The sequence below is a fragment of the Serinus canaria genome, chromosome 6 (genome assembly GCF_022539315.1).
Source record: "Serinus canaria isolate serCan28SL12 chromosome 6, serCan2020, whole genome shotgun sequence".
NCBI lineage: Eukaryota > Metazoa > Chordata > Aves > Passeriformes > Fringillidae > Serinus > Serinus canaria.
Genome location: NC_066320.1, coordinates 19473647 through 19617825, shown reverse-complemented (window position 1 = coordinate 19617825; position 144179 = coordinate 19473647). Strand labels below are relative to the sequence as shown.

The window sequence follows — 144179 nt, the reverse complement described above, 5'->3', positions numbered from 1 at the left end:
TTTGCTGACCTGGTGGAAAGGCAGCTCTTCTGTGCTCAGCAGTGCCAGTCAGCAGAGGCCTCAGAGCTTGTGGGATCAGCACTTTATTCACATGAAAGACCTGATGCCTTTGATTCAGTACTTCTGTCTTTCCAGGATGATGACACCAAAGCAAAGGTCTCTGTGATCTCACTGTCTCAGCAGCTTTCACATGTGAGCTTGGTACACAGAGAGCTGCCCCTCTGGCATCTATTTACTCAGCAGAAAGGGAGCAAAAAGGCACAGGCTTGCCCAGGGTCACACAGCAGAGGTGTCGCCAGCTCTTCGCAGTGCACTCTTTATTGCACCAGGTTTTAGAGCTCATTTTCAGTCTTGTTTCTTGCTGTTGTGTGATAATTCATTAAAAAAAAAAAAAGAAAAAAAGAAGTGCAAAGACCCTGTAACGCTGTCAAAGAGAAATCAGAAAATGTGCAGCTAGAGACTAAAAGTATCATAATGAAAAAATAACCTATGTGATGTGTAAAACAAATATGCTTTTGTCAATTTTCTGACTTTTCTGGAACAGGGCAACTCACAGTTTTAACATTGTTAGTGGAAATGGTGAATGTTACGCTTTGAAGTCCTCTGATGTGCTGAAGATGCTCCTGTTCACATGCACAGTTCTCAGGGTTGCCCTGGCCACAGCTTTAATGGGGAGATTATGTGGGTGGAGTCACCAAAAAAAAAAAAAAAAGATACAAACCAAAGGCAGGAAGAACTCATACGACTTATTTTTTCACTTCTTGTCTCCTTTGATTTCCCACACGACCCCTGCTGCTGGTGCCATACTTGTTGGTTGATGGGCCAGCATGGTGGCTGGCCAGTGTATTATTTACATAACCACCATTTAGATGGGGCAGGTGTAGAACCAAACCCCAAAACTCTGTGCACTCACCTAATAGAACCAAACAGAGGATGAAACAGCCTGACTAGGATGAGATTTTCAAAAGGATTTGGTTTTAGCCTAACTGCCTCCACTGAATTTCGGAATAAAATCCCTCCCTGCCTATGTGGTGGACAAAGCCATCCGGGCCTCCTCCTGAAGATTTGACTGTCAGCAATGTCTCAATGTCAGCAATCCCTATAATAACACAGCTCAGTCTTCCAGTCAGGAAATCAAAGGAAAAGACTTTCTTAGGTTAAGATTCAGAATAAAATTAAAAATATAGATAAAGGTGAAAATCTCAAGTATACTCAGAAAGGAGCAGTCATCAGGATGCTCTACAGACTTCAATTTAAAAAACACTTGGGTTTGTTCAAATTTTAAAGCCAATGTGTTTAATGCATAAGGGTTATTTTTACTTTGGTTCTCTAATTAAACACTGACACTGTTCCTCACATGTCTCAATCTTTTAAATGCTTACTGCTTACCCAGACAACTGGCAGGATGGACAAACAGGTATGATTATGTCCTTGCCACCTTAGGCTGAAATAAATGAAATAAAACGTTGGTTTTGCTACATAGTGAAGTCTATTATGATTCTCTGATATGGCATAAAGTACCTCAAAACAGTGTAGGTTTAAATCTGCAGGTCTCATTTCTGATATATTTAATATTATAAATATCAGATGCAATGATTTCAGACATAAGATGAGGGTGGATAACTATGCAAGGTGTGCAGAGTGAGGGAAATTAGACTCTTTGTACTCAAAATTTGTTGTGTCTGATACACGAAACCGAAGACTTCTCTTAACTTTGGCAACCAGAGCAGAAATACAGTTAACAAAATCCCTCTTAAAGACAAAAAAAATGTTCAAATAAAGTAACAAAAAAAAAAAAAAAAGGAAAAAAAGGAAAAAAAGGAAAAAAAGGGAGCTTAATCTTAAATACCACATGTGTATGTATATATATAGATTATATATACTAAAATTTGGAAAAAGCAATAAGCATGCTTTGTTTCCATTCAATATCAGATTCAAGTCATCCTGTTGAGATGTGTTGGATAATTGTGTTTTATACTGGCTTGGAAGGGGAAAATTATGTGCATTTTGACCCGTTAGGTAACATCAGAATTTTTTATTGATTTGAAATTAAAGAGGCATTAAAGAGAGTGCTTTGCCTTAACATGGGTGAGGTCAAAATCATGTGGTCTGGAAAATAAAATTGCTGAATATACAGTACAGGTGAGACATGAGCATACAATAATCTCTTCACGTTCCAGTGTAGAGGAGGGAAAAGCTAAGCTTAATAAAGTTACACCCCCCAGGATTTCTTATGGGATCTGAGTTTTGCTTCAGGAAATTACAATCCTACTACTCACCTGCCACAAACAAAAACAAGGAGCACCTGTTGTCTCTTTTGTCTTAATTTACTTCTTCTGGTCCAGTTTGCTCCCTTGCTTTCCTTCAGGAGACCTTCTATGAGGACTAGTGCTTAAGTCCTTTAGCATTTCTGATGGAATAAGTAGGTAAGTGTATACAATTCTAAGTTATTTCACCTTGCTCTGTTTCATTTAGTTTTATTTTTTTCCCATTGTTTTGTTATTGCCCTCTTAATTATCCAGCACAGTTGTAACTGCTGGAGGATACTTGCTCATGTTTAGTTTTGGTCTGACCCAATATGGTCATTTGTATATTCCCCAATTTTTACTGTCTTACAAAATTAAAAAGTCTAAACACAGGTGAAAACTTAACTGCTTGGTATTTTTTATCATCTTGCTGTGACAGGTTTATTTGTCATAGATTTATTTTCTTTCTATGCTTGAGTAAAAAAAAAAAAATCATGTAGATTCTCTTTAATTGTGAGGGCAGGGTTATCAAACCTCTATGTCTTCAGTCCTGTGACTGAATGTGTTTCAGCTAGTGACACATTGGCTGCCTCTTTTGAATAATCTGTTCGAGGTATTAAAATACAAGGGGAAAGCTCTGTCCACAGTTCATCATAGGTTTTTTTAAAGATAATTCACCATCAAATTTAAAATGAGCAATACTTCCTGTTTTGATAAAACTGGCTTAAGAGAAATGGAGCTAGCACATATCAGTTTGTCCCTTCTGTGTGGAAAAACCCACCTGATCTGGCTGCTTTTCTTTTTTCAAAGAGAGCATTCACACATCCTAGTGGTCATGTAAAAGTCACTATAATTGTGTATAACTGTGTATTCTCTGGGCAGCAAGAACAAAGGGCTCTATATGCGCTAAATATTGTTTCATTCAGGAAGTTATTCTTATGTGTATGTTTCCACAGCTATTATCAGTAGAATTGAAGGGTAGCAGCAATATCCACAAGCTGTCTGATTTCCTTCCCACACTATCAAAGATTGAAAGAACAAAGATGAAAATGTTTGGGAAATGCCTTTAACTATGACATAAATTTCTTTCCAGGAAAGGTTTTAGGAAGTTGCCTTCAATATATTGTTTATAGTATGGCACTCCTGCCTGAAAGGGTTTGGTTGTGTTGGATCTTCTAAGCATTTCCCAAGTATGGCCTCAGGATGTCCTTCACTGGGTTATGTTCTGCTCTTGGTCATGGTAGTGGCAGCTCCAAGTTCCTGCACTGTTTCTATGTTGTTTATTCTGAATCTGTGTGGATGCATCTGAAAGCAAGCTGGAGCAAATATCTGCTAAATGCCTGTTCAACCAACTCCAGAAAAAAAATGACATAGGAAATTATTATTCTTACAGTGTTTATTTTATTTTATAATGTTCCATGGTTAATACAGGTTATTTATTATTGCCACTCCTCTTACAATGTTTGCCAGTGTCTGTGCCTGGGCTATTATGCAGCGGGAAACTCAAAGAAAGAGGAGCTGCTAAACCCTATGGCACTGATGAGATGCTGGAACCTACATTTTCAGCTCCTGTTCCTGTCTGGAAAAGCTGTCATAATGTGCATCACTTTAGATGGCAATCCATGCCCCGTGAAAGGTTTCAGACATTGCTGCGCTCCCTTTTATGACTTTATTTTGTCTAAATGTCACGGGTCAGTTTCATGCACATCCTGGTGCAGGAACAGAAAGGAAGCCCTTGGCATGCTAGCTAGTTGGGAAAGGCAGTAAAATTGGACATCCAGATGCTTCCTTGATTAAGATCTCCGGACTGGTGTTCCCCTGGAGTCTGGGAAGTGATGAAGAGCTGAACTGCTGTCTGCCAGGACACAGGTTACCTCTCTCCTCCAAAGAACTTCTGTCCCATTCTTGTCACTGCTCCCACGCCTGGGCTTCTGCCAAAGCAGAACAAGAACAACTGCAGAGATGTGTGAGCCCTTGTGGGTGAGCTGGACACAGAGACCCTGAAGCCACGTGTCACTGGAGCGCCCAGGTTTGCTGTGTGGCATGTCCCCATCCCCTGTGGCTGCCATCCCTGCTGCAAGATCCCCACAGAAACACCTGATTCTGATGAGTCGATTTCCTGAGTCAATAAACCAGCATTTCTAGTAGTGGGTAGAAGTGCTTTTGAGGAGTAAAAAAAACTCCTCAAAACCCCTCCTATAGCATCAGATAGAAAACTTGTGAGACAAGATATCTAGGATGTGTTGAGGTGGGTAGCAGGGATCAGATTGGGAAAGGTCTGTCTGCTCATACACACAGCAAAGGGTCAATGCCAGGGAATCAAATCTGCCCCAGCTGTTAGGGGAAGGAACTGCATTACACACTTTTACATCTCAGTGCCTCATTTCTGCCCAAGTCTTTCTTGTGTGTGATATTTTTTTTTTAAATAAACAGTAGACCATGCCCAAAGTCTGGATGAATGAAATACAGCATATTTGGAGCTAGCTGAAAGAAGAGTTAGGATTTTTTTTTTTTTAAATTAAGCATATTTTATAAATGGGTCCTCAGTTGGAAATTTTTGAGAGATAAAAACAGAATTTTGTACATTAGGATGTTAAGATGACTTCTACAAAAAGAAAAAAATACTTACAAACACCACTACTAATACTTAAAACAGGAGAAAATGAGTCAGTACACACCAAATCTTACTTGGTGGACACATGCTTTGTGCACATCAGCCCTGGTTACCTTTCTGGTGCCACCTCAAAGGGCCATGCTAACTCTGCAACCTTCATGTTTCAAGGGCAGAAGCGTCTTGTTTGCTTGTGGCAGGGGAGGCCATAAAAGATAAAAATACTTAACAGCCAACTAGCAACTCCCTTTAGAACAGGTGAGATCTGAATATCCATTACCCCACAGTGTGTGCCATCCTTCATGTTAATACAAAGTGGTGTGAAGGGAAGGCAGAAGTGCAGTCAGAAACTATGATAAAGTGGCTGTTAATCTGATTTTTACCACTCTATTAAAGCAGTAAAGTATTGCTTTCTCCATTGCAATATATATTTTTGCAAGGCTTCATACGGGCTTTAAAACAATGACAAAGATTTTTGTACCCTTTCATGATGTATGTTTGTAAATCAGAATAAAATAAAATACTTCCTCCTCCTTCAATTGTAGTTGTGGTTGTTTTCCCAGCTGGGAGTGGTATAACTTAACAACAGCCACAGAGGGCTCTGCACACTCCTCTTGACTTGTCAGGGATGACAAAACAGTGGCTCCCCCTGTATCTCTGTGCAGGGTGCAGAGCCCCACCACGGCAGGACAAGGGTGAGACCTGCCAACACCTTGCACCCTCAAGGTGTGAACCTGATGTTAGGGTCTGCTGGGGTCGTGTCCATGTTGTGCCTTTCCTGGGTTGCCTCCCCTTGTTTGTTGTCCCCAGCCTTAGAGGGAGGGTGCAGAGCCCCACGGGTGCTGTGCTGTGTGCTCGGCTCTCTCTGCCTGTGCAGCAGAGCAAGCACTGGTGTGCCTACACAGCTGCTCATTTGCCTAACCTGATGGTAAATGCTCAGGGGCATTTCTTAATGTTCTGCATGTTGGTCACAATTGATTTATTAATTAACATAGTGGTGGGAATCAAGGATCAGTGGCTTTGTCTTTCTGTCTCCCTTCCACTAACTTGCTTTTTGCTTCAGGCAAACGATCCACAGTCTGTCCACATCCTCAATCCTGTAAAACAGGAGTGATAATACCTACCGAGGAGCTGTTTGTGATCTTTGCTGAGCTCTTTAGCATCCTCAGCAGGAGGCAGCGTAGAAACATACAGCAAACATACTATTTCAAAACAACCCCCTTTTAAGTCATGGCAAAGAGCTCCCACTAAGCCCAAGCATAGCTCCCAGCCCCTTCCTGATGGTCCCACCATTCCCATAAGAAGTTGCAGCCAAAGCAGTTCTTCTGGCCCTTTTCTCCCCAGTCACTGTTCCCACACACTTTGTGAAGATTCATGCTAGTGAAAACTAACCACTTTATTTGTATTTTTCAGGTTAATTTTCAGCAGAAGTTCCCTGAGCGAAGTGGCTGCAGAGTTTCCTGGCTGCTCACACTCAGAGGAGGCACGCTAAGATCTCTCATCTGAGCAGGTCCAGGGCTGCACCTTCCAGTCACAGAGGCATTCAGGTTAGCTTAAATTTGCTGGGAAATCTAATTCTCAGCAAAGCTTCTCCAGGTAACCTGAGCAAGCCCTTTGAGGCACGTAACCTCACCGTGTTTGTTAACTGTGCATCTTAACCTTCAGCACAGGTGAAAGTTTGATGTTGTGGGTTAGCTGAAATTCAGTGATCCACCATGTTTAGGAAACAATGACACACACAGATCTTATAGTGAGCCTTTTCCTGGCTGTCTGGCTAGGGATGGAAGGGAAGCAGGTCTGGCTTGTGCTCTGACACTGTTGTCTTTGTGCCCCTGTCTGAGCCATGGCCTTGCAGAGGAGCAGCAATCTCAGCCCTGTGCTCCGGGTAAGCTCATTAAAAGCTGAGACTCAGCTGAGGTGTTCTGTAATCCCCAGGTGAATTGGAAGATAAATGGGTTATATAAGTTTGTGACAGCCACAGAGTTAAGGAACTTTTCTGGGACAGTGACAGACTTCACTTAACACCTTGGAGACATAGTAAAGTAAGTTAAATAGAGTATCAAGAATGTCTCACATAGTTTTCTGTACTGTTGAAGACCCCACTCCCAGATAACAGGATAATATAAGCAAAGTACTTGAATCAGCATTCCTGGCTGCTAAAGTAAAGATCTAGCAATAGTGCCCATTATCCAAAGTGGTATTTCTATCATAAAAGATGGGAAAAGCGTTATTTTTTTATTATTATTGCAGAAGTATTTTTTCAGAATTACTTTTTGTTTGTTTGTTTAGAAGTGTATATATCCTAACAGCAATGGATGACTTGCATCATAAACCACTGCACTGTTAAACAAAGGTAAATGTGAAGAAAAGGTTTAAACAAATGCTGGGAGGCTTCTGAAAATGAAATTGATAAAATAGATTTAATAACTGAGTGTCCTAATCCAGACAAGAGGTTAATAAGTGTTCCCTGATAAAGTAAGAGAGAGCAGTAAGGTTTTTTGGTGCCTATTCCTGAAGCTTGCTGGCTTTTGTTCAGCTCTGAACACGACTGCCTGCAATAATGGTAGCTGGAAAGAAACAGTCCACATGTGGTTAAATAGAAAGTACTGCAAATGCTATTCCTGCTGAAACGGGTCCTGGGTAGTGATGGCTGTTTTCTCATAGTGAAGTTTGTCCATTAGTGTGCACAATGAGCAGCTAAAGGCATTAAATTACACAGTTGAGGGGCTAACCTTCTGTGACGGACTAATGTGGTGCTTGACCAACAATTGATTCACTTCAGGTTCTCTTCAGGTTTCAAAAAAAGCACTACAAGATGACAGTTGGTAGCTTTTTGCTGAAGTTTAAAGAAATTACACTCGACTGATCAATGTCCAGAGAATCCCAGGACATTTCAAGTAGGCACTGAAAACAAACCCTGCCACTGCTCTTGGCGTTGCCAGAGCAGTCTATGATAACATTATAAAGGTCACTGTGTAGGAAGCATGGACAAATACACCAGTTTGGAATATGCTTTTTCACTGTGCTGAATAGCTCTTTAAACCCAGTGGAATTACATGGTCCTGGAAGTCTAGTCTACTTCAAGGAAAATGTTCAAAATTGTCTTTTACTATGCAGTTATTAGGAGATCCTGCCATGTCTCCCAAAGTATGTGACTATTATTCAAACTTATTTCTATATTTTGTTCCTTTTTCTGTATTTATATGGTGGAAAGAAAGTACACACAACTCATAGGTCACGTTAAAATGACCTTTGGAAAATTTGAGATGCTCTCGTTTCTTCGGTGTGATGTAATTAGGTTTTAGTCCTGAGCAAAGATACTGGAAAGCTGAGTTGTGTCACAGTAGTTTGCATTATACTTTTACCTTCTTGATGGTTTACTTTCTTGATTAGGAAACACTGTCTCCCCTGGGAGCTTCAGACAGAGAGTTCTCTGACGGGAAAATATACTGAATCCTGTAGATTATTGGGTTTTGTACAGAAAAAACTGTGTGGAGAGATGAATTGCTAGAGAAGAACTTGTGTACAAGTTTTTTTTAAACTTGTACACAAGTAACAGGTTTTCTGGCTTTTTTTTTCTTCTTCTTTTTTTCCTCTTTTTAAAAGCAGCTTATTCAGCTGTAAAGATTTGGGTTTGATGCTTAATTAGCTGTTTAGAATTGTACTCTTTGCATAATCACTATTTGACTACACTTTGAAAAAAAAGGAAGTTCAGTCTTGTTACTCAACTAAAACAGCTTAAAAGGCCAGTCATACTTTCTGACTTCTCTTCATTGCAATGGAATTTTGAGGTAACTAATTCTTCTAGTCAAAGACACTGTGACTTCTGCCTGATCAGTATTGTTTCAATCTTGTACATGGTCTTATCTTTCAAGTAGAATTTTCTATAAGGGGAAGTCAGTATATGTCAAGGTGTTGAGACATGAATATATACTTGACTTGGGAATTCTGTGTGGAAACAGCAAACTGCTCTGCAATGTTCAATGTAAAAAATCAAAACACAAACTGGTATGCAAGTATCTATGTGAGTTCTTAATTTCCAAGATTTTTCCATTAATGTATACAAATGTATGTGTATTGAGGTACATAACAACCTATTTACAATGTTTTGTACTGCTTGCTCTTCACGGTGCAGAAGGATCTGAACACGCCTGCCAAAGTTCTTATTCTGTCATACTAGAACAGAAAACGAACAATATTCTTCCCCAAATTTTTAAACACATTCATATCTTTTGTAACTGATAGCATAGCTAGCTTAATGTTATCAGCATTTCTGTGGCATTCTCAGTGGCTCTGACATGTGCAGTTAAGATTAGCAGGACAGTTACAGCCCATTCTGAAATCCTCTGTCAGGCTGTATTTGAAAGAGACACCTTCATCACCACAAATGCTGACCAAAACGGGCTGGGGTGTGGGACAGACATCTCCAAGAGGATTTTAGCAGAGCCCTTTCTCTGCTGTCCTTTGCACTCAGATTCCTGCTCCAAGCTCTCTTTTTCCTTTCACTTGTGGTGCCTCCTGCCCAGCCCTTGTCCCTCCCAGAGAGGCAGCAGCAGCAGGATTTGGGTCTGGGTGCCCTCTGCTTGGCTCAGGGGCATTTAGGGCACTGCCACTGGCTGAAGCCCTGGGCTGAGGGGGAATGTAGGGGTGGTACTGGGGCTCAAGCACTTCCAGGCAGGTGCTCATGAAGTTTGCAGCAGTATCCCTGAGTTCCTGTTATGACTCTTGTCTATATTGATGAAAAGCGCCTTTCATGACAAAGGCAGGAAACTTTTAACATGAAAACGGTCAAACTGTTGTCACAATTCAAAGCAAATATGAAGTCTGGATAGAAACACAATATAAACATTCCCAGGAGAGCTTTCTGAGACTTGTTATGCAGAGCAAAGTTGGCACAGTGTTCCATTTGCAACACTAAAAATCAAATGGGTTTTTGTTTGTTGTTTTTACAATATTCAAGTGACATTTTATTTATTTTAAGGATCGGTTGCTGACGCACAATATTCCTCTGTCCACTGATTCACATCAGATGAGCACTCTTTCTATAGCCACAAGTGTCTGCACAGCAGGCTCGTATTTGCAGTTGAAAAATCAATAATTAATTCATAGCCAAGATAAAGAGCTCAAGCCCATTAAGAGATTACCACCAATGTGAAGATTTTCAGTTGTATTCATAGTAAAGGAGGAGGAGACTGAGAATGTTTGCCACTTATAGTTTAGTCTACTACCTATTTTTGCTCTTTCTAAGGTACCTATCGCTGGGCTATCTAAGTAACAATAAGCTAGTCACTCAAGTGTTATACTAAATATTGGTTTCAAGATAACTTACTATAATGAAAATGAAACTTGTTTTGACAATGATAAAAATGTTTGTTCAAAAATTTTTACTATAATTCCCAAGTGAATGAGCAGCCCTTGACTTCCCCAAAAAAAGTATCTGAATTATTTTTTTATTCAAAACCAACTTGCACCTGAGACATATAAATTGTTAGCTAACTGATTATATTAATGTATCTGCAAGAGAAATCTTTCCAGGGAAGGGAATGTACAAGAGCTCAGAATAAAATTAGCAAGTATGCAAGATTAAAGGGAAAGCAATCAATTTTGAATTTGATTAAAAATGAGTGAGTTTCCATATTTCTACTATAATGTAGAGACAATGGAAAATGCCTAAATTGACAAGCACTTGTGTATTTTATTATTTATTTTTAAAATTTTTACTTATTGCTGCCATTATGACAGTTACTGTCTCATAAATCATAAGAAGCCTGTAGTCATCCATAGCATTTGGTTCTTTGCTCGAGTGTGTGGCTAAGAGGCTATCAGAAGAAGAATCATTAGGCCTGCTATTTTCTGCAGCCACCCACCCTGACAGCACAGTTATCAGCAATCACTGGACTGTGCTTTCATTTACCATTTCTCCAGAGTAAATGAGATTCTCCTCTTCCCCTCCCTGCCTGACACACAGATTTCTGCAGGGGCTGTGCCCCATTGCTGTGGCTCTGCTCTAACCCAGCCCTCTGAAATGGGACAAAGGAAAAGGCTGCTGGAAAGCTGGTTTGTTTTTCATAGCTTGGTGTTTCACAGAGTGAAAGCCCTGTGTAGCTCTGCCTTGGCTTGCCTGGGCTCAGCAGGGCTGTGCTGTGGGCATCTTCAGCACTGCTCTGACCACAGCTGCCTGCAGGGATGCTGGGAAGGTGCAGACCCAACCAGCAGCACGTGGGGTACAAGAGGGACCAGAAGAAATGATGATCTTATGGCTCTTTATAGGTCAAGAAACACTGTACAGGGCAAGTCCTTGAGAACATCACCAGTAAAATGTCACATTAATTTAACTGATGACTGTGCTTAGCTTATTACTTCTCAAACTTGCAGTAGCCGCAGAAGTTTTTTAAATGTTTCAAAAATAGGTAGCATTGGATTGATTTATGATATACTGCAGTTGTTCTCTCACTGGTAACACAGTCTGAACTCTTCAAAAAAATAAATAGTGTAGACATTAGGTTAAGAAGCAATGCACAGAACTGATGAATGTTAGCAAATACTTAGTAATAGCCGGAGTCTGGAGCCTTCTGGTGCCTCAGAAGAATTGTCAAGGCTGGTTCTAGGACACCCCCTGTGAGGTGAAAGAAGATGTCTGCATAGCAGGTGAGCTGTAATAGAAGCACCTGTGGAATATCTTCCAGGCTTCAGGGATTTCTCTGTGCTTTTGATAATGTGTGTTTTTCAAGTGTTGTTTCACTCTTGAACAGTTTACTATGAATTCTTGATATTTTGCATTAGAAATTGCATGTGCTTTGGACCTTTAACTTCCATGGGTTTTTATTTTGTGCTCTAGTCGGTTTGCATATGAAGAAATACCTCCATATTTTAAACATTTCCTAAATTCTAATAAAAACCCCAAACAACTTCTGGTGTATGTTTAATACTCACATTTGAAGCTCATTTCCCCCACGACTTTCAGTGTGAGGAAAACTTGGCTGCTCAGAGAATCACAAAATTAATTCAAAGTGATTATAAACATAATAAATTTCTTGGCATTTGAGGTGACATTGATGCAAAATTGGGAGGAAATTCCACAAGAAGGAATTAATCCTATTTCCTACAGGATTTTTCCCTCATAGAAGACAAATCTAGCCTTATTCTTTAAACAACCCCTCCTTATTCTTCCATTTGATTATAGTTTTTAGTTTAGTTTTCTTTAAAACTTTCTTTAAAATGTGAGTAAAAATATTAGCTAGGAGGTTTCTGAATTGCAGGCCAGCAGCTGCAGCACAGAAGCCTTTGGCAGAACATGGATCTGGAGCTCAGAATTAAGTGTAGTTCCTCAAAGAATCATTTCAGCAATGTGTGAGTAGAACTGCTTCGCAGCTTACCGAATCTTAGTCACTTGTGCTTTGGCTTTTGCAACAGCCACGTGAAAAAGAAAGGGTTATTTATTAAGAGCAGAACAGTTCCCTTTTAGTTCTGTAGCAATCATGTCTCTTTTTTTCCAGTCCATGGAAAGTGTTATCTCAGGCAGCTTTGTGCAGGAAGTTCTGTTTATCACTTCCTCACAGTTGCAGTTTGTCTAGGACTTAAATATATGATATCAGATTGCATCAAAATGTGGGCCTTTGTGTGCTTAACTCATCAAAGGAGTGGACCCTCAGGACTTGATATCACTTCACTGCATATGCAGTCATGTAGCAAAACAAAGTCTATCTAAACAGGACAGGACTATTTCTGTTGGTAGTGTAGCAAAGCTAGCAGAATTGGTGTAGTTTCAGGTATCTGCACTGTTTCACTTCTTGTTTTTAAATTTATCACTTTTTAAACAGTGACACGGTTTGCCTGTTTTTACTATGTAAACTACAACGAAAACAAAAATATTGCTTCTACAACCAAAAAAACTCCAGACTCAGATGGGGTTTACTCGGTGTACACTGTCGGGGTGTCTGCTTACAAAAAGAAAAGAATCCTCAAGTTTTGAATCCTTGTCTTTTCAGCCGGCTATTACCCCCACCAATCTGAAATGGTAGATGGTTATCTAGACAGCCGTGTGTTAAATGAGCTAATGAGGCTGTAACAAATCCCAGCAGTTACTGCAGGAGGTTGGGCACAGGTTACGAACCTGCTGTCCCACCTTGGTGGCTCTGTTTCTATTTTCTCCAGGCTTGCCAGAGGAGTTCCCTTTCCAGCAGAGCAGGCTGCAGTGCCAGATGTTGTCTCAGGGCAGCCACAGGAAGTCTATTCAAAGTGTGGAGCAATACTTCTGCTCCAAGCAGCAGCTCCTCTGGGCTGACTCTGGTTTTTAACACCACCCTGCCCCACGCCCCTTGCAGGACCTCACCCGGCTGCATTGGCCCTCCTGCTCCACACAGGTTGGCTCCGTGTTGGCTGATAAGTGTCCAGGCATTGCACAGCACAGGCTGGGAAGATGCAGCTTCAGCTCCACTTCTGCTCCTTCCCACACACTTCTGGTGTGTGTTTTAACCATGTGATAGATGCAAACCTGAGAATGTGAAGTTAGGATAGTATCCACTCCAAGGTCCATGATGTAACATGCCCTCTGATTAGTAAAATCTTCTAATACTATACAAGGGAGGAAAAAGAAGCTTAAATTACTCAGCAGTAAAAGACAAAGTAAAAGTCTCTCTTCTCTTCGGATCTCTTTTTTCACCTGAGAAAGAAGAAAAAGTTCTTATTATTGGAAGGTGGACACAGAAACTGATTGAGGGCTTTTTCCTTCTCCCTTTTCCAATTATTTTAACTGTGTATTAGTTGATGAACATGATCAGGAGATGGCTCCAAATCCCATCAAGCAGCTGCTGGGGGAGCCAGGCAGCAATGTGACCTGAGCAGAGCCATCCCACGGGAGCAAAGGGTCCCCAAGGCTGCAGGGATGACTCGATCTCCTGGCAGGTGCTGGTAGAATCCTGTCAGTCCTTGAATGCAAGCTGGGAAAGAACCGAGTTTTCCAATTCCACTGGTTTCCACCCTGCCTCGCTATGCCAAGGAAACCCTGAGGGGCACTTCCTTTGCTCTTCCTGCCTTTGCCTGCTGCCTCCTACCACTTTCTGCACAGAAGGGGTGGTGTGGGCCTTAGCACTGACGACAGCTAAGGAAATTTTTGAAAAATGCAGGACATGCTGATGGGATTTTGAGCCTTGTCAGTCCTTTGTGAGGAATGAACTCTCACTTCTGGCCAGAAAACAGGAAAGTGCATAAAACCAAGGACTTTTTAAAAGAAGTTGAACTTTCCTCCCTTTTTCTTTCAGTTAGATTATATAGCAAAAGTGAAAGTCAGGAACCTCCCTCAAAACAACTTGTCCTGCTCTTCAAAATAGTTTTACTTTGCAGGAAGTAAATGTGCACTGCTGCCTCATGAAGAATATGTCCCTTTTCACTGCGGTGAGGGAAACCCTGCTTTTGTTAGTCAATATGCATAATCAGTGCTGTGAAAGACTTTACAGCTACTAATCAGCCATGTAGTTTTTCACATACACGCATTTGCACAGTGAAAACTGGAAGTTTTGTGTAGTTCTCCTTTGTGGAACCTCACACTACCCTACAACTGCACTCTACAACTCAACTGTCCCCTTTTTTTTTTTTTTTTTATTTTTATTTTGTATTCATAAAGTCTTAAATGTTTAAATAGATGATGGTACCCTGTGTCAGTGAGGATGTACAGCAGGTCCACGTCTCTGGAGAGTCTGTGGCTTGTGGACTCATGGACTCGAGTGGGCATAAAAGGTCTGAACAACTGAATTACTAATTAATCTTTCTAATTAAGCCAATGCCTTTAAATAGAAATCTTTTGGTGGTTCTTTTAAAAGTTGTTTATTTTTATTTTTAGAGGGATTGTATTTTTTTTTTTTTTTTGGGAGGGGGGCGTTAGTGTCAAACCCCAGTTTGGTGTTTTTCTGTCCCGATTCCGAGCCCCATATCTCCACTTGGAGAAGGATGTAAGGTGATGTCAGCTCTGCTTAAATCCAAGCAGGGTTCGCCAGGAGGAAGAAGCACCAGCTTAATGATTTCTTGGCTAGGGGATGCTGTAGGACTCCCGGAGATGCTAATGAATGTTAATTTAAACTTCTTATCACTACACTAGCAAGACCGTTCACACGTTTTCCAGAGGCACCACAGGATTTAGGCTGTTGTCCTAATTGCCATTGTTCTGGCTGCTAGCTATTATATTTACCACAAGCTGTTTTCATCTTGTTGGGAGCATGGTGCTAAACTGAAAAACACCTATCTCAGCAATTCGCTGCCTTCTGGAAGCTGAAGCAATTACAGTGGAGTATGCAGACAAGCTTCTATACAATGTGTGTAAATTTCTGTCTGCGGTTCCAATAGATAAATTTGAGTTCCTGGAACCTTGTACCTGATTAGAAATGTAGGCTCCATAACATAAAGCACAGCACACAGTCTTTCTGGAAATGTTAAAGTTCTTTTTATTCTATTCTTTTTGAAAGATTAAATGTAACAGATTTACCAAGGTGTGTGATCATGATAAAACCATCATACCTGATCAGGGCTGAACTCATCCTACAACACAGCCTAATGGTGGGCCCACGACCTCAGTTTGTGTCTGTTTTTACTCAATGACTCTCTGAGATGGATTTCCCTATCCCACAGAAGCTGTAGCTGCTCAGAAGACCACAACATTTCCACAGTCAGGGTGGTACCAGTCTGGAAAAATACTTCAGGCAAAAAGAGCAAAGGAGAGAAACCCTTCTCATCTCAGTCCAAAAGAAATGGCTGCCTTAACCTGGGACCAAATTTTTCTCGCTTAATGGAGTTTGGTGTTAGATTAGCTCCTTGTGGCAGTTACATGGTATGACAAAGCACAGGCCCCTTTCAATCTTTGTGCCACAATTTTCTGCTGCCTTTTGCGCACCAGGAGCAATGGCTGTCTGACCCAGCAGCCAGCCAGCTAAGAGAGGGACATAAAAAAGAAAAGCAGTTTTATCCAATGTATTTTCTGCTGTTCTCATTCTTTGATCCAGTTTATGGAGAGGTCAGGAAATTTTTGCCCTGGGCAACAGATCCAGCATTTTGGGCAACAAAGCTCTATAAGATTATACTCAGGAGTAAGTTAAGATAAAACCTCAAATATCTGACTTCCTAAATTGCTTTCTTCTCTTTCATATTTTTAGGTACAGCTATTAAACTGCTTTAAAAAGGAAATTCATATCACAAGTCATAGACTTTTATTTAGAGATTAATTTGTCCTGGAAAAAAACTTTCTAAGTTTAAACCAAGCTTAAGGTTGCCAAAGAAGTTTGGTTACATGTATATTTGTTTCATTTTTCATACTCATCTCCACTTCCTTTTTTGCTGGAATATTTCCAGCCCCATCAGAACCCAAAAGTACCAGAAATAAATCAGAGACACCAAATTTTGCAAAGTTGGCTCTGAATTCAAGCATGGAAGGGATGATCTGTCCCTAAGATTAGAGATCCTGGCCCTGGAGATCAACTTGTCCTCTCACATAGTCAGTTTCTGGTGACCCAGTCTGAGTGTTCTGCACAAGGAGAGCTGTGTTCCCAGGTGCACAGGAGACTGGTGAATTTGAAAGGTGGGACATAAACGAATGTCTGAAGGGTAGCCACAGCTTCTCATCAACCTTGACTCCAGTTAATGATCTGAAGAATGTGCTTGTTATCTTGGGCAATGGTGAATCAATTCACCTGCCAGTTTTAATTAAAGTTTTGCTCTTTAGAACTGGTATTTACTAAAATAAATAGAATAAGTATAGCACAGAGCCAGGTGTTGACAAGGATTTTTTAGCACTACAAGAATGCTCAGCTATTATATTAAGACCACATAAAATTCCATGGTCTTTCTTCAGCCAAAAGATACTAGGAGGCAAGGGTGTAACTTATTACAGGTATGAATAATAACTTATTAACACATTAACTATTTTCATGAGTTAGCACTTTGAATATATCCTGCTAGTTTTCATGAGTCAAATTTTTGAAAGGGCTAAATAAATACAACAATTAAAACATTTAATCTTGGACATGCTATTAGTTAGAAATTCAAACAATACAAACAAAACTAATTGCAGCAAACTACCCAGCAAAGCACTTAGCAAAAGAAAGCCTCACAAGTAATCAGATTCCCAGAAAAAATTTAATCACAGCTGCTTCAGCAGTAAAAAAAGACATGTATCAAAGTTTATTATAATATTACTGTGTAATGGTTTACATATTTCTCTATTGTGCTTAAGAAGAATAATTTAAAAATTATTCTCAAGCAAATGACTAAGCTCTTTACAAAGCGCTGTTGTACTCACTGAGTCATTTGCCTTCATCATCGACAATGACTAAGCTATCTTTTGAATCTTAGCTATGTACCTGTATAAATAAATTACCATCATACAATTACTGTATTATTTTATTTTTACATTTTCATAGTATTGTCCGCTTTTACATTATGTGGTGTTTGAAAAGCTATCTATAAGAAAGAACATCTGTATCCACATGTGAGTTTAGTCAGAAAGACTGAAGTTGAGGTCAAAGGCATTTTCACTGCAGTAAATTCTAATGACAAATGAAAGATTACTTTGAACTTGAAGCCAATTGGACATCCAGCCTAGGGATTTTTGTTGTAGATGCAAAACCTGGAACCTGGAATTGTTGCTAGCTGCTTCAGAAGCACTAAGAAAACCAGAAGCTGAATAAGCTGGAGTAAGATGATGTGGCTTTCAGTACTTGGCACACTTATCATTCTTAGATGAATGTCTGCCAAAAAAAGAAAAAAAGGTTATTGGTTACTGAGGTGTTGTGACGTAAAACTGACACAAGACCTTTGAAAACCTAAGCAAATATTTTTGGGTTATGACTGGATAGGATGCATAGGCCACATATGTTTCTGAACAGTTGCATTGCATTACAGTAGTGGGTGAGGTCCTAAGATTGGATTTGATATTGAATATAAACCAGCCTTAAGAAGTTCAAAGTTAGTTCCACAATTTTTAAGAGTTTGACAGTAGTCCTTGTTGAGTAAGTTCACATCTGGTGAACTGTGTATAGAAGACCTATGCCTGTATGGTTATCAACAGTCTGATTTATGAAAATGTGGTAGTTTATGCTAGACAAGAGTTTTTGTGGGTGACAGACATTCTTCACACCAATCATTGTTTCCAAATCTTCTTGTAAAGCTGTTTTGAGGAACTGAGTTTGGAGGTTGGTTTGGTTTTTGAGGGTTTGTGTAGATCTCTCTGCTTCCAGTTTGTGAGTATGGTGCTTCTAAGCCTATAAAAACCAGGACTCTGCTAAACACTCCCTTTTTTACAGCCTGTCTAGACCTCTAGAAATTGGGAGTGTCCAGCACTTAACAACTGATGGCTGAGTGGGTGTATAAACTTGGTTAACTGCATAAATGCTATCTCAGTCCTTAACTCTGAATTTTGGGCACTAGTCAATGAGTGATTTACTCTTAAATTAATGAGCAAGTGCAGTGAGGAATATCTCACCAGGTCTGCTGTACTGTTCCATTATCAAAAGGTAAATACAAGTACACCAGCCAGAATCATCATAGATTCATAAAATATCCTGAATTGGAAGGGACCCACAGAGATCACCAAGCCCAGCTCCTGGCCCTGCACAGGAACATCCCCGAGAGCATTGTCCAAACACTTCTGTTTTTTTGTAGGGGCAGTTGTCACCTGAAACAGGCAGCTTTCCTCACTGCAAACCCTGGGCATGCCTCGGGGCATGGCAGAAGCCATCATGGATGTGTGCAGTGAGCTGTGCTGTGCCCACAGAGCCTCCCCAAAGGAGCACCTGTCTAGGTGAGAAGGTTGTGCTGGGGATGCCCAGGTGAAGGATGTTGGTCCTGGTCCTGCAATGACCCCTGTAGCTAAGGAAGAATTGAAGGGCTCAGGAAAAAGTTCTGAGACTCTGGAAGATGTTGACTGCCCCTGGCATGGGGCTCCAAGAGGCCCCAGCAATAAGGATCTCAATGAAGCACTCAACTATTTAAAGTGATCTTAAAATGCTTACTATCTTGTAACCAGTAGAAATGTTGAAGTAGCAGGCAGGTCCCTAATTTTTCTGGATGTTTTGGAGCTGTTTCAGCTCTGACAAAGCAAATCCTATTGTGAATGATGAGTTTTCTTTAAGTCTGCTTGGAAGGGGTCATCCTAAAACTGAGAGGTAATCCTGTCTCTGTCTCTCTGCTAAACTAAGCTGGGCTTCAGTCCAGCTGCCAAAAAGGAAAAAAGGGGGGAAAAAAGAGAGGGGGGAGTTTATAAAACTTATTAAAACAAAACAAGAATGTTCAAATTACTTTTTTTTTAAAAAACACATAACTCTCTGGATTTGAACTAGCTATTTATTGGCCAAAGTTTATTATTTCTCTCTCATTTTTAATCCCGTTCATGATGACGTATTTAAGTAGTATTGGTTAATTCTTCTTTCTTATTAGAACATTTCCCTTCCTCTTCCCCCTCTTCACCTCATGCTTTATATTTATAGAGAACATCAGGTAACAAGGCAAGCCTGGCTTCTGACCAAAATGGTATTTTAGCTAGAGATTCATTAGTGGGCACAAAACCAGCCAGCCGTGTTTAAAGGCACTTCTTACACAAGAAGAAAGGGGTTCAATTACCATATTTCATTTAAAGAGAAGATTAAACATCTTTACCAGGACAGTGCACTAATCCCATGAATCCTACTGAAATGTAGTGCTATTGGCAATAAACAGCAATTTGAGAAGTCATAACCCAAGGAAATAATTGTCAAGTGACTTTAGAGCTCCCTATAAATTTCCTCTTCATGACTTTGGCAGTAGTATTCAACAACAGAGTTAAATATTTGTTTTAGGTGCTCCTGCCTTTAACAGACTAATTAAAAAGATGGAATTCTTTGATTCTATCTCAAATAATTTTACTTCTAATCTCTCTCAGGCAAAGTCAGCTCTGTAAATGGAACTAAACATATTTTTTTTCTGAATAGAGGCTTTACAGTATAGCAATAAATTCAAGCACTGGGAAAGTAAATGCATCTGAAGTACCCTTAATGATGCTATTGTGTAGTTGTTATGGTTGTTATCCCATTACACAGACCTTTACCTTGAAGGCCATAAATTCTTTGAGAAATAATTCTAATGGGAAGGGGCATTACTTAAACATTGTGTTTCAAAATGATGAAAAAGATGATTTAAGTTTAAAAAAACAAGTCACACAAACTGAAGTAGTAATAATGGAGGGAAGTTAAACTTTAGCCAATCATGCAAACCTTCTAAATTTGTATTTCCTGAGAAACTGTGCAATGGAGCTGTTCCTGGAGCTGATTCTTGTAATTTGCATCACACATCATGCCTGGAACATGAAGGATCAGGCTCCATTCTGCTCTGCACCTGCAAACTTCAAACCAGTATCTGAACCAAAAATTGTCAGTCTAAATACCTGACCCAGTGCCCAGTGAAGTCAATGGAAGATTTTTCATTGATTTTAATGATTTAGTTCAGGAGCTAAGTAAGTATTTCTAAGACAAAAATCAATATTGTCCCACAGTGGTAATGTTTTCATGTGCTTCTATTGATCCTTTTGACACAGATTACAGGATACCTTGGCACTGTCAACACACCAGGTTTTAACAAACTGATTTGATTTATTAACACCTTTGATTAACATCTGAAGTAGCAAGTATTTATCAAATGTCAGCAAACAGATGTTCAGCAGACAGGTCACCACAAAAAAATGACTCATTGCACAATGTAAGCTGAGGTTCAATAGGAAAAGACTTTCTGTAAAATTGGTTTATGTGAGAGCCCTACCATGATATGCACAGCATAAGCTGGGTATTGAAAAATGTTTTTTTTTTTAACCAACTATATCATCAGGCCTAAAAAATGCTCTTACCTCTCCTGGAGTACCTTTACTAACCTCCTTACATGAATGGTGAAAAAAACCATTGCCATGACAGCATGGTTATAAAAATTATACCAAATTTTTCAAATCCAATGGAACTCGCTTAGTCTGTCAGTTATGCTTTATGATGTTATAACCCATCTTCTGAATAAATACAGTGAAATACATCATTCTCTTTCAGAAAGACTGCAATCCATTGCTGTGTTTGGAGCATCTGACTTACAAATGGAAGTCCTGGGGCATCAGAAGTGGGACTGCTTGTCAATGATATTTACAATGTGATTGTTCAATTGACAGCCCTGTCATTTATTTTTGCCCCTTTATAAACCAACACAACTCTTCAGTCGTTTCTTGAGAATGACTCTGAAGTCTCTAATTCAACTTGATTTTTGTATAGCTATTTGAAAAATAAGTAATTCATGCAATTTAACAATTGTATAGTAGTAGTATAATGGTGCACACCTTTCTAACTACATAAAAGAAAATCTGTTCTTTTATGACATGATATTGTTTCTCAGTGTGCTAACAGTCACAAGAATGATCCCCAAGTTTAAAATATCATTTCCTCCCTAGGAAATGATATTTTTCTCCTGGAAGAGTATTTGAAACCTTTCAGAATTTTCCTGATCCAAACTTAAAACTACAAGTTATAGCTGACAAAGACTAGGATGGGCTTCATTCATTTGTGGTTTCCAAAGCAATATAAAGTCTAATTTGCTAATGGGATTGGTAATCATGTATCACACATCACCTCTTACAGTATGAATATCTCTAACAGTTAAATCGATCATAACAAAAATGTGGGTATCATGTCAATCTTATCAGGACCACTAAAATAATGGGACCTCTGTTTACAAGGTGTCGATTGGTTTTAGAGCTTTGATAATGACTCCAGACAGTCAATAAATACAGAGACTTTTACATAGCCAGTAGGAGCCGAACTAAACTATCTAATCTTTTTAAAATGACAGACAACACAATGAACTCTGAACTTAATCCCCTCCAAACATTAAGGAGACAGTTCAGTGCTTAAAGTACTATTCAAACTCAAACCCTACATTAAACAAAAATCATTAAGTGTCTGATTTAAACACACAGGAAAATTCAGAGGTAGGGCTGATTTTCCTTCCCCATTGTGCCTGGGCAGTGGTCTGTGGTGGGCTCCAAGTCTGTCAGTTGCTTGTCTTGGGCAAGGAAAATACCTCTGTGCCTTTTGAAAGTTTGCAGTCAAAGCACTGGAAAAAACCCTCAAAACTGAAGACTTAATTGCTTTTTGTCTCAGTCAGGCAAAATTTCCCCATAGGTTTTGAAGCAGACATGGGTGACAATGATATATGCTACATTTCAAGTTGCAAAATTTACATTGTTGGGCTCACAACCTCTGAAAATGATACATTGCCTTTAAGAGAAAAAGGAAACTGTAAATGTAAAGCTCATGTTACACTAAGAGATGGGGGAGAAGGTAATGGCTAACATAAAAATGGTGTATATATGAGCAAATAAATATATTAAATCACCCTTTATTTCAGCTTGCACATTTTTGAAATAGATATTAGGACCATGCAACTGTAGGACAGTTTCATCCAGTAGTAATAAAGTAAGAAAAGAGAAAATAGAAATATATTTTAAATTATCATTAGCAATTCTTCTGAGATAATTGTTTGCTTTCTAACATTATTAGAATCCCTATTTGCAGTGCAAATCTGAATCCTTCCAGTACTGCTGAAAGTTCATTATTACCCTGTTTTCCATGAAATCTTCTCTGTGCCTTTTGTTAGTTTTTCTTATAAATGTACCTCTCTGGATGACGAAAAGAGGAATGAATCTGTTCTAACCTTTTCAGTGCATCCCTTTTGCTTCCTAATGTGAAAAATGTTTTGGTTTTATTCTTTATGTGACCCAGATATCTTTAGTGTCTTTCCTGGTTAATTGCAGATAGGATGTGTTAAATATCTGAATTTCTAATTAATGAATTCCACTGAATAGATAATATTTCCTAAAATTTTAGTATCTCAGGTAGATTGCTGTATGCAAACGGGGAAATCCAATTTAAATCATCATTTGGACTTCACATTTTTTAATTACCAAAATCTGCTTACGTTGTAGAACGCAATTTGTTGTTCTACAATTTTGCAATTTGATTTTATAGTATCCTCATTGCCTTGGTAAATTTCAGTATGCAAATGGCTTCAAATATTTTATGTTATTAACAATGGTTCTTAAGTCAGGAATTTCTGATATTCCCACTAGCTGAGTTTTGCCATGATTAATTATTTAATCTTGTCTTTCCTGCAGTGCTTGATGAGCAGACTATAGCTTCTTGCTGTTGAGTTGTCACTCAGATGAGCTACATTATCAGGACAGCCTTAATCTTACAATGGATTGTTATCTGTGTTCTCAAGATGAGATCAACCAGCAGAAGTGAGAGTGTGAGTATTTATTTGGCAGCAATGTGATTATTTATTTGGCAGCAATGGCAGCAATATTTTAAACCATTTTCTAAAGTCTGAATTTACATTAACTGTATACAAACTCTATCTTGATTTCAGACTCCAGTTATGCTAATAGATTTTCCTTACTGAACACAACATTTCAAGATATTCTAATTTTAAAAACCCTCTAAATCCTCACTTGGAAATATTTTTTATTTTTTATGTTTGGCTGACAGGTTTTTGATAATCAGTACTTTCTCTGGTGATCATTTGTGGGAGAATTGGTGGAATTTCATGACAGCCTTTTATATAGCACTTTTCCTTAGCTTCAGTTGCCTTTCCTTTCCATGGTGGCTAATTAGTATTTCCTGAATCAGAGAATAGCTGAAACAGTATGAAACATTTAATGTTTCATAATGAAAAAAAAAGGAAGATAAAGAACCAGAGCTCTGCCAGGTCTGTGCTGAATGAAAATCCACAACTGCCAACATATTTGGCTTCTGTTTTTTTTCTTCTTAATTTCCTTAAAACTTTTCTTAGGCATTCTAACAGATTGCTTCCTATATCTGCCCCTGATTTGTTAACATGCATTTAATGACAAATACTATAGAAAATCTTACAATAGAAAAGTTTGTGTTAAAGAACTATGCAGCTGGTTGTGAATAACATCTAACCAGGATCCAGCTACAGCAGAACCTACAAGTGTCTGTAGGACTGCAGCATCTTTTACTCTCAGTAGCTCCTTGGTCCATGCTTTCTCTCCTGTTCTCTTTCCTCCACCATGAGTTCCCAAATTCACTGCATTTGGGCATTGCCATCACACATATACACACATATTATAACTAAGATTAGTTGAAAGCTTTTGTATTTTTTCCTCTATTTGTACCAGTTGTAGCAATGACAGGGTTTAAGAAAGCTGAATGATGCCTGCTGGCAATGTGGGCAAAGCATCCTTGGCATGGGCTGGATGGCAGAGGACTCCCAGACTCACCCTGTCTCCTTGCTGTGGACCATCCCTGGTGCACTTTGTGTAACCCAGGCCCCCAGCTCTCCTCACCATGGTGGAGCTGTGGGACCCCCTCCTCGGCTGGCTGTGCTGCTCAGGGCTGCTTGCTTGGAGGACCAAGCTGTCCCTGTGCCATGGGGTGCTCTGGAAGGTGCTCCTGGGGCTGACCTGGTGGCATTGGTGTCCTGGCCTGTGGGTGTGCTGCTGTGATGGGTTTACCTGCAGTGATTCACCTTCAGTTTCTAAAGCATGGAGCTCTCCTATCATTAGCAGCAGCCTCCCAGCATGGTGTTAGCCCCCAGTGTGGCTCAGAACTGGTGTCTGTGGAGGTCCTGCTCTCCTGAATGGAAACCAAGTATTGCTTTTTGCATAAAATCCCAGGCGTGCCACGGCCAGTGAGCTTCCAAACCAAGAAGAAAAACAAACGTATGATTTTTTTTTTTCCTCCAAGAAATAATAGCATTTAACAAATCTTTAATTCCAAACAGTGTAGCAATTTCACAAGGAGTACTTATCAGTTTTCCAATTTTTTAATTGATCAGTGCCCTTACTTTGCCTATGTGTGTATTTATAGCAGTGTAACACTAAACCTGATTTGCCTTTGTTTTTGTGATTTATGCATTTTTTTCTTCAACAGGAAAACATTCATTATCAAATGTTGCGAGAACAATACAGTAACTGGAGGTTATTTTATATGAAAATATTGTTGATTGTTCCTCCTCTAGAAATCTCTCTTGGCAGCTCACTTCCTGCCAAATGAATCAGCAAAAGCTGCTCATGAAATTTGTTAATATATAATACAATCACCCAGCACTGCACTTGCTCCTTATCTATAAAGTCCTTTTGTGATCAATGATTCACATCACCTTTTGATTATAGTCTCTGAGCACAAACAGTTTCTTAATATAAATTAATGGCCTTGGAATTTCTAAACAAACATTCCCTTTTGTTTAGCATCATTTCCTATTTTCATACCAAAACAGAGTCTTATTGTAATTGTTCAGTTTTCACTGGAAAAAGTGTTTGTGGCCTGGAATGTTCTCAAAAAACAAGCGGTTCCTTTCAAAGCTAATAGTGTTGATTTACAGGGTCTAACGTGCCATGTTAATTGAATATAGCTAGGAAATATTACAAAAAAACAGCTAGTGTGGTGTGACACTTTAAACAATGATTCTTGTACTCATTTACTGGAAAAGAGATATTTTTTTTGAAGTATAGTATTATTTGGCAATGTTGTTTCCTTGGCTGGTTTTTCTTTTTTTTTTTCATAGTAATAAGTCCCAGCTATCTAAGCAGCAGATAGTCAAGGTACTTCCTTTAAATTTCCTGATTGCTGTTAACACTACTGTATAGGCATGGGCTCTTCAGCAAAATGAATACTGAAGGTTTCCTCTGGCCAGATCTGACTAGAAGAACAATTAAATACCAGCCATCATGCAGTGGTAACCTAATGCTAACTGTTCCCTCTTACAAACTTCAGGGAAGCATGAGTGGAGAATGTAGCCGAAGCATAAGCCTGACCTCCAGAGAACTGGTGCAAAAAATATCTGATAATATTCCTTTCTAAGGCAGAGTTATTTCACTTAAATCAATTAGGTGGAGTTCTAACTAAACTGAAATAAGAACCTGAGAGACTGAAAATGCCTATGGAGATATTTAGTTTAATTAATTAAAGTGATTCAAGCCTATATTCAGACAAGGTTGTTTTTTTTCTTTCTGAAGTATTAAAAGAATAAGGGCCATGATAAAAATGATCAAACTTGTTAGTGGGTTGTTCATAGTAGTTTCAATTAAAGCATTTCAGTTTGCAGTGAGAACAGACTCAGAGTGGGCACCATGTCTGTCACTCACTGTGGCTCAGCTGACAGCAACTCATCAAGCTGGGACCACTTGGCCATCACCAGTCAGATGTCTGTCATGCACTCATCCTAACATCAAAAGTAGTTTTAATTTCTGACTTGTTCATACTCCAAACTAGAACAGGGGCTGTTTTTCTCAGGGAAGCTCTCCTGGATTACATAAGGAATACAAAGGCTCTGCCTATCTAAGACTGGATGCTCTTAAAAGTGTGGAGAAATAAAAGCCCTCCTGTTCTAGGAAAGTAATGTCCTCCAGAGCAAAATCTGCAATAGAGCTCCCCACTGCCTATAAAGAAGCAAAGCCCTCAGGCTCACAGGACATGCCTTTGACTCAGGGTTTTAGTCAATGCCTGTTCCTTAAAAGCACTGGTAAGCAGAGAGAAAAATTTTTATGCATCAGTGTTTTGTTCTGTGGAATGATAAAGATGTTACTTTGTAGCATCATTCAAATGGTATGCTAAAAAAATATGGTTTGTATGTTGTAACGAAAATGAAATAGTACTTGTTCTTCAATGGCACCTAGCATTATAGAAACACATGTAATGACAGACACTCTCCTTCCCACTGCAGTCAGACTGAAGTGCCTCTGTTCAAGCAGTAGTTTTGATGCCTTTATTGACTCTTACAAAGATAACATCAGCACCAGCTGAGGATCTCTCCAGATATTTTTAGGCACTTGTAAGATGTCAGTGAAATGTCAAAAGCAGTTAGTGATGCACTGCCCTCCTAACAGGAGAGATATGTGCTGCTCTGACAATTTACCATAAAAAACCCCCATGTGAACCCCCAAATGTGAACATTGTTCATTTGGTATTTTGGTGAAGATTGTTATATACACTGTCCAGTTCTTATATCTAGTGTAATTAAAGTAAAAAACTGCATTTATAATGTATTTATGATTTTGACTACTATTCAGAATATATAATTCACTTAAATGCTCTGAAATAAAAAAAAAAGGTAATCTCCCTGCTGATACCTAATGTACTGGCTGTACATTAGGCAAAAAGGTAAAAGCAAAAAATGGCAGTGGTAATTCCATGATCTCCTCATCTGCCTGTTTTCCCCAAGAATCATTTGATAGGGCTGTTGCTACCATGCTTCATCTGAGAGGCAGAAATGGGTCTGGCCATCAGAAAAACAGGCACAAGGGGAATGGGAGCAGTCAGTTCAGTTTCTAGGGAGAATAAGCTGGTTTGCAAGGGTCCAGTTTGGGGATGAGCCCAGGAAAGAAGGCAGTAGCAGAGCAGGAGATGCCAGAGAAATGACTAATGGCATTGTTTTCCTTGTGGAGGGATGCAAAGAGGAGATATCTGGGCAATGACCAATGAAGTAATTTGTTATGGATGGCATTGCATGTGAAAATTATCTATAGTAATTCCATTTGAGGGTGGACATTTTCCCCCTTCTCTCTTTACCATGATTCATTCAAAATGGATTCCAATCCAACTGGGAAAGAAAATGAAACAGACTCAAAGCTGCTAATCGTGCACTGGCAATTGCAAAAAAAGGAAGTAATCTACACTGGAATTGCATACCCAGTAAGGACCCTACTCTACAGCACATTACACTTTTTGTAATGGTCATGTGGGTAAAATGTATTTTTAAAGTGTCAACACAGGCAGGCAAGATTTAAACCAGCAGTTCTTTGCCCTCTGGTATCCCATTAGGGTTGGGGAAGAGTAGGAATTAGGGAGGAAGGGGAGAAAGGACGTGGTGAAAGTGGTTTTGCTTTAGATAAGCCTCTGCATCCTGTTTCACAATATTGTTGATAATTTGCCTCAATTTCCCCTCTTGCTCTCTTCTGAGCTGCGAGCCGTTTGTACACCTTCAGCAAGAAATAGGTACTTTGGATCATGTTTTCAAAGGAAAATCTCAGGATGACTGGAAAGATGGCAACAGCTCTATATCTTACAGGGCCTGAGGTTTCTGCCTGTCTAGATAATGAAATACTTTCTTCACAGAAATAGTGGGAATTTAACCAGCACAGAAAATACCTTCTCATTTTCTGCCGGGGACTTCTAGAAAAAGCCTTCTCTGGCTTCTTGACCTGATTACATCTGAACTAGTACAAGTATGATACCTCAGAAATGATAATGTCTACTGTCCTTTTCTGCATGGAGAGTACCATAAATTTTAAAAAAATTACTAAGCATTGTCTTTGGTGACAAATTAGTTGCAGCCTCCAAGTATGTTATGTATAGTTGTGAGGCAAAGAAGTGGATGTCAAGTACCTATACTGAACTTGTCCCTTTGTGTTTTTACAAAAATACTTTATTTCCTTGAACGAGGCAGTTCCCTAAAGCCTTTTGAGACTGGCCCTGAGCTCAGCTGGAAACAGGAAAAGCTCCAGTGTGACTGAAAGATGTAGATGTTGGGCACATCTAATCAGCACTGGAATTACGGTGGGGAGGAGCAGATAGCAGACGTGGGGAAGGGGAGCACAGGCTGGACAGACAGCACAGGGTAGAAGCAAGGTCATCTGCGGCAGAAAGGGCTTCTGACAAGTGTTAATGTACTCCTGCCCACAGATCTGAGGTCAGATACAAATCCACCACTGTACCTTGGATCATCCTCAGGATGTCATGGTCTCAGGTTCAGTGGGGGTGTAAAACACTCTGGAGAGCTGAGCAGCCAGGCCTGGTGCAATTTGGTCTGATCCTGTCCAGAGAACCAAGGTACTTCAACACCCACTGCCACAACTGGAGTCTGTAACATCTGCCTATTTCTTGGTCATCCACCTTTGTATTTGTTTGCTTCTTCTTACATTGTTTTGCTTTGTTATTAAACATATTTATTTCCAGGCAGCTGTGATACCAACAAGAACATTTGCACAACAGATTCAGAGTCCTGTTTATTTTGGGCAGCTGATTTCCTAAAGCAAGCTACTGTTTAAATTTAAGGAAGAGGAGGAAGAAGAAATTTTATCCAAAGCCCCTGTAAAAATCAAACTAATTTAAAAATCACATAAATATATTCAAAAAAGCATTTTGTATAAATTGTCATGCTTCCATCACTGCATTCTATTTTTATTGCCAGCCACAGTGTGTGATGGCTGGGTGTAGATGTCTGAGGCATCTCTGATTTACCTGCCCTGCCTCTGCTCTTCCACAGTGGCAGTAGATGTACTTTCTTCCATCACACGAATAAGCTTAATCTTGTTATAATATTTGCAGTTTACTTTCACACTGTCACCTCATAATTGTTAAATTAATTCTGAATCCAGTGACTGTTAAGATTAGAAATTAGTAGTTTCAACATCCATCCTTTCATCTGCGTTTGTGTGACATCCAGTGGCTGAATGGTTCAATCACAGGCTCCCACTTCTGGTGAAAAGTGAAAAAATTACTCACAATTCCATGTAAAACACGGAAGCAGAAAGTGTATTGCATAATAATGCTGACAGAGCAATGGCTTAATTTTGATTCAAAAAATAAACTGGTGATTAAAGCAGCTTGTTCAAGGAAACACATTGCAAATTTGTAGCCTTAACTCACTGCAGCCTTTAGTGTTCTTTCCCACTGCTACTGATGTGAACTCATCTCCTCAGTGTTCCCACTGGGCACAGAGAAGTGAACAAACTGTTTATCACCCTGCTCCAAAATGAGTAATCTCTGTTTCCCTGCACTCAACTGTTGACTTCATCACGAGTGTCTGGATTAATCAATTTCGTCAGGAGTAGTGAGATTAGGAGACACATTTTGATTAAACCCCTAGAAATATTTTAAAAAACAAATATATTGATTATCCAAATGATATTGAATTAGGCTTCTAAGCAGGTATTTAAACTTAAAGATCTAGAACTCCAGTCTCATGTTTGAATAACTGCCTGAAAGTAAAGTAATTCATGGCAGTTGTGCAAGGTGTTTTCTTTGCCATCATCATGAAAATGATATGACAGCAGCACTGCTCTCAATATTTGTTATCCATTTTTTTCCATGCAGGAATAAATTAGTAACAGCTTATTTTTTGCTCACACACATAAGCCCCACAGTTATCACAGAGCATTTTCTGCAATTTATTATTAGAAGTAGCAACTACTAATGCTGAAAAGGAAAATAAAGAGAACATAAATATTTCTCTGTTTTTCTAATCTGCTTTAGGAGATCCATAAACCTTTTTCATAAATCCAGCTAAGTCGTTGTGTGCAAGCTTTTTATATAGCAAAAGGAAAATATAATTAAAAAATAATTTTAATATAATAAAATTTAACAGCGAAATTAAGCATTAATGTCTAGTGCATGAAATTCCTTTAAAGTTATATTTTCAAAATTACTAAATTTCAGTTTAATATTTATTTCAAGGATGTAAAAATATTATTTTGGCAGGAAATTTGTTGTTAAGGCTAATATATGTTGGACACACAGACACGCACAAAAGACTGTGCAGGCCTGGGTAGTGCATTCGAGGCAAATGATACCAGCAGACAGGAAAAGAGCAGCTGTGCACCATTCTGGGACACAAAGTCCTCAGGAGTCACGAGGTTAGCACAGGATCTTTTTTTCTATGCTTGGTTTTGCTGACTACAGAGCCACTTAGTCAACTATAATAATCAGAATAAAAGTCCTCTCCTAAAGTTAGTTTTATGCTACTCTATGGCAAGGAAAAGCAAGTCAAATCTCTCAGAACTGTATCTAGAAGAAAATAAAGATCAGATATATGAAAATGCCCTTGCTGAGATCCAGTCCTTTGAGCTGCCTCTTGGAACCACCCTAAGGTATGCTTCTTTTTAATAGTATTATACTCTTCATGATGGATGTGTTCCTTCTATTGCTGTTCTTTCAGTCAGCAAAATATATTAGAAACTTTGGTTTTTTGACCCTGAAGCCTACAAGAAAGTTGAGCTTAATTTCAATGTGATTGGCCCTCAGTGAAAAAATACAAACCAAGGTCACCTACTCTACTCTTTCTTTTCACCTGGACAAAGTTTCTGATGGCTGGCTGCAGATTTGTGAAAAAGAAAGTGCTCTTAAAAATGAAAACAAGGGGAAATGTTCTCTTTTGTGTAGCAGTGTTTTTAGTTTAAAGTCAACAGCTACATTTTTAAAGAATTAACTGCTTCTTATTCTTAAATTTTTAATAAATGCAACTTTTGTTTAAATCACCAAAGACAGAACTATTGAAGGTTTTACTGTTGATATTTCTAAATGTCTGAAGTTTTTTTAAATTTGTAGCTTATGGAAACTTTAATGGTAAAAATGCAACTGAAAAAAATTCCTCCACATATTTGTCCTTAAAAAAAGTAATATATATAAAGATTGCAATGTAATTTGTCTAGGTATATTGTCAGTATTTGTAGAAGAGTTTTAAAAATAGCCTGCCTGGCACTGTAGGCATCAGGTTGCAGTAACCATCAGGCTAAAAAAAGAAAATGAAATTTACCCTGAAAAATGTGTCAGTCTATAACTTCAGTATTTTGGTGATGGGAAAAAAAGAAATGTGGGAAAATTGTTACTGCATTTGAGTGATTTCTTGAACGAAATACTACAAGTGGTAGGATTTTTCCTTTTTTTTTATTATGCACTTTGTAAGCACTTGTCTAGATTCAGAATGGTCCTTGTTATTTAGTAGGTGAATCAACAATCTGATTCAACACTGAATTTGATAAAAGCACAAGCACTGACAAGATGTGCACTGTCTTCAGTGCCATTTGTTAACTTGTGTACAGGTGTAGTTGCACCAGGGCAGGAGAGATGATGAGCTTGATAATAGTAACTGGAAGGATGCCAAATGCAATTGTAGACCTTGATGCATTCACATTTGTCAAATGCTGTCAGTTCCTTACTGGAAAAAGTAGCTACACATCACCCTGAAGTTTTACATAATCTGGCCTATTTCTTTCCATGAACTTCCCACTTGTGTGCAGATAACTTTGCCCAGAAAGCAGGTGCATCCTGTCTCCTGAGCATGCAAAACCCAAGGATTAGTTAATCCCTGGCCACAGGCCACAAAGTGTAAAATTTAAATAGAAAATAGGTTATTCCTCCTTCACTGACACATGAAGCTTTGCGATACAAAGCACTAGGAAACATTATGTCAGTTTCTAGTGAAATACATCAAGCCACTGCACACAGAGGTGCACTTTTTTGTTTTGTCTTGGTTTTGTTCTATTCTACCCTGACCCCCAAGTTTCTATCACGTAAAGAACGGAAGGAATGGAGACTGACAGAACCTGAATGCAGAAACCTGGGCAGAGCCTCCGCCTCAGGGGTCGGTGCCTCCCGCCATGCCCGGACGGGCACGGTCCGCGTGTGCGGTCCAATCAAAACAAACCAAATAATAATATTAATGATAATAATAATAAAACAATACCACACCATGAACTAGCCACAAGACCAAACCAGAACTAGCTCAGTGGAAAAGGTCGTGTTGAACCCTGTAAGCCTTCAAGGCGTCTCTGCAGCGCGGCGCACCGGGGCGGGCAGCCGGTCTGTCCGGGACAGGGGCCGCACTCTGCGCGTCCCTCGTTTGTCACAGTGCCCTGAGCAGGTCGCAGCGGCTGGCACAGGGCAGACGCAGCTGCCCGCTGTCTCTGCCGGACACCAGCACCCGGAGATGCCATGGGGACGGAGGGACTTTGCCGGGCTCCGCGAGCGTCCCTGGCCTAGCTCTGCCCCGGACAAGAGCAGCGGAGCACCGCAGAACTGGGGCGAGCCCGAAGGGCGCGGCCCGGCACGACCGGCGCCCCTCACCTGGCCCAGCCCCGCCCTCCTCCCCGCCGCCCCGTGCTCCGTGCGCACCGGCGAACCCTCCCCGGCGGCTCCCGCCGGCCCCCGCCCGGCTCCGCGGCCGCTCCTCCCTCGGCGCCTCCCGCAGCGGCGCGGCCGCCCGGTCCCTCCCATCCAAGATGGCGGAGAGTCTCCCCGAGCATGATCGGATCCTGCAGGAGATCGAGAGCACCGACACGGCCTGCGTGGGACCCACCCTGAGGTGCGGGGCGCGGGGGCTGTGGCGCTGCCAGCGGGTGAAGCTCCCACGCCCTGTCCGCTCGCCGGCCCGGGAGCCGCGGCGCGGCCCGGTCGCGCCTTCTGACAGCAGCTCCCCAGGGACGGCGCGGGGCCGCCCGCAGCGCCTCAGGCGGGAGCGGCCGCGCCGGATGCGGAGGGGACGCGCAGCCCCCGCTGCCGCTCCGTGGGGGCCCGACCGCCGCCCCCCGTCCCGGGCGCTGCGGGGCGGAGGGAAGGGGCCGGTGCGGCGCGGGCAGGGAGCGGGGCTGTCAAGCCGTGCCGCCGCTCTGACAGGGAAGGGCGACCGAGCGGAGACGGCGGCCGTGGCCCGGCTCCGGGCTGGCCTCTCCCTGGCATTCTCTGCCGGGGAAGCAGCCGGGCATGGCCCCGGCGGGGCTGGAGTGCGCCTTCGGGACGGGGCGGCCCTGGGCCCGGCGCTGGTGGCCGGGCTTGGGGCGCCCGCCGGAACCCAGTGCCGGGCTTTGCTGCCCGCACTTGGGCGCGAGTCAGCTCCGTGGGTGTGCCGGTACCTCCGGTTCTGTGCTGAGAACGGGGCCGAAACCGTACCGTGGGTGGGTGCTGCAGTGCTCCGCTATGCGGTCTGAAACCCACTACCCTGGTCAGTTTTCTTGGGAATGTGACCGTGTTGAAAGCATTTCTGGTGTGCCATGACTGCAATGGTTTGGTTTTCTGTCTCTTTTCTCCAATTCCACATGCTGCCAAATGGCTTAGCCTGCATTTTGAAAAAAAGGTTTTGCATAACCATCCCTGTTTGAGGCTAATGTGGAGGTACCTTTCACTTAGAGCTGGGGAGATAGGGGCAGGGCCTGTGGAGTGGGAATTGGGTTATAGAGGAAACACAGGGGAAAGGGGATCTTCATCATGGAGCTTTGCTGGTGCTTCCCCGATTAAACATGTCTGAAAGAAGTAAAAAAAGCCTAGGCACCATCCAGACGGGGGAGAGAGAGCTGTGAATTTGAATGTTATCTCTTTGAAAAGATACAGTGAGCCTGTGTGCAGAAAACTGGAAAAGGCAGTTTGTGTGGCAGTGTGCTGCAAAGCCATGAGCATGGTGCTGCTGGCTTTTCCTGCAGTGGGAATCGTGCCTCCTGGAGAGTGTGGACAGGGCTGGGAAAGGATGAACGTGGGCTACATGGGTGAGAATGCAGTCCTGAGAACTGGTGGAAGAGAAGTTCCTGTTGTATGCCAAGTGGGTCTTTTTTGCACGTCACAGCAGTTGATTTTGAGGTTAGACGTGTGTCTACAGTGGGTCCTCCGCAGCTGTGTGGGAGGAGGTAGTCTGGGCATTTGTGTGAGGCTGGGGCTAATCAGTCCTCTGAGAGCCCCCATGGAGAGTGTGGTGGGCTCGTCTAGACATCACATGGGGACTGCTTGCTGGCTCAGTCTGGTCCTGGAGGTCATCTTGGAGCAAACTGCACTCTGATCTCCCCTCATGCTCCTTAAGCGCGGCTGCTGTTGGGAATGCAGTGTGGAGATGCTGAAGCTGAGCATCACAAGGAGCCTCACCTGTGAGAGTCTGTGGGCTTAGGCTTATGGAAAGTAGCTGGGATGCTTTTAGACTTGAGTTGTCCCCGGAGGCAGTTTCACCATGTTAACCACTTAACAAGCCCAGGCAGGTTGAAGCTGATGCCTGCAAAGAACCACAACAAAATATTAAATATAATTGTAGTTTGACCACCATTTTCAGTATAGAGCTTCTATCAGAGTAACCTGTAGAAAGGACAAACAGGCACACAGCAGAAGGCATCCACAGGTGTGGATGGGGAAGGAACTATATGAATCTCTTATCCATATTAAGCATTTAAAATGTGCCGATGTATTTACAATTACTAAAAATTAATTTCTTATTTTTTGCATGTTTCTATCCTATCACTGATTTTCAGTAAGGGAATTTTACATTGCTGACTTTTAGGGAAAAAGTGAATGTTGGTCTGATTTAACCCTAGTGTCCAATTACAAATAAAAAAAAAAATAGGTGAAAGAGTGGTTACACCTGGCTGAGTGTTTTGAAAGAAGTTCAGCAAACACCACAGAAATATGCTTCTACTCCCTAAGAACTGCAGTATTTAAGATCAAAACTTGAGCTGTCTGCTCAGCTGTCACAATTTGTGAATTGCTGTGTGAAACTGGAAAGTCTGAAATCCCACATCAAATTACAAGGTATATTTCAATGAAAGAAGCATGAACGTAAAATGGAGCATTATTTTCTGCATGAGATCTAGGTTTTTACTTGCTAAACAATGTGAATCAAATAAATGAGTTGAGTAATTCTACGTGCAGTTGTATAAGGCTACAACATGAAGTGATCCATTGATTTCCAGTCACAGAAGCTATTGAAGCCAGTTGTCTCATGTAATGACTGAGATTACATTAATTTCATTATGTGAAATGGAATATTTTTGTAATCTCTGGGTTGTAATGCTGGGAGAATATTTATAGCATTGCCACATCAAATAAAGTACCAACATACCTACTTAAATAGCAGAACAAAAGAAGGGACTTGAGGTGAGTGGCTTGGATAAATGGTAAGAGGTAATATTAAATGCTGAAGGTTGTAGGATATGCAAGATCTGACTTATCCTTAATTGTTAATATCAAGATATTAATGTCTTTGTAGTGAATCCATGCTTGACAAAGGAAGTGTATGTTTTCCTTGTGGGCCTATGTAGATTCCATGGAAACACAATTTTGGTCCTGTTTTTCTTCAGTGTTTTGCTTGCTGGTTGGATATAGCTGTTCCTGCCAGGGTGCTGTTTTCTACCCTGCTACAAGAGTTGCAGCACTTGTTTTTATGATACAAAAAATAATATCGTTTATTGATATATAATGTTTTTGTATATAATTTACTGGTAAGGAACACCATACACACTGATCCTGCAGGTGATTTTCTACTGCTGAAATATACTCATAAAGAGGAATGTGAAATGCAGGTTCTTTATAGGAGGAATCAGCATACAGCGAGTGCAGTTGGGATTATTTACTGTTTAGGAGAGTTAGCTCCTAAAGACTGTCCTGCATCTCAAGAGAGGAAGAGATTGTATTGTATTGGATTAAATTAATTTTCTTTTTAGATTTTAACTAGATGAATTTATTGATTTAAATTTGCTGCTATTTTACTTGCATGTCTAAATTCAGTAACACATGCTGAATCATTATAAATGAGACCTAAGCCAACATGCCTTTCATTAAATAGGCAGACTGTGTCTATAGCAAGCCAGGATTATTTTTTTTTCAGCAGACTCTGTGAAGCTTTTATCAGCATCTTTTTGGCTTTAATGGCTACCAAAATGAGATTAATGACAAAACTTGTTAAAGGCTCATCACTCTCACCTTTTTATAGAACATGTTAATATCATATAATTCATGTTGCATACGTACTTTTGAGCTTCTCTCAGGGAGAGCTATCTCATTTTAATCTTTTGAAAGGAAGTGGAAGAAGACAAAGAGAAAGAAAAGCAATTCCCTTAATCTTCTCAACAACAGAAAAATCAGAAGCTTAATAACAAAAAACTTAAAGCCCTCACTGAACTGTGTTTTAACTCTTCTGGGTGAGTCAGTTGGACAGGCTGTAGTAGCTAGTAAGACAGATGCTTTTCAGAAGAAAATAAATGATTTTATTTGATGGTTAGGTTATGGTTGGTTGAAAAAGGTCAAAGTGGAACTCGACAGAGTAGAAGTTGTTCTGCCAGTGCCCTGGGTACTATAGATATGAGTTTCTTTGAGTCTCTAGTAGTGTGTAGTATTTCAAAGCTTTTTTTTTTTTTTAAATAGGTGAATTAACTCTTAAACTCTAGCTTGGCAAAATATTTCATAGCATATGGTAGACTTTCTCTAAACACTTCCTCTTGTGAGCTTTGTATCACTAAGTCTGCAGTGTTCTGTGCTTCCCATACACAGCCTGTCAGGGGAGTACCTCCATGCCCACAATCTGTTGACTGAACAAAAATACAAAAGTAAAATGAAATATAAAAACAGTCAGGATTTGATAATGGAAATTCTGTTGCTAAGGTGAAGTTGATAAGGAGGTGCTGTGTCTATTGATGTATCTATCTATAAGCTGAATGTTCTCTGTAGCTTTAAATTACAATCACAGCTTGGAAAGTGCTCCTCAAAAGTCAGTGTAAAAGTGCTTTTAATTCAATTCTCTCTTCCTGAAATCTATCATCACAAAGCTGTTGCCTGGTAGATGTTAGAGCATCTTGGAGGTTGCTCTAAGTTGTGCTGGCCATGAAACATCTTTGAAGAGTTCTTAGAGAGCCTCCTGTGAAGACATTTCGCTTTGTCTCTGGCTGAAGAAATCACAGCCACAAGCACCATTCAGTTGATGCATTTCTCCCTGATGCTGCAGTATGCTGCAGTCACCTTCCACTGATCTAGGACTGCATTGCACTGGTGAAAGCAGCACTGAGCTGAGACTGCAAAGCAAAATAATTTCTCTATAGTAATGCATTTTTCTCATTTAGGTTAAGCAGAGTTTGGAGGCTGGGCATCACAAATGAGTTTGGCTGAAGTGTTAAATTGATAGCTGTTCATTCTGAACTTCTGTCCTTGTGTTGTAGAAAAGCCAAAAGTAAAAGCTACACTTTAGTAAGGCATCATTAGAAAAATAAGCTATTTTGTCCTTTACTAATCTAGGTCCTAAGAAAATTCAGAGTTAGAGGTATGGAGTGAGAATCTAATTCTGATGCTTTTACTGTGGTAAAAAAAGTTGTGGTACACTTTGCAACTGCAGGTGCTTTGCCCAGGCTGGGGTCTGTAATTTGTATTTTGGAGATATTCTTGTATTCATTTAGGAATAACGAATACAAGAATATTCATTATTCTTGTATTCATTATTCCTAAATGAATACAAGAATATCTCCAAAAATGAGATAGCAAAATGAGCGAAGTGCCTAAATGTTATGTAACTTCAGTTTTACTGAAAGTGTATGTTACAGTTGCCAGCAGGCTTGATTTAGGTATATGATTCTCTGTCTTCAGCACCACAGTTAGTAAGTGATAACATAGGCAGTATGAATGAAATCTGAAAATGGGGGAAGATTTCACAGCATCAACACAATTGCAGACAGGGAAATACTTTTTCTGCCTATGGTCTGTTGGGATTTGTGATGTGGTTATCCAATAACAAAATGTGGTTGCCTTCATTTTTCTCCTGTGGTCTTACTTGTCTGGTAGGATTGTCTAAAGTAATTTTTCAATGTTTTCACTATTTTGGTTTTGGAGCATGAGCCAGCATTTTTATGTATAGCTTAGTCTTGTTTTAAATATAGGCAGACATAAGAGTACTCTGCGATCATCAGTCAGTGCTTTAGATGAGAATTTTAATGGTTTGATCATGTATTTTGATTTCAGATGGTATGGTAATCTTTTACAGAATTGTAAGCTATTGGTTTGAAAATCAGTAGACCCTATCTTTATTAATGGTCTGTCTTCAAGGCCGTTTTAGTTTTCAAGTTAATGCATTTCATTCCTGGTTCCCTTTCAGACAGAAGTTACAAAGTAGCCCCGAAGAACTGAAAATTCCTTGTGTGATAGCTGTGGTCTCTTTTGGATCACAACTGTACTTTTATGTATACTGTTGTGGTTTAACCCCAGCCTGCAGCCAAGCCCACCTTGCTGCTCATTCTCTCCCCCACCTACAGCCTGGGGGAGGGAATCAGAAGGGTAGAAGCTGAAAAACTTGTGGGCTGGGGTATAAACAGTTTACTAGGGGAAGCAAAGGCTGCACACACAAGCAAAGCGAGGACTGAATTCACTGCAACCCATGGGGAGACAGGTGTTCAGTCATGTCCATGACAGCAGGACCCCATGGCAAGTAGTGGTTACTCTGGAACACAGAATCACAGAATAAACTAGGTTAGAAAAGACCTTTGAGATCATTGAGTCCAACCTATGACCTAACACCACCTCATTAACTAAACCATGGCACTAAGTGACATCCAGTCTCTTTTCTAAACACATCCAGGGACAATGACTCCCCCACCTCTCTGGACAGACGATTCCAGTTCCCAGTCACTCTTTCAGTAAAGAATTTTTTTCCTGATCTCTAGCCTAAACTTCCCCTGGTGCAGCTTAAGGCTATGTCCTCAGGTTCTGTTAGTTGCTGCCTGGAGAAAGAGACCAACCTCCACCTGACCACAACCACCTTTCAGGGAGTTGTAGAGAGTGATAAAGCCAGAGCTGGACACAGCACTAGCACTCAAGGGGTGGCCTCAACAGTGCCAAGTACAGGGGAAGGGTGACCTCCCTTCTCCTGCTGGCCACACTGTTCCTGATACGGGCCAGGAGCCACTGGCCTTCTTGGCCACTGGGGCACACTGCTGGCTCATGTTCACTTGGCTGTCGACCCCCAGGTCCCTTTCTGCCTGGGCACTGTCCAGCTACACTGTCCCCAGCCTGTGGCACTGCAGGGGATTATTGCTGCAAAATGTCATCACTCCAAATGTTTCCTCATTCCTCCTTGTTCCCCCACGTTATGTACTGAGCATGATGCCATCTGCTCGGGAACAGTCCTTTGGTCAGTTGGGGACACCTGTCCTGGCTGTGTCTCCCCCCAGCCTCCTGGCCAGCGTGGCAGCACAAAAAGGCCTTGTCTCTGTGTGAGCCCTGCTCAGCAATAACAACGTCTGTATTATCAACCCTGTGTGCAGCATAAATCCAAAACACAGCCCCATACCAGCCACTGTGAAGAAAATTAACTCCACCCCAGCCCAAACCAGCACATATATTTATGTATCAGTTTATCTTTATTATAATAGCTAATTTCTATTTTGTTACTGGATTGTTATGGAGTAAGGAGAATGACCTGCTTGCTGTGAACCAGTGTATCCTAAAAAAATAGAGGATTGCTTGTAGTGTCAGTTGCAGATTTTGTTACTTGGTGTAGGATTTGATGGTATTCCAATTACTTAAATTGAAAGACAACAGTCAGATAAAGCAACTGTCTATGTGATGTATATTGCTGTGAAGGAGCAATTTTTTTTTATTGCCTAGTTCATTATATAGAGTCAAAAGGGCATATGAAGCGTGTGTGCTGTAGACTGATTAATCTGTCATACAGCAGCAGAACTGCAGTTCTGGTTTTTCTGTAGTCTGGTCAGATTTGCCCTTGGTAGCAAAAGTGTTTTATAAGGAATCACTTGCATTGCTGCAAGTTTCAACATATTACTTTTCAAGTTTTTATAAAGCCTGGAACTGTTCGCAGGTAACCATATCTGCCCTGCACTTTTGTTGTTTTGAAAAAATCTTTAGGTTCAATGCTGATTCAGTTTGTCATGAAATATGTGTCTGCAAATCAGGTTATCTTGATCTTTTAACTGTTCACGCATCAGGTTCTGACTCAGTTCTTGCAGTGTTTTCCAAGTGGGCAACTGCCAAGTGAAGCTTTAACCTAGCTAGTAATCTGTGTGAATTGTTCTGAAACAGCTCTCTCCAATTTCACAGGCATTACCAAAGAGCTTGAAATTGTCCCAATGTTTAGGAAACCATTTCAAAATACAGTAAAGCTTTTAAAACAGGGGAATCATCTGATACATCATCATCAGAATAGTGTACTTAATAGATGTTTTATGCAGTTTGTGTCATTGCTTCATTTAAATTCAGCCTTCTCTTCATATGAGTGGCTTATGCTTGTGCAGTCTTACATCAGTTAAATTCAGAAAAGCCAGTTCTTATTCCTGTCATCTCTTCATTGACTTGTTCATCAAGCTGATTTTTTTCAGTGTCTGGTGACCCAGATTTTGGACCTGCCATGTGCATAGTAAGTGCATAATTTTACATCTTTCACAAATGCCAGTCACATGGGTGCTTACTTCCTTGTAATTTTTTTGGAAAGCCAACAGCCTAGCCTGTGCTCCAGCTTTCTTTGTGTGTGGCTCAACCATTGATATCTACCTGAGGAGCCCTAGCATAATTCAGTTAAATATAAGTCTGGTTTTGACTGGTAAGTGCTGGTGTATTTGCAGGTTTTGTCATGTTGCATTTTATGTATTATACTACTGAAATGAGCTCATTCAAATTGAAGAGGCTTAATATGTCTTGAACAATGCTTTTAAGATAATGCCAGAAAAGGATTTGCAAATAGGAAACTATTTTTGTGGGTTGTAGTAAACTATTAAGTACTAACTCATTCAGAAATACAGTCCTAGCTTTGCATCAGCATCAGGTAATCACATGAGATTTTATCTTTCTGAAGGGCTTGCTGTGGCTAGTTGTAAAATCCAGCTGTGGCTAGTCTTTCTGTCTGTTTTCTGGTGATGTTTGAAATGCCCAAACCTAATCCCTTGCACCACAAAGCTTGGTGTAACAATAACAGTTCAATTTGAGGCTCAGCTTGATGAAGTATTTTCAACAATGCATCTTTTCCTTATCTTGTACATGTCTAGTACAGAACTATCTGTACTCCTGAAAAACTGGGTCCTTCCTGTGCAGGAAGGAGTTAATGATCTCTCCTGGAGCCTGGCTGAAGCCCTTCCGTATCTCAACCTTTGCCAGTAATAGCAAACTAGTAGGGAACTTAATCACTGACAGAGGTATTAAGAAGGAAGGAAACAGATTTTAGAGTGCATCAGCCTTGATGAAAAGACGTGGGATTGGACAGAGAGGACCTAAAAGACACTGGGGATTTTTTTTTTTTTTAATATAGCATGAGAAAAGTGTTCAGTTCTAATACTGTGAGTGGGATTTTCAGAGTGTCTCAGGGAAAGTAATTTGCTTGCAAAATTGCAGTGAGTGTAACTTGCAATTCTCCTGGGAATCAGAGTAATACAAAATTAATAAAGCATATACTGTCATATATGTACCTGGGGGATACTTTTGAGACATTTCAGCTTCAAAAGGAAATGTTTAACCTATCGAGTTTTGGGACTTTCACAGTTTGCACACTTCCTTAGGCATAGAGTGGCTTTGAAGGATTTTTACCCCATTTTGTTCATAGAAGCAATGTTTTCTTTTAAGTTCTGTTTTCAGTTAATTTCAATATGAAAGTAACATAGGAGATAGGGTGTTTTATACTTTATATTTATTCTGGTATGTTTCATAAACTTAGGAAGCTGCAAAGAAAAGAAGAGATTTTCTTAGTTTGTTCATCAAGCAGATTGAGAACTGGAGTTAGTCAGTTGCATCAACACTCTTAATGGCTTCCTCACTGAGAGAAACACTGGGTTTCAGTTCAGCTTCTGAATTGAAAACAGACTTTTTTTAGAAGTCATGTTTTACTTTCTTCAGTGATCCTGGAAGATATGCAAAGAATATACAGCACAGGCTGTTTTACATGAATTAAATACATGACGACTTTTTATGTATAGGCTATGTGAGCTCATAGAATTAACAAAAATGAATAATATGAAATCACTGTAAAATGCATGCTTTGGTTTTATGTTTGCAGAGGAGTGCGATGCAGGAAGGGATTTGATCTGTATTGAATAGAACATATTCTTAATCCAATTAGTTTTGAAACTTTTTAAATAATAGATATATTATCTGAAACTTCTTACATTTCTAAAATAATGTATTTAAATCTGTGTAGTGTTGATATACAAAGCCTATTGAAATAAGTAACCTACACATTTCTGACATTAAATATTCTGTTCTATTTCCTATGTCTTGGGAACAGACATATGAGATTGTTGAAATATGAAATTTATTTTCTTCCAAAAAATTGGTGTGTATTCATCTCAAAGATTATGTCTCAAGTGCTCTAGATAAAGTTAACAGATTTGCTAGAGGTTGTAATAGAGGCCTACTTATTTCTCATACATGTGTAATAGAAATCTCATTAATTTTTTTAAAAGAACTTAGAAACTCACAATTTGGTTTACAGATTAATCCATTGCTCCTAAAATATAACAATTTATGTAACGAACAGTCTTTGGAAATATTAAAGGAAGATAAAAATATTGCTATATAGACTTCACCTTCCTACTTTATATTCTATGAAATAACATAGGTTCCAGCTACATCCACTTGTATCCATGTAGGTGTATGAAACAGATGGCCAAACTTGGCACTTCATTCTGTGGCGATAGCCAGTACCAAGGCCAGCAAAGCTGCTGTTTCTTTTGCTGCCTTTTTATCTACTATTACAACAAAAAATTAGGAAAAAGTGGTAGTGCAGCACTTGTTTTTCAGTTTCTTACTTCATACATCAGTAAGTCGCACAAAGGCTCAGCAGGAAGAGGCATCTCCTTGGTCAGCAGTGTAAAAACAGGAAGGAGGAAGTCTATTGCAAATCTGGGTGTACTGATTATCGGTTGGTGTTTGGCTGCAGAGGATGTCCATTAACAGCCATCAGCGTGATCCTTTGCTTATCCAGCATGAACAATGAGTGCTCTAGTGCTGCTACTACAGAATAAGGACCCTGCTTATAGGAAGTAATGTTAACTAACAAACTGTACTCGGCCCTTTCCTGCTCATAGAAACAGGATACTATTAGTGAGAACAATTGACAGAAATTGCGCATCCAGGAAAACCAGGCAAGCAAAGCATAACAGCTAAACTAAGATTAATAAAATCTTTTCTCTGAATAGGCTCTAGCTGAGTTCTGTGTTGTTCTGGCATGTAATGTGAGCTTTTAAATAGAGTGGTGAGATGTAATCATGAGTAAGAATGGCAGAACTGGAACATAGGTAGCATCTGGCACTGAAAGGCTGCTTAGGTTTTAAGAAATGTGCTTATTACCATAACTGCAATTGAATTACAGGAAACACCTGGACATTATTTTATAAAACTTTTTAGGGTGAATGCAGCCACCTATATGAAATTACTCCATGGAAAAATCCCTATGAAGTTTGCAGCTTGTGTAAACAGAAAATATCTTTGTATATTGTAGGACAAAGGAAGTTTCTGCAGTGTTTCCTGTGAAATTGCAGCTCAAGTGGAGTGTGTGATACAGTATCATGGTTAGGGATGCCATGGTTATAGTCACAGTGTGACAGGGCTGTTTTAAGGGCAGTATCTTAATTTGCAATATCAGTGTTTTCTGCTTGCACTGATCCCACTGAACTCATAATGCATATTTGAATTGTAAATATTACTTTGGTTTTGAATTTTATTTAGTATAGCTTGGTGTTGTTGTTTCATTTTGGGATTTTATTTCAATGAAAGGAGAAATAGGGAGAACATCTAGGGGGTTACTTCCTGCAGTGTGTGTATGGGTACTAGTTGGGAGCATCTCTAGCATCAAGACAAAATTGGCATTGGTAGCAAGATATGAATTCTAAAAACATTATTATCTGTAAGCACAGTTAAGTTTCTTAATTTGAGAGTTGGTTCATTTGTGTCTGTTTTGTTGAAAGTATTACATTGAAAATTGATAAAAGGTGTGTGTCTGGGGGGATTTTTTTTGTGCCTTCATTAATTGATCAAAGTAATTAATATTTTTTTCTCCCCATGGTGCTTAATTTGAAGCTCTACAAATGAATCTTCTTCGCTTGCTTCTGTTGAAGGTCAGAAGTTGCATGGTCAGACTTACATTCCATGTCAAACTCATACAGCTGTTGCACAGATACGTGTAATTCCTGTCATTGTCACAGCATTCATGGAGCTGTAACTGATTGGCACTTACTGAGTGGTTATCAGTATCCTGAAAGGAATGTGTACATACACTTTTTAATTGCTTCATGTGTCTTGTGCAATCAGGAAATGAAAGACTTTGTGGCAATATAGGCAGGGGTGAGGAAACCTGCAATTCATCCTAGAAATGAGACAGAACAGGATGGTTTGGGGGAGGTGTGAAAATGGTGAAAGGTGGCAAGTCATTATTAAGGAGTTTCTTTGTCCTGTAAAACGATTGCTGGGGTTTTTTTCTGATGTGGTTTTTTTTTTTTTGCTATTTTAAAATACATTATCTGTTTTAAAAGTCTCTGCTGCTGCTAGAACCTATTATAAATGAAGAAGAATTGTTCTCTCAAAAATTTTACAGTAATGCTCCATAAACTCAGATTTGTCTTTCCTGAATATGGATTGCAATTAAAAATTGCATCATTGCCCATTTAAAAGAACACACAAAATAATCCCAAAACCTTTAAGAAATAGTAATTTTTTTAAAACTCCAATGGGATTTGTTAAATATTACTTTTTTCTTTATCTAGTAGACTGTTCTAGTAATGACTTTTAAGTGAGAGAGTTTTCACCAACCAGAAATTTGTATTTTCTTCTGAATTACTATTTTCTTATGAAAGTATGGAGATTTTATTTTTAATAAAATAAACTCTTCAAGTTCATTTTTTTTTGGCCTGAAGCCTGAGTTCCTGAGCAGTTCTTCTCTCCTTTGAAAAGTTATGGATATTGCTATAGATACGAGACAGAATTAATTTAGTTCCCATTCTGATTATTCTTGAAATCTATGTTTCTATGCAAAAACAAGAAGATTACAGTAGAAATTTTACTTAGGTCTGGTTGTTGTAATTTTCTGGTCTAGAGGCCACAGATGTGGAGCTAGACTGGAGATAAGGAGGAGAAAAAGCAAATTTGGGCTATTTGCTGAACTTCCAAAAACTGGTTTTGGGCTCCTCTCCTTTTAAAGTTAATAGTCTAGATGCACTTCCATTGTCTGCCCTTCCAGTAGTCCAGTCAATGTATTAAATTAATTTTTGGGCTTATATAATTTTTTTTTTAATTCTAACTTTTTATTTCCCTCCTCATTGCTGAAATTCTCGCCCTCTTTTACTCCTGCCTACACTCAGGCATTTAAGGACATATATCCTAATTGCATGCACAGAAATATTTTTATGAAATGATAGCAGAAATACGATTTTGAAGTGAGCCTGTAACCATTTGTGAAGACATTTATGATGCTCACTTAGAGTGATAATGTGTATGTATGGAGTTGTCATTATGAAATCGATAGATGATTTCAGGATCATTTATTTTGAATATAAATTTTTTTTGAAGGTTGTGTGGAATTCTTAGCATGTTAAGTTTTAGTTCTCTGGAGATTTTTTTGATTACTTAACTGTTGGTATTTTTGTGCATAGGATGGTGCCCTCTGGTGCTTCAGTGTATTTTTGCAGGTAAACACAAAAAGTCATCCTTCAAGACCTATTAAATATACTTTTTTCATACTGTATTGCAGTTGTAAAAGTAAAAGTTTCAGGGAAGTTTTTCACAGTATAAAGTGAACTTGTTTTATTGTTTTCAATTGGAAAATGGTTGCATATCTGAAAATCCTCCTTCCTCATTTCTTGAGACCTGAATTCAAATTTGTTTATGCTCGTTGTTCTCCCTTCAGCCTGCCTGGTAAGAAAGATCAAGATAAAAATATCCCCATTGCAACAAAATGTATCCTGTGAACTCAGACATTTTTCTCCTTTAGGTCACTCTCTGACTGCTCCTAGTTTATTTTTTTGCCTTTTTCAAGGCTTTCTACACTATCTTCTTTTTGCCTAGACTGGCATTAATATGACTCATCCAATTGTTGGAATGAGTCAAAAAAAAACCCCCAAAAAAGTCTCAGTATATATACAGAGTTCTGGGAATATAGGCAGATATCTGCTACACATTACCAGGAAAGTTGCTCAGCTCTGCTTCTGCTCTTCATGGGTTCCCTGCTTGCCCTGTCACTGAGGAGAGAAACCAGTACCTGTCCTATCACTGATTTGCTGTAGTCCTGGTGAAGTAGTCACTCAAGTTAAAGCTCTCTCGTTCCAGATTGAAAGTTGATAATGTTGTGTTGGTTTGGGTTTTTTGGGTGCCAAAAATCCAATATAAACTTCTGTCTTCAACATTAGTGATTTTCTCATTTTTTAAAATCCAGTCTGAAGACTCATACCAAGAAAAAAACTGTCCTGTCAAAGTTTCATGGTATGAATCAACCACTAGTAGTCTGTAGTTGTGCAGATCAGAGGTTGAAAGCAGTTTTAATAAAAACTAATAATGTCTTTCAGTTTGACACAGTTGAAATTTGTGCTGTATTTCAGACCATCAGCATCCACTTCAGGGGCCTATAAAGCTGAAGAGGATCCTCGGGGCTCTTCATTCAGAGATGTATAAATGTCAACAAAAGCTGAAAGAACTATGTATTACATATGTAAAAATTCCTTTGGTATCCTAGGAATGACACTTTCTGCTGCTGGATGTGAAGCAATTTGCAGTGAGAGAGAGATTTTTAGGGTAGATGTAATTGCATGTAATTGTTATCTCCTGAAGAAATGGAGCTGGAAGGGTTACTACTTCCTCACTTGCTTTCCAACAGAACTCTGTGTGTGCTGTAAATTCCATTAATTTTGTCTTGTAATTTTAAAGAATTATCTCTAGGTTGCTTTTAGGATTTCATGTCTCTCCAAGATGTTGCAGTATTGATGATTTGTCTACTTGATAATTTATCTCTTAAAAGTGGAGAATTGTTATCAGCATCTCTTGCAGTGTCATAATCTGTTGAAATGTACACTTCCAGATAATTATGAAGAGGTAGCAATTACTTTATTTGGATAGCTGTAGGTAATCTTTGAAATAAGTGTATGTATGGAAAATGAGTTTCAGTATCAGAAATAAACTGTGATGTTCCCTAACAGGTAAATCAGGTGTGTATTGTCTCAGTTGTGTTTGCAGATTTGAGAAAAAGCCCAATTTCTATCCATGGCCAAAGATGGCCTGGCTCTCCAGTGTACACTTAAGTATTCAAAAAGGATGGTGTTTTAGGCCAGACGTTATTCTGAAGCCACTGAAGCTGCATGTGTGACGTGTCCCCAGAGGACAGTGTCCTAAGAGAGTCAATAAACCTGTTTATTCATCTTCTCACCCAGAAGGGAAGGTGTGAATTTTTTTTAAATACACTGACGATTTATTTCTGTCAAGGAAAGCAGTTCTGTTTCAGGGTTTTTTTCACTCATGTGCTGATGAACGTTGATTTGTTGTTCCCACAAGATGGAGCTGTTTACGTATGTAGTTGACATAGAATTTATACTACTAGTGCGTTTTAGGGAGGTCTGTCAAAGTACTGGTTTAAATCACAGGTCACAATTTTGTTAGGATCCTTACAGACAGGGGAAAATGTACAAGACAAAATAGTAACTATTGTTTTAAGAAGGTAGGGTAATCCTGTGATTAAGGTATTAGGAGGTACACAGTATTGCTTTCTTTCCCCTTATTTTGAGCATTTATTCCCTGTATTATTTTCTATTAAATATTGTGATAATACCACTGAGATTAAAACCCAGTACTTTATTACAATTAAATTTAAGCATAAGAGGCCTTAATATTGAGGAAAACATAATCAATACATTTTTTTATAACAGTGGAGACTGTATTGCCTATGCTACACTGTATGTACTTCCAGAACTTCTGGCTGTGTTTTCTGGAATTTTTTGGTAACGTTTTAAAGAGAAATCTTCTGATTGCAAAGGGTTTCCTTTTGTCAGTATTGTAAGAATGTGTCTGAAAGTCTTGGCACAGATATGAAATGAATAAAAAGTTAATCAAGGCAGCTGTTGGATACCCCCAAATCATCAGGCAGTAACTAAGTCCAAAACCACAGTGCATTGCTACTATCAAAGAAAGTCTGGTGGTTCCTCTTGTCCCATCTTTTTGTAGTCTCATTCTTCCTTTGATTTTATTTTCTTCACTGTGTTTTACTGCTGCTTCCATTTATGCTTACATGACACAATTTACAGTTTGGGCATATAGTGATAGATACAAGTCCCCTGTCTTTGTGGTAATGATGCTCCTTTCTCTCTTCTCTTTGAGAACACTGGAAGGAGACCTACATTTGGAGGCTTCTTCCACCCTTAAACAAAGGCTAAAGAAGTAGTAATAAATTGAAATTCTTTTTCTGTGGAGGTTTTTTTGTTTTGATTTGTTTTGTTTTTTTCTTTAGCATACAGTGCAGTATAGGTAGTGAGTCCAGCCCAATTTGAGGAGGCTCATGCTTGCCAGATATCTGTGAAGACACTTTGATGCATCTGGTCCTCCTAATCTTTTTTTCTTCTCCAAGAACTCTGAAGACAATTGGATGCCCCTGTGTGTCCACCCTGTAGCTTCCAGCATCTCTGACCCTTTTCTTGATGGAGCAGCACTCCCATAGCTGTAATGTGTATTTTGGAGTGCTACCTCATCAGTCATTGAACCTTTTTCTCATCCCTTCCCTGTTTCTGTGCAGGTGACAGTGCTATGGCCCCCATGCTTGTCCCTGTGTATTCTCATGCAGAACATCAGGCTGTCTAATGAGGCCTCACTCAGTGCCCACTGTCTTGCACCATTCTTTCCTCCCAGGCCAGGATGTTGCTTCTCCCAGCCAGCACTGGGTTCTGCATGTGGCTGTTTTCCCCTGGTGATGCAGGTCACTTCTGACCATCCACCACAGCCCTTTAAAGCTCAGTCATCCTGGGCAGCCTTGAGGGAGCCCTTTCAGGCAGTCTGGCAGGAGCCTCAGGAGGAGACAGTTATGGGCACACGTTTGCTCCTTCCAGCTGTGATTTCACTGGGGTGGGAGAAATGGTGAGGGGTAAACTTTATAGGTGAACAATCTTATTTTTCCTCTGATGCACTTTGGAGGAAAGAACCTTCTTTCAGTACCATAGCCTTTGTATGATTAAATCATCCTCATATTGCTGCTCTCATTCTATGTGAAAAGCTATCTCAAAACTACCAGTCTTTGCTGTTGTTGCTGTATCAAATTATTAATCAATTTTTGGAACTATCTGTACCTAGCCTTTGTTGGGAGACCCCATACCTTTGATTTTGGTACAGTTCAATGTAAAACCTCTTCTCTTGCTTGCTCTGCCGAAGTCTAAAGCTTTAAATTGCCCTCTGCTTCTTTTGCTCCTTCTCATGCTCAAGTATTTTTCCATGCACATTTCTGTTTCTGATGCTGCTTAACAAACTGCACCGGTAATTTCTCCCAAGTCATGTTTCCTGCTGGAGTTCTGAGTTAACTATTTGAGAATTAGTAAAATAAGCCAGAAGACCTGATTGTAGCCCTTCCTGACAGTTAGGTGCTGTGGAGGAGGCAGCCTTAGGTGTGTGCATGTCATGGTTTTGCCTTGGGAGCTGTTGGGCGGGCAGGGCCGGAGCCTTGGGGATTGCCTTTGCCAGGGTCCGGCTGCTGCCGCGCAGTGCTCCGGTCATTCCGGCTGCAGGCACCCGAGCCTGATTTAGTTGGATAACTCTGCTGTTAGGAATACCAGGAAAGCAAATTTGTATGTTTGCACTTCTTTATATTTAGCAAAGAGTGGAATTTGATGGAAAAGCGATCCATGCTATTTGAGGTGGTTGGAGAAATTGATTCTTTTGTACCCATATTTGAGCATTAGGGCATAAATAACAGACCAGTGAGGCTCAGGTCAACCATGATGTAACTGGTTAAGCACCTGGATTAATGCCATAAGGGCTGGGTTTTGTGCCATCAGTTCTCAGTTTTGTGCCATCTTTTCTTTGAAGCTGATTTTGATGGAGTGGATCCCCCAAGGGATGCCACTAACATCAAGTTTGCTTGCTTTTATTTTCTTGCGAAGAGAGATAGGTTTCAATAAAGATGGTGCATACATGCTATTTTCAACTGGGGAAAAAAATAAACTTTTATGTTCTTATTTGTATTTAATAGGTCTGTATACGATGACCAACCAAATGCACATCAGAAGTTTATGGAAAAACTTGATGCCTGCATACGTAACCATGACAGGGAGATAGAAAAGATGTGCAATTTTCACCATCAGGGCTTTGTGGATGCTATTACAGAACTTCTTAAAGTTAGGGCTGATGCAGAAAAACTGAAGGTAAGGAACAAGTTTTTCAGAGTTTCATATATAATTGTCCTTGATTATAAAAGAAGGAACTGGACTCTTCTACTGAATATTAATTTAGTGTTTATCACATGCACTCTGATGTTTGCAGCAATTTTTTACAAGTGAATTAAACAGGATTTGTGATTAGAGCCATGTTGCCTGATAGAGTAATTTGTATTTATAAAGCTGAATATTTTATTAGATGTCAATTTTTTTAATGTATGTTTTCAGAAAATACTACCAAATTATTTTGCCTTTTTTTAAAGGCTTTCTCAGAAGGTGAAGGACAACAAACGGTAAACACAGTATTTCTTAAATAGGTCTTTTCCTAATTATGTTTTTATATGTCAGACCTTAGAAGAATTGAAAGTCCTTATTAGAAAACTAAAATTACCACAATTATGTGTGAAAAAAACCCTGTTCTTTGCTTTATAGCAAGCAGCAGAGTAGGTGATGTTAGTAGTTTTTATGAGATATGAGAACCAAGATTTCCTCACAGATCAGAATGCAGAACAGTGAATTATGAGATTCGTCCCTTTTAGCTCTCCTTACACTTTTGAGAGCAAAATATGCACACCAGACAGAAGGAGCATAGTTCATCAGAGGTTATGATTAGAAGACCATTATATAAAGGATATTCAGATAACAAGAGACCAAATACAGCATCAATGAGGTCATTGAGCATCTTTGTTCAGAAATTAATGAGATTTTTAATAAACTAGAATGTGCTTCCTTATTATGATGACCTAATGAGTCACTTACTATGTGGGAAAATCTGAGGTTGAGCTTTGCCTGCACCTGCAGCATTAAAATGTTGCTGTGGTTTGGAGATTTCCACGTTTGATGTTAATCAACCACCCAGTGTTTGCATTCAGCAAAGTATGAATGTTTAATTACCATAAAATGCAATCACCATTTCTTACAGACAATGAATGGCCCATAGAGCTCATTGAGGTTATCAAAAAGGACCAGTGGTCAATTGGGTCAATGATTTGAATTGTTTGACAGACCTACAGAAACAAGGAAAGTTCAAAAATCCCAAGTAAATTTGAGAAGTTTGCCACAGAATCTGTTAGAAAGAACTGTCATAAGTAATTGAATTTAACAAAAGCCCTTTGCGATCAAAAGTTCAAGTTCAAGCTGTAGAGTTAATTTGAATTTGCATTTCTTTGTTCTAAGTTTCTCAGGAAGCATGATCTGATTACAAGGGTGAGCAGTCACATCAGGGCAATATATGCATATTTGTCTAACAAAGGTGAAATTATTTTTAAGGTCCAAGTTACTGATACCAACCGAAGGCTTCAGGATGCTGGGAAAGAGGTGAGAAAATGATGCTTCCTATATGGACATTATGAACATTTGTAGTAAAATAAATTTATTTGCATAATTTAAGTGTGATTTTCTTTCCTTTTTTTTTTTTTTTAAAAAAAAACCTTTAAGGTGATAGCCCAAACAGAGGAAATCATCCGATGTAGAGTTCAACAGCGGAATATTACAACAGTTGTGGAAAAACTACAGTTGTGTCTTCCAGGTGAGTGACCTACAGTGAAATATGATGGCAAATTAAATAAAGTAAGTCACAATAGCCAAAAGGAAGAGTCTTCTATTTTTTCTAAGTTCTAGTCCTGTAACATCCAGGTTAATAAAAAAATTAATAGGTTTTTAAAAGATGTCAATATGAAGGTTCCATGTCTTTTGCAATATTTGACACAGAGCAGTTGTTACAATGTCAGAAGACAGTGAGACATTTAAATGGTGGAAACCACATAGCCACGTACAGCTTTGAATGAACTAATATTTTTAATATGGTAAACAATTAATTTGTTGCTTGAGAGGGTGGGTTTTAGTGTTTGAATACTGGGGAAAATGCTAATGATGCTGTTTCCACATTGTACTTTCAGCTCTGTGTCTCTACAGGTGTTTCAAAATAAGCAAAAGGGCTCTAAATGTTGTTTCAGGAAGGTAATATTGTAGGATTGCACACAGCCCCATAAGAGTCTTATCCTGTTTGTCATGTTGGTGTAAAGTAGATTTGAGAATTTTTCTTTGTGTAGTCTTGTTGAAGTGTTCTGAGTACAGTAGGTGGTACTGTTGCCTTTTTATGGAGACGGGCCATGGACTGGTAATGTAGATCAGGTTGTGGCATGTAGTAAGTGAATGAAAATGCTTGATATGTATAGTGTTGACTGTTTTGTTAATCTTAATTCTTTTTAATTTAAAAGCTATTAAGAGTTCAGTTATTGTTTTCTCTTTTAGCTGCATTCTAGAATATTTTTTGCTAAGTTTTTTTTATCGCATTTATGCTCCAGTAGGAATTAAATAAGTTAAATATAGCACATCCTTTTCTATTTCTAATTCTGCCCTTTACAGTACATATTTTCCTCTTTTATTAACTGAAGCCACAATAAGACTCACAAGTTAATCTGCTTGCTTTTATGCAGTGCTGGAAATGTACAGCAAACTAAAAGAACAGATGAGTGTAAAAAGGTGAGTAAACTTATCTCTATGAGAAAAAATATAACATTTGTAAGTAAATCAACAGAATAGCAAACACTTATGTAGACAAGTAAGTGTTCTTAGTCTGTAGCTTGGTGTATGTATAGTCTTTGTTTCCTAACACTGGTCTGTATTTTAAGAACATTTGAAAATGTATTAAAGAATTTCTAGGACCTCAGTGATTGCCATGAGAAATAATGCTTACTTAAATGGGTATCACATGTCGTGAAATTATGATTATAAAATATGAAATGAAATTACTGGTTTTTATTACTTAAAGCACTTTAAAAAGCAAGAAAAATAAGACCCTTAGAGATTGAAGGTCTTTTTGAGTACATTAATATCTGATTAATATATCATGATATATTTAAATTTAACACATAATACTAGAAGAAAGGACATTTTACTCGTTTCTTTAGACCTATCTGGTTTCTCTGTGCTTTTTGTGTAAATGGGACTATGGGAATGAAGTGAGGATAATGTGTTGTTGGGGGTTTTCCCTCTGAATAATTGCCTTGTTAAAAAGAATTAAAACCATAATTAAAAATTAATTTCTGGGATAATAGTTTATAACTGGTACATGACCAGCTGCTCCTTCCTATCGTGTCTCCCCTTTTCATTTTCTCAGGGAGCCACTCACTGCTGCTATAGTCCCAGTATCCCCACTTCTCCCTCTCTCCATGGCAGTTTGGATGCCCCTGCCCCCTGCTTTAGCTGCATCCTGTCCCACTGGGGCTGCTGCCTGCACCTCTCACACCACCCCAGCAATACCACTGCTGCTGTTTTCTTCTTCCTGATTTCCACATTATCACTGCCACCGTGATCCCTGCCTGCTTTGCACAGCGCCTCAGTCACACCAGTGCTGTTGCCGACCCTTTCTGGGCTCCTGGTTGCTGGTGGTGCCTCTTTGTGCACTTGGCACACTGCAGGGAGCTCCTGCTGACAAGTCTGTCTGGACAGGACTGTTTCCATTTGGAACTAGCTGTGCACAGTCAGTTGTCTGCAGGGCTGCTATGTAATACAGATTTACTTTTGGATTGTTTGTCTGGATTTCGGTTTCTGAGCAGCCAACACCTCCTACCATACTGTTGGACGTCTGAAAACCCTCAACAGCAGCCACTGTGTGAGCAATCAGCTCTAAAGCCCCTGTGCAGACATGTCCAAAATGCTTCAGATTAACTGTACACATCAGATCTATGGATGTTGCAGCAGATATGATGCATCTTTGACAGTGATATATGTGTTATATGATACCTATGCTCTCTTGGAGGTCTTCTGCAGAAACACAAAAGCTTTAAGAATGACTTTGCAGCTATGGCACTATGGTGTCTCTTATTAAAATTAAAACTAGCTATATGTGAACCAGTGTGGTAGATCTCATCAGCTTGACTGCTATACAGTGTTACCTCTGAACAGGACACTTCTTCAGCATCTGCTTCAAGTAGCTGGCACATAGTAGTAGTAGTGATGGCATGTTGTTGCAGTGTTCCTCGAGCAGCTCTGCAGAAAGATTTAAACAGTCTCCTTGCTACTCCAGTCAGAGATCAGACTGAAGAGTATGCTGTCTGAATCACACCACTTCCCTCTGCAAGGTCTTCTGTGGACAATCCTACATTTAATGTCCTGGAAATAGTGAAAACACTGGGTTCAGTGCCTGCATTCTGCCTACCCTCGCTCTGTCAGGCAAGGCAAGCAGCATCCTGGTTTTAGAATTGCAGAGAAAGTTTAGTTCCTAATGTCATCATCTAAAGATCATTTAGGTGAGATAAAATTGCTGATGGTTTTTAGCATTTTGACTCTGTATTTGCTAGTGCTTTTGTAGAGTCCCCTGATGGTTGGTGTGCTTTCCGAGAAGCCATCAGTACTCTTCAAATCTTAAAGACTTCTATCTCATCATTTTCCTGTGGAAGTTGTTGCCAGACAGAAAGTCTTAAAAGTCAAAGGGCTCTTGAATTGAGGGGTTTGGACATGTTATTGTCATTCCATAAAGAGATCTAAAGGAGAGGGGAGATGACATAGCTTTGATGTGCCATGCCTTGAAATCACATGGAGTGCAGAAGGCTTAGACTCTGCTGCAGGCTACTACTGCAGCTCAGGTAACTCTTTCATTAGCTATGTAACAGTTACTATTTTGCCTTTCCAATTCCCTATAATACAGCCTACAGGTGGCTGTTCCATGGAACTTGCAGGTAATTCAACTGGTAATTTCCTTGTGGCTCAGCAGAGTGCATGTATTCTGGCTTTTATCACTACTAAAAGAATGAGCAACAGCGTGAACATCCTAGTGTCAGTGCAAAGACCTGACAGCTGATGTGTGCATGTAAAAGGGATTTCAAAATTGATCTTCCTAAGTTTTGCTGTGAAGTTTTTTCATGGAAGAGTCAGAGCAGCAGTCACAATCTGAGACATAACAAAGCAATGAGGATTGTTTATTTTAGGCAAAGATAATTTCTCATAAACCTTCATTGAGAATTGTAAATGCAGCAAAGCTTTCACTGCTTTTTTTTTTTTACAAAAAGACATCCTGACTTTCTCTGCTTGTGGCCTTTTAGAACATATTTTCATTATTCCATTGTCTTACAGTCTTTCACCATAAATAAAACTCTCAGTTCTATTGTTTAAAGGAAGGGAAAACAAAAGTATGGATATTATATATGTTTGAGGAATAGTTGTTACAGGAAAAAGATTGGAATTTCATTTCTGTTTTCTGTGGCAGACCTCTTTTAAGATGATGCAGGATTTTGGATTTGGAATATATGCTGGTTTGGGCAGGTGAAATGGAGGTTTACAGAGAAGTCAAAAAAACCATCTATTGATAGCAACTTTTGGTCCTTTACCAACATGGGTAACTTATGAACTGATGACCTAGAGGTGAAAGGCTCTGTATCCTATTTATCTGTCCCCTGAGCCATGGATAACACAAATTGACAAGAACTGTAGTAGTGAGAGGAAGTAACTGCAGAATGTGCTCTAAACAGACACAGTTGGCTGGAAAGAGCTACAGAGGGTTTAAAGTCTTAGCTGAGGAAGCACAAAGGAGAAGAGTGGTTTCTTTGCTGCCCTCCCAACCGCCTTGTGGGGGCTATGCACTGACACAATTCGAGCGTGAATTTTAAGTCCGAGATAAGGTCATCACACATTTCATACAGCTCTGTTACCATGGCCTTAGTGTTTGGATTTTGATATGTTTCTTGGGAGGCAGGTCCCAGCTGCTTCAAGTGGTTGTGGTTTAATTGGGAATAGTTAGAACTGGTGTTTTTGCAAGTCTTTTTCTGCAGTGAATATTACAAAAATCCCAAGCCGATCCTACAGTGGAAATATATCAATAAGTCAAACTGCTAAGGTTGTTGCTGAATCTTCTCAAATCTTCTTTGAGATGGACTAAAGAATGAGTATAGTGTTTCAGAGTGAGCTTTTTGCCCTGAAAGACTTAGATTTGTTTTTTGACCTTGTTACAAGCTTTTTTCCTAACTAGAAAGTCAGAGTTGATTAGTTATTTAGGTTACTAAAACACACTGAGACAGTCATGCATCCTTTCTCTGCATAAACCTTCCACGCATCCAAATAAATCTTAATTCTAAAAGGATGCAAATGTGAAAAATTCATGATATGTATAAGTGCTACCCATGTCAGTATGGAAGATATCAGAACAGATAAAATCATGGTAATTTGGTTTTGTTTTTCTGCATTGTTTTGGAACAGTGTCAGAATGAAGCACTGGATTTTACCAGCAACAAATCAACACTTCCCAGAGGTACCATGGATCTGACAATTCCCATCAGAATTTATATGATGGGGTTATTTGATACTGAAATGTCAGCTGCTTTCTTTGTCACCATTCTTAAGCATTATTTGTTTGATAATTTTATTTTCTAAAAAAATCTCCTACCACATCATTATTGACAAAAAAGGTACTCCACATATCTTGGTTTTTTTCCACACAGGAGCTCTTTAATCTGATTTTCAGAAATACTGAGCCTTTGATTTACTTTACAGAAGTTTCAGAGTTACTAATGCTTCTGTGTCAGTTCATGGTCATCATTTGGACAGCTGACAGAATGTGTATGCTGGGAAAGTTTAAAACTTAGGTTTAAAGTTGGTGAGGCAACTAGATTTAAAAACAAAATAAATACTTGAGGTGAAAGGATTTCAATTGCAATTTCAACATGTCACCTCCAGGATCTCTCTGAATATGATTTTTCTGTAGCATTACCAAAAAATTCCAAGAAACTCCCTTAAATGTGTTTGGTAGCAAAGTTTTAGGTTTTTACTCAATGGAAATGTAGTAAGCAAGAATATACAGTATTTCCTCTAAGGGAAGTGCTAAAATTGGAGAATACTGCTAGTTTTTCTTGGTAAACTAGGTTTGCTTCCTTAAATAAAATAAAATTAGGATTTTTATCTTTCTGGTTTTTTTCAGCAGGAAATTTTGAGACATAACTACATGTTTTTTTACTTAATAAGGTTGTGTGCAAATAAAGTACTTTAAGTAAAATTCAGTCTTTGAGTTTACCTTGCTCCTGATTTGTGTAATTTCTTTACTGCTGTAGTTTAACTTGATGGGGCTTTTTTAGTAAGTTATGGTATTTCTGTTTACTCCCTCCAAACAACACTCTGCTGATAAAAATCTTAAAAGTTCTCTTTATAATTCAGAGCATAAAGGAATGCTTAATATATACTAAAATAATGGCAATTTTCTTTTAATTTTGGGGTTTTTTTGTGTTGATGTTTTATATTCTATACAGACCTGACTGTTCTGTGCCTGGGGCATTTGGAAAGAATAAGATGATGCAAAACACTAATATTAATTTTTGGGGGATTGGGGGGTGGTGGTTGTTTCTTTGTTGTGAGTTTTTTTTTTTAATTTACTTATGTGTTGTGAGTTGTTTTTTTCTTTCCTGGTTCTTGCTGGCATTAAAGGTTCCATTGTCATATGACCCATATTGGTGTTTCAGACTTGTGTCTTTAGTTTGAAAAAAATTACAAATTTTGCATTGAGGAACATATTATCATAAGATCAGCTCAGAAGAATAGACAGAAGAATGCTGTATTTATATTAAAAAATAACTTTGAAGATACTTCTATAACTCATTTGTAGTCAAATGGGCAATCTTCACCTTATGTGATTGATAATATATGATGGGAACTAATAATATTGTCAAAACCTTCAGTATTGAGTTAAATCTGTGGAAAGTTTTAAAATCTAAATATGCAAATATATCACTCTGTGAAATGATATGCAAAACTTTTTGGTTTAAATCCTGACCTGCAGATGACCTTCAAATTAATAAGACTTCAGTGCTTTATCAGAACAGATGTTAAAAGGGCAAGGTCTTGAGCTCCATATATGTGTAATTAGTAAGGGACTCTAGAATGGATTTAGAATGGATTATGTAAATTCTGATCTTAGAGCCAGCAGTCAAAAACCCTTCCAGATGAACTAACAGTGTTCTGATAAGCTGATCTGTATAATTTAAATAAAAACCTTTTATAAGATTTTGACGCTATTATGGTTTTATTCCCCAGAAGTCTCACCATGTGGCACTCGTGGCCATTTTCTATTTAGAAAAACAAAACCCACACACATAAACCCCCCAGACCTTTTCTTATGTGCAACATTCCCGACACCTTGTGTATATTTTATATAAACCAAGCATATAACAAACAAAAGCTCCTAATTTACACTTGAAACCTCTTTATTTGCAGTCTTCTGAAAGCTGCTCTGTTCTGGAATAAAAGAGAAGATTTTTCCCATCCTCCAGCTACACTGAGTTGTTAACTTAGAAATGTCTTGATTAAGAAGATTCAAAGCACTGTCTTAATTTCAGAATTGAACAAGAAATCATGGGTTCTAGTGTTAGTCATTTGTTATTGCTTGTCTACTGAAAACCAGAAGCTTGAATTATATTTTTTTGAAAGCGTTTACTTACTATATTTACAAAGTAATTTCTCAAAACTAAAGAATCATAAAGGACACTTCTAGGTTTTCTCATTTGAAGGGATTTTCCTCATAGTCAGCTTTTTCCCCTGAAATCAATTTAGCAATTTTTCAGAACAGATGGCGTTGGACTTTAAGGAAGAAAAAGGAATTAAAATTATGGAATAAAAGCTGAAAATGGGTGAAGGATATTACTCCATATTTGTGAAAAGAAAGGGTTGGAACTAGCAGCAAGTTAACTCCATCTGATCTGAGTGTTTCTGCTTTTGATTTTTAATTTTTATAATAATAGAGTAAATTAATTAGATTTATTTATTAGAATAGAGTAAATTAATATTGATTCCATGTGTGATATTGATATATATATATTTGATAAATTCTTTTACCAACTTTTTGTAAGAAGCTACATAATTTTATTTTAATCTCTTTATAGGTACTATTCTGCTTTGAAAACAATGGAGCAGCTAGAAAATCTGTATCTTCCTAGAGTCAGCCAATACCGCTTTTGCCAGATAATGATGGAAAATCTTCCAAAACTGCGTGAAGAAATAAAAGAAATATCCATGTCAGATCTGAAGGATTTCTTAGAGAGTATTCGAAAGCATTCTGACAGAATTGGGGAAACTGCCATGAAACAGGTAAGCCAGCCAAACAGAATGACTTCACTCCTGTTGTTTAGTGAACATTTCAGTTTTATTAGTCTCAAATTATCCCAGAATGTTTGTTCAAAGATTATGGTCATCCCACAGACCTCTGAGTAAAGGTGGAGAGCTGTGAAATACAAACATATGGTGTGGTTTCTGTCAGTGCCCTGGACACGAAGTAGTTTCCTCCCTGAGAAAGGAAGGAGTGATGCTGTATATCTCAGGTTTCAAGAAATTATGAAGTACTTTGAGTAGTCAACTTCTGGATAGTCTGTATCTCAGCAGATACTGCACCAAAACAAAGAGCAGCCTATCTGGCCAGCTGGCCTGGATGAATTAGACAAAGGAAGTGTTGAGATAGCTGCCTAGTAGTAAGTGCTACTCATACAGAAGACTGAGAAGAAGGAGACTGAGACAGCTGGAAGTCTTGCTCCATTACAAATGGAGAGCACTACTCCTAGGCAAGCTTTAAAGCAGTTAATGCTTTTAGAATTTATTCGGAGACCAAATGATTTCTTGTTGACAGAATTTGGGTTGGGTTGCCATTTTGTTTGTGTAAAATGCAGCATTGATTATTATAAATGTAATTTAATTGCAAGGTTATGCTGTGCTGCCTTCAATAGTAAAAGCAATATGGTGCCTTTGATTTCTGTAGCTGACTGCTCACTTAGACTTAACTGAAGACAGCAAAAAAGTATGTGGGAACTCAGATACCTGTTCTTCATTTATATATTGATTCTCTGCAATTTATGATCAGGAAAATTACAGATTAATTTAAAAAATATTTCTGCTGTTAAAATGTCATTCTGGGGATAAGAGAAAAGTTATGCAGGATTCACCATTGAAATCATTTATCATCCCAAACTGATTAAAGGCAAAATCACTGGTGTAGGCTGAGAATGTGCTTGCACCTTGCAGTTATACTGATGTGTATTCAATTGCACCACCTGTTTTTCATGTCCTAGCATATACTCATCAGTGATGAAATTTGAATTGCATGCCTCTTAATTGATTCTACTCTTAAAACAGGCACAGCAGCAGAAAACCTTCAGTACTGCTCTTCAGAAGCAGAATAATGTAAACTATGGTCGGAATATGCATTTAGGTAGAAACAGGATTTTGGAATCCAAGAATGAAATCACATTGAAGCGAACATTTGAAGATGAGGATGAACACGATGAGGAGGTAACTTTGTACTAAATCAGTTCATCTTATTCAGAGTGAACAAAACTCACTGTCTTTACACTTTGTTTAGATGGTTAGTGTTAGAAAAATACACAGAAGACCTTCAAGGTGTACCAGTTCAGATCAGCATTTTAGGGTGAAAAATTACTGCTAAAATATTATTTGTATTAATGCTAGCTTTAGCATTATGTTTGAGGATGTTCAGTTGCACAGAACTTTCAGTTATTCTGGAATTCAAATGCAACTTGCATCCTGCCCACTGTTAGTGTTATGTAGTTCACTAGAATATTCTAGTGTTGCTAAATCCTGCATTTTGGTGTTGAGGACCTCAGCTTAGCTAAGAACTCTTTCATCTGTCAAATACTCAATATTCCTAAATTGAATAAAACAGGGAGTATTTAGACCTTTAAAGCTCTGGAAACACAGAGAAAGGAGTGTGGTATTATAACACAAGTAAAGTTTATGACTCTAATGCAAAAGAAGAGATTGGAGCAACTGTTTTATTGGTTTCCAATAGAAGCCATCCATTTTTGAGTCCTAATTATGTAGACAAGTTCTGTTGGTAATATATCCCATTTTGCAGATTATATGCTTATGTTTTTTATATACTCTTCTTTTTCCTTTCCTTCTTCAGGTTTTAACTGCCCAAGATCTCGTAGACTTTTCTCCAGTCTACAGGTGTTTGCACATCTACTCTGTTCTGGTATGTGTTAAAGGGACCTAAAAAAGAGAATTAAATTTTTAATTTACATATTTAATTTCACATTCTTCATACTCTTAATAGTTACCAAACAGGCAAATGTATTGCTTCTAGTGTTAGTAGTTCTGGGTGAACCAGCTGAGATGGGTATGGGTACTCAGGGCATGAGCTCAAGTGTTCTTTTGTATGCATAATAAAGGACACTCCAGAACTCATTTATTACCTGGGTGTTTTTAAGTATATATGTGAAATATGCATGTTTGCCTTAATACTGGTATCTGCACTTTCACAGTTCCAACAAGTGTTCCATGTTAGCCAAATATTTGGATGAATGTTACAAAACATAGGAATATTCAGTCTGAATCTTGTAGAAATCAGAGTAGTAGCAAAAAATAGTAGGCAGCAAAATCTGGAGATTCTGGCAGGGTGTGTCCAGGCAGATTAAATTGGATTCAATGGCAAAGACATAATAGCCTATTTTAGCTTCTGTAAAAGAGATTCAGTGCACAGGCTTACAAGGAAGAAAACATTTTTTGGAAACATGGTACCGAATTATTTGTTGTTTTTTTTATCTTTCCTCTATCTCAGTTACTTTTGAAGTCAGATTAGTTATAGAATTCAAGTACCAGTGACACATAAGTGATGTACTTGTAAGTTTTGCTAATCCTACAGTCTCAGCTGCACCTGCCTTCAAGCATTCAGGCTGGATTGTCTTCTTTTTATGGAATACTTGCAGCTGTGTTACATGAAAGCTTGCATATTGAAATACTGTTTAAAATGTAATTTCTCTGGAACTTTTAAAATTATTATTATTAAGAAAAAAATGCAAACAAAACCATCATTGATTGTTCATCTCACTGAAAAGTTGGGAAGAACAGAAAGACAGGCTGCCAGAACTATTGAAAGAGTGGCCTGTTTCTTTTAATAGGGAACAGTGTGAAATAACTCATTAAAAAGAATGTGTAAAACTAAGCATACCAGTTGACAACAGCTGCTACTTCTTCCTTTAGTATAATAAAGGAACAGGAAGTAAAATTAACAGATGATATTTAAAAGTATATTTATATTTTAAAAGGATCCTGAAGTTCCAATTACCCTTGAACCAAAGATATGGGTTTTTGGGTTTACACTGAAAGTTTTCCAGATACCAAATTTACTGGAGACAGAAAACAACTTGGAGTGCTCCCTGATATCAAAAAGGGTTGTTGATGTAGACTTCTGTATTTCCTGCCAGCATAATTTCCTCAACCAGCCGTGATAGCATTATCTAGAGTTGTGCATTGGCAACTTTTGGGAGTCCTTCTCATTTACCTTGTGTTGAGTTTAGAGAACTTGATGATGGCAAAGAAGGGGAGTTGATACCAGATGGATTTTCATTTCTATAATTAGGATCCTGCAGCAAGTGTTCTTAATGAATTCTGTCTCTGCTACAAAATTGTAGAAAATATTCTAATTTCACACAGGACAGAAATTTTCTACTCTGCTGCTTCATATTGAAGAAGAAAGCACGGTTTTTATATACCTCAGAATATTACACAGCTTTTGATTCCAACCTAGTAATAGCAAGATACATACATACCAAACATAGACTGTATTTATGGACCAGTAATGTTTCTTTAGACTAGAAACTGATGAGAAGTATACAAAACGATCTTTTTTAACCCATGTATTATGTGAGATGCTGTATATATAAATTCTGGTGAAGAAACCCCTGGCCCTTTTGCTTGTAATGTTACCTTTTCATAACACACTGTATCAGTGCAAAACAAGTGGTGTGAAATAGGATTTGATGTATTAGCAATATTCTTAAAATTTATAACAAAACATGAACTGATTTATTGTTCCTGTTGATAGAAACTGTAATCAGTAATTAATGTAAACCTGTAATTTTGGATGCATTGCTTTTTTACGTTGTATCTTGCCTAGGCTTTGCTGATTCAGTGAGTGAACCATCAGGGTTGTTGGTGTATTCTGCTGATTGCTGATTGCACATGTGGTTCAAACAGTTGTTATGCCTGAATTGTTAATTGTGACTGCATGGTATAGTGTGGTCTATAAATAATTATGAGATATTTTACATCTTCACTTGTGGTGTGGATTTGAGAAGGACAGCTAGTTTCTTCACTTGAGAAGCTTTTGTCAGGACTGGCTAGAGATTTGATGCTGGAGGTAGAAGTCAACAATCTGAAAACTGCACTGAATGTTTGGGCTGGAGGTGAATGGTGTCTGTGATCATTATGTTTGTATGAATTGGAGCATACTGTGTAAAGTTCTGCTGCAGCAGACAGTGTTTTTGAATTTGCTTCTTGGTTTCAAGTGGATTTTTTTTTGTTTTTAAGCAGAGTCTCTCTTTTAGGCTTTCTTAGGTTAGCGGTATTTCTAAATATGCCTAAATATTCATTATCAACTAAATATTTATTATGAACTAAATTTATATCTTGTAAAGCTCAGGTAGGTAATGCTGGATCAGGAGGATAAAATGTTTATAACAATTTGGAGACTCTTTGGAAGACCAGGTAATGGAATTCTATATAGCAGTGGCCTAATAATAGGCTCATAAAGCAAAAACAAACCTTAAGAGTGCTGAGCTGCTTTATTCTGCTTGCATACAACTTGCATGTGATTTGGTAGATAGATGAGTCAATGTAGCACTGATTTCAAATGGACAGATGGTTTCTACTGAATGGTCATCTTAATGAGATGAGTAGGATGTTACTTGAATTCCTCATAATATAATCTTTAGGCACAGCAGGTATTGTATTTTTGAGGATTGTGATAGGAAAAAACCTAAATCCACACTCATTATAAATCCAAAGAGAATACGCAAATATTCAATAAATCTCATGTGTGTCTTTCCTCAGGCAAAACTAATGCACCTAAGTGTTCAGATGTATCATTTGTTCACAGAAGCATTTTTCTAACACCTTTTTAATGCAGCTACTTTCTTGAGTAACCTAGAGAAATGTTTTAAGAGACAATGAGTTTCAATTATACAGTAATAGGCAATATGCCTTGTCTATGAATATTAATATACTCTGAAAATTGTAGTTTAAAAATGGGCATACTGTTTAAAATGCGTAGTGTTGCTCAGCAAAACGTAGGCATGTGAGCAAAATTCCTGTTTACAGTACAGCCTGTAAGCTTCTCTACAGGAAGAGGTAATTTCTGTATATTTCATGCATGCAAAACTTTGCTGGTGTCAGCTAGAGGTTTACGTGTGGAATAAATGCAAAATATGTGCTTAGTTTAAGAGAATTCTGCCTTTAAATTAGGGAGGGCCTTTTTCACACTGAGACAATATTCTTTTTTTGACTGTTTATGTCTTTTTTTAGGGTGATGGAGAAATATTTGAAAATTACTACAGAAAACAAAGGAGGAAACAAGCAAGATTAGTTCTGCAACCACAGTCAAGCATGGTAATCAAGCATGACTTGAGTTGAAGCTAATGCTTAGTGATATTTTTGTTTCTGAACTTGTTTTCTTTTTCATTGAAAGCATGAAACAGTAGAAGGCTATAGAAGATACTTCAGTCAAATTGTAGGGTAAGTTATCTAAATGAAAATTTATTTCAGTTTTACTATGTTGATTCTTAATTCAACCTGTGTTCTCCTATTGTCCAAGAACTTTCTTCTGCAAGATTCAGTTTCTGCACAAATCATGTGGGTGGTTATTGCAGGATCTGAGCAGGAAAGAGCATCCAGATCCTACCAGCAGGAGGCCCTACAAGGGCCCTCCAGCAGCCTGGGCTCCAGATGGCATGAAAAAAAATTTTCACATTTTTACTTCATTCTGGATGAAGCACAGGACACCAAACCTACTGAAGTGTCGCTGCTCCAGTGGGGAGGGTTTGGCTATGCTTGGGTGTGAAGAGTAGTATTTGCTCTAATGTTAGAAACAGCTTCATAACTGAAGTATTATTTTGTTCTAGTTTCTTTGTAGTAGAAGACCACATTTTACATGTAACCCAAGGATTGGTAACCAGGACATACACTGATGAACTCTGGAACATGGCCCTTTCCAAGATCATTGCTGTTCTTAGAACACATTCAGTAAGTGAGAAGCCTTATCAGTACTGCAGTTTAAATCCTCTTACTTCACAGCTCTGTGTATTTAAAGCTGAGATACCAACAAAGTGAAAAATTACACCTCATGTTTTCTTTTTCTTGTGATTAAAAATTGCTCAGATTTGGGAGGGAGCCTGCCAAGCTTTTGTCTTTCCCAACAGTATCAGGCTGTGATCCACAGCCATGGGCTATTTGCATAATCCTCCTCTGATTTACAACTCACTGGGTCTTCCAAGCCTTCTCTTAGTCCAGCAGTTTAGAATATGCAGAGTTAATCTGCTGTTATTATTGCAATCCTTCCTCATTAGTCTCAACTGACCTCTTCATTAGATCAGATTGAATAGTTCAGCACTGAAAGCACCACCAGGAAATAGTTCCTAATTATCATTCCAAATGCTGTGTTTCCAAAATAAACTCCACCAACAAAACCCTTGCAGCTCTCTCTTCAATGCTATAGTCGTGTTATGTTTGTGTTGAAGTAAAGGTATTAGAAAAATTCTGTATCACTTGGGTATTTCAGTGCATTCAAGTGTGTCTCCTAAAGTTATATTCCTACCTTAGCTGCAGTGATGCTGGATGCTCTTTCTTATTCCTCTGTGGAAAAACAGTGAAATACACATTGTTCACTCAGACTGACTGATAATAAATTGCTTCTGAGTCTATTATTGGTGTAACTTTTACTGTCAGAAAAAATACAAGAACTTTATTTTTCCCTTTTGAAAGTTTGATAGCAGCATTTTCTTTATGCAGTGTTGGTTTTTATTTTTATTAAAATTGATCTTTAATTCAAGAAGTATTTTCTATTTCATATAAAATGGGGAAAAAGTTGAGATTGCAACCATAGTTACTGTAGGACCTTTATTAGCATTAGTAGTACATGGGATGTTCTCATGGTTTTTTACTTCTTTTGAGAGGATTATTGAGATATATTCATCCAGCATTCTTTAAAGCTAAATACTTTGCTAGTTAATTATCTCCATGAGGATTTATACACCTATATAAGAATATGATAATTTAAAGCTTGACAATAATGTAACCTCTAACGAACTCTTCAAAGTCTTGTCATGTTCTTGGTCACTATTTCTTCTCTATATGCATAACTCCTATCAAACCCAATTCAATCAGAATCATCCTACTGAAGACTAATGTTTAGATAAATAAACCATACCCTTTGTTTTAATAAAGTATGCCAAGAGCAAAACTTCAAGAAAGGTGAAACAGGTGTATATTGTCTTCAACCAATACTGTATTCTCATGCAGCTTTAAATTATTTTAATAGATTTTTTTTCACTTTATCCAGTATTTCAAATAGTGAAGCTGAGGTGAAAGCCTTAGTTGTATGATTCTACTCCTCTGAAAATCAAATTTCAGTCATCTAGTAAATAACTTAGTGACCTTTTATCATCTAATTTAAATTTGAAATTGTTTAGAAAATATTTTGTTAAGTTTTATCCATACAGCTGGAAAAAATTGTCTGAGGTGGCACAGCATTAGTTAGACCCAAGCTTGGTGGCCAAAAGAATGTCCTGTTGAACCTCTCTGATACTGATTCCACCAAGTGTGCTTATGTTCCATTAAAATAAATGTACTTTGTTGATTTTCAGTCTCAGTTCACCATGCTGAATCTCATGTTTTTGTTGACTTTTTCTGGACTTTTGCACCATTGATAGTTATATAAAAATTTAACAAATACTTTTATGTAGCTGGACTAAGTAAAGACAAACAAGTCTAAATAGTTTTTCACTAAGGCTGGAGAGTTTAACCTGTGATACTATTCTTTGAAAATGTATGTCCCATATTTTAAATCCTTTTAATAAAATCAGAATTTCTCACTTTCAGTCATATTGCAGTGATCCTGACCTTGTCCTGGAACTGAAGAATCTTATTGTAGTATTTGCTGATACTTTGCAGGTACATACTGTATTAGTAACTTACCTGAAATTCTTGTAGTCAGATTTTAACTTTAGGTGAGTGCTGTGTTTGTGTTTTCATAAATCATATATAGAAATCAAACCTAAAATTGCACAGTAATATTAAAAAAGTGTAATGAAAAAGTATTTCTTGCATTGGGTCCTCATTTTCATTATTATTAACTGAACAGATGTGTTCTGGGCTATCCAGCAAGCATCAGTTATTCATATCTGTGCAAAATTAGTGTTAGTTTTGTAATTTGTGTATGCTCTTATCTTTTAAAAATGCTTTACTTCTCATCATAAAAAAGAGAAGCATTCCAGTTGTCATTAACTCTTTAGCTGAAAGACTAAGTGAATATCATTGGAAAGTATTCTTGCAGTTTTTAACAAACAAGGAGAAATGGGGCAAATTTCTCAACACATACCATAAATACTTTGGTAAAATTTTAAAAAAATCAGCATGTAGGAGTGTGCTAAAAGTACTATAATTTGTGTTATAGAGGTGATAAGATTGAACATAAGTCTTACCTCAGACTTCTGAAATGTTATGATAGGAATTGAGTGCATTGATTCTGTGCTATCCCCTCTTCATTTTTATCCTTTAGGGCTATGGTTTTCCTGTGAACCGACTCTTTGATCTTTTATTTGAAATAAGAGACCAATACAATGAAACACTTCTTAAAAAGTGGTCTGGATTGTTTAGGTTAGTATATCAAAATAGTTGTGCCTTTTGTATTGCATCTATTTTTGTCTGAACTCCAGTTTTTATGATGTAATTCAGAAAGAATTTGTTAACAACTCAAGTGTTGTGTATGATTTTCAGGTTGGTTAGGACAAAGATATTCATCACATGTGACTACTAATTAGAAGAAGAGACAACATGTACTGCTTCTATAGTTAATGGAAAGAGGGAAGGTCTCCAAAGGGACATTATCACAGAAACAAGCAGGAGAGAGACTTCTGTTTCTCTTCTTTAGGAATCTGATAATTCCAGGTTACTGCAGTAGGGCTTTAGTTTCCTAATTTAGGTTGTGTTAATGTCTACTCTTGGCTGATATGCATATCTGCCTGACAAACTACTGACATTGTCACTATGTCTTCATGTTTTTTTAATGAAGGATGTTTTCCACCAGTTCCTTGGGGACATTTGATTGAAAAAAATCTAAACCCAGGAATATATCAGCCTGAGACTGGACTCCAAAGCCTACTTGCAGATAGGGTGTGATGTCTCAATGTGCAGAAATTGTTTGCTATAAAATGTTTTATTACAGAAAACCTTACTATTAATTTGACCACTTGGGGTTCTCCAGTTCCCTGTGCTCCTGTTGTAGACATTTGACTAGTACAGAAGTGCAGAGGGTGCCCAAATGAGGTGGCCATATCCTGCTTGAAGTTCTCTGTCATCTCCATTGACCAAATGTAGCTCTGATGCCTGAGTGAGACACTGAATATCAGCTTTAGAGTAGGAAAAGTGCAGGTTTCCTTAATCAATAGGTATATTGTGGTTTATTCTGGAGTGGATTAGTTGCTCTAAGGTTTCTGGGCTGTATTAAGCACATATGAAAACAGTTTCAGGTATTTTTTCAGTCTGTGATTAGACATACTGTAAAGAGTTAAGATATATGAAGTATTTCCAAAGTAATCAAAAATACTTGGGATGTGTAAAGTTCTTAAAACTTTTTGAAAATGCAGACACAAGTGTGGTGGTAAAATTTATATTTATTTACACTTTTAACACCAGAAAATACTGTAAGTTACATGTCCAAATTTTTTCACTTCACTTACTCACCAGGGATATTTTTGAAGCAGACAACTACAGCCCTATCCCTGTAGCAAATGAAGAGGAATACAGAATTGTTATAAGTAAATTTCCTTTTCAAGATCCAGAACTTGATAAGGTAAGGGAAACTTGTATGTTGTTAAAGTTTGTGAAATCCAATTGAAGACACTAGGGACAGTAATGATTTCTATAATTAAAAAACAATTAAAATTTGAAAAGCTAGGTCGATTAAGAGGCTTAATCACCTTCTCTGTGTGTAATTATCTCATCATAAGTAAATATAAAAATGAAAGACTGAGTCATTTGCTCAGATGTTTGAGTGAATAATGAAACCCATTGTTTTGTAAACAAATTAATAATAGAGTTTAATTGATAAAGTCCTTATGTAATTATAGTGCAATCTGTCTTTAGCTAAATTTTGTTGCGACTTGTGTTTAATTACTCAGTATATGCTGTTGTATTGCAAAAATACACGTAAGATAGAGATGGGTTAGAGACAACAATTTCTGTATTTCACTTTTCATTTAAATGGTTGTGTTTGAGCATGTGGGGCAAAATAAACATGAAGGGACTGTGAATAGTTCTGCTGTAATAGCAGTGCAGTAGGATGTCCTTTTGTAGCCTCAGCCATTCTTTCAGTACGGATTCTGTTCACAGAAGGGTGATTAACCTGTCCTGCTATTCAAGTATGATTTTAGAAATACCAGTGAAGAAACAAGAGGCTCACGATGGAGTCTGCAGAGGGGCACTAAGTCTAAGAACCACATGACAGTGGGAGTAGCTGCTGTGGGGGAAAGTGTTTTATACAAGATCCATACTACAGATACCTGCCAAAGTGAAAAGCTATTTTAATTCTGTGGTTCAGCAGGGATTTGCCAGCAATTGTAGCAGTTGCATGTCATTAATAGAGTGTTGCAATGAAGATGAAAAATTAAAGAAGGTTTTTATGCTGATTTTTGAATGAGCTTCCAGAGTGCTTTCTGGGTGCATTCCTCCATCAAATTAAATTACTTAGCCATTTTAGTACTAAAATAAGTTAAATAGAATGGAAATCCCTTACAGTACTGGAAGTACACTATACCCTGGATACTATTTAGCATGGCATATTTTGCTAATAAACTGCAGAAATTTTTATTTTCTACTAAATAGTTTTATCTGCTGTACATATATGTATGATTACTACAAAGCTTTGGCTGCTGTTGATAGATGCTTTTTTCCTAAAGAGAAATTGAATTATTCAATTATTCAATCAGTTGTTGATTATTTTTCTCATGTATTAGTCATAAACAGAAAAATAATTTTTTTTAAATGGCAAAAAGTATGTGTTCAGTACAGAAATACCTATTTAGTCTGTGTAGATTTAATTGAATTTATTCACTTTTGTTCTCCCAAATACAGTACCAGGTTTAAAATTGAATTAAGAAATATGATTTTATTATTATAAAATAATAATAATCGTATACTACGACTTCCCTCATCTTAATCCAAATTCCTGAAAATAATTCAAACTGCCTTGGTTTTGTGAACCTTAAAAAATAGTCTGAGCATCCTCAAGGTACTTTAAGAATCCCAGAAGTGTTAAACTTCTCAAGCCTTTTTTTTTTTCTTTTTTTTGCACTCTTTTTTTTTGGGAAAAAGAAGTTTGTATTTTTGAATCTCTTATCTCACTTGCATCTGTATTATTCATTTAGATTAAAAGCAGTTTGAGACCTGTTTTTAAATGTAAGTTTATATATTGCTTTCTTTAGGGGCATCTTGAATTACATAAAATCTCCAACTTTTATTGTAATTTAAAGAAATGATAAAATTCTAACCTGCTTATAAACTATTTAAACAGATATAGAAGTCAGCTCAACACGTGCAGCTTTGTATTTGATGGAAATCAGAAAAGGTTTTAGACAGATTAAAGTGTTGATAATGTTAAATGGCTTTCTACTTGTTGTGTTTAGTACCAAGTTCTTGTTGGAATCAGTATGATCTCTTATTTCCTCAGCAATCCTTTCCAAAGAAGCTTCCAATGTCTCAGTCAGTGCCTCAAATTTATATGCAGGTGAAGGAATTTATTTATGCAAGCCTTAAGTTTTCAGAGTCGCTTCACCGCAGGTAAGCTTGAGCTGTCAGGAGTGTGGCTGTAAAGTAGCTTGTAACTTTCAGGTGACCTAAATATATATATATATACTGAAATGAAAATACACTTTCTAGTGTATTTGCTTGCTGTGCTTGTTTCTTAATTTACATATGTAACTCTTCAGATAGATATTTAATCTATGATTCCCATGCTGTAGCATGTATTTATTCATATGTGGATATGTATATACTATACAATATGTGCATCAGTGAGCATAGCTTGATCGGGTAGACATTTTAAAACACTTCTGGGGTTCTTTAAACAGTATTGACCAGTTTCAATAATCTAGAGAATTTATTTCTTTAACAAAGCATGTAAAGATTGAAAAGAATACTTTGATACTGACCTTTTCAGAAGTAATTGTTTAGCATCCCTGATCACTTCTTAGTGTTTCCCTACTCAGTGCTTTGAGTTTCCTTAGTGGTGATTTCTCCTGCAACAAAATGTTCTGTCTGCGTGTTTGTTCCCTCTCCTGTCCCACCTTTTTCTGATGGAAAACATCCCAATTCACCCATTTCCTTTCCTATTCTGGCCTTCAAAAGCTTAGTTTTAATTGGATAAAATAGAATTCAGAGATCTGAAATCTGGATGGTATTTGTGGCCTTGTCACCCATTTCTGCACTGTTAAAGATGTAAATTACTCCCTTTCACACATTCTTAATTGATACTGTTTATAATTTACACGTACTAATGAGCACATGTTGACCTCCTTAGTAACTCATTAAAACCCACAAATTACTCTTTACTAACATCTGTGTCAATAAACATGTCCAAAATCTAAAAATAACAGATTCAGTGTTGAAATGCAGTTAATGGATAATTTGGTAGGTGAAAGAGGTGTTCTGTCTGCTAGACCAGAGAAAACTTGGAGCAGCCAGAATTTAAATGCACATAGAGAATTCTTAGCATTGAAAGTTCCCTTGACAGGGAAGAAATTAAAATTATTAAGGATTACTGTTGAAGTATTGCTATAATTATAAAAATAAACTTGTTTTTTTCAGTTCAACAGAAATAGATGATATGCTCAGAAAATCTACAAATTTGCTGCTTACAAGAACTCTAAGTAGTTGTTTACAGAACCTAATTAAAAAGCCTCATATAGGTTTAACAGAGGTAAGTTTTGAAACACATATTCAAAACTATGGGTTTTAAAACAATCCATGCTAAAACTATTTTTATAAATGTAGATACACAGATATTGATACCACAGTATGAGAAAATCAAGCAGTGTTTGTTTAACAACTAAAAATGAGAAGAAAAGTATAAAAAGCATCAATAACTGCTACATCCATAAGAACAATACAGTGTTTGGTTTAGTTGGGCCCAGGGATGCCTTTTGAAGGAGACATGACAATGAAAGAATTTTTTGGTTTTTGTGATAAACAGAGTTGCAGGAAATAAGCCGAAGAATTTACACTTTTGTTTATTTACATGCAGAGCATGATTTGTGTGTTCTGTCTAGCAGTTAGTATCACTAATGTTGAGTTTCTTTCTATAAAAAATAGAGTGAAATGGGATATAAGCTAAACTTGAATGCATCATTCTGCAGGCAATGTTGTGACATTCTAAGAGCAGTAAATTTTAAAAAATCAAATGGCAAAAATTAGTGATTTTATTTCAGCAATATATTTTCCTTTATTTTCCCTTTTTTAATTCTAAACTATCAGTTGGATTTATTTCACTGGGTAGGTGTTTGAAATCTCTGTTTTTGAAATGGTGTAATTTGTATTTAAGCTACATTATTACTCCTTAGTGATGTTTGAAAGCAAACTTAAAACTAACAGGAAATAGGTGGTAACCTGAAGTACTGAAATGAATTTCTAATAGCATTCTTCCTGAAAGAAGTAACCATTTACAAAATTAAATGACAATAGGTAATATAAAAAGATTTTAACAAGATTTTTTTCTCTCTTGTAGCTTGTTCAAATAATCATAAACACAACACACCTGGAGCAAGCCTGTAAATACCTTGAGGATTTTATATCTAACATTACAAATATTTCACAATTGACTGTTCACACTGCAAGACTTTATGGACTTTCTACATTTAAGGTAAGGTATATCTCGTCCATTCTATGACAATGTCTGAAAAGTTATGTGAATGAAGCATTTTAAAACACGAAGGGTGATAGCAAACCTGTTTGTCTTCACATCTTTGTTTCTAAAATGATTCTGAACTCTTAAGCATTCAGTTGAACACTGAGTAGATAAACAGTGAATTTTTATGTTATTAGTATGATCTGGAATATGTCAGTACGTGAGAAACCTCAATATTATCTTTCAAGTGCATTTTTTATGAAGTTGTGAAGTGGCAGTCAAAGCTTAACTTCACCAGGAGCTTTTAATAGATTAGGCTCCAGTTTGTGTAACTTCTCCCTTTTTTTGAATAGAATCAAGCAAAATGCTACCCTAATCTAAAATTTGTGTCTATTTTTTATTCTACAATAGAATTATTTTGTGATGCATTTTCAAAGGATGTAAGTATTAGTATAAAAGAAGTATTAGCAACTAGTGCTCAAACTAAAATGATTCTAGGATATTTTTAGAATTTAAACCACAAAACAAAAGTAAAAGTCATCAGGATTCTACAGCAGCTGCAACTTGAACTTTAGGTATTTGGCATTTTTTCCATGCACACTGAAACAAAGGAGAGTGATTTCTGTATTTATGGGATAAAAAGAATTAATCCTATTGAGAGAGTTCTGTTTTCTGCAGTTAATTTTATCTCTTGATGCAATATGTAGCCTATCCTACTGTAATATACCCTCTGGCATAGATGTTAAAAAGTGGGTGAGGTGGAATAATTGCAAGACACTTTGTATTTCTAGTTGATAGCTAACGATTCTCCCATTAGCTGTTGCTTGTTTTGCTAAGGATTTGATGCATAGGGCAAAACAGAATGGATGTGGCCTGGCAACCGTGGTTAGTAGGACTGCCCTCCCAGCAGTCCTACTAATTTTGGTCTAGGGTGTCTAGTTTGCTTGTTGTGTCTTGGAATTTGTGTATCTATAGCTATTTTCCTCTAAGGGCAATTCATTATCTTTTTACCAATCAAACATGCATTCAAAACCACTTAATACAGCCACAGTCTGATTTCAGTAAGAGGTGAGATATTCTTTATCCTTGAAATTCATTTAAGAAGTGCATTTGCAAGTTGAGTTGTATTCTTTGTAGGTTGCTTATGCAGTTTACCAGTTATGTTTAACATTCCTACAAACCAAGTTCTGTTGGAGGGATTCAATACTGTGTCTGTTCTTAGCGAGTTTGCACTTTGGCAGAATACAGGATAAATGCTGTCAAACAGAAGGGCTTTTTTGTGTGTGTGGTTTCTCTCCTGTCTACTTGCCTGGAGAACTTGTTAGCACAACGTTCTCCAATTATAGTGGGAAATTCTTTTCTTGTTAATCCCTCTTTTTTCCCCTTTCTATTGTAATGAAAAATTGCTCACAGTTCCCCAACTGGGCCCTCACAGAGTTTGGTATGTTCTACTGTTATTAAATTCATCTCCTAGTGGCAAATTGTGTCACCCCTATTCTTTCAGAGGGGTCAAAAATCTCCTTTTATTAGCAGCATTGGTCAGGTTTACATTCCATGAGATGAGCTTTTACATCTACACTGTATTTTTTTAATGCAAGACAAAACCAGTAGGACTAGTCTTGCCATTGCCAGAAAATAATTTTAATTGTTAAAGGTGATACGACCACTCCATGAATGACTTAGATTTAAAATTAAAAAAAAAATCCAAACCCAAACAAAAAAAATGTGAAGAAATTTTGCTCTAAGCCTAGGCAGATATATTTGCAAGTCCCATAATTATAAATTGTTGCAGCTGAGGTTTTGTTGTTAATTAGAAACTTTAATTGAAACTTTCCTAGTCATTTCCATCTACAAAATTGTGGATATCCATACTCCTTTGATGTGATGACAGGTAGCCAGATTCTTGCATGTTGGATGCATGGAGAGCTGTTCAGTGGAGCCTTTCTCAAGTTGGCTTGACAGTAAAAATGCTAATTTTAGGGAATCATACTTTGATATTTATTTATGGTAGGGCCGCATACTTTCTTGTTTACTCCTGAAGTGCCTCTCAGCCTAGGGCCTTATTGAAGACTCAGTTTGGCCCACTCAATGTGAGGACACCTTTAAGCTCATAAATTTTTCTTTTCTCTTTTTGCATTTCTTATTTATGCTTTTCTCAAGTGCTATATTTTTTGGATTGCTTTCTTCTAGAGGAAAGTAGTGATGGGAATTTCATCTGCTTTTTTGGTTACTTCAGTGTATCCGGGCTAATTTTACCCTCTAAAAACCCTAAACAACTGATTCATTTGGTTTAAATCAGATGTCTTACTTGAATTATTTCTCCATATCAGCTAAGAAAATTTTATGTCAAGCCCAAATTAAAAAGATCTCAATATCTTTAAACTCCAGGCTGGCAAAAGCACAACTTTGCAGCAGCACACACACAAGTATCTGCACATAGATCCTGTTGGATCTCCTAGGATGTCCCCTGTACAAACGAGGCAGAGACAGCATTGGAAAGTCAGCTCACACTAAATGCAGGACTTTGCTGTTCCAAAAAGTAGAATCCAAGGTGTGGCAGGACAAAAGTAGGAGCAAGTAGGGGAGTGCTCTGCATCATGGTATGTGATGATCAGGATATTTAAAGGAGGATGAAAAATTATGAGTATTCTTCAGATGTGCAGCTTTCAGACAATAATTGCATAAAAATCATATGATTGCTTGACCTCTGTCCATGAGAGACAAAATGACTTTGTGTCAGGGTTGATAAATTTGTGAGGCAGAATTGAAGGTAGTTGTTGTGAAGAAAGTAAACAAATTGCTTTGTTTTCTAATTAACCTAATTTCTCTGAAAATTTAGATTATTCTGTAAACACTGATGGTGTTATGAACACTCATAGTATGCATTATGGGAGTGTTTTAAAAACCAAAGCCTCAGATGTAAGACAGACATAAAAGCACCAAGTTTCAATAGAATATTTTTTAATCTAAGAAAACCACAAGACTTCACTTTTGTTGATGGATATAATTTTATCTGCATTTAATAATATTTTAGAATTCTGACAAACATTGCACACTTTTTCTTTTTCAGGATGCAAGGCATGCTGCAGAAGGAGAAATATATACAAAACTTAACCAAAAAATAGATGAATTTATTCAGATTGCTGATTATGATTGGACAATGTCTGAGTCAGATGGAAGAGCCAGTGGATACTTAATGGACCTAATTAACTTTTTAAGAAGCACGTTTCAAGTTTTTACTCATTTACCTGTAAGTGTTCAAAATTAAGTTTAATTTTAAACTATTTGATCATAATTTCATTTTAAAACAGTAAGGTTTAAACAAAAGGTTCTGGCTTTTGATTTGTGCTCATGCTGACAGATGTGTTTTTAAGTTTTTCTCAGCACAGAAATATTGTCAAATGTATATCAGTATGTTGGTGGAGCTTACCCATCAGAATACTTAGAAAATACTTTGAAATACTTTAGTCTAAATATTGTTACCAGCAACTAATTTGCAAATAATGTAAGAACTCATGCAGTTTTCTAGAGCCTTTTTGGTGTACCATGTTGGTTTTGTGTGCACGTGCATTGGTTCAAAAAAATGCAGAATTGGTTTGAATCCTACATTTGTGCATAAGATTGTGGAGGTCTTGTATTCTCCAAGGTTTTTAGTTAAATATTTTTGATCATAAGAAGTTATTTGATTCTAGTTAACAGAGCTTCCTTGAATGAATTCTTGCTCATATTCAAATATCCTGTGTTATTTTGTCCCAGGAAAAAGGGTACTGTTAACCTGTCTTATGTATGAATTGTTACATTCTGTTGTCTGATTTCCCCTTGCTTTCAGATAAAAAAGCCTATTTCTAGTTTGGCTTACCATCATAATGGTTTATAGCTTTATAGTTCTGGAGTAACTTCAGTAAGTAATTCAAGCTACATCTGCTTTTTATCAGCTTGTCCTTGGTTGTTAACAGTCACACTGATGTCTGAGTGCTTTGCCCACCTGCAATGCTGAGAAAGAATAAATCCTCAATGAATGTTTTGAGGCTTTGACTGAAAGAAAAATTTCTTGATGTGCACAGCAAGATGTTGAAGTTGCTGGCATAGCAGGCTGATCTTGTCTTCCAGATACTATGCAGAGGCTGTGATTCTTCTGTCTCCTGTTCTTTTTACTGACTCAAAGACAAAGGCCACTCCAACTGTATCATGTGATACTGATGTGAATGTGTCATGTGAGGCATGTGCTTCTGTGCCAAATCAGTGGAGCGTTTTTTGATAAAGAATAGCAAGTTTGTTAGATAGTGTAATTCATTGTAACTTAGTATACAAAGCAGTGTGAACAAATGGCACTGCTCCTCAGTGGCCATATGCAAATGGCAGTTAAGGGATGTGAAATTTGTAGAGCAGGATGTACAGACGTCTGTCATGAATGTATGCTGCTAAATGGCTGTTCAGAAATGAGCCACAGACAAAATGAAGTAATGTGTTAAGGGAATGCAAAGAAGCAGCTGTGGCATTCGGACTTAAGAAGTGTGGAAGGTGTAGAATTTTGTGCCTGGAGGTACAAGTCAGCCTTTGGAGAAAGCTAGTTTCTGTAAAGAGGTTATTCTGTAATTTCAGACTCTGGTTAGGTAACAGGCAGGATGTAGAACTGTGTGGACAGGTAGTCTGCTGTGGCAAGAGGTTTCTTGTAATTTTTTACTTATTCTCATTCCCTGTCCTATCTTGGCTAAGTGCAGAAATACGCAGTCTTGTGAATGTTGTGTGTGACCTCTGGAGTTTATATGAAAATGTGTGCACACTATGGTGATTCTATTTAGATTTGTACTAGCAAGTTATTTTTGTTAAAAGAAAATTTATAGTAAAAGTATTTTCCAAGAACCAGTACCTTTACTTATAGTGAAAGTATTTAGCCCAGAACCAGGTTCTATAACTCGTTAAAATAGTAAGTGCTTTGGAGTGATAAACTGAGCTAGATTTTTCACATGCTGTAATTAAGGTTTGGAATACTTTTAGAATTAATTTTCATTAATGAATTATTCCAATAATGTCACAGTGATATTCCCATAGTAATTTTTATATATCTGGCAGAAACATTTCACTGCTCAAAATAGTTTATTAGAACCTTTTCTGTAATTAGAAGTCAAAGAACAAATCCCTAGCACACTGGCCATCATTCTAATAAGGAAAAGAGTGGAACAAGTAGAGAGGTCTCTTCTCTTCTACCTTTACATACCAAATTGTGTTAGAGGGCATTGGGCTAGGACTGGGGACCCTAGTTGGCCACAGTTCTTTGTGTCACACTCCAGAGTCACTGACTTTCTTTTTGGTATTGTTTCAAACACTAGTCTGCCTGTAGAAGTGTTATAATATGTTCTTTAACATTTTTTTTTGTTGCAGTCAGTGGGTTCCTCTCGTTAGAATCTTGTTTTATTTTCGTTGTATGCATAAGCTGTGTAAATGCACAGGGATGTGTCTCCCTTTGTGCTGTTATGTGGGGCTGTACTGAAGTATTTCTGTACCAATCTAGACATAACTTTTCAAAAACGCATCTTATGTTGTAAATCTGGGTTTTGCAATTTGTGTTCTTTTTATTGGAATATTAGAACTCTAAATCAGGTAGATCATGAGCTGTACTGAATCTGCACACAAAGTGACATAAGTTAGTTGGGGTTTGATATCTCTGTTGACTCAATGAAAATGTCTTGTGTCTCCAAGGCTTTTTTCCCCTCTCAAGTTTTGCATGTTAGTTTTCTCCTCTGTGTTTGTTTACTGTACTTAAGAAGCAATTTTGGAAAAGAAAACAGCTTTCTTCAACCCTACAGTTATATAGCCATAAGTTTTATGTTAAAATTTATTAATGGGTTATATTATATTTAGATTCTTACTATCCTGAGCCATTTATATCTTGCTTGAACAAAGTATGTTAATAACTTACAGGTAGCCTCTGTAAGCCATAATGGTAAACATTCTTTTAACCTAAGACTTTTGAACTACATTCTTTCTTGTAATGAAAAGTTCTGGAAAGACATTTCAACAGACACTTTGAAGTTTATTACTTTGATATTTTGGCATACAGTTCCTTATTACAAAAAAAACATATTATTGCCAAATTAGTATTATTTAAGTTATAATCTCTTTGTTACACTTCAACAAAATATAAATTCAGAGGTTTAAAAAATACTGCTATGTAGCTGTAATTGTTCTTTTTGTACGCTTTTTCTTATCTTTTATTGCTACCAATTTTTTTATTCTTTTTTTTTTTTTTGAAGTTGACAGTACATCTTAATTTTTTTGTTTTGACTGCCTTACTGGTTTCCTTCTCAGCATAACAACAATGACCATGCAGCTATGTCGGTAAGTAGATGCAAGATGAAGAAAAAGCATGTGAACAGAAAAACTATGAACTGCCTGCAGGCTTATTGCTTCAATTTTTAATCATTTAATAAAAAGACCCTTTCTGTTTTGCTGATAACGTGCTGTGTACCTTGTGTGGATGCATGCAGGGATCAGGTTAATGACTAACACTGGGCTTTCATACACTGGGACAGACAGCAGGAGTCCTAAAAACCTTGCAGAAGGTTGATGGGGTGTGCCTTGCATCCCAAATGAGGTAATTTAGAGACTGAGACCTCTTGAAAGGGAGGTCAGGTACCAAAATACAGCTATGAGACATGCATACAGAATTAGGATAGTGTGATATAGCTGAATAAAGAATCAGTGAAAGTTCTATCGTTCCTCTGCTGCATTTGTCTGGGGTCAGGGGAATGTGTGTACTGGTGTTCTTTATTTGCTTTTTCAATTTTTTTTTTAAGAAGCTAAATAATTGCATTTAAGAATTCTCCTATCCCCTGGTTATTTTCACATTGTAATTTTTTTCATATGGCATAAACATTGTCATGATAATGAAAGTGATGAGGTTAATATTACTAAATTATTAAAATCTGGAGAATGAATTTAGCAGTGGGCTCCCAAGTTGTTCAGAGCCTAGAGCACAAGTTATTAGTGGAGCTGTAGGGAGGTGCAGTATTTAGTCTGTTAAAGAGAAAGCTGAGGAGAGATCCAGTGGCAGCCTACAATGTCTTGAAGAACAAATACAAAGCTGGTGGAGCCAAACTTCTTCTTTGGACTGACAAATTCAGACATAGCTGTGGTCACAGGTTGAAGCTTGGGAGCTGGAGCTTTGATATTAGAGGGAAGGTGTGCTTGAAGAGAGGAGTGCAGTGTTGAAGGAGGTTGCACAAGAAGGCTTCTGAATTCCCATCCTCTGCTGCTTGGAAGGGTCCACAGGAAAAAAGGTCCTGAAGTAGTATGGACCTGAAGTAGTGTTGGCAGCAGTGCTCCAAGTAGAAAGTTGGACTAGATGACAGTGGTGGTTCATTCCAATCCACACTTCCATCATCTGAATACTCAGCATGCTGGTGAACTGTGAAGCTAATAGGTGTCATGAGCTCTGTGGTTTGTGTAGAAATGTTTCCTCTTAGTATTGTGTAGGTCTCAGTCTGCTGGTTATTTCATGACTGAGGGCTGGCAGAATTTCATCAATGTAGAACACAGAAGCTGTGTGGCTTTTGGATGGTTATGATTGGAAAGTCATGCAGTTTTTGAATGTTCTGTTTTCTGAATTCACAAAAATGTAGTCTTTTGGAATTATGTTTATGTCCCATTTTAAGTTAGTCTTGCAGTTTATAGTGCCATTAGATGCTTTGAATCAAAAAGCAAATTAAAGTTTCTTTGTACAGCCATTAATCTCATGAAATTAATTGGATGATCGAATTTGTTATTAAGAAACTACCTTTCTTAGATTTGTTTTGAAGAGTTAGGGAAAAATGTTTCCTTGTATTTCCTGATCAGTTAACTTGAAATTATGTGGGTCTATATGTAAGTGGTTTTAATCTAAGTTTAGAATTAGCTGAAATTTTATTCTAGATATGTGCCTTGTCAATACAAAGCTGGAAAAGAGTGACCGTTGAAAAGAGACTGTTGTAAATTGCTTGCAGTTAGGTATTTTTAATTGTTTCGGTAGCATTTGGGGCAGAGACTGGAAGTAAAATTGATTCTTAAAAATTCCATTCATGTTTTTAGTATACTTGTATTTTATCAATAGTTCAAAAGTTGGAGTTTTTAACCTTGAGGGATAAAATTTGTATGTTTAATTTATTTGCATTTTCAGAAAGAATGACATGTTATTTCATATTGCTAAATTAGTTCTTCACCTTAGCATCTTAGATTTAACTGGTAAGTTTTTTATTTTCTTTTTATGCTGAGGATGGTAGTTTGTGTTATTTTATTGTTTCTGTGATTGGCAGCAAAAGCCTAATTTCACAGCTTGCAGTGAGGGTGAAGGGGTGGTGGTTTTCTGTAGCTATATTCAAAAACTGTCAATCAACAGCCTCCACAGGCTACTTAAAGAATGGGTTTTCTTACTGACTTCTCCAACTGCTGCTTCATGCTGTCTTTGATTGGCACAGCCTGGCAGGGAGGATGGATGAATCTGTCACTGGCTGGTTAATTGTGTTGCTGGTCTCAGCCTGACATCAGGTCTTTGACTCCTAAGTGGCTCAATACAAAACAAATTAGCAGATTGCAGTCATATTTCTCATTCTATATGCTTTGACTTTGTTGAATGCAGTCCATAAATCATATTGACTGACACCATAGTGAATGATGAAAGCTGCTTTTGAGACAGCTAGCATGGGCTTTAGAAAGCAGCACCGCGAAGGTGCCGTGGAAGGATGCATATGGCTGACCCTTTGGGAATTTCCTAGGAGCCAAATGTCTCTTTACCACAATTGTTCTTAGGAGAAAAGCTTTTGGGTCCTATAAAAAAGGATTTAATATGTCAGCAGATTCTCTTTACAAGCTCCTTTGAAATATAAGAAGTTTGTCTAAGGGTTTTCTCTTTTTACAAACTTGTATTTCAGCAAAATGTGGAGGCTGGATGAAAAAACACTGTTAGCAGGTGTTTTTGAGTATAGAATAGGGTCCTTGTTTCCTAAACTTTACACTGATTGAGTGGAAGAATAGGTTTTGTAGATAGGAGCAATTAGCATAGGCACAGCAGAGACAATAGTAGTGTCTCCAAATGGGTGGCAACTGGGGCAAATGTGAGAAGCCTGCTGAATCTCGTGCTGTTGAATATAGGTATTTAATTGCTAGATAACCATGGCCACCCCCACCCCCTTAAATAATAATAGTAATTTCAAAAAGAAAAAAAAAACCCAAACAACAAGACTGTTTTAAAATTAGCTGATATTTGTTCAGTCCTGAAAAATAAATGTTATTGCTTGGTTCACAAATCCTTATAGTTCCTCTTCAAAATGCTTTCTGAAAAATTGGCAATGAATTGATAATGTGGTAGATGCTGGAAATTTGGAGATGAATTTTTAACTAGATCCTATTTTTCAAACACAAATGTTAATTTTATTCTTTTCTGGGTATTTTACATCCAGTGTAATTTGAACTGGGAAGCACTGAATTTTGAAGAGGATAACATAGTATAGTTCACATTTCTCTTAGTTAAAATTCAGCAATTTGATAAATATGCATAGCTTTATTTTTTCTCTAAATTTGAGAATATTAAGTGGTTTTAATAAGTATCTACTGTGTATAGTAAACTTGTAGTATTTGTTGATGTGTCATTTGAACAATAAGCCTGTAGTTCAAGTTACATAGTTGGAAATAGTTTATATGTTAGGATGTTTCCATTTTATGAAACTTCAAAACCAGCATTAAATGTACATGTATTGATACTTATTTAAAGTCCAAGTGGCTTTAGCTGTGTCATTTCTGTATTGTAACCATTATCTTGTGCTCCAGTACTATTGATATTTGCCAGAATATAACAACTAACTACACATGCTTGTTAGAAATATAAAATTCTGTCATTTATTAAGATAACAGAGGAGTACACATTGTTTCCATATGAAATAAACTGAATGTTAAAATTTTTCATGACAACCTATTAATCTGGTTGAACTTTTATTACATTACAGTGGCAGCATAAATAGGACATGGAGCTGATTTGATGGAGCAGTACATTAAACGGAGATGCACAAGTTGTTCCATTAAATCAAAATGACATTTCCATTAAGTATTTCAAATTCACTACACTGTAATTACATGAACTGTGGCCCATTTAGTCCCCTTCTCACCTCCCTTTTTCCTTCCTTTTTTGCCTATTCTTTTTTTCTTCTTTCCCCCCCCCATTCATATTGATATTGTTTGCTTGGGAAATAGAGCTGCATGTCTCCCAGTATAATTGCTGTTGGGTTTGGGAGACTTTTAAGCATGCTGTTCTTGTATTGTTTCCTACATTCTTTGTTGTCAGTTCATCTATTTTGCTCAAATATGTTATTTGCTTTTCTGAGATTTTCAATTAAGAAACTGACATGTCATTTTAGATAAAAAGCTCCTTACAGTTCAAGGTGTCCTAATGCTAGAAAGAATTAGCAACAGCCATTTAATGGTTCAGTGTGAATGTGAGGGGGGTTGAAGGCTTTCTGTTGTATTCATTATATTTTAATTACCTTTTAACAAATAATGGATTTTTAAAGTGTGAAATATTTGGGGCCAAATTCGCTTTCTGTTATGAAAATTTTTTGCACATGACAATTCAATCATCTTAGCAAGTTGACTTATTAAGGACAAGATCTGGCTCTTCAGATGCTGGAGCAGAACTTTCCAAACTTTTTGGGACAGTGAACTGTCCATTATAGTTGTTCATTATTTATATGCATTTCTGGGAGTCACCAGTGAATTGATCAACCTGACTTTGCAGAAAGCAGCTGGGGAACCATTACTTTAAAGAAACAGGTGACATGACTGTACTGATAGATAGGAGTAAAACATAGTGCTGTGTGCTCCGGTAGCTGTTATGTTATTATGATTTCTTTTGTGTAAATGTGTTGTTGCCTTTGTTTCACTATCATTGTAATGCACACATCATTTGAAAGCAGTGGTTTCAGAGCATTAATCTACAGAGATTCATGTAGTTGCATTTGACACCCAAGATCGCTCTGTTTTAAGAGATGGCAGTGCTATGAATAGAATAGAATAGAACCATCTGGTTTGGTATCTGGTCTCAAGTGGTTTTCTTAACTTTAAGGTAGAATTTTGTTGCCTTTAAATTTTTCTGTCCTGAATTTTAAATGATTTATTCAGGTTAATGTCTGACTTTGTGCTTTATTTTTTGATCTCATATTGGGAAAATTGTCTCAATTGCATGTAGATGATGGGGAGAGCAATATTGCCAGCTAGACTGTGATTGGGAAATTATTTCTGTTTTGTACAGCAGAGGGCTACATTTCATTTTCTAAGTAGTTGATCACTGACAGCACTGATTTATTAAGCACCTGAGATGATGGATAAGCATGAATTTTTAAAGTAATTTAGCAACAAACTTTGAGATGGAATCTCAGCAGTTAAACTACCAACAATTAGCACAAGCTCTTACAAGAAGTGCCTCAACCAATTGCAAGAATTTTGGTTTATATAAAGTTGGGGGTTTATTTAATTTGCTATTGTTAAAAATATGCTGCATGTTGATTTTCATTACATTCTTGCTTTCATTCTGTTTGGGTTAAAAATATTTAAATAAATCCACAAAGCTGTTCATATGCTTCAGCAACTTTAATTGTCATTGTTTTGGAAATGTCCTTGTATTCATGAAGACTGTTGGATTGCTGGAAGAAATATCAATAATTGTTTTAACATCTATTTAATCTAGTTCTCTGTTTGATCTAATAGAAACAAATCTAATAGGTCAAAGAAATAACAGGAAGTGTGATCTCTCTCCTTCTAATCTAAGTTTTCTATCATTAAGACTTAGTATATGTATCTTAAAATCCAATCAGATGAGCAGTTCTTTAGTGACATATCATTTGTTTCTATTGTAAAACTTGTTGCTTTTTCTACTAGGGAAAAGTGGCCCAGACAGCTTGCATGTCAGCCTGCCAGCATCTTTCAATGTCCCTAATGCAGATGCTACTGGACAGTGAATTAAAACAAATAAGCATGGGAGCAATTCAGCAGTTTAATTTAGATGTGATACAGTGTGAATGTAAGTATATATTCCCATCTGTATTTTTCTTAACATTGAAAAAAGTTATTTAGTGTAAGCTGTATAGTGATCCTTTTCCATAATCTACTAAAACTTTGTCTTTTATTGAAAGTAATATTACAGTACATCTTCTTGTAAAAGTATTTCTAAGTAAATATGATGGCATTCCTGGGAAATTTTTTTAATGAAACTTTTCTTTTAACTAAAATATCTAAATTGAAACATACATTGTTGTTACTCCTAATGGGGTCATAATCACTATATCCAGTAAAGATTTAGTTTAGTACAAAATTGCCCAAAACTACTACATAAATATTATGTTTTAATGGTTAAGAAAAAAAGGTCAACTGTCTGTGAAATTCTAATATTTCCTCTTGAGTTCATCTATTATGATACAGGTATTTAAATGTGCTGTTATGTAGGATTTCCTCACTCCTAGAACTGCTACTCCCTTACTCTGCAGAATAATAGTACTCATTTACTAAACATCAGATGTTGTCTTACTGTCACTGTTTAAAATATGACATCAGAATTATTTTATAGACTGGTTCAATACAGCACTGAAGGCAGAATTAATTACCTTGTTTTTTGCATGGAGCTTGTGGCTCAGTGAAGAAAACTTGTCCATTACAGTATTACTCTGTTTCTAATATTTAAAATACCAGCTCTGAACAACACAGTAGGTTCACTGCTCCCTGTAGATGACCCTGTTTCACCCTGGAATTTCCAGCAGTACAGGGGATAAAATGCGTATCTTGCAGGTGACTTTCACAGTATGAACAGTATGTTCACAGCAAAGAAGGGAGAAGGTCCTCTGTTTCCTGCTGTCATCTGGTCAGAGTTGTTTTCAGATTGTTTTCTTATCAGGCAAAGGCTAATATGTGCCCTGATTAGTGTCATCCTAATTTTTATTGCCATGCTGTCTGCCATCTTTGGGTGATGCACAGCAGAAACTATCAGTGAAGAAATCTTAATAGAGTTTTATTTAGTCTAAAATGATAATATTTCATTATTTTAAAATAAAGAAGTAATATGACTGTAAGACGACATGGTTTTTCATATGTAGCTGTTATTCTGAGTATATGGCATGGACAGGACATACCAAAGCTTTGGCCAAAATAAGAAAGTTTCAGAAAGCTAGTAACTTAAAAACTGAAAAACACATTCTTCCACCACTGTGTAATTTCTAGCATGGGTTGTACAAGTGCTAATAGAATGAACTTCCTTTCTTCCTATGTGGAAAGCTTTTAAAGCATGTTAGAAAAAAAATTATTTTTCACAGAAACCCTTTGAGTAGTTTAAATACAATTATGGAAGCTTGTCAGAATAGTGTTTTGCAACAAACCACATTTTGCAGTCTGTGAAGTAAAGGAGTGACACAAGATTTTGTTCAGACTGCTTTGCTGATGTGGTTTCATTCATAAGGTCCATCACAGGCACATTCCAGGCCTCACTGTGATGCCTGTGATTTATGTTCTTGCTCATCACCCTCCCCCAGCTTTATTCTTTGATGCTTTGGGATTAATGGATATGACAAAGACATTTCAATTAGTGCTTAGAGTGGGCGAATAATTCACAACTGTGGGGAGTTTTCTACTGTATTGTATTAATGGGTTTGACATTTTACATACAATGGAGCATACTCAGCTGAATTTTGAACCAAGAATTTAGATGACATATATAAAATTATTAATATCTGAAGGCAAACTTTAAAAAATTCTTGCCAATATTGTAGATTTTTTTTCTGACCTTTAACGTTATAAATTTATTCTTTCTAATATGAACTGGAGAGATCTAAATAAAATCAGAAAAATATTATAATTTGTTAGGGTTTTCTTCTGTTTAAAAACAATCAACAGTCCAAACAACAATCCAGCATTCTGTTAAAGTTAGTAAGTGCTCTTCTTAGAAAAAAAAAAGTCATCATTATCTCGCTCTTCTTCTAGCATGTTTTTTGTTTCCTTCCAAATGTTCCAAAAATATTTCAGTTTTATTTTAGTTTGTCCTGTTCTAATGAAAGTGTTTATCTATCTCCTCTGCAAATTTTGTAACCTTGAGCACTGTTTTACCCCTGTATTTTGTACCATTTTTTTCTCAGTGGTTATTTTCACTAGGATTCCTGAAGCACTGTTCAGAAGATAGAACATACTAAGTCCCATTGAATAAAATCCAAAGAGTACTCTTTTGCTTGAATAGTACATTTTGGTTCCCCAAAGAAGGAAATGGATTGGGAAGGGGGTGTTTCTGTTTCTTGAAGATGAAATTTAAATGTGGGTTACTGTATTTCACTTTACAGGAAGACAGGTGTGCATAATAAAAAATTAGCTTTTCAGAGACACCATCCAGATCTACTTAGCTTACATCAGCTTCTTATTAAGGAATTCCAACTTGTCTAAAGTTGTAATTGTTGGAAGAGCTAAATGTTTGGGGTTTTTTTTTATTTATGTGTTAAGCACAGATGAATTGTGAGGCAGGAATAGTTAACAAGATGAAATATGGGTGAGTGGGCATCCTTCTTCACCCAGATATGAAAGGGTGAAAAGGTTTTGGGTCTTGCCTATAAGCAAACAAGGGTTAGTGGAGAGTTAGTGCAAAGTACTCTATATTTTCCTGATCAGCCTTCAGTATGGCTTCCTGGCAGTCCCTCCTTTCCCCCACTGCATGGAGAGTGGCAGTGCCCAAGAGCACATTACATCCTGACCAAAGTGTTCTCTGCTGAGCACACACGAAAGTGGTCTCCAGGTGGACATGCCAGGAGCTGGGGAGCCCAGATCCTGTATTTCCTAGAAAAGGCACTTATTCTTCTCTGGAGGCCCCTTGCTTTACCTGCCTGCTCTCCCCTCTGGGCAGTCAGGTTAGCTTCACTGGCTGGAGGCCATCCTTCATCTGCCGCTCGCATATGGCAGCGCGGGCGGGACAGGAAGCGGCGAGACCTTGCTGGCACTGGGGGCTGCTGCCCGGCCAGCTGGCAGCTCCCTCAGCAAGGCTCCCTCCAGGCCTGTTTGAACAGCTGGAGCATCCAGCAGGGCTGCAAAGTGGCTGAGGCAGCTGAGATAGTCACCTGATTCTCTGCTCTTCCTTTAAAAATACTTCTGTAGCTTTGCTGTCCTGCCTGTGAATCAATGCTATGAGACTGGAGTTAAACTGTCCTCATTGAGCTTTTGATTCAAAGTCTGGACTTTGGCTTTTCATTTCTTCCACTGAGCAGCTAAACTATTTGTCAAGAATCAGGTTCTGAGTTCGCAGACCAACAGAGTGGCACAACCAGATGATGCCTAAAAGATGGGATTTTGAGCCAATAAAATTAAGAGACCTGTTAATAAATCTAGAATTGTGTAGAAATTCAGTGCAATTTACAGTTAAAGATATCTTAAATTCCATGTAGTAGATACAGCCTTTATCTTAAGATCTCCATTAATACATATATATATACCTGTCAATTCTCATATATTCTGTATACAAAATGTAATTATAAGATCAAAGCAAAATATTCAAAAGAAAATGAACTGAAGTAATCTTTGCAACATTCATATTAATCATTATAATTTATGTGTTACCTCCTAGCCTGTTTTTGTATATTTGTTTCATTTGATCCTATCTTCTTTATATTTCTAAACTGTCTGTTATAAGCAAGTATGTTGAGATTGTACATACTGAGGACCCACATTGTTCTTGTTCTAAATACACAGTATCAGCAAAGCAGAGGAAGAAAAGATGTTAACAAAAACCTTGTGAATACCAGATTAATATAATGTGTATTTTCAACTGATTTTTCCCAAATATTTGAGGTTTTGATTCAAACTGCCAAGCAGCCAGTTTGCCCCAAGAGTGACACTTTAATAGTGATCTTTGCATTTCATTCTCCTATATTATAAAATTCCAGAATGCTTTTATGCACATTAAGTCAAACAACAACCAGCCCCCTACCCCTGCAAATCTTCTTTAAGCCTAGAATGATTGTAGGGGGTGAATATTTTAAAAGATGTGTATATGACAGTGTTTCATTACTATCTAGAAAAGGGCCCTTAGGACAAAGACATTAAGAATGTTAATCCTGTTCTTATATCTTCCTAATATGCTGTGCAGCAGAAAATATTTAATTAGCTTTGTATAATTGTTAGCAAAACTTAAAAGCCCTGTGCTGAGGGTGGAGGGGGAACTGTCTGACTGTTACCATAAGTAGATTATCTTTTTGCCCTCTGAACTCATGAAATTATAATAATGAAACAAATTCTATTGTAGTCACCTGTCAGAGTGTTCCAAATGTGAGAATAAATGTTTGTGCTATAATGAGTGTCCCTAATGTTGTAAATGCATTCATAGTATGAAATTGTCGTTTAAGAGAACAAAGCTTGTACAACAATTAGGTTTGGTACATTATGGACTTCTTGTTCTACAGCTGCAATGCTAGTAGGTATTACATAGAGAAACAAAATTATTCTGCATTATTTAATGCATTGGGATAAATTCCAGACTCTCTTAGCCTGATGAGCACATAAAAGGTGCAAATATTTGCCCTGTGGCATGTAAGAGCATTCTGCTGCAGGAAGATATCTCCCCAAGCATAACGTGCCAAAAGCTAGCTGAAAAGACTTCCAGAAGGTCACAGTTTTCAGTTATATTTACTTTTCAGTTCTGTAACCCTTTTTTTGCCATTGATCTTCTTTCTCTCAGTGCTAGCTATAATTGTAGAGTGGCTGGAAGAGCTGAGATTCTGGTGGGGGAAGCTGATGGCAGTGTACTGTGTAAGAATAGAAAGTTAGGATCAGATCAGTTGATCTAATGGGCCTTACCTTTTTGGTTTAAGGGGTGTAGAAAAGTTCCCTTCTGACCATCATGCATATCCTCCTTATTAATGTGCAGCCATAGCTCACAACTCATGTATCTCTTCACATCTGTTTGCTGTGGAGCTTTGCTTAGGATTCCCTGCTGGAGTGTGCTGTTCTGTTTTAAACTTTGGGTTTGGCTGACCTCAGAGCCCAGCTTTGTGTCCTTAAGAAAGGGTGTTCCTGGTGGCCATGAAGTACCTGCAGAGGACAGCCATGTAGACACACAGGCCTTCAGCCCAGGTTGTTCAGTAGGTGCCTAAGGTTCCTAGGCTTAGGCATCTTTGTAATTCTGCAGGTTGGTGATTGTATAAGCTATTTTGTCTTTGCTGATTTAAAGAGTTTGTTATGAGAAAACTCCCTATAAAATACTGAGTGTAGGGTATGTTTGTTGAAGTCATTCTCCAATTACATGACTCTCATAAAATAACTTTTGCACTAGTGTAATGCAAGTAAGAAATTCTGCTTCTACTAGTAAAGCTGCTACTCTAATACCATATCCATCTATTACTAAGCTATTTTTAAGTATTCTGAGATAGTCCTAGTAGTTTCTTGTACCATTTAAGTAAGAGACTTTATCTAAAATAGTGTTCCATATAGTCATTTTTAGACTTGAGAAATAGACTATCTGAATTCATTAGTCTGCTTTAGGTTGAAACCATACCTTCAGAAGTAAATGGTCAAGGCCATTATTTTACCATCGTGTTAGCTCAGACAGCAGTGGTTTTCTGGATTTTACCTCCACATAATCATGTTTTCTAACTAGCAATTAAAAAAATATAGTAAGGATTTCATAAAACTTCTAAATGTTAAGAACAGTACAGTTTAGCACAGGGTCTGGAAATTGGATACATATGTTTTGTTTTCTTTACCGTTGAACGACCTGTTTCTCAAACTTGAAAAAAAATCTTACCTTTCACTCCCTTGGATGATGCTTCTCTAAAGCTGTTGCAGTAGTATCTACTTTGTTTTGTTGAGAGTTCTACCTGAAGGGCGTAAGAAAAATACTCTCAAGTTCTTTTGAAATAAGATATCTAACCTGAGTGAGGATGTGAGGCAGTGGTTGTTTGTCTTTGTTATTAACTTGTGACTGGGATAATAGCAACAAAAAGTGTATTTATTTTTAACAACTATTGATCTTTTCCTGGTTTATACAAGTAGTTGACTTTCTTTCATTTATTGTGTTGCCATTTTTTGTATTATGAATATAATTTTGCTTGCCAATTTTGACAGCCAGTTTTGGGTTCAGAATGAGCAGAAGTTCATTACTGCTTATGCAGGCTAAAAGGCATGAGCAGGCATTTCAGCTCTGCACTGACCATGGCATGTTGTCTACACATGAAACCAACTCCCACCTTAGTGTTTGTCCTTTAATGATGTTTGGCTGGAGGTGAAGGTTTGCTGTAACAAAGGCAGATGTCTGAAAATACATTGACAACCATGGAATTGGTATTATTTTGAAATTCTTCAGTAATCATGCACCTCAGGCTAAAAAATATCTTGGTTTCTGTGGTCATAGCATTACTACTGGGTTAGAACTTTAAGCAAAATTTCTAATAATACTCCTAAAAGAATTATTCTTTAGGATCACTGGAAAAACTGTCAAAAGGTTGTTTGTTGGTTTGTTTGGTTTTAATCACTGTGAGTTGTTAAACTATTCCCATGAAACGATGCTACCTAGCATTTATATTGCATGGAGCTTGATTTTTCTGTTAGATTAAAAAAATAAATCTACATCCATAATATTTTAACCTTTTTTTGCAGTGTTTGCTAGTTCTGAGCCTGTGCCAGGATTCCAGGGAGACACCCTGCAGTTAGCTTTCATCGACCTCAGACAAGTAAGACACTAGTTGGTGTTTTTTATCCTTCTAATTTCCCCTTCTGACCAATGCTGAAGTTATTAAATTCAAGAACCTTTCATGGTTTTGCATTCCCATGTAATTAGTTGTGAAAAGCAGTTATTTGAAGTGTTGTTAGTGGCACTATTCCCTGTAATTTAGTATAAAACTGTTTCTCCAGTGTGTGGTTAGGGGGCACTGTGCTACTGGTAGTAGTGTTACAGGAATATTGGATTGAATTTTGGTCCTGACAATTTTGTGAAGATCCTGTGATGCCTTTTTGCAAGAGTGTATGTGTCATCCTGGTGTGTGCTGGTCTGATTCCATTCTGAGCATTTGCTCCTGTCTACAAAACTACTCTCTGGATAGCAGAATCAGGCATCATATTATTTAACATTTCCTTTCATGAATTTGCTATGTAGAGTTCTTTTAAATTGTTGGAAAGCAGCTTTATTCCAACTGGATGATCTTTATTCTACATAAAATTTAATTTAATTATATTTTAAATGCTGTACTATTGGAAGCACTTTTCCACAGATCTTGCCAAAAGGAAAGTTTTCCCAGACTAAAATCTACTAAAATCTTTGTAAATTTGGACATTATAACCACCATAATAAAGGATCTTGAAGACCTTTTCATGCTTGAAGTTAGCTTTTACAAAGGATTTATTATTTCACAAAATTATAAGTGTAAGCATCATTTAATAGCGAAATGAATAATTTACTGTACATGGAGGATCCTTACCCTTCTGCAGATGTTGGTGATATTTTTGAGTGCCGTTATGAGCCTATCAAAGTCATTAAAAAAATAAGAGAAAGTAGAAAGAATTCTATACCAATTACCAAATTATCTATATAGTAAGAATATTTTTGCTTTTAATAATTAGTAGGTTTTTCACAACAAGATTATTGAAGGGCATTTCAGAAGGGAAGATTCTTGAGGCAAAAGTATTTAGATTTCTCCTGGTAGTTAGAAAGGACTTAATAAAGTTTCTTTTTAAATGAAAAAGTTGAACAGTAGGGTTGTCTGTCACATTCTCACAGTAATATAATAATGAACAATATCTACAGTGGGTGAGTGTGTACTGTGTGAGAAGAATACAGGATTATGGCTACAAGCCTTGCTCGTGCCACAAGTCTTGCCTTGACTAGCAGCCTTCCTCTTTTGGATTCTCTTTTAACTCTGTTTTTATTGTCAGTGTTAAAAGAGACTAAACATCTTCCAATTTGTACTTAGATCATTTCTTTTGAAGGGAAAGGATGTTGAGATTTTGGCACCATTTCTGTCATCCACCTAAGTGGAGTCCTTGCAGAGCCTATGCTTGTTTCAAGGGAAAACACGATTTCCATATATGCAAGAGGGCAGGGTGTGTACATACTTGCTATAGGAAATAAAGATTTTCATATGTTTTAAGCACTAACTGGGGAGTGTGTCACTTAAGTAGGTATTATGTTGTTTATGATAGCTCTTCCTTTATGTTAACAGTTATATTTAGAATTCTCTCAAGCGCTTTACAGAGGATGCTCTGTAGGTCATGTGAATTTGGTCGACTTAATATACTTTATAAACAGGAAAATTTGAGCAACTCTCTATTGGGTTGTAACTGGAGCTCGCAGATGTAGGACAGTTCTAGGATGTTTGGTTTGGTTTTTACTATATTTTTGTGTGCATCACCAAAAGGAATTTCAAGCACACATCAAAAACTTCTACTATTTAGTAAGGATTTTCAGTGCCTTCCCTGTTCTCCTTATTTGTGATGCATTTCTGTCTTAATAGGGTAGATGACAGTTCTTTTCAAGAATACTTAGAAAGGCAACAGAGCCTTTTTCAGAAGGTTCTTATAAAAGGTCATGCTTCTGTTTTTTAGTTTGAATTTGATACTTCTTCATGAATTGCAGGATATGAAAGATAAGGAAGTAGGTCCAGTGGTCAGGTTTTACCTGCCCACCCGGACTGTGCCCTGAGGTCAAACTCCTGATATTGGCTGTTTGGTACAGAGGAGCTGATGACAGGTAGGGGCTGATACAAGGGGGAAAGCTTGAACCGTATCAAAGCTAAAAGGCAGGAGATTTGGGACTCAGTGAGAGACTGTAGCTAAAAGATGGATCAGCAGGATTGCCCTCTTCTTAAAAAGCAGCTGACCTGCAAGGGAAAAGACTTTATCGTCCTGCCAATCACATGATTGCTAATGGAAGCCAGTTATCTCAACAACAGCTACTCACTCCGTGCTGTACTAGTGCAGTGGGTAAGATTAATGAGGATTGGGCAGTAGCATATTATAGCACGTTTTACTAATGAAATAAAGTCACTTACAGGGAGCCAGCTTGGAAGACAGAGAGAGGAGCTACACCTGATTACCATGTAGGGAGGAGCAGCTTTGAGAAGAATTGCCATAGGTATTTTCAGCCTAACAGTTCTTGATCCTCTGTCTTTCCCTGAAGACAATGTGTAGGCAACATGTTGCCCCCAGCAAGCCCACTTTCCTTCTTCCTTCCACAGACGTAGAAGAGCAAACAGAAACAGCTGGCACAAGAAAGAGTTGTGTCTATGAAGACAGCAGTAGTTAGTAGCAGGAAGCTCTAAGAGGACAGAAATCACAAAGGAGCAAGCACTAACTGATGTCCCGTTTGAGCCACCTCTGTCTCTTAATACTATTATCTACTCAGGCTTTTGTCATACTTAACCTGCTCTTTAAAGATCTCTGTAATCTGAAGAAGCCCTAGTCAATAAAGATTTTTGTGCTGTTTTCATCACCACAGTATCTCAGTATCTTACACGAGTGACTTGGTGGGGTTAGCTGGTCCCACTTGGTTATCTAGAAAGAAACTTGCAGTTCCAGCTAGTTTAGCAGGTAGAAAATTGGGGCAGATTCATGGATCTGTGCAGCTGCAGTAATTGTGTCATGCCTTATGCTCTTGTCTTAGCATATGACCTGAGGTCGCACCTAGGTGCACCCTTTGACCCCACTTAAAGACAGTGAGGGGCCATCTCAGTAAGGCAATTATCGAAGTGGCATGTGCTGCTTTACAGAGACTGGTCTCTGGCATCTTGTGGAGATGACCCAGCTCTCCTGCAACTTGTGCTGCTCTCTGACAATCATTTTTTGCTACTGTCTGTACAGGAAACCTGGGTAAATAGTGCAGTTTATTCCCCAAAGTGAGGGGGAATAAACTTTGGAGATTTTGCTACTAATTCAGATGCTAGGTCAATTGGAATTAACCTTTTAAAGTAAACAAGTCTTCGTTTGTCTTACTTGAATCGTCTCTGAGGAGGAAGCACAGGCTCTGACATTAATTAGTTTTTTCCTGGTTATGATCTGTTCTTTAGTGCCTAAAGACTAGGGTTACAGTTCTGGAATGTGAGGCAGTTTCTTGTATGTCCTGTACACTTAAGTACTGTGAGGATAAGACATGAATATTCTAATTTGTGTGTTATTCTTTGGAGAGCCAGTGTAGTATGTAGAGGACAAGAACAATAACCTTGTGGTAGGCCAAGAGTTCAGCAGTTGCTGTCCTAGGCCAAATATCCTGATTCTTAACCAAGTGGGTGCTAACAAATACCTATTCTTGAAATGAAATTATTTCCTGCAGAGATATAACTAAGCTGCCACCACGGCTTGACTTTGTTTCACTTTTGACTTGACAAGTTGTTCCTGGTGTTTCTGTCCACCATCAGCACTGCTTAGGGGCTTCTTCCTCTACTGTCTCATCTCAAACAAGTACTCATCTAGCTTGATGATTTGTGGAATTTCCTAGTTTTGCTGGGTTGAGGGGAACTGTGTCTTATCTGTGTTCTTTTGGCACTTTAGTACATGCTGTTAACACCTTACAGCTGCTGTCAGTGTTGGTCCTGCATAGGGCAGCAGTCTCAAGTGAAAATAATCGTATGCTGTTGGTAACTCCAGAGTTAAGCAACCACAGTAGAATATCTCCACCCTCATGGCAAACGGAGTTTACACTCTGATGGTGGTGTCCTTCACATGGAAGACCAAGGGCTGTGATCCCCAATGTTCATAAGCTCTGCTTAAGTGTGGGGGGAAATTTTATAAGATTTTCATCAGTTTCTGTTTGTATTTTCTCAATGTTAGAGATAAATTGGACACAAAGTCATGACACAATCAACATGATTAATACAGAGAGTCATTTATCATAGAAACATCAGAAGATACATTTTTGTCAGACTTTTGTTTATGATGTGTGTACATAAGCATGGGTCACTTCTAGGAACTGAAGTTATTGGTAGTACACAACATGTATTCCATCAGCAAATCAATACCTGATATTTAGAAATATAATACATTTTCTTCTAAGTCCGAATCATTGATAGTTTATTTGGTTGCTTGTCCATTTATATTGGAATGTGTTTTCTGGTGAGAAATATTACCAACCTTGGGAACTGTAGTGTTCCATGCAAAAAATGTAATGTAAATTTATTTGAAAGAGGAAATCGTTATTACTGCTTAATATAGTCCTCCTCTTTCTTCCCATTCATTACTGAGACATAGCATTGTCATTCTGTTAAACTCAGAAGTAACTCCTTGTAGGTAGGAACTGTGTAACAGACCACTGGGCTTCAATCTGAGGCACAGGATTTTCTGACACTAAAGGCAGGGTACAGTTCAGTCTTCCCCACTGTTATGCTTGCAGTGTTTAATTTGAATTAATTTCCTGTGGCAGTAACTACGTTTCAGCTCTGGCTTGTCTCAGATTCCCAAACATGCAGCCTGCCAAAGCTCTTGCCATCTGTGTTCCCTGTGGAGAATGCTCTTGAGCCCTTCAGTAGACCTCAGAGAATAAGTTGCAGCCTGTTGCCAAACCTGTTGGCCGTAACTCTTGGAGGCTGAGGGCTCACAAGGTGTGCTCAAGCTTCCTTTACAAGCTGCCAGCTCACAGAGTGCCTAGGCTTTGAAATTAGTGGGGTACACCCACCCTGACCTCTGTTCTGAGAACGAGTCTTGAACTGAAAAAACATCAGGCGTTTTCAAGAGGGAGAAACCCCCAACAGTATGTTTAGGAGTGAGTCTTAAAAACTTCAGAGTTTGAAGATAAAAGTAAGACTTTTTTTCATAAGGCAACAGTTTGAATTAGAAAATAGTATAGAGCATTTCATCTTTTGCTACCTGAGGGAAATGGTTGCTGAGACTTTCATCTTCAGAGAGGCTCTTTCACAATGCTTACTGATCCCTTTCCCCCTGTTATGCACTCCCCAGCCTCTCTGAACAAGCAGGGGAGCATGTTACATCTGTAACGTGAAGCCCAGCCTCAGGGTGCTATGTAATGGGATTTCTGCTTCTCTAGTTTTCAGTGCAATGCTGCTTATTTAGCTAAAGGAAGGAGCTCAGGTTTCAGACAGCAACAAAGCAGGAGTTGCATCTCCCTGGATTTCAGAGCATAGATCCTCACTTTGCTGGAGGAGGAAGGCAATTCTTCCTGGACTTTCCCTTCTCCATAAATTGACTTGGCAGTAAGGCAGGAGGGCTTGAGGTACACTGGGAGCAGAACAGGCACAAGTCAGTGTTCAATATCTCATGTATTTGCATCATACAGTGGTAGCATGTGTATGCATCTCGGGGTTTAAAATGACAAAAGTTATTTGAGTATGATTGCAAGCAAAATGTGCATTACCTGGCTTGCAGGGAAGACACAGTATTTCTTCATAGTACTATATTCTTCCAAGTAAACAGGAATTCCTCACACAAATGTGACAGCTTGTTTGTAAGTACTTATATTCCCCAGTGGAATCTCTTTTGATTTCTCCTTTTCAGCTATGCTCTGCAAAGCCTGTAGTTAATCACAGTAGGCTCAGATCACAAGCTGTGTGTATAGATATTTGTGAGGAAGATCTCAATCAGTGCTCTGTACACAAAAACAAGCTGGCTCATCACTGGGATGGGATTTATACCTGCCAGCTGGTAAGAATTAGGAAGCTTGAGAAACAAATGCACAGAAATTAGCAGCAGGGGGTCAAAAACAAGCATGGCTTTGGATTCACTATCTTGATAAAGATTTGCAGAATCAAAGCAGAATGGCAAGTTAGTAATTTCCTGGTAGTAAGTATTCCTACCCTGTAAGTGCCAGAAACTAAAAGCACACATGCTGGGTATTAGGTGCCTGTGTATTCTTTGGGACATTAAATCATTCATCAAATTCAGTGCAAAACAGATTGTATCCAGTTCATTTAAATGCCCCTTTTTCAGCAGAGCAGTGTAAATAACATGCTGATCATGTACCAGGTTTTTGCTCTAGGTCTTGGTGTACTAACGATGAGGGGCCATACATGAAAACAGGTTTGAAAACTTCAGTGTACAAATGCTGTTACTTCACTAGCTCTATCAATATCTCAGTTAACAAAAATTATATACATATGGCTATTTAACTACAAGATACCCTATTCCATCTATGGCAAAAACCTTAGTAGTTTCTCCAACAGAAAGTACAGTATGTTGTGCACAAAAGGCTGTGAGGTGTAAAGATGTAATGCGTAAGCAGAATGCCATCTCTTCATCAACAGTAAGGAATGGCCTAGGTACCTAAATCGTGGAAGTTATTAAAAAAAAAAATAATTCCTTATTGTTTCTTTAAGCTAGTTAATTTAAGGGATACAATTTTTTGAGTTCTCCTCTTACTTAATGAGATACACACAAGAGCTAAATGAGCCAACAAGAAATCTGTACTATATATTTAGAAACTACACAGAACTTGGGAAGCACTTGGGCAGCTTGACTTGGAGACCTGCAGATACCAGTCTTTGAATAAGAACATAAGCCTCACTTAGGGCATTTTATTTTGTTGTTAGGTGAATTTATAATTTTGGGAATTGAGACAGGAAATCACATTTATTAATCTTGTTTGTGAAGGTGAAACACTTGACTTAGAACAGTGCAGGGCAGTTTCATCTTCTAAATGTTACCATCATGGAAATCACTAAAAGTTTCACTGGAGAGGTTGATCAAAGCAGATATGAAGGAAAAAAAAAGAAAAATAAAAAGTTGGCAAAAGCTGCTGTCAAGACTATTTAGAGGGACATATCTTAATCCCTGTCTGAATTCTACCAACTGTCACATTTAATCAGCTTTAAGCTCTTCTTGGTCATCATTACTTTTGCAAGTCACTGTTTAGAAATAGTTAATCAATTAATTCAAAACCTACAGAGCTGTTGTTATGATGAAAACTTCATATATCTGGAAAACCTCTCCATTCAAGAAAGCTCATCCCATAGTTACAGAGAAAATTCATATAAGACCAGGACCTAAATTTTATCCTTGGTAGTTGAAGTGAAATTCCTGGAATACTCTGCATAATCCCTGAAATACTCTGCCCAAGAAACTTCTGTTTCCTCGGGCATGACACTTATTTTTTTAATAACTGGCATGCTGTGGAACACTTTGTGAAGCAGGCATTTCCAATGACATTATGAGAGAAGGCACTAAATAAACTTTATCTGGAGAAGGTTTTATTCTTTTGCGGAAGGACCTGTTGGTAGGAAAGTTTCAGAAGGTTCACTTCCAGATAATTTCTCAATTAACAAATGTCTTCCTTCAGTTAGAAGCTGATCTGTGTGCCTGTTCTATTTGTAAAATCCCACTTACTCTTCAAATCACTGATATACATTCAATTCAGTGAAAGTTATTCAATGAAATGAAGATTCTCTTTAGTTATTCTTCTGCTAGCAGTTTTGCTCCCATCCAGTCCTTGCCTTTGTCATGTAAGAAATTATGTACATGCAAGGAAGAAAGATTTGGGTGCACAACTTTCCAAAGTTTGTGAATACATTGTATCAAGCTATTGTCTTCCTGCTGATAACCAGTTGCTGCAAGATCTCCACCATTGTGTCTGGGCCCTTTTGTAGCCCTGAATTGATGGATGGAGTTCAGTTTTGGAGCCCCATCTCCCCAGTACTTCCTCTGAATTCTGTGAGCAGTATGTGGTTCCTATGAGTAATGAATAAGCATTGGCAATTGAGCAACATAAGAGAAGAAAATTATTGGTTTCCTTTGAGTTACATGTTATTTGTATTCTCTTAATGCTTCTAAGTCCTGTTCTCCCATCAGGGAGCCATGGAACTGGAAGCTGTGTTAGTGTATTAAGTAATTTCTGCCCCAAAATCACTTACATTCTCCAGCCTTATATAAACTGGGGGTACCACTGGTATGTGGTATGTACTGAGCAGCACTCCTAACCCTTTAACCCTACAGATCTGCCTTCAGTATTTTTTTCAGTTGCATCAATCAACATACTTAGGTTTGATTCCTTTTCTAAATTATCTGTCAATCACGTGCAGCAGACAGAATACCCCATTTTTTTCCTTTTGCTAGTTTCTTCTGTGAAAATGAAAGTCCATCTCAGCTTTAGAAGTCACTGTGGTGCAAATATAAAATCCAGTAAAATCAAAGGAATGTTTTATATCAGGAAAACAAGACTCTTTCTCTGCTTCAGAACAGAAACAACACAATGAAGGAATTGCATGAACATAGTAGGGCAATGACTTGAATTGGTGAAAAGTGGTTAATGAGTATTTATTCATTTGGATCATAGCATCTTAGGAAAAAAGATCATATGTTCAAAAGTGTTTATATAGGGTGTACCATAATGTGACACTGATTTGCAGTTGGCTGTCTTAGAACTGCAGAAATACAAATTAAAAAGTCTTACTCTGTCTAGCTAGACTGCCTTCAGTCAGTCAGAAGAAGAGATGGGAGATGACGTTAATACAAAGATACCCGTAGCTGGCAGAAGAATCATTGAATTTCATTCTGGTTTGTTACAACTGGTTTCTGGATGAAGTGCACTAGTTGTACTGTAAACAGACTGAACCAGCACATTCTTAGGCACAGCTTATCATGTATGTTAACATTTATGGCTCTTATCAGTGTGTCAAGTTTGGAGCAATTTATGCTTTCACAAATTGTGCTATTTTAAAGAATAGTGGAATAATAACAAAATTCACATGGAAGATTCAGATATAGATTGTGTCCTCCTTGCAGAGGACTTTATTTAGAGCATTAGTAGCAAAGGAACAGAGCAACTTAAACTTAACTTTCTGCAATTACAGAAAGTGTGAATAAAGAGTGAATAATAACAGAAATGCAGAAATAAATCAAAATATGAGTAGATGGAAGCACTAAATGATGGGGAGTAAAGAAGAACAAAAAAATATAGGACGAGGTGAAAAAAAGATAAAAAGTCAATTTGTGTCTGTAAATGTACTTTATTATTCTTACCTTTCTCTTTCTGTGCTGATAATTTTCCATAGTTTATGCCGAGACCCAGTAAGAACATTTCGTTTTTAAACAGCAGAAATTTGAAGAGACGTTTTTATCCAAAGAAAAGAAAGGACTTTCAGTACACAGTTAATGTTGTTTAAAGTCCCTAAAACCACGGGCTTGCCTTATTCCCAGGAGAATTCAAGCTTTCCCAGTTTCAGTAGCGTGCCTCCAGGAAATCAGAAGGACACATAATTAGCCCACACTCTTCCAGAGTGCACAGTGTAACTTGATGCAGTTAAACCAGAAGACAGTTTTCATCTTTTGACCCTGTGTCAAATGTGTCAGTTGAGTAGCTTACCTGAGAGCTGTAAGACAACATAGGCCATCAGATATTTTCCCATAGAAAGGAACATGCAGTAGGACACATATAAAACAACAGTTTTAAAACTTACTTATTAAACTTTTAAAACTAACTTATTTTCAAAGTAACAGAAAAAGTGGCCATTGTAAGTGGCACAGCTCAGTGCATTGAGAATCTGTTTCTTTTTGCCAGTCTGAAGTTTAAAGAAAAATGTTTGCCCTTGCTTAGAATGTATGAAAAGGACAGAAGTGGCTCTTTCACTTTAGGCCCTAACAAGATATTGAGTCCTCTGGAAGGGTGAATGTCATACTGTCATTCTAATGCACATCCAAATGATAGTTCTGGGAATGGTAAAATCTTTAGTATAGTGTCTATGTCTGGCATCCATTGACAGGCAGAATAGTTGAAAGAGTTCACAGTGAAATGGAATAAGTCCTAGACAGAAATGCCCTGGTAACTGTGTGGAGTGGGGTGGTGGTGGTGATTTATGTGTATCAGGATGTGGTGGCTGCAGGGGGTACCTGTGTAACTGGTAGAAAAGGCACAAGCTGAAAACTCGAGTGACACTGTAAAACTGCCCTCATAGCTTAATTAAATAAAACCAATAATGCGATTTAAACTTCTTTGAGTTAAAATTACTTTAATAAGGGTGTTAATTACTAGAGGATTAACACTGCTTACATGTGATAATAGATCTGGTCAGTCAATAAAGGGTGAGAATAATGTTCGTTTAAGAAGCAAAAGAATCTAGCACAGGATTACTCCCTAGAAAGGGATAACATTTCAAAGTGGCAAGTAAAATCAGGGCAAGATGTTTTCAAATTGCAGGAGGCATTAGAGGCTGAATTTTGCCATCATTACTCAGCAGAAGTTCTACGTGTACTGGGATCTCTTGGAGCTAAAATATGAAAAGTAATTATTGCAAATGACATATAAAATAATTTGTAATTACTCGGTCTTCCGGGGAAATCATAAGAAATAATTTTTTAGATAAAACATTTAAAGAAAATACTGTCCATAGGATTGAGGAGAAAATGCATGATCTAAAGGGAAAAATACCCATCTTCTAAAGAGAATAATTTCTTGAAGATGCATTTCTTAGAAAAAAAATTGTATTAGATTATTGCCTTTAAGTAAAATGGCGTTTTTCCTAATTTATTTGCAAACAACAGCCTGAGGAGAAATCTTTGCAAAAACCCAATTTAAAAATGGAAATTTTGAGGTATCCAGGTTGCAACTTGCTGGGCTTGGAAGCCTTGTTAAACCAAGTTATCTAGACAAGTTAACAAAACAAAACCAGGATTTTATATGGGCTACAGTATTTGTTAAAATGTTTTGAGAGTCATTTGACAGATATTATTAGGGCAGTAAATGTTTTCTTGTAGCTGAAGAGGAAAGTGAAGGTTGTCCATGAAAGAATATGAGAATTTTTTCCTAGTGATTTTGGCTTTCCTTTTAACTTGTCTGTATTTACATTCCTGAGCTACTGACTGCTGAATTCCTTGTCCTGAGGTTCTCAGGTCTAGCATAGCTTTCCCTAAGGGATGTAACTTCATCTGCTATAAAGGGTGGTTATGCAGCCATAGCTTGAGTGAACTACTTTGGAAGAAATAACTATTTGTTTACAGTAAACTTACGATGGCCACATCTGTATTTGTGCCTTATGGATTGCACTGGATTTTTGTTTCTGGACGCCAACAAAATTATGCTGGTTTGTGGCCTGTTATGTCTTGAATTTCAGTGGCTTTTCATGTATCCTAGCTCAGCACCCTGGGTCAGGTGAGATACTTTATTGAGCAGTTGCTGTATTTGTATCTGCTTCCTGAAGAAGCATTTCAGACACCTTGTATATAAAATTCTGTGTTTTAATGGCTGCCTAAGAGAAGAATCTGGCACACTGTGGCTGTAATTTTTTACTTTAGATGTGCAGCTTTTGAGAAATGCACAGCTACTAAAAGAAACTGAACCAAAAGAAAGTTGTTAATTAAAAAATAATTACTCTGTTGTGTTGAACCAAACTATTTCCCCTTACCTGCTGTAGAACCTCAGGTTATCTCAGTGGAAGTGATGTGATTCATAGTACACACTGTAGATCATGGACTTCTGTGGAGATTTAATTGCTGCAGATTCAAGAGGGTTCATAAACCTTATAGACCTCTTGTATATCCCCCTGTTAAGTTGAATCAATCTCTATAGCAATGTAATATCAGCATATTTCATAGATGTAATTTTCTCTGGTGTTTTTTCCAAGTCAGAATATGACAAGAAATGACTGGAAAGTTGGGAGAGGGTAATGCCCCATTCACTGAATCCCTAGTTCCCAGCAGTGCCTGCACTGGTGGTATCCTGGGTCTTTTCTTGAGCTGCAGCTTCACACAAAGAGCTGAAGTCTTCCCTTCCTCTGTAAGCACAAAGCTGATGCCATGGAGCATCAGTTGTCTATGCTCACTTGTCTTCCCATAGGCATCAGTTTGCATTTGCATGCCAGGGCTGTGTATCTAAAGCTCCTTCCTTCAATCCCAGAAGTAACTGGATTGAAGTTAAAACTTGGAGTTGTATACTGGGCAGAGCACTACAGATGATTAGTTCTAGGGAGCAGCAGCCTGACTGTCTAGATTAGATGTGTGTGTATACAAGGACAGTTTCGGAGTAGTTAGAGCCAGCATTTATCAGGTAATGACTTCTTATGGTATGGTGGTATTACACACTTGTAAGACTGCAGGCATCTGGAGTTACTCTTATGGATAGTGCTAAATATTAAATGTGGCAGATAGGTCAAGAGTGTTCAATTCCAGAACACAGTATGCAAGTGGAAGTGAATGTGTTTTGTGGTTGAATTTTATTCTTGTTACACCAAATTAGATTAATTTTCATTAGACTCACCTCTAAACCAGAGAAGGTAGTTAAATTTTTACTTGAGATTTTTAACTTTTTGATGACATTTTTATAGTGAATCATCTCAGATGGATTTTTACAGAAAGGATTGAGGCAAATTCTACAGTTTTAATCCCCAAGAAGCTTACTTTAGGATAGTGTGCCTTATCATATGTTATTTATGAATTATTTCATAGACAAGTGAATGGTTTAAAGCAAACCTGTTGTGAGCCTAGTGCAATTAAAAAAGAAGTGCCTATAGAAAATTAAAGATCAAATAAACTAAACTACAGAATTTCTTTTTAGTAGATGTCAATATATAAGTACTACTGGCAAACCTGTGTTTACAAAAACAACCAGAAGCCAAGTGAAATTGCCAGCTGAGTTTTAAGTGCTTCATAGTTTGAACAATTGAAATTGTGTTTTCAAAGCCTCATCCTGGTGAGAGGCAGATGGCCTGTTTGGGGGGCTGCACTTGTCACCCCTGTGTGCTGTTTGAGCGTGTACACCTCTGCGTCAGGAGCAAAAAACCAGAAAAAATGGTGAATGACCTGACCATTGCGTAATACATAATTTTTAATCCACACAGTTTTTGCCATTGACATAGTTTATGCTTTGTCTGAAGGGACTTTGTGTACGGACTAACACGCTTGACAGGAGCAATTTGGCCGAAGCCCGTGCCCTCTGGAGCCTGACTGTCTGCCAGGCTCCTGCTTTTCAAACTCTTCTCTGCTTCTAGACTCAAAAGATGCTTCTTTTGCTACTAGTCCAGCTTATTCTTTAATGATGAAGAACAACACACTTCATAATAAACATTTTCACTGTAATTAAACAAATCTTCTTTGAAGAGGTATTACTTGTTGCTGTACTGGGTGTTTCATAGGGCCTGGCTATTTATATTTGTCTCAGAAACTACTTTTCTATGTCTTCTGATGTTACATCTTGGGCTGCTTGAAGTTTTAATGGGATTTGTAAAAATTATACGTTGTGAGTGTTCTTCTGGTTATGGTAACAGCAACAAGCTTGTTCACGTGGCTTCAACAGCAAGTATTTTATTTTATAGGCAGACCTAAGTTCATTTGAAGTGCCAAAGAATAAAAAAAAGAAAAAATCATGAATGTAACAAGACCAGGCATTTTTCAAAGTATACCGCAAGGTCCAGATTTTGGGAAAGAATCTGTCCTTTGCAAGGATTTTTCCTTATAAAAGATATATGAACACAAATAACTTCTGTTTTCTCTTAGCATAGCAACAAATCCCAGTGGTTCAGTTGTCATAACATTATACATTGTACATTTATGAATGTGTTGAAGATTGTATCCCAACATTCAAGATAGTGACAGATACAATTTCACTTATAAATTTGAAACAGATGGTAGCATTTAAATACAAAATTATTTCATTCTTGTGAACATTTCAATGTCCCACATTTAGACACAATTTCTAAATGTATTGTGCTTAAAAGAAAAAGGCAGGTTTTAATGCAGTGGCTTAAAACTGAAAGACACTGCCTTTCTAACACAGGCTGTCCTTCCTTTGAAAATCCAGGGCTTAGTTTTCAAAGCATTATCTAGGAATTTAGCCTGCGACCCCCATTGACACTAATGGGAATTGCATAGCTAAGTCCCCATAACATCACTTTGAAAATCCATTTGTTGTACCAATTCAGAAAACTAGCATAAACTACAGGGAGACATTCACAGATCAAGAGAGCAATGTACGCTTTGAAATACAAGACCAATGTGCGTTATTCCAGTTATGTGATCAATAGAGGGGATTTTGAAATTCACCACATTCACAAAATAAGTCACCAGGTCTAAATAGAACAAAATATTTTGGCAAGTGACAGGCAGACTTGCTAACCAGGCTAACAAGATGTTTATCAGCAGTAATGAACACCTACTGATTAAGTGATAATTGTGTTTGGTTGGTATGGTGTTATTCTACAGTTAGCAAACTCTCTTTTTTTCTTTCAAGATGGAGTTAGGTATCTACATTTTAAGTAGTTCTGTTGTTCCTTTGCAACCAAGAAATGTTCAGAGTAAACAAGACTTGTCTTTGTCCAGTTTTGATTCTGATCCTGGTCCTTTATGTTTTGTTTTCCAATTTAGTAAGTGTTCTCATGGAGTGCATGCTTTAATTAACAGGAGCATAACTTGGTGAATAATGATGGTATTATCTTCATGGTCATGCAGATGGTTTTTGTTGGAAATAAATGTATACCTGTGTAACATATGTTCATGTATACTTGTGCACAAAACCTAAGCAAAGATTAAAACAGTGTTGTTGTTGTTGTGTAGCTGTCTTACTGCAGTGCCTATGAGTCCCAGTCATGGACCATGGCCCCATTATGCTGGGCAGAATATAAATAAGTGTTTTAACAAAAGAAAGACAGTGCTGCCTCAGAGTTCCCAAAGCAATGAGATTATAGCTCCACTGAAAGGTTAACGTTATGTCAGAGATTATGAAATAGCAACAATTCTGGTTGACAGGCTTCCTTTTGGGTCCTGAAATCCATTTGTCCTTCTTAAAACAAGGCAGGGTGGGTTGGTACAGTGTGAGCTCCTTGGAGTAGGAAGTGTTAAGGACTGGAACATTTGTGAGTGGCTTTTGTGTGTTTACTGTGTTTAAAATGAAAAAGTCACCTTCATGTTTGGTGCTTTGCTTGCTCCAAAGACCAGTAAAAGTAGAAATAATTGAAATATTAATGTGTTTGCTCTGTCTTTATTTTAGGGACTGAAATGATACATAGCTAGCAATAGTCTATTTTTTTTTTTTCCTAGGCCAAAAGCCATGCATCCTCTAGGAAAAAATTGTAATGTTACTTCTGTATTCTTTCCTAAGAAAAGATTGGGTGTAGCTTGCAGTTGTATATGCTTGGCACTATTCATTTCCCAGAAGAGTTCACCGTATTCTAGGCTTTGGGTTTTTTTAATTAAAGAGGTCAAAATCCATTATATCAAAATTTCAAAGAATTTGCCAATTAGCTGTAGTCTGTGATGCCCAGCAGGTGGCTTTTATACTATTAAAGGGAGATTGTTTCCATCTCTGATCAAAGCGAAAGCAAAACAAAAGAAAATATAGAATATTTTGCTGTACACAGTGCAAACCACATGCTGTGTAAATTATGTGAAAACTGTACATGAGAGACTGTTCAGTCATCCCACTTCAAGAAAAGGTTCTGTATATTTTCACACTGGTCCTCACGAGGATTTCAATGGTAATGTCTTAGTCTGTTTAGATTACTGATTAGCTGAGAAGGTTAGACAGCTTGCTATTTCCTAAAATGAAGACTTTAGCATTTTTCTTATTTAAAAGTAAAAGTAAAAATGCACAATTGAGTAGATAATGAATTTACTAAAAGTGAAATTAGAAAAAGCTAAGCGTGCCGGAATGTTGAAGATGCAAAAAATTTCCAATTTGCACTTTTCAATGAATCTAAACTTCCCCGATTTTTGCCTACTTAAAAGAATGTTTGTGACCTTTTGACCCTTTTGTTATCCCTTACTCAGAAAGGCTTTTATTCTGTAAGACTTAGGTATAAAAAAATAAAAAGAGCATTAATGGCGTAACAGTCCTTTCTGATCACCCTGTGTAAGATGTTTATGCAAAGTGTCAATAGAAGCAATTGGCCTAACAGTGTGACAACCTGCTTTGCTTGGAAATGGGCTAATCTCCTGTTTGGGTTATCCAGAGGTCAGGTAAGGATTTCTTTTTTCGCACTCCCCGTAGCGCACGGGTACATAACCTGCAAACACTACAGGGCAGATATCAGAAGCAATTGAGCCCAAGGATGCCACAAAGCATTTTTAGTTAATCCTGACCTGTTTGCTTTTCCTGATTTTTTTTTCCTCTGCCTTCTTCTAGTTTTTCTGTTCTTGGTCCCATCCCAGAGAGTCCGTTTGAGTGTATAACACATAACGATGACAGCAGGGACTCCACCAATTTCATTATCTGCTACTTCACTGTGTTGTTTGCTTCTTCTTCTTCTTTTTTCTTTTTTTTTTTTTTTTTTCCTTCTCAAACAGGCATCATCCCACTCTTTTTTGAAGTTCACGTGGAAACCTACTTTAAATCTCAGTTTTTGAGGGCTGCCCCCTTTGCCCTGTCACAGCAGGCTGGAACTCAATAAGAGCTCAGGCAAGCGTAGCGGGCCGGGCAATGGGCCTTGGCGGGCTGCACGCTGTGAACTCCTGCCTCACTGAATCAGCTTCTGTGTGTTTTTATAACTGCCTTTTTTTTCCCTGTTAATTATGCCCCAAGGCTGTGGAAAGACAGCATTTATCTGTTTCAACAGACTAAGCAGCAAGTGTTCTGACATGTTTATCAGGCAAATTGTACCTGACAAAAGGTAATTACACATGCAATCAAGTCCAGAAGTAACTGGGTGATTAGGGGTTAATAAACTGTTTAGCATAAGAAACATTCAGCTTGTGAGCAAGGAGAGTGGGCCAGAACTGGCATAACTGACAGTGATATATTTATAGAATTATGGGTGGATGGAGTATTTGGCTCCAATGAGTATTTTTACTCATTTGATGGAGTATTTGACTTTACTGAAAGGTAAGTAGGAAATTAAGCGTACAACTCAGTTTATCTCCAGCCCCTGAATCACTGGTGCCATTTGTACAGCCAAAGCTATTTGCTGATGCTCATGCTGCTTCAGAAGAGATTGCAATTTGCACCATTCCAACTTGCATTAAGATACCTTTATAATGTATAATTAGGATTTTTGTAGTATAACCAGCACAGGGTCTAATGGACACTGCCCCCATTTCCATCTGCAAAGCTCACGTCTCCTTCTGTCTGTTGCTGTGCTCACTCTGTGCATAGCTATTTCCCAAAGTTGCATTCTCTTCCAAGATTATTCCTGACAGTTGCCCAAAAGTAAAAAGGAAAGGGCATCTGTATGATATCTGAGGATGTGACAAGAGGCTCAGATGTCATTGAAAGGGCCGGATGGTCGATTTCAGCAGTTCCCAGTGCACAAAATTCTCACGTAATTACAAGATGGCCTAAATACAGGACTATGGCTGAGCTGCTCAGAACTTTAGGTAATACAATACAAAGCTTTAGTGAGCAATGATGAAGAGTAATTTCTATTCAAACACGGCCATATCACCTAGATACTGGGAAAATGCTAGAGTACTAACTTTGAAGAATAGGTGCAAGTACTGTTTTTGAAATCAGAATTCTGTCCGTAAAAGTTTCAGATCTTTTCCTCTCATAGCATCAATATGATAATGTTTTGTCTTAACTGATCCTATTAGCTAACAAGGTCTTACAGTAGGAGTTCTTTTAACCAAAACATAGTTTGGTATCTTTTAAAATAAGTCTTCCAATTAAAAATAGCAGTGTTACCTATATAATGTCAGAAATTACTATAAACTTTTACACAAGTACACATAAACACCTTTTCTTTTCCAAGTGATGTTTATTTCTACAAAGAGACCTAATGTTAGACATAAAAGGCATCTAGAAAATACCTACACATGAAGGGAAAATTACGAAATCAAAGCACTGTAGAGCATAATTCAAAATAAAAGTGCAGTACAGCAACCAGAGGCTTAAGTTACCTATAATGTTAGAAGTATATATGTGACTAATAATGTAATGGTTTGGGAAAGCAACACTGTTGCATGTACAGTAGAAGAAAAGTGCTGCTCTCTGATCGTCAGCCCTGATGGTTCCAAGATGTTGGATGAAGGTTCCTCTTATATCACATCTTTAGAACAAGCAAAATCCTCTAAATCAGGTGGAACTGTGGACTGTATCTTGTAAATGTAAGTAAGTGTACAATATATAGGGTGTTCTGTATGGTGTAGAGGAAAGGCTAAAGCTTGTTGTGGTTTTTTTTCTTGTTTTTTTTTTTTTTTTTTCTTTTTTTTCCCCCACAATGACTCAGATACACTTAGATCTCTGCAAATTGTTCCTAGTCAGAAGGGAATAATTGCTCCTTGCTCCTAGGGAAGCATATTCTGCTTTGTTATAAAATACTTAGTATAGTATTGGCTGTCTGAGCTTATTCTTATTTTTCATGGTTATTATGGGATGAGGAGCACAGCAGTGCCATTGTTCTTGGGTAGCAGCGTACATATATTTAGTTTATTCGGTGCTTCACAATATTTTGGCAGCATGATAAGCTGATTCTGACCAAACACCCTTGGATGGCTCCTTACTTGGGGCTGAGACTGCCTTTCTGTCTGAGGTTTTTTCCCCATGTGTTAACAAGGAAAGATGGATGTGCAAAATAAACATTTTTCCTATTTCAAGGCAAGTTGTGCACAGTCTAACCTTAAAGGAGTTGCTGCCAGTAGCACCAGTATGATGTGATAAACTCTGTGGCCTTTGACTGATTTTTGAGGCTGGGAAATGCTTATTGCCAGGACCTACTATTTGCCCATATTTGACCATGTATGCCAGTGTGGGGCATTTCTTGTTATACAATACATCTCATTTTCAGTGATTGTCTCAGTAATAGTGAAAGCTTTAATAGATAAAATAGTAGTAGGGTAATGTTGCTTTAACTTGGCCTTGATTTGATCCTAGATGCTACAGTAAAAACTACTGTCACAGAACCAGAAAACTGTCCTGTGCTTAATGTGCTTCATATGTCTGTGGGCAAGACAGTCCCACTTTTTCTATATCAGGGAGAGAAATTAAAATGATTAATTTAAATAGGGCACATATTGGTGTAGCAAAAGATGGTGTAAATCAGAAAGGAACAGAGCAGCAGAAATTAAAACAGATTGGTGAGTTAACACCTCTGCGTTGTTGCTGGAGTGAAGGTGAATTTGGTGTTGTGTTGTGCTCAAGTGAAACTTTGCATGAATGGATTGAAGTTATTTCCCACCATCCCTGTGGTGGTCTTGCAGCCAGTGTGTCATTTCTGCTAGACTGTCCTCTCTGCCACTGTCTGCTCACCAACCTGCTCCCCTCAGAGAGTGCCTGCATTGGGCTGTGCATCCACTGAGCCTGGGTGCCAGGGCAGATGCAGGTGATAGGAATGGCCAGGACACAGATCCCAAGAGTTGTACACCAGGCTGCTCTTCCCCACCCCACAGCATGCGGTATTTGCTGTCCAAGCCCACTGCATACAGCAGTATGCCACGGTGCAGAACTGCAGCTGTCAGTGGGACAAAATGCACAGTGCATAATCATGCACAGCAGCAGTCTGGTCTCCAGCAGTGTCTGCAGCTCCCTGCCACATTTAATCCAGATCCAGGACATGATTGTCACATTGCAGCCCCTGAACAGATGCACAAAAGGAGGGAAGGGGGCTGTGACTGAGTGGCATGTGTCATTTGATTGCATATCTGGGCCTTTGAGCTACCTGCCACGTGTCATGACAGCTGGTTGAACTTAAGAGATTTATTAGCATGAGGTTGGTTGCATGCAGCTCTTTGACCATGCATGGAGCAGGGAAGAAGCTCTGGGTACATCACCCTAGTCAATAGTGTCTCTTTAGGTGTTCATTCTTTAGGGCCAAGACTGTCTTGGAGTGCACAGAATATACTTCATGTTCTGTGTGACGTTTTTTTACCTCGTGTTGAAAAGCTGTAAGCTTCATGGTCTGTTTAGAGCCCTGCTTGCTTACCTGTGTTTGGCAAGGTGACAAATGAGGTGTAATCTTCCAGTCATCACTATCACTGAGATTTCCCAGAGCCATGGCACAATTAGTTGAGTCAACCATTGAAAGCATTGTATGAAACTCACTCATGCAGTATTGTCAGGGAAGTTTCTTTGAACTTCTCAGCACTGTAATTGTGTCAGTCATCAGTGGCTTTGGGCTGCACATTGCTAGCAGAATACCTTAGGTACTTTTCACCCATATGAGTCTTCAGGGTTGTTTAAGATTTACCCAGAATCCTTGATTTCAATGGTACAATAGGGATAAGAGATGGAAATCTTTCACTTCTTACTCACTGAATACAACTGCAGGAACATTGGTCTATCCTTAAGGACCACGTCCCATCCGAAGTCCATGACAAGTAGCACTGTAAGTAGCAGTAAGTTATTAATCACCAGATTATATAGTTTGGGTTCCTGTCAGCTTTATTCTCACATCTTGTCTTGTGCATCTGCCTGTCCCATCTTTCCACTCTTTTGGTTGTGCTTTAAAATACCTCTGTGAGGACTGTGCATCCAAACTGTGTAACACAGGTAATAACAAGTATGAGTAACGTGCAATAGCAACTGGGGCTGTTTCACAACTGAGTTATAAAGCCTTCCCAAGTCTGTTTGCATGGTGACTGAAGGCGTGTTCTTGGCAACTCAGTAAAATTGGTGGTGTCCATCTTGAGAAAGGGCTTTGTGGGAAAGAACTGTTTGAATTTGACCTTGGTGCTTATAATGGATATCTAGTCAGCAGAGAGTGAAATTGCCTCCTTGGGTTTTAGATCCTTTCACCCCTATGGAGTAGTTAAATGTAAAATGTTAGTAGGTGTGTGAGAGGTCCATTATAATGCCAGGAAATGTTCCTACCTAGTCCTAAAAGATTACACTACAAATAAGGAAGTATTAACTAATTAGAAAATTATGTGTTTAAATTAGACACTATATTTGAAAGTAACACAAGAAAGTGGTTTGGAAGTGGAAAAATTTGCAAAAGAGAGGCATTGAAATTTGAATCTGGGAAGACGGGATGTATACTTTTATTTTGTAAATGAATTGGTGTTATGATTTTGGGCTTGAGCATTACTGGACTCCTCTGACAGTTTATCAGGCTGAGAAGTTTGAGTAAGGCAAGGTGTAAGGTATTTGGGGGTGCAGCCCTCCTCTTAGTGTAGCCTGAGAAGTCAGAGGAGCAGGCACCTGCTGCACCTCTGCCTGTGGGAGCAGGGGCTGTCACTGTTGTGTCACAGTCTAACAGCTCTGGTCATGCATAGCAGAAGCAAATGTTTGAAGTTAACAGTTCTTCCCTGAAATAGCAAAATGATGTGACTTGCAGTAGTATGTTGCATTTTTTCACGTGGTTTTGTTGCACAAAATCCTGTTCCAGCCCACCTTTCCAGCATTACTGATTCATCAGGTCTCCTGGCAAGCAGGGCTCTAGGTTACACTGAGGACCTAGCTCAGCAGAGCAGCCTCGGGCACTGCACACTGGGGCAAAGTGTTGTTAATGGTTCCCAAGGCTTTTTTTAACAGTAGGTTTGGCTAACACGGGACAGCCTGAGAACAAGCCCTTGTTAGCCCTCAGCAGCAGGACAAGGCCAGGCACCAGACGCAGGGGGAAGCTGGGGCGCCCCGCCATTGACGTCAATGGCAGTGGGGCCCACTGGCCCGCAGGTAGCCGTGGGAAAGGCATCCCCGAGCCGGGCTGCCTGTGCCCTGGCCCCTGGCAGCCTGGGCAGGGTGCCCAGCGGTGCCTGGCCTGCACCCCGTGATGGTGGAGAGGGAATTAGGCTTTGAGGGCCGTGAGGGTGCTGCCTGCTGGAGGTTCAGCATCGTGTCTGATTGTAAAAGCAGGCTGGTTTATTGTTGAACAGCAGCTCTCAGATCATGAGTCCAAGACCTGATTTGAAACTGCGGCCAAGCGTAGTACTGTGGTTGGAGACTTTTTGTTCCTCCACTGAAGTGTTTGGGTTTGTTTGGGCCAGAAGTGTGCCCAAGGCCTGGCTCTGAATTTCAGGGATCAGTCATAAGGGAGACTGCAGCCAGGAGGTGTTTAATTCCCTTTAATTCGACTACCTGAGCCTCGTTTAAATTAGTGTGAGAAGCAGCAGACACTAGCATCCCTATCTTGCTCCCCACGGTAAAGCAAGTTCCTAAGTCTTAAAGCGTGAAGCCATCAGCATCCCCTCCTGGGGCCAAACCTGCACAGCCGCCTCCCTGCACATTGAGGGAGGTGAGAGACGTTAAAGAAAGAAATGGGCAGGTGAAGGGGGAGGTGGTGGCTGGGCTCGGCGTGGGGCTGTGCCCGGCCTCTCTCCGCAGAGCCTCCCCGCACTCCCTCACCGGCCTCTCCCCCCGCAGCTCCTGGACCTCTTCATGGTGTGGGACTGGTCCACCTACCTGGCTGACTACGGGCAGGCCACCTCCAAGTACCTGCGGGTCAACCCCAGCACGGCCCTCACGCTCCTGGAGAAGTAAGTGCGGGGGCCGGAGCTGCCGGCGCGGGGATGCGAAGCGGCGCCGGAGCCGGAGCCGCCCTGCCGGGAGCTGCGGGGCCGGGCCGCGGGAGCAGCCAGCGGCTGCCCGAATTGCCGCTCTGGGGAAGGGAGACGCTGAGCTTTGGCCGTGGTGAAGCCGCTGCGAGCGTTTCGGCCGGCCTGGCGGGCGGGCAGGGTGAACAGGGCACGTTACCGGCAGCCCGGTACCAACCTGCTTGTAAAAACCGCATCAAACAAAGCACGTTGTGGTTTAAATGCGCTTTCTAACAGTGTTTTCTCTCCTCTCCTGCCTGCGATGAAAATGTCTTTTGCAGAGTTCACAGAGGGTATGTATCGCCTGTTGTTACAAAATATTGCTTCTGTAACTTACTTAATTTCCCGAATTTCGTTTTTATATCCGTTGGTACGGGAAATCAGCAATATAGATGCCCATTATTGACAGTGAACAAAATTCTCCCATTTGCTGAATCTGAATTTACCATGGAAGCAGATGATACTAATGGGTTTTCTGACTTGCTTCTCTCCTAAGGCAATTGGTAGGATCAGGGTCCTGCTGAAGGGTATTTGCTTAATACTTACAGGTTATTTGTGAAGTTGTATTTGTTGAAACAAACACATTCTGCACTTCTGCATTGCAGAAGTTTAATTTAAGAACAAATAGGTTTTGTAATCTTTCAGTTCTTATTAGCAGAAAGATGAAAAGAACAACAGTAGTAAACTGATCTAAATAGCCGGATTTTTCCTTTTCAATTTACGTTTCTGATGTGTTTGTCATTTGCTTTTTTATTTCTCTAGAATGAAAGACTCCAGCAAAAAGAACAACATTTTTGCTCAGTTCAGGAAGAATGACCGTGACAAGCAGAAGCTAATAGAGACTGTAGTAAAGCAACTTAGGAGTTTAGTGAATGGAATGTCCCAGCACACATAGGCCTCTTAAATCAACAGTATCTCATCACACCAAGAGGTGTTTCTTATCCACTATTTCTACTAAGCAAATGGTGATACCAGTTAGGACTTTCGTTTGACTGAGAAAAGGAAAAATGCGGTAGTAGATTGCACATGTAGTCTTCAACAAACAATTCTTTGTACGTATTTTTAATGGGTCGAATACTATTTTGTATATTGTAAGCAAATGGTGAAAAATTAGGTTGTACAATAAAAACCAGCGCAATTGTATTGTACATGGAACTGCTGAACTGTAAATATGTTATTTAAATATCTGCAGATAAGGTGTCCAAAATTTTGCTCCGAGTAGAAATTATTTGAGAAATGATCCCTTAGTTGCCGTTTTCTGGTTGAATCCTAATTTAAAGTTTTTAAGCTAGAGATACTTGTGTTTCAGATGCCGCTTATTGTTTACTTGCATTAAATGTATATTAGCCCTAAAGTGATTGGACATAATTTTGTATACCAGGTTTTGTAGTCTGGAGGTATGAAAAGGTCTTCTGATTTTTAGTACCTTTGAAAACTACCTGAGAGCTAGACTTGATATCTATTTAGCATTAGGACTTAAAGGCTTTGTTCTCCAAAAGGGTTTAATCTTGAGATTGTGAATGTAAATAACCATTTGATTTCTTTATAATGTGACATGTTGTTTCGTTTTGGTTTTGTTCCTCAGGGTTACTATTTCTAACTGTACTTTTGTAAGATCTCGGGTTCTTTATCCCAGGTTGCAGTAAGGAATAGGTTTGCCGCTGTTGTTTTCGTGCCGCATCTGTTTGTTAGTTTGTGCTTTCTCCTGCCAGCCCCATCCCAGCGATTGGCATTTTGTCCCACTACCGGCCTCTTTGCACTGTCCCCACCTGGCTGTTTTAGACACTTAAGAGAATGTCTAACAAATACAAACCAAATGGAACGTGTAAAAATAATGTACATTTTCGCTGTATTTTTAAGTTATTGACGGTCTAAATACAGTAATATAAACCTCACCCGTATTCCTGTTTAATTTCACACACGGGAACACACCTCGGAGCCGGTTTCGCGGGACCTGTCCAGGTCCCGACTCACTGGTGATTTTCCCCGGGGGAAAGCGGCCGGGGACCCGCGCGGCCCCGACGGCGGGGTGCGGGACGGGAGCACTGCAGGACCGCCCCGACTGCCGCTGCAGGCCGGGAAGCCGGGGGCGGTGGGGCCTGCGGAGCAGGGCAGGGGCGCTCCTTGGTCCGGGGAGCCCGGGATGGGACTCGCTGCCTGGGCAGGCTGGCCCGAGGGAGCGCCGGGAGCTGCCGGCGGGGCGGAGAGGGTACCCTGCTGCCAGGAGCGGCCGTCCCGCCTCCGGTTAGCGGCGCCCCGAGGGGCTGGGCGGGGGCGGGAGGGGGTGCCGGGCCCCCAGCCCCGGGGGCTGCCCCGCCGCCCCGAGCCCCTCGGCCGCTGTCCCCGGCTCTCCCGCGCCAATCACCGCACTTGGCCGCGCTGCTTAAATATGCAGCGGATACGTCATCTCCGAAGGTGGATCGGGCGTAAGTGGCCAATATCTATATAAATGTGGCCGAGGGGCGAAGCGGCAGCAGGAGGCGAGCGGGGCCGGGCGGGCAGCAGCCGGCAGGGCCCGTCGCGCAGCGCCCGTAGCCGAGTCGCGGGGCGCCGGCTCCCCGTGCCTGACAGCCGCGCCGCCCGCTTCGTCCCCGCCGCCGGAGGAGGATGCCGGCCGGGCCCTCCTGGACCGAGACGGCGGCGCTGGTGCTGCTGGCCCTGGTTCTGCTGATCACCCTGTGCCGGCACCTGTGGGCGCTGCGCTGGAGCCTCAGCCGAGACCGCGCTAGCGCCTTGCCCCTGCCCAAGGGCTCTATGGGTTGGCCCTTCTTCGGGGAGACTCTGCACTGGCTGCTCCAGGTAAGGCGCCGGGGGACGGGGCGGGGTGGAATGGGACTGGCGGGAGCCACGGGCTGACCGGCAGCTCGTCCCCAGGGCTCCCGCTTCCACAGTTCTCGGCGGGAGCGGTACGGAAATGTCTTCAAGACCCACCTCCTGGGCCGGCCTGTGGTGCGGGTGACAGGCGCTGAGAATATCCGCAAGATCCTGCTGGGTGAGCACACGCTGGTCAGCACACAGTGGCCCCAAAGCACCCAGATCATCCTGGGCTCCCATACTCTGCTCAGCTCCACTGGTGACCTGCACCGCCAGCGCCGCAAGGTGAGCCTCACTGCCACCCTGACAGGGCACACGGCCCAGGCGGCGCCCGGGCCTGGGCCTCGGTGGCATGCGTGCTCCCCCTGCTTTAACTACCTGCCTCTCTTCCCCCTTCTCCTAGATCCTGGCCAGAGCCTTCAGCCGTGCCGCCCTGGAGAGCTACCTGCCGCGGATCCAGAAGGTTGTGAGCTGGGAGCTGCGGGGCTGGTGCAGGGAGCCAGGCTCTATCGCAGTTTATTCCTCCGCTAAAACCTTAACTTTCCGCATTGCAGCTCGGATTCTGCTGGGGCTCCGCCTGGAGGAAAAGCAGTTCAAGGATCTGGCCAAAACTTTTGAACAGCTGGTGGAGAACCTCTTCTCCCTGCCCCTCAACATACCCTTCAGTGGGCTGCGCAAGGTACTGCCGCCTGCACTGCTCCCTCTGCCTGGGGGCAGGGCCTGGGCCCTGGCGGCACAGACCCTCTATCCCTAGGTCCACCAAGGGACATTTCTGATGGGCCAGGACATCTGCAACGCCCCATTCTAGGTCTGAGGGCTTGGTGTCTTACCTACCCATGCTATTCCCCCTTTTCTCTGCACTACTCACCTGCTTTTGGCTGGCTTCCAACACCTCTGGGTTCTGGCTCCAGCTCATTGTACAGCATAGGGCTCCTCCCTCATCCCATATGCTGCCTCTGGTGAGTCCATCATGTCTGACCCTATCCCGTCTGAACTCATGTCAGCCCATAGAGGTGTTTGGGCATTAGCACAAAGACAGGAGGGCACAGCAGACCTCAGCTTAGCACCTCCTCTGAAACTCAGGCAGGCTGAGAATTTATGACCATCTTATGATCCTCGGTCCCTTGAAGTCCAGCAGCCCAGGGAGAGGGACAGTCTCCTCTGCCTCTTTCAACCTATAGTTTCTTGCCTGCTGCTCTGCCCCTCTTTGCCTGCCTCTCCACACTCCTGCTCTAGGTACAGGTCCTACCATTCTTCCTCTCACATTCCTCCCTCCTCTAGCTTTGGGTTCTCCATCCTTACCACAGCTGAAGTCTTCTGTCCACTTTAGCCAGGTCTTCCCTCATCTCTTATTTCCACTGTGAGGTCTGCCCTGTTGGATTACCTTACCCAAACAGTCTCAGTTCTCTCCCAGCCTCCCTGCTACTCTTCGTCAAAGCTCTTGTTTTCCCTGTTCAGTTTCCCTTTGCAGGTTGTCACCAGTATGAGCTTTCATCCCCCTGCCCTCTTTCAGGTCAGCCAAAGCCTGTCTGGCCCTAGACCAACATCTTCAACTTGCCTTTAGGTCTCCTTGTCCTTCTCCTCGTTCCCTGCCGTTTTTACGTTGTCCAATCCTTCCCACCTCAAACCTAAGCCTTTGTATCTTCTTCCCAATATCTGGCCAGGGCCATCTTTAATTTCAAATTTCTGGTCCTTATGGCTTTTGCAGGAGACATTTTAAAGAGAGTCGTACAGTGTGACTCCAGCATCCCACTTTGCAAAGGCATTGCTGATCACTTGACTTGCTGAGATCTTACAGGAATGTTTTGCTGCACTGGAGTGCAACACACCGGAAGATGAGCTGACTGTGATTACTGTGTCTTTATCCACTATTCCCTTGTAAAACCATTTGTGCCTTGCTGTCTGGACTCAGTTTTCTTGTTACCTTTTCTTGTCCCTTGGAATAAGCTTCTTTTGGACCTGACACAACTGTAGATTTGCTCAGTGCAGATGCCTATGAACTTGGTAGCATGGGTTTACTGTTGTCTTTTCCTCCCAGAGAGTTTCTTGGGCTTGTTGCATTTGATTCACAACAGCAAGGCAACAGAAGGTGCAGCATTTCCCCCCACACTGCTGCCTCTTGCAAGGCTCTGGGGCTGGGCAGCAGATTAAACAGTTCTTGCTGTTACAGGTCCTGGGATTAAGGATTGCTACACTTGGGTTCCCATGGTCTCTCTAGAGAGGGGGACAGTTCCTAAGGTTCTCCTGAACTGTGTGTGCCTCTCATAGGGAATCAAAGCACGGGACATGCTACATAAGTTTATGGAGAAGGCTATACAGGAAAAACTGCAGAGAAACCACCCAGAAGACCACAGCGATGCTCTGGATTTCCTAATGAACAGTGCCAAGGAGCATGGCAAAGAATTCACCATGCAGGAGCTAAAGGTAAGGAGAGCCTCTGCCTTGCAGTGCCACTCCTGACTCAGTGGCTGTTTGAGAGATGTGGGCTGAGGGCCAGGAGAGGCTTGTGGGGAGCTGGGGACCACCCCCAGCTGCTGGCTCCTGCCCCTTCCTACCTGGTGAGGACACCAGCTCCTGCACTCAGCACACTCTTATGCCTTTGTAGTTTTGTGTCTCTTTGCCATAGAAGGGACCCTTTTGAAAGGGAATTAATGCCCCTTCTACCTTTCCTCTTCATGGCCACAAGCCTTCAGCCTGATGTAGGATTATGTGGCTGTGTTAAGGCTTGGCACGTCCGTGCACTCAGTAACCTCCAGGACTCTTGGAAATATTCAGAATTACTTGTGTGCTTCTCAAACACAGCCCAGCACCCAGCTTAGGGCAGGGTGTAGATCACATCACTGGACTCCTCAGGGCTGTGAGCCCAGAAATGTCTGAGATGATTAACCAGAATAGGTCTAGGGATGAAGCGCTGGATTCCAGGTCATTCCCTATCACCTCCTCATTCATCAGATCATGTAGCCTGTGGATTGCTATGATGGAATGTGATGTGTGGCTGTGACATAGGGATGAACCCAGTAGTACTTACTGAGCCAAAACCACCAAGTGAATGTGATGAGCATTTTGCCAAAGATCTTGGGGAAAAAAAATTGTCGATAGTAGTGCATCATTCATAGTTCCAGGTCACTTGGTATCAGTGGATGATAGATGGCATTGCACTTATATAACAAGTTTTGAAGCAGTTTTGCATGGGTACAGCAGCTGGATACGTTTTAAAGTATTTGAATATAGTTCAAATGTAGTTTTACTATTTATTTTAGTATTTCAGGATAACTATCCAAAGACTAATGTTTTATAAATATTTTGTAAAAATACAATCTCTAAACCTAAAATATTTGAAAAACTTTGAGCAACTATTAGATATAATTATAACCAGTATATATTACTAAATAAATTTTATTATAATTATTTATTAAATTATTCAATCTAACAATGTTTTATTGTAATGTGATTTTAAAAAATAATTGACAGATTCAAAATGTGATTAAGATTAATTAACCTCTGTTAGTATTCACATTAATATTATGCAAGAATAGTTTCACAATCTCTCATCATTCCCCGACTCTGACCACAAATGGAATAAGGAGATATTAAATGTAACATTGAGTGACATGGCAGCAACCTTGGGCCAGCTGATTCAAATTATAACATATTCATACGTTGTTATGTACCTTCATGGTTAGAAAATTTTTATATTTAACAAAATTACTTTCAAACTGAACTGCCTATGCTTGCAATTATGGCAATATTCTCCACCCTAATAAAACAGTAGTAGAGGTCTCATTTAATGAAACAGTGTAACTGGATAAAAAGTCCAAAGCTGTCTCAGAGTTGTGGATATATCTGTCTTTGAGAGACACTCCAGACACTGGCACAAACTAGTCACTAATCTGCTTTTTGTTCAAATGATCTGGAAAGACAGTTTTCCCAGAAATTTTCCTAAATACACTGTGATTTGTACTGCTGCCATGGACTCACCAGGGCCATTGAAATGTAAAGGTCATTAAAAAGATGTTGCTTTGCCAACAATACTGTTTTAAAATATTTTAAACCTTAGGAAGATTAAAAATAATTAAAAAATATTTATAGTATAATAATGCTGTCACTAGCTGGGTGTAATGCTGCCCATTCTGCCTCCCAGGACAGGCACAGTACTGGTGAAGAAGATTGGGAATATCCTCCCTTCCAGTCACTGGTTCTGTTGGCCTTGCAGAGGCAGGGAGGGAAAGTTGTAACAGCAGCTGTGACACAAGTTCTGCAGCAGGACTGTCAGAGGTTGATGCAAAGAGCATAAGGGCTGTTATTTCAAACCTAAGAGCTTGCCCTAAATTCCTTGCATGCTATTGAAATGTTTTGGGGTTTAATTGCATGTGGTGGAACTGAGAGGTTTCTTTTCATCTGTTTCTGTTACCTTGTGAATGTAAAAATTCCTGTTAATGCCTGCAGGAGGTGTGATAGGGGCTGACAGGGATCTGTTGTTCCAGGGGTTTTATTTCAGCTGAAAGATGCCCTTGAGAGCTGCACTTTGGCAAAAGCATCTAGACAGGCAAAATATGGCACTAGGGATGGTAGCAAAGAGTCATCTTTGTTACATGATCCTTAACTTTATCAGATTTGAATCCAAGTACCTTCAGTCTTCAAGTGTTCTTCTCTGTGATGGTGGCTTCATCTCTCTAGAACCGGTTGTGTCAGAACTATTTAAAGTCCAGACACAGTCATGTGAAAGGAAACTGCTCTGTGTCCCTGTGGGATTTTGCTCTTTTTTGCCCCTGGGCTGGAGCAATTAGTGCTCTGTAATACCAGTCGGGTCCCAGGCCTTCCATGGGGGCAGTTCCTGGTACTCCTTCCTTTGGCTTCTCCTTGACTTTTGTCTCTGGCCTCTGGCCTCAGCACTCCCAGCCCTGTGCTGTGGACCCACTGGCACTTCAGATGGTGCTGTAGGTTTGAGCATTATGTTTGCTTTCAGAGATGTGTCGTGCCATGAGCAACCCTTAACTTTTGGGAAACCATTTGCAAAAGTTGGTCAGAGGTTGCTGCAAACAGCCCCCAGCAACCTGGCATGTGCTGTTCCATACAGACCCTGCAGACAGTCTCACAAAGGCTGGGAGGCTGCAAGGGGACCTCTGCCCTTGGACAAGGCACACATTACAGATTTGGCTGTGCTGTGGCCCCTGTATTAAAGCTGATTAACTTCCTAACTTGTTAGGGGTACATCTACTGTGGCGCTGTTGGGAACTCCGCTGTGCTTCAGACTGTACAGCCTGAAAAGCAAGCAAGTCCTTTGCCTGGTCTGTGCTCCCTGCTGGCCACAGTGCTTCCCAGGCTGACCTGCTCTAGCAGAGGCCTTTATGCTTTTGACTCTTGCCTTGAGTCCCCTCCCAGGTAAGATCAGTCACAAGTGGAGATGCATCAAATGCAACCCATTTTAGCTGCCAGCACATCTAGAATTGCGTATAAACTACTGCCCATAACCACTGCCTGGACAGAAAAGTAAAAGCTGGGTGCAGAGGGGAATTGGCAGATGATGATAAAAAGCATAATACTTGCAATGGACTTCACTCAATGTGCTATAATGCATGATAAATGCTGCCTTAAAATTGGTTATACTTGTGAGGAAAGCTCAGGAGAGTTGGATTGGAGGTAATGTGTACTCATTCCAGCTGTGGTTCTGCAGCAGTCACTTGGCAAGTGGATGTCCAGTTCATACAGAAATGCTTTGGTCCCTGTCAACTCAGGATGGGTGTGGGTTTGGGGAGAGCAGAGTGGGGTCCAGGGCCCCCTGCACAGGGGCAAAACCTGCAAAAGATGAGAACAATCTGAGACACAATCACTTTGAAATGTTATTTAAACTTGTAATTTTCATTCCTCTCCCAGGAATCAGCAATTGAACTCATATTTGCTGCTTTTTTCACCACGGCTAGCGCTAGCACCTCTCTGATCCTCCTGCTGTTGAAGCACCCCTCAGTGATTGAAAAAATAAGGCAGGAGCTGATGTCCCATGAGTTCTACCAGCAGAGTGAGTGCTGCCCTGCAGGACCCTGCCTGGACACCCTGCCCATCCAGAGCAGGGACAGAGAGAAACCACTTTCTCACCCCATGGCCAATGACATTCACAAGGACCAGAGCCAGCCCCCAGCCCCAGTGGAGGAAGATTCCCTCCAGCCCAGCGCCCTGCTGGAGCCCACTGTCCCCCGGGGCACCCCCTGCCCCGGCCCCCAGCTCCCGGCACCGCCGGCGCAAAGCTGTCACTGCACTGCAGACATCAGCCTGGAGAAGCTGAGCCACCTGCGCTACCTGGACTGTGTAATTAAGGAGGTGCTGCGAGTGCTGCCCCCAGTCTCCGGAGGCTACAGGACGGCACTGCAGACTTTTGAGCTCGATGTAAGTGTCACACACTCCAGCAGGCTGCTAAAGAACTGCTGCCTGCTGTTGTGAGCAAGCACCCTGTGTCCCGCACAGTGGTGGTGCTTGGCAGTGTAGCTCAAGGGGAAGTGTCGCCCAGCAACCTCTCTGAGTCTCAGTTGGGCTGGGGAGAAAAACTGTAGAGCAGGTGGGCAGTACAGTGGGGCTGTCTGCAGGCACCCTCTGCTCACCCTCCAGTAGCACAGGTATGTAACAGCCCTCTCCTCCCTCTTCTCTCCCTTCTCCAGGGCTACCAGATCCCCAAAGGCTGGAGCGTCATGTACAGCATCCGTGACACCCATGAGACAGCTGCTGTCTACCAGAGCCCCCCCAGCAGCTTTGACCCAGAGCGCTTCGGTGCCGGCCGGCCGGAGGCTGCGGGCCGGTTCCACTACATCCCCTTCGGTGGAGGGGCACGCAGCTGCATCGGGAAGGAGCTGGCCCAGGCCATCCTCAAGCTGCTGGCCATCGAGCTGGTCAGCACAGCCCGCTGGGAGCTGGCCACCCCTGGCTACCCCAGCATGCAGACCGTGCCCATCGTGCACCCTGTTGATGATGGGCTGCAGCTCTACTTCCATCCCTTGCAGCCCAGCCAAGGCCACGAGGCCTGAGCCAGTGAGGGGTGCACTGCTCCCCTCAGCCCTGGGGCCAATGCCCCTCCACAGCTGCCAGGAGCAGGTCTCTGCTTCCCCAGGCTGGGAATGCTACTGGGTCACTGCTAAACAAAACCTTAAAGGTCTATTTTTCCTCTCCTGTTATACGGGCTGGTAAGGTGTGCAGGGTGCTGCAGCAGAGTGTCCTACAGAGTCCCACTCCTGAGCACTGGGCCAAAACCTCCTGAAGCTGCTGGCAGGGCGCATGTGCCATGGGGACTCAGTCAGCCCCTGCCCCATACGGGCCCCCAGCCACCAGGGATGGGGAACAAAACTCCCAGACCCACAGCTAAGACTCCCAGGGTTATCTCCTGTAGGTGTGTTATAGGAGAGGCAGGACAAACATCCTGCACACTGTAGCTTTTTAGATGAAAAAAGAGGGTGGGGGGCTCTGCAGGAAAACACAAGCCAGAGTTGCCCAATCCCCAGCATCGACTCTAGGTAGAATAATAGGGTGTAAAGTGGTTTTTATTGTAAATATTTAATCTCATTCATGCACTTCCCATTAGAGCTGGCACAAAGAAGATATGTCTCATGCACCCACTAGTAGCAGCTGTGTATGTTGTGCTTTTGCACTGTGCTGCTGCTTGGGGTCTGCCATGAAGCCATCTCTGAGGTCCCACCAGGATATTCTCCCCAGCCACAGCCTGCCCATGGGATTGGCATGAAGCAGGGGGAGGGGGCTTCGGGGAACAAATGTTTAGTAAACAGACATTTCTGAATATGTCTGATTTGTGGTAGAAAGTCCCTTGTTCCTGATGATGCTGTTCGCATTGCAGAGGGAACATTTGCAAGGTGACACAGGCCCTGTGGTAGCTAGCTGGCTGGCCAGACTGTCACCTCTGTCAGCCCAGCTCTGCCAGGGAAAGTGTCAGGACAGCAGTTCCATGCGTCTATCCAGGGGGTGGTACCCGAGGCTAAACGTGGGTGCTGAGGGCACCTGTTTAGATGGCTTTTGAGTACTCCTACAGGGTATTTCTCTCCCATGTAAAATAAGATGAAGTGAGTCCTGTTTGTGTACTGAGAACAGAGCTGGGCCCAGGTCCTTGATCCACAACGACGTGTTTATACATTTCATTCAGCTTCACTTCTACTCCCCACTGTCATGCATTCTGTGTGAATGCAGTGGGAAAATAATCTTCCTTATCCCTCCAGAGCATCCCATGCCTGGAGGTGTCCGTGTGCTCTGTGTGAAGAACCAGCTTGACCTGTGAGGGCCAAAACATGGCACAAAGACTGTGTCCCTTTGGAAAGACTCTTGGGAGCTCTCCAGCCTCCTGAAACTCTATCATCAGCCTGCCTCGGTGCTAGAGATGGCCTTGCCCTGGCCAATCCCCCTTGCCTGGCCGTGCTGGGGCACTGCAGCAGGGCGTGTGCTGGCATTAACTGTTGGAGAGCTGTGCAGCGACCACCACGCTACCACGGGCAGAAACCTGGCTCCCAAACGTGACAGGTCAAATCTGGAAGAGGTTGAACTGCAGGGCTGAGTTAAGTGCTATTGGCAAGTCGACCCTGTAGTGAACCAGAGCCTCTGGCCCTCCTGACCTTGTCCTGAAAGGTGAATCTTTTTGCCTATCAGAGGTGAAATCAGTAGATGGTGGCTGCAAGTGGCAATGACTAACTTTAATTAGCAGGCGCTACTGGCTGGCTGAGACCGCAGGCGATTCAGGGTCTCACCATCCGGCACCCTGTGCAGGAAGGTCAAGGCTCCTCCAGCAGCGCACTTAAAAATTACCCTGAGCTCCAACAAGCCCGCTGAAAAATGTAACGTGAATCTAGTTAAAAAAAGAAAAAAGAAAAGAAACAAAAAGGAACTGATAAACTGATTTTGTTTGCAGATAAACACAAGCATTTACAAATGAAGTGTAATAATTGTTACTTGTAACCAAAGTTTGTTCATATTAGGCTGTTAATTTCTTGACCCCCTTCCAAGATGTTTTTAATTATCCCTTTCACTCTTTACCATTTGATTCTTTTCAAGCCGATGGCTGGGGAATACACAGCTGGGAAGATAATAAAGCCTTCCTGTGGCAATTATCGGTGCTCAGGCCACCGTATCTCGTTATTTTGATAGACAGTGAACTTGGCGCGGTTGCCGGCCGGGTTCACGCAGATGTCACGGTCCGTGTTTTAGGTCACAAGCAGGTCAGCGCCCGGCAAGGGGAGAGCGCCGGGTCAGGGCGCGGCCGCCGCTCCCGGCCAGCGCCGGCCGGGCCCACGGCGAACCCCGAGGGGCTACCGGCCCCGGGGCCGGGGGAGTACCCTCCGGGGGGTTCCCTCCTGGGCAAGGGGCTGCGGAGGCGGGCAGCCCCGCTCCAGCAAGGCATCGTAAGAGGAGGGCGGGTCTCGCGTGATGCATTGATTGTTAGAAAAATAATTAAAAGCGACATCTCTCTCTCCCCTACACAGACACACACACAAAACTTCCAGCGTTTATTGAGCTTGTCCGGGAACAAGAAAGCAAAGGAACTGGGAGGGAAAAGATAAAAACCGTAAAGAAAAAAAAAAGTTTATTGGCAGCAGCTGTGGTCGGCGGAGAGCTCCAAGCCCCGCAACCGCGGTCCGCGCCGGGCGCCCCTTCCCCAGCAGCTCCTGCGCCGCACCAGCAGCAGCCCCAGCCAGCGCCGCCCTCCAGCTGCCCCGCTCCCGCCGCCCGGAGCCGCCGCTCCCGTCCGAGAGCAGCGCCGGTGCCCGCCCGCCCCTCTGCGCCGCGGCTGTAGGCGGAGTGCCCGGCCTTGCCGAGCGCCTCTTCCCGGCCGCGGCAGCCCCGACGGGATGCCGGAGAGCCTCAGGCGAGGGTGGGCAGTGGATCCCGGGGAGAGGAGCTAGGAACGGCTAGTTTGGTGTTTCCTTTCCGCGCTCACCTTCTTTTCCCTCGGTGACCCTCGCTTGAACCTGCATCGGGAGGCTGAGACGGACTGCTGCCGGCGGCTCCTTCCTCCACGGCCGGCAGAAATACAAGCCATGCCTTTCGAGGTGAACCAGGGGACAGCGGAGGCTCCTCCGCCTATACTCCGGCACAGCTGCAGCTCTGCTCAGGGGGTCTCCGGGCTGCCCCAGCATGGGGGACCGTCCGTTCCTGCCGCCCCACGGTCCCGGCCCGGTGTCTCCCGCGCCCGGCCGCTACATCGCCGTTCCCAGCCGACAACGGTGGCGGGCGGACGAAGGAGCTCCGCAGAGCGCATCGGCGCCGGGCGGCAGCGCCGCGGGGTAGGTGACTACAGACAGCCAGGCCACCGGGTGCCGGCGCGGGAATTTCTGGGCGCAACTGCTGGTCTCTAACGAGCATCGGTAATAAATCCGAGGACGAGGAGGCGGTGGTGGCCGACCACCGGTTGTCAGCTGTCTGCAGCGTCCCGCAGCCCACTCGCCGAGCGCGATGCAGGGTCAGAGAGCCCGGAGCCGCTGCCGCCGCCCCCGACAGCACCTTTCCTTCCCCGGCAGCGGTCTGTGGCGGGTAGGATGCACTACGCAAAGCAAATAGTTAAAGATTTCGAGGGGAGGAGCCAGGCCGCAATCCGCAATTAAAGATGAACTTTGGGTGAACTAATTTATCGGACCAAGGTAGGGGTGGGCAGCAACCTGGGAAGGGTATAAAAGGCGGCCCGCGGCGAGCCCAGCCTGCGCACTCAGAGCTCCCGGGGGGCTGGGCGGGAGTCGCTCCCCAGTCATGGGCTTCTCCGCCCTAGTCGCCAGCGCCCTGTGCACCTTTCTGCTACCCCTGCTACTCTTTCTGGCTGCCGTCAAGCTCTGGGACCTGTACTGCGTGAGCAGCCGCGACCCCAGCTGCCCGCTCCCGTTGCCCCCGGGCACCATGGGGCTCCCCTTCTTCGGGGAGACGCTGCAGCTGGTGCTGCAGGTAAGGCCAGGCGATGGCGCGGGGAGCGGAGAGGCGCGCCTCTGGAGCCAGAGCTCCTCGGGCTACAGGGGAGGGAGATGAGCGGCAACTTTGACAGGCTCCCGTGCCCAGGTGGGAAACAGCTTCTCTCCCTGCCTTTTCCTCTCATGCTTTCTAAAATTTATTTTATCATTTCCCCCTTCTCATCCCCTGTCTAGAGGCGGAAATTCCTGCAGATGAAACGCAGGAAATACGGCTTCATCTACAAGACTCACCTCTTTGGGCGGCCCACGGTACGGGTGATGGGTGCCGAGAACGTGCGGCACATCCTGCTGGGCGAGCACCGGCTCGTCTCCGTGCAGTGGCCCGCCTCGGTGCGGACCATCCTGGGCTCGGGCTGCCTCTCCAACCTCCACAATGGGCAGCACAAGCACCGCAAAAAGGTACGGACCGACGGCGGGCGGGGAGCGGGCGCGGTCGCCTCGGGCGCGGCGGCTGAGCCTGTGTCCCGTTCCTCCTCGTCCCCCCGGGCAGGTGATCATGCGCGCCTTCTCCCGGGACGCCCTGCAGCACTACGTGCCCGTCATCCAGGAGGAGGTGAGCGCCTGCCTGGCGCGGTGGCTGGGCGCCGCCGGGCCCTGCCTGCTCGTGTATCCCGAGGTGAAGCGCCTCATGTTTCGCATTGCCATGAGAATCCTGCTGGGCTTCCAGCCCCGCCAGGCCAGCCCCGACGGCGAGCAGCAGCTGGTCGAGGCCTTCGAGGAGATGATCCGCAACCTCTTCTCTCTGCCCATCGATGTGCCGTTCAGTGGGCTCTACCGGGTAAGGCTCACGGCGGGCCGGGAGGAAAGAGGTGCCCCAGCTGCAGGAGCACGGGGGAATCGGGGGGGAGGGATGGCAGTACTGTCTCTAAAACCCAAACTGCTCTCCCTCCTGCGTGGTCAGGGCTTGCGGGCACGCAACATCATCCATGCCAAGATCGAGGAGAACATCCGTGCCAAGATGGCCCGCAAGGAGCCTGAGGGGGGCTACAAGGATGCGCTGCAGCTGCTGATGGAGCACACCCAGAGTAATGGCGAGCAGCTCAACATGCAGGTAAGGCTCCCCTCTCTTTCCTTCAGGCCCTCTAAGAATGTCACGCTTACCTTGTGGGACAAAAGGGAGAGCAGGAGATGCTCTCTCTCCCCATGAAATAAACCAGCTAGTGTTGAGCACTAGGGTGCAGAGGCTGCAGTCAGGCTGTTGGATGCGGAGACATGTCCACAGGGAGTATAAGCACCACCAACCACCTCCATCCAGACCCGTGGGTGTCTGTTCCAGTTTGGGAATGATGTATAGCATTGCAGTGGATGAGTGGGCCTGGCAGAGATACTGTGTTCAAGGCCTGGTTTAAGCCTCTTCTGTCCTTTGTGTAAGGAGCTGAAGGAGTCTGCCACAGAGCTGCTGTTTGGGGGCCATGAAACCACTGCCAGTGCTGCCACGTCGCTAATCGCCTTCCTAGGGCTCCACCATGAAGTCCTGCAGAAAGTGAGGAAAGAGCTGCAGGTCAAGGTTTGTGTCTTCCCCAGATGCATTTCACAGGAGGGGGCAGTGGGAGGAAGGTACCTCCAGGACAGGTATCCCAGACAGGACTCTCTTTGATCCAGGTGGTGCCCTACTTTCAGAGGTGGCAGGAAAATACAGCTTGTAGCTGAGGGGCCGCTGCTTTGCAGTGCCAGCAGCCCTGGCTGCGTGGTTCATGGATGTCATTTTCCTTTCTAGGGGTTACTGTGCAGTTCCAACCAAGAGAAGCAGCTGGACATGGAGGTCTTGGAGCAGCTGAAGTACACAGGCTGTGTCATCAAAGAGACCCTCAGGCTGAGCCCGCCTGTTCCCGGAGGATTTCGGATTGCACTCAAGACCCTTGAACTAAATGTAAGCAAGGTTTGGGCACAACTCCTCAGAGCAGCTGCAAAGTATTTTGTGCTCATGTAGCCTGTCTGCCTTAGAGTGACCTGCAGGAAGCCAGGAGGAGAGGTGGGGTGCACTGATGTGTCCTGTCCCGTCACTTCACTATATTTAACACAGCAAGGTGCTCCACATCTCCTTTCTGTTCTTTTTTTATAGGGTTACCAAATCCCCAAAGGTTGGAATGTTATCTACAGTATCTGTGATACACATGATGTGGCAGATCTCTTTACCAACAAGGAAGAATTTAACCCAGATCGCTTCATGTCTCCATCTCCAGAGGATTCCTCTAGGTTCAGTTTCATTCCTTTTGGTGGGGGCTTGAGGAGCTGCGTGGGCAAGGAGTTTGCAAAAGTCCTTCTAAAAATATTTACAGTGGAGCTGGCTAGGAGCTGTGACTGGCAGCTGCTGAATGGACCTCCTACAATGAAAACGGGCCCCATAGTGTACCCTGTGGACAATCTGCCTACCAAATTCATAGGTTTCAGCGGCCAAATCTGAGAGCTCAACACTGGCCTCAAACGGATTTCTATATAGCATTTAATATGTACATAGTAACTTTTTATAGTAACAAAGGCCTTTAAATATTTAAAACTTGTAAATGTACAATAGTTATTTATGTCTTCTAAGTATTTCAAGAGGCTATGATATTTTTTTCCCCAAGCACTACAATTATGGGTCTCTGATTCATAATTAGATAATGTTATTTCTATAGAAATAAATTTCCCCTATTTAAAAATATCATTGAAAGCTGGCCAGCTAAGCATTTGAAGACATTTCAGGATGGTGTATGTATAAGAAATATCCAAAAAGCATTCAAAACAATGGTAACTAGCTACTCATCCAAATTACCTGAAATGGTTGCTGTTTGAGAATGTTTTCAGTATTATTTGTGTCTAGATTGTATGTTTATGTGTAAATTTTAAGTTTGATAATAAAATTTATTTTTGATGATCCTTTGTATGAAGATCTGTGTGTATGCTAGAGAGTAACTTAATCGATTGGCTCTAGGGTTTGGTTGTAAAGCCTAATATGCTTCTGTGAATGAGGCATTTGCTGCTTTTGTGTTAATAAGTCTTCCCTCCTTCACCTGCAGTTGCTTGTGAGTAGTTAATTGTTTTAAATTTTAGCTGTAAATGCAAGAACAGTACAAAACCACATGCTTGCTGAAAACTGCATGGAGTGATGGCAAGTGCTACAGGTCTCCTTATCAAGCGCATCATGCTGAGCCACAGTAAATAAGAAAGAAAAGGAAAGCAGGATAATGTCACATAAGTCCTTCTCTGGAGCTAGTTGAGGAAAAAAATCCATAAATGTCCTCTCCTGCCATATTAGTGCTGACCTGTGTAAACACACCCCTGAATCTTGTTCTCTGTTGAGCTTGCTGGCTATGAACCTTTACTTAAGAAGGTGTCACTTTTCAGCTGGTAGAGCAAATAAAATCTGCTTATTTCTCCTTGAAATGCAACAGCTCTGACTAGGTCAGAGATAGAGCATGCATTTGGTTTAAGAACTTCTTTCCTGGAATTCAGCAAAGTGAAAACTAAAAGGCAGGCACTAATGTGAATTGATTAACAGAGAATCAGCTGTTGAGATGCAATTCCCCAGGGGTGTGTAAGCAGGGCAGATAAAATGCCCTAGGCATGACCCCTATTTTGGCTTAACCATAAGGGGTTTTGTGGCCATCCCAGCTTACTACACCTATTAGTCTTCCCTCAAAAGTCAAACAACAGAGGCTGGCTCTATAAACATCTACAAAGTAAACCAATGTAATTTAGTGTCATGAGCGCTTGTAGCACCATATAGAATAATTAAAATTTTTGTTTACTTCTGGAAAAGTCACTTTTTTTTATGTTCTCCCAAGATCAAAATTAAGGACAAAGCTAAGTTGTCCAAAATAGCTGCAGGTGCTTAATAGCCTCTATGAGGTTTGGGATTTTTTTAAAGGTGTGTTTCTATAATGTATTTGATATGTTTCCAGCTAGCATTTTAAACACAGGAGCTTCTAACATATGGCTTTAGATACAGCCTACATATGAGTATAACTCTCAATAATTTTTTGTATTCAATTTTTTGTAGCCCCAAAAAACATTCTTTCTAAAGTGCACCTGAGTCTTCTTGACAGTGTTTAAAATCTTAAATATTTTTTCCTGTGCAAGATTCTTGTACCATTATGTTTCTCAGGGACTTGACAAGTTTAAGACCCCTTTATTACCAATATAGTAGTGGAAAACTGCAAACCTTGATCCTGATTTGGAGGTGATCTGGAGTCTGGAGAACAGCAGGACTCTTTTCTTGGTACTCTTTACTAACATTTTCTTCTGTAACATCAAAATGTTCTCCAAATCCAAATAGATGTCGATATTCTTTAAATGTTTTGTTTGGTTTTAATTAAAATCTTTCATATGTGGGAACTTTTTGCATGGTCTTATTATTTTAGTTTACATTTTATTTTAATAAAGAATGGGGACCCAAGTGCTGTCTGGAGAATACAAACACTTTCACAGTGTAAGTCTAAAGTCATACATGCAAGTCTTTAATTTTTGGTTTTGAGTCAAGTTTGCATGGCTTTTATGTTTGAAGAAGAAAAAAAATCGTATACTTAATTTGATTTTGTCTGGACATCTGGGGACACATCCTCAGCTGCTGTAAATCATGACAACATAACCTATGTTAGGTACTGCCCCTGTGGTAATTTATCTCTGCAGCTAAGCAGTCTGTCACTGCTGTGCAGTTTAGGCATCCTGGAGCTAGCTTTAAACAAGCTATCCTGAGAAATGGTAGCAGTGCAACTACAGTAAAATAGAGCTCAGTGTGTGTTAATTGCTAAAATATTTGCCCAACTTCTTGAGCAGGTTTTACAACCCCTGCTAATCTCCCGTATGCAGCTGTATTTTGACAGCTTGGATGCTGGCTGCAGACCAGCTTCAGGTGAGCTCTGCTGTGAGTGTAGCTTTGCCTGCTCAGCACAGGCTGGGGTGGGCACATGCTGAGGCTGCGGTTGCTGTTTAGCTGCTGCCTGTCTGCTGCCCCCACCCCTCTTGTTATGCCGGGTCCAGGAACTGATTTTGTTGAAAAATTACCTACCAAAAAAACAAAATGCATTTTGGGCAGACCAGGACCTCATTCCAGCTCCCCACACGAGCATAGTTTGTGTTGGGGAGCTGCACTGAGGCAGGAGGAAGGGTATTTCATATTCTTCCTCTTGGTTAGCCTGTTATTTAAAAGAAAACTATTTGACCAGGACTCTCTTCGAAAAATCACACACAATTTAGAAGGTGCTGTGCTTTGGTCCTGGAGTAAAAAGCCATGATTTATATGTAGCATGCTGGTTCTTCCCCGAGGGTAAGGTGAGTTCATCATAGAACCCACACTTCTCCTAAAATCATGTGAGTAACAGCTCCTGCCAGCCAGCAGCATCTCCAAAGCTTAGGATTTCTGAACTATCTGTTAAGTTCTGAATGTGTTGTTCTTAACAACACACAGTTGTATCTACTCTTTAATCAAAAGGACATTTATGGATTACACTGATCTAAATGGGCATTGAGGAATGCTACTTGATAAATCAATACTTGATTGAAAGGTAAGAGATTTCCAGATAGGATCAAAACAGGTAAAAGTGAATTTTGCTAGAGGTTATATGAATAAGAAAAAAAATGCTGAAGACTTATTGAAAATGATTAAAAATAACTTGATCAGGTTTATTTCTTTTGTCCTTGTGAAATAAAGACATGTTACTTGCATGTTGCTTTCAGCAGTTGAGCTGGGAAAGATTTTCCTTTCTTACGGTTCATAGAAGCAATTATTCAAGGGACAATATAATTTGAAGTCTTGTGTGCTTAAGGTTTTGTTTTATTTTATTTTATTTTATTTTATTTTATTTTATTTTATTTTATTTTATTTTATTTTTTTTCTTTCCTTACAGGAGTCTTTTCTTGGACCTTGTAAGATGAGAGGCTGACAAAAAGGTTTTCCTTCTTTCTACTCCATTTCAATCTATTGTTTGTTTTCTTATTTTATTATTTTCAGTGATTTAGAATTAACCTTTGGAGAGGTACCAAGAAAAATACTTAATAATATGGAAAATAATTCATCTTTGACTTTCAAGCTGTATTGTCCTATGTGCTATAGGAAGTTTTTAAAAATGTTTTTACAAATCTGTATCTAGCTATCTTTGAGAACAGAACACTGCTCTTTTTTGTTAATTCTATGCATCTGCAGAGTTTTTCAGGGTGGATGCTGATAAAATAATATGCATGTATTTTAGAAACTAATGTGCATAAAATTAGAACCCTGGTTTCAACTCTCTATTTTTTTTTTAGTCATTGGAATTGATTTTATAAGGTATAAATTCTGAAAATTTGCTATTTATCTCAAAGGGAGCCTCACTGCCTAGATTCCCTGAAAATCCAATATTACTTTTGGTATATTCTTAAACACTGATTAAACAGATTAAATAGCCCATGTGTAAGAAACTTATTGCTGAATTTCTTCACCTGAAAATTATTGCATATCATCTTTCCTAGAACAGTCTGACAGGATTGTATGCAAGACTCCTGGATCTTTTACAAGGCTATGCAGGACATTTGCATAACCCAAAGTTTAATTTACTGACTTTTGCAAAGATTTAGAAATTTTAAAATGCAGACAGAAATCCTGAGTTTGAGATACACTGTTGGGATGTTCCAGACCCAAATTAGTGAATTTATTAATGGCTTAAAGGCACCATGTTACATGTAGTTGTCCTCCATTACAACAAAAATAGAGTGGGGTGGGTTTGGATAGCATTTAATTGAGATAGTTTTGTTTGCCAGGTGGTTTGTATTGTAATTTCTCTGTCAAGTTATACATCCAGCATGCAATGCAAAACATATACAGATTAGCAGCAAAAATTCAAAAAGTTTTTTAGTTGCAACCATTAGAATGATAGATTAGGAGAAAGGAAATGTAACTGGCAGCAAGTTTAGAGAAGACTCATTACTAGACTGGCTTGCTTCACTTGTTTAATAATGTCTTACAAAAAATGTTATATGAGAAGTTCAATGAATAATGCAGCCTTCATTAAGTTATGTAAATGAATGTAGCTTCGTGGGTGGGTTAGAAATAAAATATTTAACAAATCTGTTTACATCCAAAGAGTAAAAGCAGCGGAAACAGCTTTTAAAGAATCTGAGATTTAAATATTTAAAAGGTGACAGACAGAACTTTTCTAGTAGGACATAATAGTGCTGTTTTAATAGGTGTTTACAGCTTGCCTCTCAGTTGCAACACAGGCAGGGCAAGATATTCAGTATTCTCAGTTAATTAAATGTTATTTGTCCCTTTATCAGCAGTCCCAACATTGCAGTTTCCCTTGTGTGCCTTTAGTGCCCCAGAGACATGCAGAGCTTGTGTGATTTGCAAGGCTGGAAGGATCATTTTAGCAAAAGTGACTTATGATGTACTTGTTTGCCAGGTCATTTTGTTCATAAATACACAATCATTCATATGTTGCTAGATTTCAGTGCTTTTCTTTTCCCCAGTTTATGACCATTTAGGAAAGCCTTAGAATTCATGGGTTCAGACTAGGCTGCTGTGCAGGATAACTGTCACAACATGAGAAAATCACAAACTCAGGACTAAATCAGGCATAGACAACATGTTCTCCTACCACACCCACAAATGCCAACCTTTCTTATGCTTCTCCCAGAGCAAATCCTTGGATTTGGGCCTCACAGCTTACCCAGGTCAAAGATTGTTGGAGACTGTTTTCAAGCAAAAGGGGGAATAAATTCCAGAGCTGAGGGCCCCTCAGAGGATCACTCTAGAGATAAAAGTAATGAAAATGCAGTCAGTACCACTGGCACTCTTGAGTAGGAGGCAGGCCCGTAACTTTCTGGGGTGGTGGGAAGCTGAAATATTGGTGTCAATACAGAGATGTGGGTCCTGAGCAGTGCTCTAGGTGCCGTTTAAGGAGGAGATGCACACAGGCACACATCTACCAACACTTATTAAGTCATCTTTGTTAATGCTGCTTTATGTGAAGTAGCAATTCCTCCAGAAATTCCTCCAGCAATTCCTCCAAGAATTGTTCTTTTGAGGGTAAAAGCAACAACTTAGGTTTGGGATTTTTTTCTGCTTGAGCTCAATGGGGTCAATGCCAATTTGGCATATCTGTAGCTCAGAAATATACTGCTTTTATAAAATATCACCAGAACAAAGATGTTTTCCAGACTGAACCTGAACTTTCCATGGAATTATAGTAGCTCTTGGTTTCCTTGGCTTGCTGACTTACTCAATGTAAAGAAGAAAGAGGCTGTGGTGTGTTTTACTTAATACCCTTTATTTTATATCTGAGCCCTCCTGAATGAACTAACTGCATGTAACCTGTGGCAAAGCAAGGAAGGGACTGCATATTGCCCTGCTAGCAAGAGTAGTGCCTGCCTATGTGAATAGAGCTGGGGTTTTCCTCCCCTCTAAAATCTACATTGTGCACCTTCTCATCAAGCACACTGCTTCTCTCCAAAACTTCCCTTGGAAGCCCAGGAACTGCAGAGTAAGAGGATACTGCTCCCTGACCTGGCAATAGCCTCTTCTTTTGTGAATTGTCCTTAACTTTGACAAGAATGGAAGGAGATAGGGTGGGAACAAAGGGGAACAGCAGTGAGACCAAGAGCCCCACCGCTGGAGCACCACTCTGCTGCCCTGGCTGCCTGACACACAGGTGGTTTTCACCCTGGTGTCATCCTCCTTGTCCCACTGTCTCTGGCTCTTGGTGTCATTATATTAAATATATATTAGTGATGCTGCCTACAGCACTGCAGCAAGCTAGCACATGCATTACAAATCTAGCAGTAAAGAGAAAAATAATTAGTTTTGCTTGAAGTGATGGCATATCGTGATGTTTTTGTTCATTTTATGGCATGAAATGTCTCAGATTTGTGACATTTCTGAGGGAACTTTTCCTCTTAACTGGCACTAAGAGCATGTTGGTCTCTGAAATTCAGTAATTGTCAGTCGGTATTTCTAGGAAAAAGTCACAAATTTCAACCACAAGGACGTGCACAGCAGAGTATATTTTACAGACACCAGTTGCCTGCAGAGTAGAACCATCCATTTTTTAAGAAATTGTCTTATTGTTCTCCTCCTTTGCATACTGCTAGTAATTTTTTTTAATCAACAGTTTGCAGATGTACTTATCATCAAAGTATTCAGGAGGAGAGAACGGAGACAGGCTGAGCATGCTGATGTGGAAAACCAAGAATCCTTAAGCAGTCAAAGGTACTTGTTTATCTTGGTGGCTCCTCGGTGATTGTCCTTTTCACCTTTTATTAACCTGCAAATGGATTAGCCCTCGTAAACTAAAGAGAAGAGACCAGCGCACAACCCACTGCCCCAGAGATAAGGTCACAAAGAGGGGACGTGTCCCGAGTACAACCTCGGAGAAGAAATAGAAGTCTGAAGGCATTTACACTAGGCTGCCATCGCGCTTTACTAGCCCGACTGTGATTTACCGTATCAGTTCAACTGCTGACACCTTTATGTCCCTCCCTCCTATCCCAGCAGGCCACAGAGACACAGTCCATGATAGATGCTGGTGAACTTTTCCTCTGATCACCTTCTGAAGAACTTTCCCATAATCTATTGTTTTCTATCACAGTGGAAAACAAAACAAGGGGGTTTTTTTGACTTTCAGTTACCAGCTATTTTGCCCTAACTTTAAAGCAATGTACTGAATTTATTACATCAGTGTGAAAGAAGTTTTAAACTCTTGTCTCTTTATCCTACTCCCTGAACTTAACATGGTCCAGAGTAAATCAACGTAATTGCTGTTAGACCTACATTGTTGCAGGAATGTTTTATATTCCATGTTGTCAGTTATTTAGAAGAGTTAATTGAAATTGCAACCATAAAGAGAGGAAAGCTACAGTTAAGAAATTAACTTTTTTTTTTTTTTTGGTGCCTGTGGCTACTTATATGAATTATATAAAGAGCCAACACTAACTTTAATGTAAGACCAAAAGTGCCTGGAATATTTAAAAGGAAAAATACATTTGTGTATTCAAGGCAAGTATTTCCTTTAACTGACTGATAAAAATATAAGAACCCATTCTGGATTGAGAGAAGCAGCTGACCTATTGTTCTTCTTTATAACTCCAAAATAGTTACCACAATTTTGTATTCGCTTCTAAATAAATAAATGCCACGGGCCACACCTGGTTTGTCTCATCAAAATTCAGCACCAGTGTTACAGCATGAGGGGGAAAAGAAAGTCACAGCAATATTAGCAAGGGGTATTTTGAAGAGAGTGCACCTGGAAGAGGGAGAAGCTGTGCCAGAAACCCTCCTGAGAGTGTTCTTCCTCTGAGTGTGCCCTCAGCTGAGTTCTTGCTCCTGCAGCCTGCAGAAAGGCTGGGCAGTGTGTACAGAAGCATCAGTCCCTGTGTAACAGGGAGTTAAGGAGTGGCTGGGCTGGGAAGGAGATATCCAGGGAAGGCTAAGTCAGCACTTGTCAATAGTGACCTGATTGCAGTGCTGATCAGCTTCATCCTGCCTCCTAATCAGCAGAGAACTGGGCTTGAGAAGGTCTACCATAAAATGCTCCCAAATAGGTTTCCCCAATTTTGTGCAAGGCTCTGTATTCTCTCTGGGTTGCAAGTGTTGCAGATTTGAAGTTGGTTTGGTTTGGTTTTTTTATTTTTTAATTATTTTGTAATTATAATTAATACAAAATATAATTCTTATAATTAACATTGCTGTAGAGGAAGATTTGGCTTAATGTCATTTAAAAAATTATTTGTCTTGCTATTTTTTTCTTCATATACTGAACTTCATGCTCTCTAAGCCCAACTTCTGGGCTCTGCTCTATTAGCATGGCTGCCTGTGGTTTTAGAACAGTTGTTCTTAGCACAAGCGGCAAAAATACAACTGAGATATGATAAACCCATCTTGTATTCCTGAATTCCTTAAAACTGCTGCTTTATCTGGCAGCTTGAAACTTGCAGTCATGTCAGACATAAAAATATTTACTCACACTATATGTGTGTAAATGCATATAGTTATACATCTAGCTATAAATGGTCAGGTAGAAATATGAAAAATTATTTTAAACTTCATATTACCTGTACTAGGCAAAGAAATACAGATGCACTGTGGACTTGAAGCTTAACCTGTCACCTTTAAAGCATAGTGCGTGTCCCACCTGGCTTCTACTTCTGTTGTGCTTCTTGTTTGCTTGCTTTTCCTGCAGGCTGGAGGAAGGACAAGAATTTTAGCAGCAGATTCTTGATCAGACACACTGTCCTTGCAGCCACAGCAGAAAAGGGGCAGGAGTGCAGTCAGGCCACCAGCTTGTGACAAGGTCAGTGTAGGTGCCTTCGTGCCTGCTCATCTTGCTCAGGTGGAGGGGACATAAGAGTGCTAAGGAAAGAGCAAGTGGGGAGCAGGGAAACGCCGCCCTTTGCTGCTGGCGCTACTCAACACTCGCACACCTTGCAGCTCCTGCAGGCACCAGGGTCACCTCCCTGTCAGCCTCCTCCTTTCCCATCTTCCTTTCATCTCCTGCACGTCTCTGATCCCTCCTATCTGCTGCTGTGGCCTCCCTTCCCTGCTGCAGGCACTGTACAGAGGGTAAATGCAGTTCACCTCCCCTCGGGCTCCCTGCGCCTCTCCCCCTGTTCCAGCTTTCCCTTTCTCCTCGTGTCCCTCAGCAGCGCTCACGGTGGCCCTGTCTCCCTCCATTCCCGTCTGAATTGCCTTCCTCAGCCTCCTACCCCTAGTGAAGGCAGACTCTCCAGTCTTTATTTGTCTGGGAAATGGCTCATTTAACTGGGACAGGGAGGATGGGCAGGGATGAGAAAGGGCCATTGTTATGCTGAAAGCAGTTAATGGGTGCCACCAGACACTTGTGCGATCTACAGAGCGTAGCAGAAGTCCCTGAAGCAGTGCCGGTACTGCCCAGGCCACCAGGGTTTCCCACTTCTCCCTCCTCAGTTTTCAAATTTTTGTCCGGCTGGTCTGGTACCATTCCTTGGCATTTTCTAATGAATTTGATGGAGCAGTCAAAGCACACCATAGTACAGAGGGAGAAACACCCAGGAGCTGAGGAAAGGCCTTGTGACATGGCTGCCATCAAAGGCCTGAGGCTTTGGCTTTGGAGAGCAGGCAGTCCCTCCGTGGATGGGAAGGACTGGAGATGGAGCTGCACACGGCTCCCTCCGGCTCTGCTGGAGCACCTGGCTGTTGGCTGGCTCTGTGGAGACACGGTGGCATTCTGTGGCCCAAACCATTACTTTCTCCTGAGCATTTAAACGTGCCATTAGAATAAACCCAACCCACAATTTTCCTGGAGAAAATATTTTCTTTTTACAGGCAGACGCTCAGTCTTCAGCAGATATGTAGGTCAGCTGCATGGTCTGAGTGTCCTTATTTGATTAAGGAAATCTTCCTTTGTGTTCCTGTAGAAATTAGGATTAAGTCATGATTTGACTGGAGCTTTTATGGTTATTAGGCAAAACCACTGTCAGTTTAAAAGCCTAAATAACTTAGGCTTTTACACCAAAAATAATTCATTGTCATAGTACTTCTACTTTTCGTGGGCCTGCCTGTTAGAGGCAAAGTGAATTTTGGCTCAGTTTTTCAGTTCTGCTGTGTGGAGACCTGAAAGTTACTTAAATGTTCACCCTTTCCCATGTTGTTTCTTTTTCTGCCTCATGCCCTCCCTGGATCACAAGTGCTGACTTTAATGCTTAACAGGAGCAGTAAGTCTCTCAGAGTTTTCCTGTGACCAAAAAAACTGAAAGATGAGTAAGATTCTGCAGGTCAGAAATTGGCTGTTACTGATTCATTGAAACAAATCCAAGAGGCTGTTGGAATGTCTGTAAATATGCAGTAATGAATCACTAGTGACGTCCGAGGGGAAGATAATGTGTCAGATATTGCCTACAGATGCATCTTGTAGACTGGTATGGAAGATGGCTGTTTCCATATTCCCCAATAGGTGCAGGGAAGGCACTCAAAATAAATCCTATTAGGAACAGGGTGGCTGGCATATGGTGTTATTCCCCTTCCAGTCACATCCAGCTCAACTCAGCAGTGGCTGGTGCAGTTATCGTTGTCCTTTAATGGTCCATGAAAATGAACTTTTGATCCCAGTCCTGTTTTAAGTAAACAGATGACCCCATCAAGCAACACCATCCCATTTGGGAGCTCAGCAGAGGCTAAAGCTAGCAGTAAAAGGTCTGCCATTTACAGACACTGCTAGTGAGCTGTGAACTTTCATCCAGGGGGTGATGGTGGTGAAAGGACACAGGAGGAAGTAGGAGGAGTGACACTTGGGCCTTACCAATTTATGGTCAGGTTTTTTTCAACTCTAGTTCCTTCTGTCAGAAGAAATGTTGGCCATGAAGGATATTATCTATGAATAAACTCGTGAGGAAGGAAAGGTTAGTAACCCCTCCTGCCTCTCCTGGAGGCTGCCTGCGTAGTGGCAGCAGAGAGTTCACATCTGGTTCAGCCGTCCGTGCCTGCGGTGGCAGCCCGACACGCTGCCGCTTTTAGCGGGAGTGCTGCTGAGGGATGGCGGGCAGCACACGGCAGCTCCGGCCCCGGGCCGGGCTGGGTGATAACGGGAGGAAGTGCCTCTAGCTGAAACTGTGCAGACTGAACCCTTTCCCATTTCAGTGCCAGAAACTAAAACTCTGTTGCAACATGGGTGTGCTTAAAGGCTGCCACAGGCCCCTTCAAATTTGATCTTTAAAGTGTTTTTTCAAGACCATGAAAATTCCCTGTCCATAAACCTTTTTTTTTCGGATTATTGCAATCTTCTTTGTTAAGCTAAATTCATTAGTTTAAACTTAAGGACTGCCTTATACCATAAAGCTGGATAACCTTTTTTTTTTTGTTTGTTTGGGGGAAGGGAGCTGCACGGCCTTTCACCTTCCAGCTTTACAAGCAAAGCCAAATTTCTGGGCAATCACTGCAAAATGCTTTTTCCCTCCCCCTCTTCCAGTGATGGCTGCAAACAAAGGTCTTTAGGGCTGGCTACTCCAGACTTCAGGACTTTTAAAGGTCTTTACTTGACTGGAGATCAAAGGTTTCTCCTTAAAGAGTTTATCACTCAGACAACTCTGCAGTTAGCATTTCAAACTGGGTTTACAAGTCAAATAATTTAGCAATTTCTTCTAACCATGTGGCTTTATGCAGAGGCTGCTGGATGCCAATTACAGCACCATTATGACATGGAGTGCAGCACTATCTTATTGACAAATGTGTGTACCCTTTTCACCGTTCTTTACTGCAGAAAAAAAGAGGTTTCCACATATTCTGAGTAGGTCCCAGACTGCTCAGCTGGGGTTTGACTTCCCTTCCTGGGATTGTGGATTCCTTCTTTGTCACCTTGAGTGTGGCTCTTCAGCTCTCTGTGCCCTGCCAGAAAATGTTTTTCTCCTTGGAAAGCATAAGAGCTATGAAAACAAGTAACAGGATGGTGGGTATTATTATCATTGGTGTAAAATGCAGCAATATGACTTAAACAAGATCTTAAACACCGCTCAAATGTCCCTGACCATTAATATTTCTCTTTTCAATGTTGTTATCAGACTGTCCTGACACGAGGAAGAAGGGATTGGTGTGTACAGGCCAATGGCCAAAAGGCTGTTGTCAGCAAACCTGCACCAGCAGGTCCATCACATTGGGTGCTTGAGTCCAGAGCTCTGTTTATTTTCTGTGCTAGGTTACCATCTGTTATGTTGTTGTAGGTTCCCTTGCTGTGCTAACCACTTTAAACACCTTCCAAAAGTGCACTGAACAATGACAGTAGTACCCTTCTACCCATCTAGGATTCATGTAGCTTTTCCTCTCACCAGGCAAAGGAATGGAGCCATTGAATAGTCTTGGGGATGGTGAAACCTAGGGTGAAACTTTTGCTCCTGTTAATCCTTTACACATGTCATCACAAAAAAATATGTGTTTACACATGTTGTACTTTAATTTGGATGTAAAATTATGGTAGCAATATCAGCTGCCCATTAAATTGTCAGAAGAGTAATACATGGAATTGATTGAAGGGAAGGTGCCTAGGCTTGCACAAACAATCAGCCTGTTGTAAGCAGAGCTGTGCAAGAAGTATTATGTATCCCATATATCCCTTCTTTATGCACCTGGAGGGAGGTTTTGCTCTGTCTGCTAACTGTGGAGGCACAGGGTCTGACTTTGGCTGGCAATTCCAGAACAGAAGCATTTCATGGTAGCAGAAAGTGAAAACATCAGTGGGTCAGGCTTTTCAGACAAAAGGCAGAATGGTTTCACAGACCTCCTGTACAACCAGTACTATGCACAGTATTTAGGCAACTTTATCACTAGTAGTTTAGGTGGCTAATTGTTTTCAATTCAAAGTGCATGAAACAGTAAGGAAAAATGTCAGCATGCTTTGGGTAATTTGTGGCATACATTTTTTCCAGATGGACTTTCTGTCTTGTACGTGTCAGTCATGATGTAGGCTGATATGTTCAGAATTATGAGTGACTGAGCACTCAATAGAAGAACTGCATGTTGCTATTAAAGAAATGGTGTGTTCTACCTGCACCTATAAGCAAGTGAAAGGCTGGTTAAAGATAGCTTTTAATTTAGGATATATCAGGTGTACATTAAGTGCACATACTCCCTCTA

At 40.0% G+C, this 144179-nt stretch overlaps 3 protein-coding genes across 6 annotated transcripts; all 3 read left to right on the top strand.

Annotated features, from left to right (window-relative positions):
- Window positions 1–32832: 32832 nt before the first annotated feature.
- On the top strand, window positions 32833–116773 carry EXOC6 (exocyst complex component 6). 4 transcript variants are annotated; one of them, XM_030240896.2, is made up of 24 exons: window positions 32833–32946; window positions 50521–50692; window positions 51974–52021; window positions 52142–52232; window positions 53143–53188; window positions 59569–59773; window positions 60809–60964; window positions 61599–61667; window positions 64997–65080; window positions 65160–65206; window positions 65593–65713; window positions 67568–67639; window positions 68247–68344; window positions 69434–69539; window positions 71415–71524; window positions 72551–72662; window positions 73467–73601; window positions 76657–76836; window positions 79896–79925; window positions 85488–85629; window positions 92220–92293; window positions 114709–114821; window positions 115160–115171; window positions 115641–116773. In XM_030240896.2, exons 1-24 carry the CDS (start codon window positions 32864–32866, stop codon window positions 115771–115773), a joined length of 2439 nt encoding a protein of 812 aa, XP_030096756.1. In that variant the 5' UTR covers window positions 32833–32863; the 3' UTR covers window positions 115774–116773. The 4 variants fall into 4 exon arrangements, with proteins under 4 accessions (XP_030096756.1, XP_030096757.1, XP_030096758.1 ...); XM_030240897.2 differs by lacking the exon at window positions 79896–79925; XM_050976013.1 differs by lacking the exons at window positions 32833–32946; window positions 79896–79925; window positions 115160–115171.
- Window positions 116774–117485: 712 nt separating this feature from the next.
- On the top strand, window positions 117486–126873 carry LOC103813913 (cytochrome P450 26C1). The gene is made up of 6 exons (XM_018911167.3): window positions 117486–117677; window positions 117753–117977; window positions 118096–118371; window positions 119961–120116; window positions 123567–124073; window positions 124343–126873. Exons 1-6 carry the CDS (start codon window positions 117486–117488, stop codon window positions 124703–124705), a joined length of 1719 nt encoding a protein of 572 aa, XP_018766712.3. The 3' UTR covers window positions 124706–126873.
- A 1475-nt stretch (window positions 126874–128348) lies between these two features.
- LOC103813914 (cytochrome P450 26A1) lies at window positions 128349–132083 on the top strand. Its single transcript, XM_009087287.4, has 7 exons — window positions 128349–128606; window positions 128804–129028; window positions 129120–129407; window positions 129531–129680; window positions 130002–130136; window positions 130347–130499; window positions 130692–132083. Exons 1-7 carry the CDS (start codon window positions 128418–128420, stop codon window positions 131031–131033), a joined length of 1482 nt encoding a protein of 493 aa, XP_009085535.2. The 5' UTR covers window positions 128349–128417; the 3' UTR covers window positions 131034–132083.
- The last annotated feature ends 12096 nt before the right edge of the window (window positions 132084–144179 follow it).

Excerpts from the sequence above, each read along its gene's own strand:
- EXOC6 (XM_030240896.2), top strand. The coding sequence starts at position 32,864 with ATGGCGGAGAGTCTCCCCGAGCATGATCGGATCCTGCAGGAGATCGAG. Across the intron at positions 69,540-71,414 it reads AAGATCCAGAACTTGATAAG|CAATCCTTTCCAAAGAAGCT; the intron begins GTAAGGGAAACT and ends TTATTTCCTCAG. Across the intron at positions 71,525-72,550 it reads TCAGAGTCGCTTCACCGCAG|TTCAACAGAAATAGATGATA; the intron begins GTAAGCTTGAGC and ends TGTTTTTTTCAG.
- LOC103813914 (XM_009087287.4), top strand. The coding sequence starts at position 128,418 with ATGGGCTTCTCCGCCCTAGTCGCCAGCGCCCTGTGCACCTTTCTGCTA. Across the intron at positions 129,408-129,530 it reads CGTTCAGTGGGCTCTACCGG|GGCTTGCGGGCACGCAACAT; the intron begins GTAAGGCTCACG and ends CTGCGTGGTCAG. Across the intron at positions 130,137-130,346 it reads GGAAAGAGCTGCAGGTCAAG|GGGTTACTGTGCAGTTCCAA; the intron begins GTTTGTGTCTTC and ends TTTCCTTTCTAG.
- LOC103813913 (XM_018911167.3), top strand. The coding sequence starts at position 117,486 with ATGCCGGCCGGGCCCTCCTGGACCGAGACGGCGGCGCTGGTGCTGCTG. Across the intron at positions 117,978-118,095 it reads TGCACCGCCAGCGCCGCAAG|ATCCTGGCCAGAGCCTTCAG; the intron begins GTGAGCCTCACT and ends CCCTTCTCCTAG. Across the intron at positions 118,372-119,960 it reads CCTTCAGTGGGCTGCGCAAG|GGAATCAAAGCACGGGACAT; the intron begins GTACTGCCGCCT and ends TGCCTCTCATAG.